Genomic DNA, 144,179 nt, shown 5'->3' with positions numbered 1-144,179 from the left:
AAAAATTTCCAAAAAAATTTTTTGGTCAAAGTTTTCCTTATTGGTCAAAAAAAGTTTTTTAGATTGTTCTGGGCAGGGGAGGTGTAAAAGAAAATATTGATATCGCAATTATTGCCAATAAATACAGTTAAATAATTTGTTTTTGAGATTCCTCAATGAATTTTATTTATTGTTGGAGACAATATCTTGCAGCAACGTATGATCGTAGATTTATACGAAAATTCTTACTTATGAGCTGACCTCGGTGATTACTATTGGATAATGAGCTGCACAACAGCAGTTCGCGAATAAAATAACATTCACATTGATCACTCGAGTTAGTAGCCTTATAGAAAATCCTTCCGATGCATTTCGAATCTTAGATGTTTTTGTTTTTCAATAAATCATATTGGGATTTAAATACAATCAATCAGATTTTGCGCAGAGAATAAAAGTTTTCTTTCAAATTTTTCACTGAGAAATAAATGCAATAATTGCAATTATTTTTTGTTAAGGATTCTTAATAAAATATATTTATTTTTGGCTAAAATATATTTAAAATATATTTTTACTCCCCTCTGGTACTGGGAGTGCTTGGAAAAAAGTCAACAACGTTTTCGAAATTTTTTTTCAAAATCCCCCCCCCCCCCTGATCCGCCCCTGAGCGAAAGAAAGCGGGAAATGAGAGATGATTCTGACCGTTGGTTCTTGCATTGTGCTGCCGCAGAGTACATCGAATTGTCCAATGGAGCAGTTGCACACCCCTATCACTGTTCCTCTGCACGATGCAGTCAGCAGAGAGAGCACTAAGCCGAACAGACACGAACAGCAGGGCACAAACATCCAATGCATCGTTGAACTGACTTTTCTGTAAGAATTTTTTTCTAAATTTTCAAACTGGAGTGAACAAAGGAATAATATGAAAAATATTTTTTCGGTTATACCAAAACCAACATGACGAGAAAAAAACGATTGTTTTTTTTCAGAAAGTTGCATTCATATGATGGATTTGGCTTTAAACATTATCTTTTATCTATTATTTCCTTTTTTTACTTTAACTTACAAAAATGTGTCAAAATAATTTAATAATTTTTAATTTTTTTAATTTTACCTTTTTGCGACATCAAATTGATGCATTCCAAGTTGATTTTGAGTTTTTTTTTTCAGTAGAATCTTTTCAATATTTCGGTAAACGACGTAGAGACAGGTCTGCTCTAGACACTGAAGTCAATAGGCAATTATGAGGCACAGTCAAACAAACAAAACCATCAAAGTGCAGGGGAGGATTTAGGGGGAGAGGACGATCTTCCCTCCCTCAGGGATTCGATCCGCTCCCCTCGAGAACATCCTAGATCCGTCCCTGCCAAAGTGCGTTCACTTTGTTTGTTTTACTCGTTAATAAGTAAGTTTAGTGTCTAGACCAGATCGGTATCTGTGTCACAATCCAATTTTGTAATAAAAATTGTTTTTTTTTTTCACATTTTTATTATTCAGATTTAGTGGAGGGAGGGTGTATAACCAAAAAGACGCAAAATTGTTTCCAACGACTCACTCCAACGAAATCAGTGAAATAAATGAAATTACTGATGGGGTATTTCTATTGATAATTAGAAGAGGCCAAAATCAACATTTTCCAAATCTAAGATTTTAAATAACTTCGTATTTAGATTCAGGTAAGTTTTCAAATCACACGCTTCCTTAGGTAAAGGTAATTTCAAAGTTGCTCTCCGGGGTTTCTAAAGAAGGGGCAATTTAAAACAGGACAATGTAACCAATTTACAATAGGGTCGGCCAGACTTCGAGCGACATTCAAGCTCGCTGTGCCAGTGAACTATACTGAAGTTTGAATTTCGAAATATTAAACGAAACAGCCCAATTTCACCTGAGCCAATAGCTGGGGATTAGGTTTCAATCTTGGCCAAATTAAAGCCCCCGATCAATAAAAGAGGGTGGTTGAATCTGGGTGGTTGAATCTGGCATTATAGCTCAAGAACAAACCAAACGCTCTAGCAATTTATTTGCAAAATAAAGCTGGAGCGAGGCACGAGATTTTGAAGCAGGCTCTAATCAATATTTATTGTTTTCGCCAAAATATTCAAGACTGGCACTTTGAAACTGGTCTTAACTTTCTCTGATTCTCGTGATCCTATTCAATAAAAATCGAAAATCAAATATAATTCTTCTATAAAACATAAGTCAAACGTAGAAGTTCAACATTAAAGTATTTAAGGGGCGGATCTTTTTTGAACTGACGGATGGTCATTTTTCTGGCAATGAAAAGACTTCATTTATTAAAAGCTGAAAAAAGATTTAAAATTTCTTAATGAAAAGGTCTTTTTAAAATCATTTTAATAATACAAAGCATACGTCACTGTCATTTTAACAGAATTAGTTAGTCACGAAAGTGCGACCGAGTTAAATTTAGAATTTGGGGAATTTGTTTGAACTTGGGTGTATATTCCATTAAAAAATCACCCCTCTAGCTAGACAAAGGACTGAAAAATAGGATAAGCGGTTATTTTAGTGAATTGGATTCTTTTTTGTCTCTGCTGCTCCGGGTCAGATGACGAGAAACTACTTTTGGGTCTATGGATCGACAGAATGATAAAGAACTGAACATTTTATCTAGATTTCAATTTTAAAAACCCTCTTACGTACTTTGGTCATTTAATTGACTGAAGGCCCTTATTTCGTACCCCTGCGTCCGCTCAAGTACGTGAACAATTTGGTATCTAATGCACCTTATTATTTTAAATGGAGGCGTCCAAAATCCCCAGTGCTCAGTACGCCTATCTAGATTTTATCAACGGGTCAATTAGGTCGAAACAAGAGACAGTTTTAATCAAGGCTGATTCTTTAGACAAAAAATAACGGAATTAGTCATTATAGTAAAAAAAATACTGACAGAACTAAAGAAAAATTTTCAAAAATGTAACGTGGATCCGAAATTTTTTTATTCAATTAAAATTAATGTGAAATATTAATTTCTATTTTCGATGACTTCAAAACTCGATTCAAACAAATCAAACCTTTTGTTATAAGACGTAAATACAAATCATATCATTCTTTGTCGGAAACAAGGATTGAAACAATAGATGGCGCTGATGATTAAGGCGCCGTCAGAGTTACAATTTGAGGCAAAAAGCGGTCGGTTTGAAGTCAAGAAATTTAGCAACATTGGCGCTCGTTTTGCAAAATTCTTGTCCAAACTTTTACTTCAAAAACGGGTAATTTCTTGCTGCATTTAGTTACTCAAAGATTATCTAAGAATAACGTGACCATTTGCTGACAAATTTATATCAGAGCCTTATTTTGTGTAGTCCATCAAAATTTAAGAAGAGAATAATATTTGGGCGAATAGCTTAGAAATTGTTTTTATTGAGAGGTACTTTATATAGTAAAAACGTCAATTATTAGAAATTTTTCACTTTTGTCTAACTTCAACCCAATTTGAAAAAAAAACGAGTTTATCCAATATTAACATTTTTCTCTACCCAGTACACCACAAGACAAAATCATTAACGTTTTTCTCTATCCAGTACACCACAAGACAAAATCAAACAAGATTTTTAAATAAGGGTGAAACGCTGAAGCTTGTGTCTGCCATGTAACGCTTAGTTCTTAGATGGTTTTGTCAAAGCATCAGTTTTCTCTTTCGCAAGAAATTTTTTAAAAAACGATTTTTTGAAATCATCCCCGACAAGCAATGCCAAAAAACAGTGATGGTGTCTGCGCCCCTCAATGCACTTATTGCTTTTTACGTTGCCTCCACTTTGTCATAGAGAGCTATTTCAATTCATATCAGTTCATCGTTTGTAAACTGACTAGATGTCAATGATGTCATTCCAACGGTGCTAATTAAAAACTGGCAGGTACTGGCCAACAACGTCGTCTGTCATCCTTGGTGTGGCCTCTATTTCGCACTCTTATGCTATAATTTGAAAGATTAAGTTGGCTCATCTATTTATCCGAAAATGGTTTTAACACGTATCGAAACGGATGTTTAAAATGGTGGAGCCAACAGGTCCAAGTGGGAGAAAAAATCTTTTTGGCAAAATCGGATTTGGCCAACAAAATGCAGCAATTCGCCTATGTTTTGGGAATTCTGGTTTAATCGCTTTCAATGGGGCGTGGTCGCCAACTACAGATTGAGCCCCAAAGACTTCTACTTCGCTGGGACGTGACTGCTAGGAGATGTGAACAGAATTATCCGAATGACGAGCGAACAGACGCTAAATTCTAATCTCTATCTGTGCCTGGGGGAGAAAAGCCAGGACGAACTTCACAAAATACGGCAGCATCTTGATCTGGGGGCAACAAGATATCTACGCTATGGAAGCGGACTTCAAGAAGGAACGGAATGAAACATATGAAATTTTTCAGCTACTGTCGAGAAAGAAACATATCGATGAGTCGCTTGAGCCATTCCATTCGGTGCTCAGCGGTCTGGCAGCAAGATGCAGTTTTGGCACATTGGATGAACGAATTTTAAAATATGTTTTCATCATCAACATGGTTAATCGCAAAGCCCAAATTGAATTAAGTCGGTCAACAAAAACCCCAGAAGAAGTGTACAGGATTGCTTTGTTTTACGAGCGGGGGGAAATGTACTTCATCGGTACCAATGGGGGTGGCCTACAAATTAGGACCGAAGCCGTCGGAATCATCCGAGGTGGTTATCGGAATAATCGCCCGCGCGGTAGAGGACAGCACCCCGCGCGCGGATTCCCCAGATGGTGAATGAATCCTATCAAAAGGAGAAGCTGTGATCAACCAGGATCCACACCGGACCATAGGAAAAGTGTCACATGCAACTACTGCCGGAAAACCAGAATTATGAACGTACGTTCAGAAGGAAACAAACTAGCAATCGGGGACGCGGAGCAGTAAACTTAATTCACGAAGAAGGAACGATCGACTATTCTGAAATACCGGAGGATCGGACGTCGCAAAACGGAAGTTCAGTTGGTTGGGTGAATAGATCGGAAGCACCGTCGCATTCTTGGGATTCGGATAGCTCAGGCAATTGTTTGGCGATGTCAGTACGGTCTAAGAGCTGCACCGAACTAAAGGTCGCGGGAGCTCAATAGCCCTTAGGAATCAACGGAAAGACTACACGCGTATGAATAGACAGTAGATCATCCATTTCAATTTTTACCTTCGGAGAGCTAAAGAATACCCTGGGCGCGCGAAATGTCAGGTTGAAGTATCTGATACCGGAAGATAACGAGTTCCGCGACTATGGAAATAACCCGCTGAAGCTGATGGAAACGATGAACGTACGCCTGAGTCAAATGGCTGGAAAACTACAAGGGTTCGAGTGATAGTGGAAGCAAATGACCATCAATCATTGGATCACACCTGATGGCCAATTTGGGATTCAAATTAGTTCAACAGAAGCCAGAGGGAGCAGTGATGTCGATAAAACAGGATGAAAACAGCGAGCAGAAGATAACACTGAGCTCGTGGCAGGAATATTTTAGTACGCAATTTTCAAACCTTTTTCGTAGGGTAGGGAAAATAGAAAATTATACATTACAGGCGGGTTTTTTTGAGAATTGAACATTTGCAAGAAAAGGTGGACACGAATGAAGCAAGGGTGCATCGAAAAATTGGAAGAGATAAACACTTTGTTTCGCATATTGTCACCACAGTTGAATGGATGGGTCGGTTAAACTAGCCGTTGAGTCAGTAGCATTGAAAAAACAAAGCATAAGAATATGTACCAGATGCCCAGATGCCGAACGTAGAAGAATTATTGGGTACCGTGGGACAAACAATCAGTGAGAAAAAACCGCAAATTTTTGTTTCGACAAGGGACTTAACGTACGCAAATGGACCGACTCTTTTAAGCGCAGGAATATGCGTTCAATGCAATTTTTCACTGACAGGAGAGAAATCGACCATTAAAATGGGACACTGACGCCCAACAACAATGCCCGCAGACATTCAAAGAACAATGGATAGCATCTTTCCGGAGTTTCCGCAGACACACCCGTTTATAGATGATATCCTAGTTGTCACGAAAAGTTCAGACATCGACCATGCTGTGAAAAAATGAGTACGTATGTACCACGGAATGATTAAAAAGTTAAAACAGCAAGTAGCCAATATAGTCGAGCTTAGGCATTTTGACGTACATAGAAACATTCGAATAGTCTGTGATGCAAATAATAACGGCCTGGGGCGGTATTGCAACAATTAGTCATCCAATCAAAATAACAAATCATCCAATCAAAATGCAGTATGCAAATTTTCGACCGTAGCGCATGCAAATTGACCAATCAGTGAAATGATATTTGCATAAGCCGACGGTCAAGTGAAACGGAAGAAAATTTAGTTGAGGCTATTATTCATTCAAATTCAAGTTGTTGAAAATCTTACAAGTCAAGTACGGGGACAATGGATAGATAGGGGACAATGGATGGAAAAAATTAGAACACTATTTAAAACGGCATCCCAGTTTACATAGTAGCGACAGCAAAATCGAAGAAACAACAACATCTGATCTGGAAGCAATTACAAAAGAATCAAGATAAAAAAAAACAATGTTTTTTCGTTACCTTCAAGAAAGTGTTCCTCCAGTTGATCCCAACAATTTAATAAAGTCCATGTTAGCACGGGGATAAAAAATTTTAGTAAACTCACTTCGCATCAAAGCTTTTCAATTTACAACTCTTAGAACTTAATTATAAATCGGACTATGAACTTACTGCCATTCGTGATATGATAAAAGAGAAAGACCCAAACATACATAGAAAACATACGCCAGGTTACTTTGCCCAATTTGAAAATGACTTATGCATCCGAGAGAACGTCGTTTGTATGGACAATAAGTTAGTGATTCCCAACAATTTAAACACTGCCATTAACAACCGCATTCATTTTTACCATCACGGAAAATTGTAGGTTTATCAAACTGCCAAGGAACATTGGTACCCTTATCATTATTGTTCAATCGAAAACATAGCAGAAAGATGCGCAGAGTGTACAGTGTCTGGTAAGAACTTAAAATCTTTAAAAAAGAAAAGTAACAAAGAAAAATTAATTAAACAAAAAAGCTAATGAGGCAGCTCAACTTTTTTTGCTGACTAATTAGTAACTTAAGCGGATCAAAACAGTATGTTTTCGTGGCGGTTGATCGCTTTTGACGTTGGCCGTCGACGATAGTGTGCGGAAATAACCGATCGAACAAAATATTAAATTTTTTAAGAACTTACATAGTAACCCATGGAGTAACCCGAAATATGTCCAATGATGTGAAGGTGTTTTGCAACAACGAAGCAGCTGAGATAATTAAACCGCCTGTCAATAACCATTGTGTAACCAGATGTGTAGAACGGACAATAGGTAGTTTGAAAAGCTCTATTATCAAGTACGCTGGAGAGAAAAATCAGCAACCAATGGAAAAAAGTTGAATGAGCTCTTGGAGCGCTCCGGTTTTCAATTAACGCTAAAATTAAACTGAAAACATTCAAAGCACACCACGGACGCGAGGCGAATAAGATCCTAAGAAATCTCTCCGAAAAATCATCAATACAACATCTAGGTTGGTCAAGAGTAATAAAAGACGAATCTGCATGTTTAGATAGCAACGATCCCACGGTGCAGGATGTGCCACACTCAGCGGATATTAATGGGGGGGGGGGTGTATGCTCAGAACTTGTGTATGACATAACAAGCCGCAATCACCAGCGGAAAATTACGGAGGGACAATAACTTAACCAACAGGACGAACCAATGGTTCGCAAGACGGACAACGTGGAACCGCAACCGGGCCCACCACGCCAGCATTACCAAGATACTGGAGACCACAGGTATAACAAACTTAATTACAAGGTGAAATCAGAAAGCGCACATACAATTACATTAGAAAATGGCGTTGATGTTACGAAGTCGGCGGTTGCAGCTTCGAAAAATGCGAGCAGCAAAAAGAGAGTATCCGCGGGATTGCCTCAGCCACCTAGGCCACGGAACCTGAAGCAACGCAAACAAACAATCAAGAAGGAACCGATGACGAAATCACTGGAAAAAACAGGCCGGAAATTCGAACCGGTGAGCGCATCGGAGAGTGAGGAGGAATGCGAGAATCTCTGTTTATCAATAACAAGAACAATTTTCATCATTGAGTATATATAACTTTGTTTCATTTTTCTCACAAGAGAGGAAGTGAGATAGAGTGCTATTTCAGTTCATATCTGTTTCATCGTTTTTAAACTATCTCATTGTCGATTATATGTCATTTGAACGGTGCTAATTAAATACAGCCAGGTACCGGCCAACTATGCCGTCTGTTACGCTTGGTGTGACCTCTATTTTTAACTCTTAGGCTATACTTTGGAAGATCAAGTTGGTTCATCAATTCATCTGAAATCTGAATTTACACATATCGAAACGAATTTTCAACAACTCAAATTAAAATGATTTCTTAAAAATTTGCATCATTTGCATCATCGTCAAACACTTTTAGACTATATAAATATTCTGTCCAAAAAATTTCAGTTAAAAATTCGAATCTTGTTTTGAGCAAAAAAAAAACAAAACCTGGAGCAAAATAATACGAATATTTTTCTCACAAGTTAGAAAATTGGTTCAAAAACTAAAAAAAAAACAGCTTTTATTACTCGTTAAGTTTGTTGTTAGTGTGTTCCAAAGTATTTCTCTAAGTAGATTCCAAAACAGAAAAGGGAAGACTTTGCTTTGGCTTCTAGAACAAAGCCTTCTCTCCCTTGGTCTGTTTTGCAACTTCAAATTAATCACTGAACGTAAGTGGGGCTGAAGGTGAGTCCGCAAATGTCTTTTACATGGAATAGACTATCATTATTTAACAGATGTGGAGCTATCTGACGAAAGCGTATACAGTTTGCTTTGGAAAACTTAAACTTCCGCGCTATGAATCCACTTGTTTTTCAAGAACTGTTAGGTTAAATAGCTTAAATGTTTGAAATTTATCCAATTTATATGTAAACAAGTTTTTTTCGAATTTCAGAGAACTCTCTAATCAGTTTTAAGTTGTGCAAAAATTGTTCACCATCAACAGAACTTTGTTTGAAAAACAACAGATAGCAATTGCGAAGTAACTGAAAAACCAAAGATTCCATTGGTTTTGAAAGAAGTCCTAGGGTTGTTCCGGCTTAGTTGTTTGAATTTTATCATATTTATTTGGTTAGATGTTTTTTTTTGAAACCTCAAAAGTTTTCTAAACATTTTAGGCCGCAAAAACATTGTCCAGCAACAACAAAATTTTGTTTCGAAAACGACAGCTAGCAAATGCGTTGATATTGAATGAGAGGTATTTATGCAAAAACTTATCAGAACTTGTAAGAAGTAAGAAAATCGATATACAATAACTTTTAAACTTTGAAATTTTTTCAGCAGTTCAACCACATTGAACAAAATTTTAGATCAGTTTCTCTGATATTGAAGTGCTACGTTCTTTTTGACTTTAAAAGTGACGGAAAAGCTTTTTAGAAATCTGTTTCGCTTTGGAAAATACAAACTTGCTGTAGAATCCGCGCTAAGATTCCAATGGGTTTGAAAACAGCGTTAGGGTTAATTTCTGGCTTAATTCTTTGAAGTTTATCACTTTGATTCTTAAAAAAAAATTTATTGGAAATCACAGAACTTTTTAAAACTGTTTTAGGCCGCGTGATATTTTTCCAGCAACAACAGACTTTCAAAGACGACAGCTATCAAATTTAAATGATATCCAAAAGGTATCAACTCAAGAACTATTCAAACCGATATTTTAAAATCAAAATCGGTAAAATGGAAAAAGCTTAGTATTCAGTTGTGTTTTTTTACGCAAAATGAGCTAGCAAAAAAAACAAAATGGGATTCAGCATTTATTACTTTTGTTGAAGAAATCAAAAAGTTTCTAGTATTAACTCAGTCTTGAAATTAAAAATATCAAACTAATCATTGAAGAAATGGCCTAATTAGTGTAATGAAGAGTAGTTTGTTAATTTGAAGCACACCTTGATGTAGCATTCTTGATTTTTTTGATAGAATATAAGAATTTCAGTATAATGGTTTTCAGGTTTCATTCAATTAAACGCTTTCTTTCGATTAAAACAAGAAGCTGAATTGGAATATTTAGTTTTTCGTTCTGACTATTGCAATTGGGGAAGAGCTTGTCTTTGGATATGTTTTAGTCACCAAAAAGAGCCGAAGAGACACGAAAAGCGGATTACACACATCCAATGCAATTTGAACTGATTTTTGTAAATTTTCAAATTGGAGTTGAAAAAGGAAATAATTTGAAAAACGTTTTTTGGGTTATACTACACCTAATTGAAGAAAACTGTTTTGATAAACGACATAGAGACGCATAGTTCTGGACACTGAAGTTGATAGGCATTTATGAGGTTCAGTCAACCAAGCAAAACCGTCAAAGTGCGTTCACTTTGATTTTTTTGCTTGTTGATAAGTTCACTGTCTAGACCAGATTGGTATCTTTGTTTGTATCCAAGTTATTAAAAAATTGATCTTTTCAGATTTTCATTATTTAAGTTTAGTGGAGGGGGGAGTATTGCTGAAAACTTCTTCCAACAGTTTACCCCAACAAAAAACTGAAATAAACGACATGGCTGATGAGGTATTTTTTGATAAATATGAGAGGACAAAATCAACATTTTAAAAAAACATTAGTACATGATTTTGGTAACTCTGTAATTGCATCCAGGCAAATGTTCAAATCGCAAGCTTCTTTTAGGCAAACTTAATTTCAATATTTCTGGCTGGAGTTTCTAAGGAAGGGGAAATTTAAAACTGAACAATGTAATTAACTTACAGTAGGGTCGATCAAACTTTGAGCAAAACTCAAGCTCGCTGTGTTAGTGAACTATATTGAAGTTCGAATTGCAAAATACTGAACGAAACAGTCTAATTTTTATTAAATCAGCCCTTTATTCTATAATTTTATGAGCTAAGCATATAAAATTAGAGAAATAATCCAAAAACTCAACAACCTTGACCATCCTTTGCAATAAAATGTCTCAAGTATACTAAAATGAAACCAGATTAAATAAATTGAGGCAAAGCCTTGATTATTACGCCCTGAAACTCTAAGTTCTCAGATATTTTTGGCAAACAAACCCAAGTGCTCTTTCACATGGAAATTTTTCAAAATCAATTTTTTCAAAATCATCACCCCACAGCAATTCCAAGAACATGGTGTCTTCGTGTATCACTGCTCTATTTGCAGTTCATTTGGAGTAAGCTCTGGGCTATTTTTTGCTACCAACTCTAATCATTGAAGGTACCATGTAAAAGTCGCACACAAAATTATCCTAATTGACCAAAATGGCTGTCTTCAAAACACCATAGCCTTACAAAATACAATAACAAGCTAGAGAGTGTTTTAATTTTAAGCCGCCTGAAAAAATCAAAAAAGCCGATAGACTGTAAAAATAGACTATCAGAAAATCAGTTCAAATTTCGAATCATGCTTTGAGCAAAAAACACAAGAACACCAGAAAAATTAATCCGTTCATTTTGTCAAAAGTTCGATGAATGGTTAGAAAAAGACATAAACAGACAGGTTTTATTGCTCGTTAAGATTTTTTTGAATGTGTCCAAAAAATTTTGCTAGTGGAATTGAAGGCTTTAGTTTGAGCTCCAGAACAGAATCTTCTCTTCATTGATTTTTTGGCAATTCAAACTAATTTTTGAACGTTGGTGGCAGTGAGGCTGAATCTGCAAGCTTCTTTTAGATGGAAGCCACAAAAGTTTTTTAACAGATGTAGAACTATCTGACGAACGCTAATGCATTTTGCATTGGAGAACACAAGCTTGCATTGGAATCCATCTTTTTGAAAAAAAATCGTAGGGTTTTGTTTTTGGCTCAATTGTTTGAAATTTATCCGGATATTCATAAGGTTTTTTGGAATTCAAAGAACTATTCTAAACATGTTTAGGCCGTGTGAAATTGCAACAACAGAACTTTATTTCATTTACGACAGCTAGCAACTGCAATGTCTTAAGACAAGTATCAATGCAAAAATTACTCAGAACAATTCAGATGTAATAAAAATTACAATGCCTTTAACTATTAAACTACTAGCGGTTTTTGTTACACAAAAAAAGAAAAACGAGTCGCATTGAATAGGCAAAAGCTCTCAATTGGTATAAATTTTTCAGCACATCAATCTCATTGGAGAAATGTTTGGATATAATTCTCTTATATTATAAGGCTACGGGCGGCTCGACTGTAAAAAAGTCGGGAGGGTTTTTAAAGTTGATTATAACATATTTTTTAGAGAAAATTTAAGATAACTTTGCATTATCAATCATATTGTTTTATTTCGGCTTCATAACAATTTTTATTTCTAAAATTTTCGAAAAAAAACTATGCTAGCTGTTTTTAAACTAACTGTTTCTTATTCCAATCGGTAAAAAAGGCGAAAAAACTAAATCTTCAGATGTTTTTTTACGCAAAACTAGGAAGCAAAAATTCAAATGAGATGGATTGATTGTGATTCAATCCTTAAAGCTTTCATAATCAAAACAAAAATTTTTCTAATTTTGTTTCTATCTGAAAAACTAATTCATCATTTACATCAAGTGCGAATGGCTTACTTAGGGTACTAAAGAAGTCATTTGTTAACTTAACCCACGTCTTGACATTATAAGACTTTCAATTTTTTGGATAAAATATTGGAATAACAGAATAATAATTTTTGGGCTTCATTCATTTAAACGTTTTCTTTTGAATGACACAAAAGGTTGAATTGAAACTTATAAATTTTTGTTCTGGCCATTGAAAGTGGGGAGGAGTTTGTCTTCGGATATGTTTTAGTCATCAGAAAGAGCACTATGAAGAACAGACACAAAAACTGTACAGACACAAAATTGAATTTTGTAAATTTTCAAACTGGAGTTAAAAAAGGGAATATGTTAAAAATCGTCTTTAGGGTTATTCTTCACCAAAATGATGAGAATTTTTTTTTTTGGTAAACGACATAGAGATGCAGGTCAAGTACAACAAATAAATATTGGAATAGACCATGTGTTATACCATGTTCAAGCACTTAAAACCTAGATTCAAGCGACAAAGGTTTCCTGATTGTGACCTCATGGTAGAAAAATCAGTTTCAAATTTGTGCTATCAATGCTAATTTTAAGCGCCGAGCACGCGAGTGAGGAGAAGAAAAAGTAAAACAATTAATCAGCTGTATATGAGTTATAGCTAAAATTAGGCTGCCTTAAGGTTTCATTCTAATACTTCCACCTACAAAAAATATTGAAAGTTTTCGAGTTTTGTGGAAATTTGTAGCTTTCACATTTGTACTTTTGAAGTTTTCTTTTCAGTAATTGTAGTTTACTGAAGCAACTATAGGTTTTCCCAAATTCAGTTTTCCCTCTCCCTCTTTTTTCCGCTGCATGAAGAAAACACTACTTTGAATGAAGACAAAAAAAACTTTCTTTGATTACGGAGGTTGAAACCTTCAGTGATACTTGCACAACAACTGGCTATCCTTGTTTCCTAATTGAGTTTTTTCCTGCCCGTAAAATTTCCCCTATGAAGTTGGTTGTGTGATTTCAAGTTGTGTTTTCTTGAGATTTGTAAAATGTGTTTATTTTAAAATCAAAAACAACAAATTAGAAAAAATATTAAGAAAAAATTACTTGATGCGTGCTGGCAAAAGCTTGTTACTTAATCTCGCATATACATACTGGATGATTAAAACCATTTTAATTCTTTTAAAGTGTTTTGAAATTGTATGAGTTTTATTTTTTGATTGAATTGTTTTGCTAGCAGTATTCATTCTTCAACAAAGAAAGTTTGAGGATCATTTGGGAATCAGCTGTTGCAGTAAAAAAAAATCAACTATCCCCTCCCCTTTTGAAAAAAGGGGTAAATTTTGTTATCGTGTACAAATTCACATATGATTAACCGTTAAATCAGTTTTTCATAAGGGATGGGGAATTTCGTTGCTATAGGTATTACAGAATGGGTGATAATTAAAAGGATTCAAAGTTTCGAGGTGTTTCTTTAAAAGTTTTCTATGACTTTTTAGGAGACGTAATCAACCTTGACAACTGTTTTTTGGGTCCCAGAACAATTAAATTATTTTTTGGCCTATAATTTGTCATTGTGGTAGCCTAGAAATTCAACAAAAACGAGATAAAAGTTTTGGGACAAAATTTTGAAGAGACTGGTAAAAATTTGAGCAATCTTGAATGGTTTTTGAAAAGGATCTCGACTAGGGGTGCTTTGACCAGCAAAAATATTTTGATTTAGTGAGATTCGAAAACGTGAACAAAAATAAAAGGTAATGTTCTTATTTTGTTGAATTTGTCCTCGGGGATCACGTTATGCACAGAGCGCACCTGGAAGAACAATTTAAAATTTAGCAAAACTTTCAATTAGAGTCAATTTCTGAAAAAAATGAAAAACGCAGAGAAAGCTCAAACAATTCGCAAGGCGGTAAAAACTGGGGTAGGAGAAAAACGTCTGGATATGAGACCGCTCAGAAAACTCGGGAAAACAAGAGTCGGGAACGAGTCGGGATATCAAAAGAATCAGAAAAAACTGAGGCGAGAGAAAAAAAGACTTGATAAATGAAGCTCAAAAGATTTCTTTGCGATTGCAAAAGTCGAGAGTATGACCCACAGTTGGAAGAGGAATTGTAATTCAATCCAGATATTTCGCATAAAAAATCAAATCAAAAGATTGTATGATCAAACGTATGCACAGCTGCAATTAACCAAAATTCAGTTTCAAGTGACCAAAAATCAGAGATGCATCTCACAGAACAGAAGCCCAGGTTTTTTTGCTTCGAATTTGCTGCTTTGCGTTTCGTTTGAAAGCCATAACCGACAAGCCGAAGAAGCGCAGGTTGTCACCAACCGTACACGCAATGTCTACTTACTCCGAAGGACGAAAACGGAGTACGAAATCTACAAAAAAATAAACCAGAAATAGCAGGATTTTCGAAAAACCCGCTAAACATCAGCCCATTCTGGGAGAAAGCTTTGACTGAACCACCTCATGAGTGGTCGATAAGGGCAGCAATATTCGAAATGGCAGTCTTTGCGAAGGACGAAAACGGAGTAAGAAATCTACAAAAAAATAAACCAGAAATAGTTGAGCCTACAGAACCCATTTATGAAATTGAAATAACGGGAGATACGGAAGCCCAAAAGAAAAACCGAGAAGTTAAAAATCAAGAAAATAGAGTCGGCTGGGAGAACCATTTGGTTAAGGCCGGAGAAAAAAGTGTTTTATACAATTCTTACCGGTGGGATGAGGCCGACGCAAAAGTACGAAGCTACATGTTTCTCTGCCTCGGCGTCGAGGGACAAAGACAAGTTCAACAGAAGCGACTAGGCCTTGATTTACATATGGTGACTACAAGAAATTTGATAACGACCTTACAAGATATTTTTGTAACAACCAGAATTCTGGCGTTTGAAAGATATAACTTCATTTGTAGAAAGCAAAAGAAAATGGAAAGTTTTGAACAATTCCACGCGGATCTAGTTGAACTGGCCTCAAGGGCCGACATTGGAGATCGCAAAGACAAATGGTTAAGAGATATATTCACAGCACATTTGCACGACAAAAAAATTGCCGAGGAATTTCTAGCCCAAACGCGAAACCCACAAGATGCCTATGAATATGCAAAATGACGGAAAAAAGTATTGAACATGGCCGCATAATGAAAATTAATCCGTTCGGAAATCAAACAACGTTAAAGAAAGGGCCAAAAAATTTTATCAACAAACTTGGACGCAGCAATTATGCGAATAATAAGGGCTCACAGAGAAGTCGGGGCTGATTTCGCGGTCGACCATATCCACGTGGACAACAAATTACAAGAGGTCAACAACAGCAACAACACAGCACAAACTTCAATACTCAGAAACAATGTTACAAATGTGGTAATCAATTCGGAGAGAACCACTTACAATCGTGCCCCGCAAAGGACAAAATTTGTTCGAAATGTGCAAAACGCGCACTTCAGGAAATGTCAATTATATGGGGGACCGCAATGATGAGGAACAACAGGAGAAATTGAGACGGAGAGTCAAGTCAAAAAACGGACAACGATCCAGTAGCATTTGCAGAATTTACATTAAAGAATGGTTGGGATGAATACCAAATTGATAAAGTTTCGGTAATGGTAGTTTTGGAAGCTTTCGAAATTAAAAAATACGGCCAATGTATCAGAAGATGATCTTAACGGACACATAGTTAAGTTCAAGACGAAAACAGAAGAATTGTTTGCTATCGCCGGTACCGGAAATCCAATGTCGTTTCTAAACGAAAAAACAGCTCGGCGACTACAGGAAAACCACAAATCAGCATTTTTCAAACGTATCCCACCGGACGACGCCGCTCGAAATTTGGTATGCTACAATGGCAATACAATCTTTCCAAAAAGATGATTGATCATAAAAATTGAATCTGGAGGCAGGAAAATACAAGTCGCCCCATTCATTATTGTCGACGACCAGAAAGCAAACATAATCGGTGAAAATATATTAACACAGATTGGAACTAAAAAAAGTGCAAGAAAAACAAAAATGAGGAAACGTGCTGAACATACACAAACCAGAGCAATCAAACCCTAATATCAAAGAATGGGTTAAAGACAATTTCCCATACTTATGTGTACGTATTCGAAAGTCAAAAAACTACGTTATGCGACTGCAATTTAGCAAAGACATTGTTCTGATCCAACAAAAGGGACGTTGTATCCCAGTGCATCTGCGAGAACGTGTCGAGAAAGAACTGAACAAGCTTATCGACCAAAAACACATAATAAAACTGGATAAATGCTCGGACCGACAATTCATTAGTCCGATCGTAATTACCGTGAAAAAGGACCAGACGATGAAATTGGCTTTAGATTCAAAAAGTTGAACAAATTTATTCACAAGAATAAATATCAAATACCTACAAGTGGTGAAATCGAACAAAAATCAACAAACTTTATTCTCAACATTTGATTTGCGTTATGCCTACTCACAAACCCAATGGATAAGTTAACTCGAGATCAATGTAGTTTCAGTTTAATTGGTGGCAATGCCACCAGTACGTATCAATTTCAAACCGGATTTTACGGCCTCACGGCTATTCCAGCTGAATTTCAGAGGGCTATTGATTTGACACTCACCAATTGCTCATACTTGGACGACATACTCATTGTAACGAAAGGATCATTCGATATACACAAACAAAAACTCGATATACACAAACAAAAACAAATGATATTGAAAAAATTAGACGCGGAAAACCTCGCAATATCACTGGACAAATATAAGTTAGCGTGTAAACAAGTTGAGTGGTTGGGGTACACAAAAAACAGCGAGGGCACCAAACCATTAATAAGAAAAACAGAAGCGGTTAAACAACTTTAAAGTTTTATGGTCTCTATACACCACCTCAACAGGTACATTCCTAATTTAGCACAGACAGCAGCCGCATTGCGGCCTTTGCTAAAAAACACAGAAAAAAAATAAACCAATTAACTGGAAAACGCAACACAATACATAATTCAAAAATATAATTAAATTTGCTTCCGAAATAACACAAAACAAACTTTTTGATCAACATTTGGAAACACGCATAATAGGCGATGCCTCTACATCAGGTTCAAGAGCGTCACTCGAGCAACATTCAAAAGAAGGCTGGGTGGCAATAGCTTACGCATCACGTTTCCTAAATTTTCTTGAGGAAAAGTATTCAGTTAATGAGTTAGAATTACTTGGGGTAGGTTGGTCCATTGAACATTTTAAAACTATCTTTATGGAAAACATTTTACCGTCATTTTTGATCATCAAGCTTTGATCAACGCTTTTAACGCAAGTGAAAGATCAAAAACCAGTCAAAGTAGGTTAACTTGGATTGGCCGACTAATTCCATTCCATTTTGATATCAAACATTTGGCGGGTAAAAAAAATGGGACTAACAGACTATATGTCAAGAAATCTAGTCGGATTGGCAATACCACAAGCAATTACGATGATGAATTTGTTGTAGCATCAATTAATGCAATCATAAACAACCTTGAAATGATTGACAACGTCATCCTTAACAATTTAGCCAATCGAAACTTAGCACCGTGTCAGCTGATCAAAAAGCGCGCGTAAAATAAACAAATAATAATTAGCACTTCAAACTCTTAAATGAAAGAAAAAAATTCCGGAAATTCCGGAATTGGTGAACCACAAACACTGACAAAAAATCAGTCCGGCTCAAATCGATCTGACTTTCAGTCAGCTCTTTCTCAGGAAAACATCTCAGCAATGACAAAATCAAAAAATCTTGTCAATAACATCAACGCAATGCAAAAAATGAACAAAAAGACAGACGTCAGCAACATTTAAAGGCGGATTCATTCCAGATGAGGTTAAGACTTTGAAACCTCGAGGCAGAAAGGACAAAAAAACATTCAACTGGCGGGGACCTTCGGATAGAGAGGAGAACTTATCGGACCTGCGGTGGCATAAACGACCACCAACCGCCAGGAAACAAAAAATAACAAACACCAGCAATTCGTCCTTAAAGGAATCCATCAAGGACGCGCCCGAATTTCTTTCATCGAAGCCGTCGTTAAAGAATTTTCCGAAAATATATATAGTGAAAACGCGATGAAAACACAAACAACAACCACACTCTACGTGAAGTCCACACAAGCCATGCAAACCGAAGACAACCAAGCAACGGCAGGCACACAAACAGATAACCCACAACCAGAAACAAACAAACACTGTGTAAGCCGAGTCAACCCCTACATTGTCAGTCAGGAGGAAAACGCACCAAACGAGGAACCCCCACAATGACCAACACGCAACTCGAGGCAAGCCACCACATGATTTTGGAAGGAATAGTGGCCACAATCAACCAGGCAACAAGGACGGAGTCAGAAGAGGACACCACTCTTCTGCCAAAAACTACAAAAGGTGCTGGGCGTAAAATTCATTGCCGCCGCTACCAAGAAAGACCGAAACTTAAGACCACTCATCAACTTTGTAAAAAAAAATAGGATTGGGAGTCGATTAAATCCTCATACGGCCAGTTTTGGTACAAGGTACGTAACCGATCACACGTCCGCGAGAAGTGCCTGCTCATTGACGAACGTATCGTCGTTCCTACACAGTTGCGTCAGACAGTACTTGAAGTCTACACTTGACACATACAGGATCGGCCGCTATGCTGAACTTATGCCAACACGTATGGTTCCCGCATATTCACCGATCGATCGTCCATATGGCGCAAAGCTGCAAACACTGTACAGAACAAGGTAAAAATCTCAAACCAATAATAGGAAAGAAGTCATCATTCCAAATGGAACCTGTCGTAGAACCTAATGAGGAAGTACACTTAGAATTTGCCGGGCAACTCCTTGATGAATTAAATAAGGATGTAAATATAAGTTGCAATAATAAAAGGTCAAAATTCCCTACAGCAAAAGTCGTCACAAATAGCAGGGCGGATGGCGCCATAAAATTTATGCAACGGTATATTTCGAATAATGGGGTACCTGGACGACTAAGATGTGACCAAGCTCAAACAAAAAAATTTCAAGTTATTTGTAATACAAACAACATGAAATTACTATTTGCTCCGGTAGATGACAATAGGGCCATAATGGTAGTAGAAAGAATGGTTCAAACTATAAAGCGTAGGCTAGTGGTAAGGAGGATAGATCAGTGTAACACACCGTACAAAAAAGCCTCGGATGTAGGCGAAGTATTAAAAAGTTTACGAATAACACCACAAGGCATAACAAAAATCTCACCATTCGAAAGACACATGAGTAGAAAAACAAAAAACGCTTTATCCAACGGGGCAAGATTTAGCTCACCGATAACCTTAATTGGGGAAATGCCAAACACGCATGTTTAGATCGAAAGAACCTCACAACGACGCCTCTACCAGCAGAAATTATGCACGACCTGCAACAATGGTCGGATGACGAGGTCTCAGTCAACCGACGCTCACAGATGACAACAAAGGCACCCGGAACGAGCAAACCAACAACACAATTAACACCAGGTGCACAATCTAAAAGAATCACAGATAAACTGAAGACTAGTCATAAAAGGATACAGCCACCTATTGACAGACACATTAAAAACAATTAGATCAAGTGGCGAGAAAAATTACTCCGAGTGGCATTTAAGGTGAAGGACCCTAAAACATTCAATCAAAGATACAAAACTATTGCCGGAAAAATTTTAACGTACAAACCACATACAGCATGGGTGCAGTAATTCGGGAAACAACATAGATTGTTAGGAAATAGTGGAGTTGGATTTGTTCCAAATCCTTTGATCTACGGACCGTGCCGACCTTCACGGTTAAGTGACTATGTTGCGTAGAAATCCGCAAGGATATCAAGACCTTGTCTACGTTTTTTAGACATCAAAGACTCAACGGCGCCCCATCACAAATTGTTCAAAGAGGATTTGGAAACAGGGCTAGCAAGGAAATTGACAAGACGGGAACAGGCAGCAGAACAAAAAAGTCCAACCAAACGACGGGCCAAACCAACTGGACGACCAGCGGGCGGGCGCGCCTGTAACAAACCTCGAGGATTGAGCCTCGACACGATGGAAAAATCCAACGCAACAAAAGGCACGGGAAAAGCTCAACCACAGGACACAACCATAGCAAGCGAAAAGGAGAGTGAAAATTCATCGACGACATCAGGAATATCCACGCCTTCGCCGAAAAGCTTAAATCAAAAGAAAACACCACCAGCAACAACATCAACTTCAGCAACTACAATACCAACAAGACGATCAGTCCGTCACCGTCAATCAACATTGGCGAAAGCTTTGGGTGATCTCATTCCATTCAACACGATCGGCGAAGCAAAAAGCGATAAACAACCAGTAAGATTCAACATCGATTCGCCACCAGACCAACTAATATCGCCGTCAAAACCAAGCCTGAAATCCTTAATTCAGGAAATGGGCTTCTCTGAAAAAACATCTGGATATCAGGCCTGCTTGAAAGTCCTTGAGGCAATTAGCTCTAAAAGTACGACCAAGGATAAGGAAGAAACTATTGACCTTACCTCACCGACCAAGAGTCTCGACAAAGACCACAAAATTTTATGTATCGAAATGAAGAAAACTGGGAAAGTAGCAGAAGCAGACGACGCAACACACGAGGAACACGAAAAACAGGACGACGACGACAACAACAACGAGGAAACAAAGGAAGAAGAGAATAGTACGGACAGCTGAAGGAAATAGAAAAATAACAGACCCCAAGGGACTATAAACTCAAAGTGACTAAACTGTTCATTTCTTTTCCCGTTGAAGGGGGAGTTTCATCCTTTGATGCATACATTTATGTTTGACATATTGTTATAAATTCATTAATGTGTTTGATCAGTTGACCTTGTACGGCTGTACGGCGAAGTGGTAATATGAGCAATAGCTCAGACGGTAATTTATGATTCTTAAGAACAGCTGTTTTATCGAACTCACATCAAAGATTCCGTTTAGCAACCCGTTCGGACTCGATATACTCACGCTCATACATTGAGGTATGACACGGCTGTAAAAAAAAAGCACTTCCAAAGTTTGGGCTCTTTTCATTTAAAGTTTCGAAAGTTTTTTCAACACTTTATAACTATAGTTTGAATCATAGTTGGACAATTTATCCGCAAGAAAAGGGCCAACATACGCGCTGTTCAGTTTTTCGTGATGAACCGCTGCTGTGCCCCTGAATAAGAACTATATGCTATTTTTTGGCTTTTTTGGGCTGGGAAATGTCACTTTAACCTCAAGCATTGAGAATAGCTCATATTTTACATTTCGATTGAGAGGCGGAGACGTAACATGTTTCTACTTCTGCCTTAATTTTGTTCTTCCGTTGATTCACTCAATCCTGCATTCGCTGAATCCACGACTGCCAATAAACAGTATCTTTTCTTGTTCCATCAACTATTTGCTCTTAACTTATCCTGCTTAACAAAGCATACGGAGCGATTTGATGAAATTGATGCATCCATTTTTGGTAATTCAGAAACAGTAGGATACAACATTTTTTACTTTTCAATTACAAACGTTTGTTGGTAAAATTTGCAAAACTTACATCAGACAAGTTTCATCAAAACTGAAAAGAAAATGGCATCCGAAAGCGTTCAATTGTTGTCCTATACATGCATGCATTTATAATGTAGTGTCGCCATACCAGGAAACGGAAAATGTTTATTTCTTGCAACGTTTAAGGAAACAGTTGGCCGTCCTTATTCTGATAAATTTTAACACTAATTTTGGCTGTGAAAAATTCTTTTGAGGGATGGGTTCTTTGAGGCCAAACTGTATGGCCCCTTCATTACAAAGGAGAGCTGAAAATGGAAACCCGATATGTTTGGACCATAAAAAACCTAGAGAACTTGTTTGTATCGACTGCGTGAACGAAAAGGATCATTATCCACGAGTTTGCGTCGACTGTATTCACGACAAACACTCGGGACATCGAATGTGCACTTGGAAGAAACTGAAAGAAAAAGAAATCGCACATCAAAAACAAGAACTGAAAATATTTCGCGAAAAAGCTGGAAAGATGGTTGAATGTGCTCAGCAATTTTCGCGCAAGAGAAATTCAAGTGACTTGAAGGCGCTGAAGAAATTTATCATCGACTGCCAAATTCCTCTGCAGTCGAACGAAGAATTACGCAAGATGAACAATAGCCTGCTAAGGCTCATAGACCGGTTTAAACAAATTCAAGAGAATATCGAAGAGAGCAAACAGATTTATGCTCACATGAATGACTACGAAGAGTCCGACAATGGAAGCACGAGCGGTTCTTTCCGTTCGTTCGATAGCTTGCCCAGCAGTCAACAGGAGGCAAGACGAAATCGAGGACTCTAGGACAGAATTGGAAAGGGATTACAAGCAATTATAATCGATTATAACGAATTTTTCTGCAAAACAAATAAGTTAGAAATTCGGACAAAAAATAATCTATTATAATCGATTACAGGGGCGGATCTAGGATTTTCTCGAGGGAGGGGGGCGGATTTTCAAAAAATTTTCGAAAATTTTGTCGACCTTTTTTTTAGGTCGACCAAAGTGATTTTTCGAGCTCTCCCAAAGCACTGCTTTGCCTCTATTTTGGCCAAATTTTCTGCGCCGCAGGCAAAATTTTGAGGAAAAAAGGGCAAAAGGGCGTTTTAAGGCACTTTTTGGAAAATGTTGACCAAAAAATCGCGTTTTTCCGGCGCGCGCTCCCCCTTTAAAACTAGTATATATTGGCGCCAAAGGCGCCTTTAGAAAGTTTTTTTAGGGTCCATGACCAAAAATGATTATCTCAAAATATTACAAAGGGGGACCCTTTAAGTCGGCAGCGGGTCGAATCCCTGAGGAATGGGCGTATGCCCCCCTCTGAATCCTCTACTAATCGATTATAAGGTATTATAATTGATTATATTTGATTTCAAAAAGAGAGATTATAATCGATTATTAATTGATTAAAATCAATTTTTTTCTCAATTTTTGTAAGACTGGTATTAAAATCATTTTATAATCGATTATTAACGCTTGAAACTGGATGCGTATGGGACGAAAATCAGTAGATCCATATCAATATTCAAATGAGGCGTGTCTCAATATAATAATTACTTTTATTCTAATATTTATCAATATTCGCCTCCAATTTCAGTAGAATTGGAGGCAAATTAATCTAGCAAAAATTATTCTAAATTGAATTGAGCCTAGGTAATTTATCCAAATATAATGTTAACAGAAGCAACATCCATCACTTTGCATGTGACTCTGAGTTCGCGATTTGTATTTTTTGAGGGGCAAAGTCATTATGGGCACAAATTCGTAATGATTTTTTTTTGGTGAAACTTGCGTTTGACTTGGGGGGATCAGGACTTACATGGGGAATGGATATTTATTTTTCACCTGTACACTTTAAGTAGCATGAAAGATTAAAACGTTGCAATCGACTTAGTAATTGCACATCAAAATCTCAGTGGGGCAAAAAACCACTCAGTTAAACCATAGGTTGGCAGCCTTTTGAGACATTATTTCGTTTTTATAGAAAACAGTCTTTTAAAAAGTTATACACTATACAACTCGACTCTTGAAGTATTCAATTATAGTCTGACCATTTTTGCTCATTTCTCATTAATAATCATTCGTTTTTCCAATTGATCGATAAAATTTTTGCAATAATGATTCTAGAATACACGTCAAGCGAACGAGGTGGGCAACAACTTTTTATGGAGGGGAAAATATCAAGATCCTCAAAGCAGTGGTATTGGCAGAAAACATTGCGGTGGGAAATACTTCGTTGAAAATCTTTGGTTAGTACTTAGGTGACGCCGGGGGCGTATCTGCGATTTTCTCGAGAAGGCCGGGCAGATTTTAAAAACAAATTCAAAAATTTTATTAGTCGTTTTTTTTGCGCCGCAAGCAATATTTGAGAAAAGCCATTTTGAGTATTTTTTTCCGCGAGTATTATTATTTTGAGAATAAATTGCGCGTTGATGAACCAAAGTTTGCCACAAAAGAGTTTTCAAACCGCCATTAAAAGACAAGACTGCTCGTATATCAGGGCAAAGCCCTGAATGTTCCGACTGCACTTAAAGCCAATTGAGAAAACATTTTCTTGGTTGAATATTTCACAACAAAATAATTGAGAAAAAAGAAAAATTCTTTTTTCATTTTTCGTCATTTTACCCCCTCCCCCAGACACACACTATGTAAAATACTAACGGTGGGTGAATTCAGCGTCTCGTTTCGTGATAAAAAGATAAATTTGCTGGCGTCAATTCATTTTGGAACGCATTAATTCGCTTGGTGCATATCCAAAACAGTCCCATACAAAACATTCCCATACAAAATAGTCCAAAAATCTTGAAATAAAGGAAAAAAACAGTTCGATGCAAAACAGTCCGGTTTAAGCTTCCCGGCTATAGCCGGCTCTTATTTTCGTGTTAAGTCCTACCCTATGTTGGCAAGCTCGCAACATGGTGTTCACTACTTTGTTCTTTATGCTTGTTGAACAAAGGACAATTGTTCAACAAGCATATGTGTGAAGCATATATGTGTCAATGAGTGAAGTTTTTCTACCGGCTTGTTAAAACAATTAATACTTGGGACTATTTTTTGGACTGTTTTGTACCGGACTGTTTTTTCGATCATTTTCAAACTTTTCCATACTGTTTTGTATTGGACTGTTTTGTATGGGACTGATTTGTACAGACACGTTTTCTCATAAGTGATTAATTCGTTTTAATGTTGTTTTTTCTAATGATTGATGAAATATGTAATTGAAATTTCTTGCTGAAAGTTTGTACAATGAGTGAAGTTTTTCGAGAAAAAACTGAAAATCGGAGAGAAAACTTCGAAAAACGTGGTGCAAGTTGGATTACCTGACAATGTAATGGTTGAATCTGGCTAGATTACTGATCTCAACACTTTTATTCAATTCAGTTTTGGATCAAATTATTAAAAATCAATTAAAAATTTTTATTGATTTTTGTTAAAATAATCGGAGTTTCATGCTAAAATTTGCCGTTTTGTTAAAAAAATAAATGAAATTTTCTTCGTCGAAACTATCAACTGAATGAGGCTGCTTGGTTTTTGCACAAATGATTTTCATCTAGAAGTTCATGAAGAAGACTTCTCATTGAGATCAAAGAAGGCGACCAAGGTTGTTTGTTCAAAAAATATCAAAAATAAACTCCAAAAATAATTATTTCTGATTTTGAAATGCAGAGAATTTCTTGACCTGTGCTTTTCACACTACTTTCGAATTTCAGATACGCGTTCCAGACTTCACTAAAAGGCTATTTCGAATTTAATTCCAAACTCGGGCATCAGTTTGGATATTTCAAGTTTTCGTCGCCTTTTTATCTGATTTTGCTTGTTAAAATCTTTGAATATATCTTCTATGTGTTATATCTAAGCGAATTGTATAATAATTTTCAAACTTTTCATTGTTTTTGGTTGCGTTGCCATATTTTTACTATGAATTTATAAAAACAGAACAACTGGAAATAAGGAAGAGTTTAATTGAAAGAACTCCTTCACTATTAATTTTTCAGGCTTCTAAAAACAGAACAACTGGAAATAAGGTAGAGTTAAATTGAAAGAACTCTTGTACTATAAAATTTTCAGGCTTCTTTTCCAGATTAATTTTCAACTCTCGAAGAAATTTGGGAAAAGATATGCATGGGTTGGTTTTTAATGCGGATCGATTTCGGCAATCAAAATAATAGTTTTTTTGAATGTTTTTTTTACCCTCAAGTGGCTTGTACTGGATTTCTCTGGATGATAAACAATGAAACTGTCATTTTAGTGTGAGCTTCTGTGAAACTCTAAAATAATCATTTATTACTAATTTAACATGATTTATAACGCTACTACTTCTGATGTAATCGTTTTTCTGCTTCTATTGCCATCTTTTTTCTTCTTTTATAGTCCAAAAAATGTTTCCAATAACCTTTATATTTCAATATCATATAATTAATGCAATGGATACCGATATCTTTTTTAAGCAAGTCTTAAGTTTCATTACATGTTTCAAAGTATTCATAACTTGAACACTAGTGCAATCGTTAGGCTGATCTTTGTTTTTGACTTGTACATGAAACCAAATGTATTAATTCAAGTGTTGGCAACCTTTAAACACCATAATTTTGCAAAAACTGTCAAAATTTTTTCTTTAAATTTGAGATCAAGACAACAATACTTTTTGAATGATAAAAAAATCCCTCAAAAATGGCTAGTTCAAAAGTCAAAATTTGCCTGGAGAAAAAACCCTAAGCAGAAATAATCTGTCACTTTCTTCAAAAATTGGAAGAATTATTATTTCATTTTGATTAAGTTTTAAACTATTATCCATTGTCGTTCCGACCATTCAAAATGGCGAGAATTTTTGTGTTAATTGAGTTTAAATTTTCTTTTTCTCTTGTTTATTTTCTACGCAAAATGGAAATGGGTCGAATGGTAAATCATTTTAAACACCTTTCAGTCGTAATTTGACATTTAAAAAATTGTGAAAAAAGGGTATCGACAACAAGAAAAACCGGTTTCAAAATTTTGAAATTCAGTGTAATTACGAGCTAGTCAAGTGTTTAAGTAAGTTTTTCATTCGAAAATTGAATAATTAGGCTGATTATTTGATTTTAACTAAAATAAAACCTAAGTTGGAAACTTCATTTAGTGCTTCTGTAGCAATAAAATTTTTCCGAATATTTTTTTAAAGAAAGTTTATTTTTTTCAATTTTTATAAGTTTTTATTGTTTGGGATTCATTGAAAAGAGGCTATTTTGTTGAAACAAAAAAGAAGAAACCTCATTTGTAATTTTTTATGTGGTCGGAATGTAGTCAGAACATTTTGTGCTACTTGCACAGTCTCTACCAAATTTATTTGGTACCATTGTGCTGGAAATGTGCTGGGCTTTCGTTTGAAATACGAGCCACCTTGTTTTCTGCAAAAAAATGTCGCGAGAATTTCGATCAGTTTCGAGTAATTATTTTTCTTTGTTTGCCACCAACGAATAGCGCAACTAAAAGCATCAGGAATATATTGTCAAACTGTCTCTAGGCTACAGAAACAGGGCATTTAAGCTCAAAGCTCAAAAAATTGACTCTTTTGTTCTGAACACCATATTTTCTAATTTGTTCATCGTGTTTTAGATTATTTTCCGATTAAAACTTGAAGAATAAGATGGTAAGATATACTGTAGATTTATATTTAGTCAATTTCAGATTTTGGCTGGATTATCAGTAAATAAAAATTCCAGGCATGGAAAACTGCTAATCATACAATTTACCTACAAACCCATAAATTCAGATAACTGAATGAACGTTCAATGATTTTTTTAAAGCAAAAACAAGTGGCAAAGACCGTGGATACTCAAAATTTTGAGTTACCGAAGTTTTCACGATCTTGCATCTAATATGCCTAAGTTTATATATAATGATTAAACACAATTTTCACCGCGTTTAAGTTTTGTTTTGCAAATTTTTTGAATTTAGGCAGAATAAAAACAATTTTTCTGTGGCCATTAGAAATTTGCTGATAATATAATTTGCATATATGGAAACTGCTTGCTTTACTTTTGTAAAACAAAATTCTTTTCCCCATTTTTCATTGATGAAACACCAATATCATGTCAATCTACAATTACAGTTGAAATTTGATAACACCAAAATTTCCAAAAATGTTTTATTTTAGTGAAACTAGATTTTTACGTGCTAGTTAATGATATGCATAATTGGCATTTTTGATATGTTTACACCAAAGAAAACGAGGCTCCAAATGACCAAGTTGACAAATTATGCAAACTTTACGAACATGTTAGTGAAAAATGCGAATCGGTTCAAAAAACTGAATTTATATTATTGTACTAATTAAATACAGAATAGTCCAGAAATAGCTATATGCGGTCTCAAATTTTTATCGAAAAAAAAGAACAATTTCAAAAACTAACAGAAGACTGCTCGTATATCAGGCATAACCCGGAATGTTGCAACTGCGCTTTAAATGGTCTCCAATAGTTTTTTTTGTCATTTCTCATTCTCGCGTTTCTTTGCCTAAATCAGTCAGCTTTAAAAAAAATCAACATTAAAATGAGCAAAAAATGAGAAACATTGGATCTTACTTTTTTTAAAACGTGGATCTTACTTTTTTTATGATGTTTTTAGACCGTTTACCCTTGTTACTAGAATGTGTGTAGTTTTTGAAAACATACTTTTGTATACTAAATACCTCTCGAAGGATTCAGGCTTCTAAAATTTATTAAATGTAACGACATTTTTTTCAATCCCCGGCTTCATTTTTATACAATTGGGTTAAAATAGAAAAAAGCAAATAAAAGTTTAAAACTAATTTTTGATATTACATCAGACTCATTTCAAATTAAGCAGTTAAGTGACAGATTAATATTTGCACAAAAAAGCGAAGTCTAACTTCATTTCAAATCTAGACCACCTCTGGTTTGTATTCACAAAGTGGTTCAGCCGATCAAATCAGTCTAAGTTGATAACTTCAATGAACACACTTTTTACTCGTTCGTGATTTTGCTTTTTCTTGCATAGTTTTTACTCATTTAAAATGGCAGCTTCAGAAGTTGTGCTGTCAAAAACTGAAATTAATTCAAGTCAAAAGTCTGAAAGCGAGACTTTTGAAAACAGTGGAGTTATGAGTCGAGAGTCTACGAACCCTGGAAAACAGTCGGAACCTATGGGGCATTCGGAACAGTCGGATAATTTGAAAGTGGGGTTTGAGCCGACGATCAAACAGACGAAAGATGGGCAGGGTGAAAAACAAAAACGGAAGAACCGAGCTCTCCGTAAGTTTGAATCGGTGGATGACTTTGAAGAAGCGGAGATGGAGGAAAAAGTGATTCCTCTTTCGTGGGAACAACTGAAGGTATGTTTATGTTGATTTAATGATTTTCAAAAGGCTGATAAATTAACAATAGCCGGATTAATTCCTAATCAGCCCGGTAATTTTCGTGATTGTCTATCGAGGGTATGATTGTCGATATTTGCTATCTTTCTAGAATTATTGCTCCGGCCATTGAAATGGGGAGGAACTTTATATAGAGGTGTGTTTTAGTTTTTTCTTTTTTTTTTCCACACAAAATCAGGTACCAGAAATAATCATCGGACTGGGTTCAATTATTAAATGTGATTCAAACGACATTAAATTATTTTCAAAAAAATTTCTGAGTCAAGAAAAAGCGGTTCAAAATTTTTGATTTTTCTTCTCTTTTCGAGCGAGTAAATCGATCGAGTAACGTTCGTTATGTATAAAAATTAACAATTTAGGCTAAAATAGAAAAAATAAGATTTGGATGCCTTATATAGCGCTTCCCTGGTAAAAAAAAATCTTTCAAAAATATTTCAAGTTTTTAGTGCTAAAAAGTGAACACAAAAATTTGATCTTTTTTGTTTATCTACTTTTTTGAAGACAATCGTAATCGTTCATGCCTATTTCACTAAATTTCACTAAACTACGCGTTTAAATAGCTCTATCATCACACGACATAGAAGCAAGTACACTAACTGGGGAAAAAGCTGAGAATGTGGTCGAAAAATTTTGTGCTACTTGCTCAGCAATCGTCTATCCTTGTTTAGAAATGCGATCTTCTGGACACGGAAGACAAGACAGAAGCTGACATGTCTGGGGTGGATCCTCCCTTCCTTCAAGTCCAACAAAAAGAGGAGGGGTTAGTGCGCGTGCATTGGGTGAACAAACCCCTAAACAATCAGAAACAGCTGATCAGTCGCAAGTTGAGCAGATTCGATGGAACTTCATCGTCTTCTGCCCAACAACATACAGCAGTGAAACCAGATGACGTCATCTTGAGGTAATGCAATCGTCTGTTCCGGTAACCTAGTATGAGCTTCGAACAAAATAAATTTCTATCCACCGCGCACTCCCCTATGGCGATCATTTCTTATAACTTTTAGTTTACTGTTCCGACCATTGAAAATTGGGACGAATTGTTCCGGGCCGAGGGTCCAACAGGGTCACGCAAAGTCGCCACATGAGTCGCGCAAAGTCGCAAAATGGGTCGCGCAAAGTCGCAAAATGGGTCGCGCAAGGTCGCAACATGGGTCGTACAAGGTCGCAACATGAGTCGTGCAAGGTCGCAACATGAGTCGTGCAAAGTCGCAACATTTTTTTTCACTCAAATCAAGTACCACAAATAATCATCGGTGTCATAGTGCTAAATCAGTTATCCAAGTCTATTTAGTTCTTGATAGTTCCTTTTGTCAATCATTTCATTCTTCTCAATGCTAGACATCTTTGGCAGGTGTTTGGCCTTCGGAGTGTTTGACACCTTCGGATATTATCTAAATCTATGCTCTAATCAAGTTGCATTTTCTGGAAGTCTTTATTCAGGTATCGAATCAGCGTTATTCACATCGGAATGATACGAGTGACATGTCATATTGACGTCGTGATTCAAATGAAATCTGAAAATTTTCAAAAAGTTGTCCCAGTATCGAAAATAATATATTTTTCCAACTTCGAGCAAATAAAGCGATCGAGCAGGCTTACAAAGGTTTAATTATGATGAACTTAAGCCGTGAAGTTTTCTTTTTATTCTAATAAAGTTAGCTTTTGGAGTTTTAGAAAGCAATTTTGGTAATCAAACACTTCAAAAATTCAACTTTTTGTGCAAAAAAGTGATTTTTTTGTCCTTCTAGTCAATTTTTTTTACTCACACTGTTGTCCAATATGCCTGTTTTACTATGAGTACCGAGTATGCTTAAGTTCAAGGCTTTCGTGAAGAACCTTTTATCTCACCACGCAGAACAAAAACGACATTAATTTGAAAAAAAAAAATCTTTCTTATGTAACATTCTGTGGTACTTGCTCAGTAATCGGCTATCCTTGTTTTTTATATGAAACTGTTTTTTTTTCGCAGCAATAATTGTGGTCAGATTTAATTGGGTTTCCAGATAAAACAGACAACTGGCTTATAGGTTGATCTCCAAAGTTGAAGGCGGGGCGGCGGATTTTCTGCCCCCCCCCCTAAATCTGCTGGTGCCATTACAATTTTAACGTTGATTCAGCTATCTTAACACATTCAATCTTGCTTTCTAGAAAAAAAAGATGAATTAAAAAGGAAAAAAGTATATATTTCAATTTTTTTTCTCTTCTTTTCAAGTTTTTTCTTTTTTGTGTTTCTTTTCTTAAGTCAGTATACATTCTTAATTATCTGCACAGAAACCGGCTGTCCTTGTTCACTTCTTCAATAATTAACTTCTTCTCTGATGATGTTTTAGGCTGACTGAGTATGAGTTGTACGTGACGGGCACTTACTTCGCACCCGACTGTGACTCGGAGAGGAGGTCAGAATACTTCTGATTCATTTTAATTACATGAACGCCTTGCTCTTAAAAAGAACTTGAAGCGAAACAACTAAAGTGGAAGATTTCCTTGTTTCACATCGGATATTCATTCTTGTTTCAAATTAATTGTTGCTTTAACTGAACATTATTTTACTTGTCCAAACTGTAACAACAAAAAATTATCTAACAAATAACGGGTGAACAATCAGCAGAAGATTTAGCCAGTGTTCTTTCAAATCACATTAGTTAACACAGTTACCCAAGAAGTTTTTTTGTAGTGCCTCGACGTTGTTTTTTTGTAGTGCCTCGACGTTTGACGACAGTGGCAAGATCCAGATCTACCAGCACCTGTGGACCTTCCCGGGAGAAGACAACACCGCGACTCTCACCTGTCTCAACTCGGGCGACAAGTACAAGTGAGTCAAGAGACATGCGAGGGTTGATTTGAGATCCAGCTTAGATTTCTGAGCTGCCGAACAGAAATATTATCCGGGATGACAAATTATGAAACAATAAAACAATAAATGTGATTCGATAAAAAGTCATGGAAAATTTCCACGTATTCTTGCAGACGAAACTAGGGAAATTGGTTTAAGTGCATGTTGAATTTTTTTAGTTATGATGCTGGTCAATCATTTTTTGAGAAAGTTTTTAGTCAAATTTTTCCTGTTTGTACATATCAAAAATTGATCAAAGTGATGAGGTTGGTCACGGTCATGGCCCTGTAAACAATAAAAAATATTATAATGTGACAAAACAGTGCTGATGATTTAAAGTAACCGGACAAAATGAACAAAATTTGAAATTTCAAATGCGTTTTTCTCCAATTGCAGGGGCGGATCTATGATTTTCTCGAGGGGGGGGGGGGGGGACTTTCAAAAAACTTCAAAAATTTTGTCGACATTTTTTTAGATCGACCAATTGATTTTCTGAACTCTCGTAAATCACTATTAAGACCCCACTTTGACCAAATTTTGACAAAATTTTGAAAAAAAACAGGGTTATGATTAGACAAAAAATGAACAAAACAAAAGTTGCTTAGAATTTCACCAGAATTAATATGCTGCAATTTTTTCTCCGAAATTCTCAACCAAAATTTTACCCCAAAATGGATAGTTTTGGCTTTTTGGATTAATCAAAAATTACGCTGAAACTACTCTGTTAATAGATGCGAAACTATGTCATAAAGAAGCCTCCTTCACATCCCAACAAAGTTCTAGAAAAGTTAAATCTCCAAAACCTGTATAAGAGAAAATAGTTTTGCTTGAAAGTCAAGAAATGTGTTTTTATTATATAAAATCCAATATTTTTGTTTGATAGTCATGAAGTGTGATTTTTGCTATAAATGAAAACAAAATTTTAGCTGAAAAACAAATTTTACACAGTTTGCGCAAATTTTTGGAGATTTAACTTTTCTAGAACTTTGTTGGGATATGTAAGAAGCTTCTTGTGATATAATTTCATCATTTACTAACGAGATTATTTCAGCGTAATCATTGGTTAATTAAAAAAGCCAAAAGGGCCCATTTTTGGGATAAACTTTTGGTTGAGAGTTTCGTAGAAAAAATTGCAGCATTTTATTTCTGGTAAAATTCTAAGTAGCTTTTGTTCTCTTCACTTTTTGTCTAATTTTAAACCCAAATTGAGAAAAACGCTTTCAAAAATTCAAGTTTTTTCGTTTTGTCCGAATATTTTAAATCAGCCTTGTTTCATGTAATTTGATCAGTTATTATCTCTGTTCTGTTTTGATAGGTTCCGCGTGGTGGCAATCTACGAGGTGTCAGCCAATGGCATGGTGTTCAACGAGAGAGTCAGGAGTGTGAACAAGTTCTTCATCACCATCGGAAGGCCCTCCAAGCCAGACATCCGAATCAGCGACCTAGATCCCCTTCAGGTCAGAAAGATCACAAAACACTGGCGCTAATTTTCTTGAAACAAAGTCCGAATTTGTTGTCTATGTGTTCGCTCATTAATTAATGAAATTTTATAGAAAGAAAGATAAGAAATTTTTCTTGGGTATCTTTAAATATCTTGAAGATTCTTTGAAAAATCTTGAAGATTCTTGAAAAAAATCTTGAATAGTTTTGAAAATCTTTTCAAAATTGCATCGAAAATCGAATTCCTCTGTTGAGCTGCCGGAGCCATCTTGCATGTTTCTCAGGTTATATTCCTGTAGTTTGGGCGGTTAGGTATCTTGGAAAAAGCCGGATGTGTTTTAAAGTTTCTTTGCTATCTTTCATAAATCTTCAACATCTAGGAAATATGACTGAAGCTGGGCAGCACAGGTTCAAGATGACTGAAACTTGGTCAACCCGGGAAGATCAGTTTTGGGCCTTAAACAAAAAATACCCCTCTTTTTTACTGGCTATATATGAAGACATTATCAGGTGATGCTCACGTGGTCCCTGATTGAGACTCACCCCAAAGTGGCCATCGGAGGGTATCTGGTGTCTCTGGACGGCGGAGTGAGAACACTGCAAGTGGGTCCAGATGTCCGCTTCCCATTCCTCGGCAACCTCACTCCCAGTAGGTTCAACGGATCTACTTAACAATCCCCTCCCCCCCTCGAGGAAAGGAGGGAGATTGTTAAGTAGATTAAGTTAGCCGATTTTTGACCAATCAAAACGCAGCAAAATTAGAATTCTCAACAGAAAGCTGTAGAGCTCCGCAGCCAAATTAAAAAAAAACAGGTAAAAAAATTGCGTTTTTCCCGCGCGCTTTTCCCATCAAAATTAGTATATTTTGGCGCCGAAATATTTCCCCATTTTAGAAAAATTAGGGTTGGTCAGCCGAAAATGGACGATGTCATAAAATAATACCAAAGGGAAAGGCTATTATTTTATGACATAAATCAACCCCTGAGTGCATACCATATGGAAGGATAGGGTAACGTATTGCCACCCCCTATAAAGAATTAAAACAACCTTAAAGCATATCTTAGTAAGGAATCTCGGATCGGATCTCTTTAACTACATCCCCTTTTGTAAAAGGGGAGATTCGTTACTAGGTACAAAAGATCAAGTTGACATCCCCCCCCCCCCCCCCCCCAGATAGACTTCAAGATAGACCACCAAGTTATGATCCTCCACCCCAGCGTTCATTTTAAATTAAATTTGCTACGACGCGCTGAATGTAAAATGCTCTATTCTGATTGGCTGCAAAATCGAACTCAGAACCAAGTTAACATCCTCTCCCCTAAACGCATTTGGATGGAGGATGTTAACTTGGACCGGTACAAATTCACAAATGCTTAACCGTTGATCTAGTTCTTAGGCTCTTTTTCAGTCCCCCCTTTGATTTTTTGGACCAGGATAAATTTACGAGCAGGGTGAGGAGAAACTAGAAAAAGCCAGTTCTTATAGTGGTGGCAGTTCGTTAATAGGGAATCTATTTAACCATCTTCTTAATAGGTACCAAAAGGGGTGTTAGTAAAAGAGATCCCGAATCTATCTCCCTCCTTTTACAAAGAGGGTATCGTGTTATAGAGCTCCGGTTCAATATAACTCGCTAAAAATCCCACAGAAACTTGTCAGACTTTTCCGAAGTTCCTCTGCGTCTGATGCGCTTGTGACCTATTGTAATTGTGAGGTATTATGGGGTTCCTTGTTGACTATTATTCCATAGCATCCTTAATGTAGTAGTGAGACCAAGTTAACATCCTTGGAGAATTTAACTATTGGGGACAAAGATTTTAGCTTGGTCTAGCTATAGAGGAGGAAGGGGGGAGGTTAACTTAAGAGGGTGGGTTAACTTGATCTTAGTGGTGTTCTGAAAACATCTGATCTCGAAATGCGACAGTTCTTGCGCTAAACGTTTTGAGCTGCGGAGTTTTTTAATTGTTTGAAATATGTCAACGTGAAATTTGACAAATAAATGCGTCAGATTATCTGTAAATTATTCAAATTGAAATATCTTTTCGTCCTATTAGAGTTTCATTGATGTTTTCTTTTAAGTATATCTTAACACCGTGATGTAAAAGAAAATTAGAAACAAAAATTATTTTTAATTTTTCAAAAGTAAAATTTGAAAAGACCAGTTGTTGTGTTTTTGTATTTTCAAAAAATATTTATTTCACATTAATGTGAATTTCTTTACAAATCACTCTAGACTCCGATCCTAATCGTGAAATTCTTTCGCCTTTTACTAAAGAATTCCGGGCTTGGGGTCAACTTGAGTTTAGACTCTTTTTCCGAACCCACTGAAAATGGTGGGTTTTCTCAATTTGAAGACTTAGTGATCAGTATTATTACACACACACAGCACATTAGTTCGTGGAAAATGTTCTGCTTGAATTGCTGTTCCCACATTGGCAAAACTAAGATTGCAATCGATTATAATTGCTTTTTGTACAGATTTTATACTAGTAAAAAAATCGATTGTATGTAAACCAATTAGGATCAAGTTAACATTTGTATATCATGTATTTGATCCTTGAACAATTTGTATATTCTTAACTGTTCGATTCTTTCTTTATATGGAAGGGGGGAGATAAATAGTTAACAAGATCCGGCACTAAAATGGATAATAAAGGGATTTTATACAGTTCGGTATACTGTTCGAAATAAAAAAATGATTGGAAGAATAGTTAACAAGATCCGGCACTAAAATGGATAATAAAGGGATTTTATACAGTTCGGTATACTGTTCGAAATAAAAAAAATGATTGGAAGAATAGTTAACAAGATCCGGCACTAAAATGGATAATAAAGGGATTTTATACAGTTCGGTATACTGTTCGAAATAAAAAAATGATTGGAAGAATAGTTAACAAGATCCGGCACTAAAATGGATAATAAAGGGATTTTATACAGTTCGGTATACTGTTCGAAATAAAAAAAATGATTGGAAGAATAGTTAACAAGATCCGGCACTAAAATGGATAATAAAGGGATTTTATACAGTTCGGTATACCGTTCGAAATAAAAAAATGATTGGAAGAATAGTTAACAAGATCCGGCACTAAAATGGATAATAAAGGGATTTTATACAATTCGGTATACCGTTCGAAATAAAAAAAATGATTGGAAGAATAGTTAACAAGATCCGGCACTAAAATGGATAATAAAGGGATTTTATACAGTTCGGTATACCGTTCGAAATAAAAAAAATGATTGGAAGAATAGTTAACAAGATCCGGCACTAAAATGGATAATAAAGGGATTTTATACAGTTCGGTATACCGTTCGAAATAAAAAAAATGATTGGAAGAATAGTTAACAAGATCCGGCACTAAAATGGATAATAAAGGGATTTTATACAGTTCGGTATACCGTTCGAAATAAAAAAAAAGATTGGAAGAATAGTTAACAAGATCCGGCACTAAAATGGATAATAAAGGGATTTTATACAGTTCGGTATACCGTTCGAAATAAAAAAAATGATTGGAAGAATAGTTAACAAGATCCGGCACTAAAATGGATAATAAAGGGATTTTATACAGTTCGGTATACCGTTCGAAATAAAAAAAATGATTGGAAGAATAGTTAACAAGATCCGGCACTAAAATGGATAATAAAGGGATTTTATACAGTTCGGTATACCGTTCGAAATAAAAAAAATGATTGGAAGAATAGTTAACAAGATCCGGCACTAAAATGGATAATAAAGGGATTTTATACAGTTCGGTATACCGTTCGAAATAAAAAAAATGATTGGAAGAATAGTTAACAAGATCCGGCACTAAAATGGATAATAAAGGGATTTTATACAGTTCGGTATACCGTTCGAAATAAAAAAAATGATTGGAAGAATAGTTAACAAGATCCGGCACTAAAATGGATAATAAAGGGATTTTATACAGTACGGTATACCGTTCGAAATAAAAAAATGATTGGAAGAATAGTTAACAAGATCCGGCACTAAAATGGATAATAAAGGGATTTTATACAGTTCGGTATACTGTTCGAAATAAAAAAAATGATTGGAAGAATAGTTAACAAGATCCGGCACTAAAATGGATAATAAAGGGATTTTATACAGTACGGTATACCGTTCGAAATAAAAAAATGATTGGAAGAATAGTTAACAAGATCCGGCACTAAAATGGATAATAAAGGGATTTTATACAGTTCGGTATACTGTTCGAAATAAAAAAAATGATTGGAAGAATAGTTAACAAGATCCGGCACTAAAATGGATAATAAAGGGATTTTATACAATTCGGTATACCGTTCGAAATAAAAAAATGATTGGAAGAATAGTTAACAAGATCCGGCACTAAAATGGATAATAAAGGGATTTTATACAGTTCGGTATACCGTTCGAAATAAAAAAAATGATTGGAAGAATAGTTAACAAGATCCGGCACTAAAATGGATAATAAAGGGATTTTATACAATTCGGTATACCGTTCGAAATAAAAAAAATGATTGGAAGAATAGTTAACAAGATCCGGCACTAAAATGGATAATAAAGGGATTTTATACAGTACGGTATACCGTTCGAAATAAAAAAATGATTGGAAGAATAGTTAACAAGATCCGGCACTAAAATGGATAATAAAGGGATTTTATACAGTTCGGTATACTGTTCGAAATAAAAAAAATGATTGGAAGAATAGTTAACAAGATCCGGCACTAAAATGGATAATAAAGGGATTTTATACAGTTCGGTATACCGTTCGAAATAAAAAAAAATGATTGGAAGAATAGTTAACAAGATCCGGCACTAAAATGGATAATAAAGGGATTTTATACAGTTCGGTATACTGTTCGAAATAAAAAAAATGATTGGAAGAATAGTTAACAAGATCCGGCACTAAAATGGATAATAAAGGGATTTTATACAGTTCGGTATACTGTTCGAAATAAAAAAAATGATTGGAAGAATAGTTAACAAGATCCGGCACTAAAATGGATAATAAAGGGATTTTATACAGTTCGGTATACTGTTCGAAATAAAAAAATGATTGGAAGAATAGTTAACAAGATCCGGCACTAAAATGGATAATAAAGGGATTTTATACAGTTCGGTATACTGTTCGAAATAAAAAAAATGATTGGAAGAATAGTTAACAAGATCCGGCACTAAAATGGATAATAAAGGGATTTTATACAGTACGGTATACCGTTCGAAATAAAAAAATGATTGGAAGAATAGTTAACAAGATCCGGCACTAAAATGGATAATAAAGGGATTTTATACAGTTCGGTATACTGTTCGAAATAAAAAAAATGATTGGAAGAATAGTTAACAAGATCCGGCACTAAAATGGATAATAAAGGGATTTTATACAATTCGGTATACCGTTCGAAATAAAAAAATGATTGGAAGAATAGTTAACAAGATCCGGCACTAAAATGGATAATAAAGGGATTTTATACAATTCGGTATACCGTTCGAAATAAAAAAAATGATTGGAAGAATAGTTAACAAGATCCGGCACTAAAATGGATAATAAAGGGATTTTATACAGTTCGGTATACCGTTCGAAATAAAAAAAATGATTGGAAGAATAGTTAACAAGATCCGGCACTAAAATGGATAATAAAGGGATTTTTTACAATTCGGTATACCGTTCGAAATAAAAAAATGATTGGAAGAATAGTTAACAAGATCCGGCACTAAAATGGATAATAAAGGGATTTTATACAATTCGGTATACCGTTCGAAATAAAAAAAATGATTGGAAGAATAGTTAACAAGATCCGGCACTAAAATGGATAATAAAGGGATTTTATACAGTACGGTATACCGTTCGAAATAAAAAAAATGATTGGAAGAATAGTTAACAAGATCCGGCACTAAAATGGATAATAAAGGGATTTTATACAATTCGGTATACCATTCGAAATAAAAAAAATGATTGGAAGAATAGTTAACAAGATCCGGCACTAAAATGGATAATAAAGGGATTTTATACAGTACGGTATACCGTTCGAAATAAAAAAAATGATTGGAAGAATAGTTAACAAGATCCGGCACTAAAATGGATAATAAAGGGATTTTATACAATTCGGTATACCGTTCGAAATAAAAAAAATGATTGGAAGAATAGTTAACAAGATCCGGCACTAAAATGGATAATAAAGGGATTTTATACAGTACGGTATACCGTTCGAAATAAAAAAAATGATTGGAAGAATAGTTAACAAGATCCGGCACTAAAATGGATAATAAAGGGATTTTATACAATTCGGTATACCGTTCGAAATAAAAAAAATGATTGGAAGAATAGTTAACAAGATCCGGCACTAAAATGGATAATAAAGGGATTTTATACATTTCGGTATACCGTTCGAAATAAAAAAAATGATTGGAAGAATAGTTAACAAGATCCGGCACTAAAATGGATAATAAAGGGATTTTATACAATTCGGTATACCGTTCGAAATAAAAAAATGATTGGAAGAATAGTTAACAAGATCCGGCACTAAAATGGATAATAAAGGGATTTTATACAATTCGGTATACCGTTCGAAATAAAAAAAATGATTGGAAGAATAGTTAACAAGATCCGGCACTAAAATGGATAATAAAGGGATTTTATACAGTACGGCATACCGTTCGAAATAAAAAAAATGATTGGAAGAATAGTTAACAAGATCCGACACTAAAATGGATAATAAAGGGATTTTATACAATTCGGTATACCGTTCGAAATAAAAAAATGATTGGAAGAATAGTTAACAAGATCCGGCACTAAAATGGATAATAAAGGGATTTTATACAATTCGGTATACCGTTCGAAATAAAAAAAATGATTGGAAGAATAGTTAACAAGATCCGGCACTAAAATGGATAATAAAGGGATTTTATACAGTTTGGTATACCGTTCGAAATAAAAAAAATGATTGGAAGAATAGTTAACAAGATCCGGCACTAAAATGGATAATAAAGGGATTTTATACAATTCGGTATACCGTTCGAAATAAAAAAAATGATTGGAAGAATAGTTAACAAGATCCGGCACTAAAATGGATAATAAAGGGATTTTATACAGTACGGTATACCGTTCGAAATAAAAAAAATGATTGGAAGAATAGTTAACAAGATCCGGCACTAAAATGGATAATAAAGGGATTTTATACAATTCGGTATACCGTTCGAAATAAAAAAAATGATTGGAAGAATAGTTAACAAGATCCGGCACTAAAATGGATAATAAAGGGATTTTATACAGTACGGTATACCGTTCGAAATAAAAAAAATGATTGGAAGAATAGTTAACAAGATCCGGCACTAAAATGGATAATAAAGGGATTTTATACAATTCGGTATACCGTTCGAAATAAAAAAAATGATTGGAAGAATAGTTAACAAGATCCGGCACTAAAATGGATAATAAAGGGATTTTATACAGTACGGTATACCGTTCGAAATAAAAAAAATGATTGGAAGAATAGTTAACAAGATCCGGCACTAAAATGGATAATAAAGGGATTTTATACAATTCGGTATACCGTTCGAAATAAAAAAAATGATTGGAAGAATAGTTAACAAGATCCGGCACTAAAATGGATAATAAAGGGATTTTATACAGTTCGGTATACCGTTCGAAATAAAAAAAATGATTGGAAGAATAGTTAACAAGATCCGGCACTAAAATGGATAATAAAGGGATTTTATACAGTTCGGTATACCGTTCGAAATAAAAAAAATGATTGGAAGAATAGTTAACAAGATCCGGCACTAAAATGGATAATAAAGGGATTTTATACAATTCGGTATACCGTTCGAAATAAAAAAAATGATTGGAAGAATAGTTAACAAGATCCGGCACTAAAATGGATAATAAAGGGATTTTATACAATTCGGTATACCGTTCGAAATAAAAAAAATGATTGGAAGAATAGTTAACAAGATCCGGCACTAAAATGGATAATAAAGGGATTTTATACAGTTCGGTATACCGTTCGAAATAAAAAAAATGATTGGAAGAATAGTTAACAAGATCCGGCACTAAAATGGATAATAAAGGGATTTTATACAGTTCGGTATACCGTTCGAAATAAAAAAAATGATTGGAAGAATAGTTAACAAGATCCGGCACTAAAATGGATAATAAAGGGATTTTATACAGTACGGTATACCGTTCGAAATAAAAAAAATGATTGGAAGAATAGTTAACAAGATCCGGCACTAAAATGGATAATAAAGGGATTTTATACAGTTCGGTATACCGTTCGAAATAAAAAAAATGATTGGAAGAATAGTTAACAAGATCCGGCACTAAAATGGATAATAAAGGGATTTTATACAATTCGGTATACCGTTCGAAATAAAAAAAATGATTGGAAGAATAGTTAACAAGATCCGGCACTAAAATGGATAATAAAGGGATTTTATACAGTTCGGTATACCGTTCGAAATAAAAAAAATGATTGGAAGAATAGTTAACAAGATCCGGCACTAAAATGGATAATAAAGGGATTTTATACAATTCGGTATACCGTTCGAAATAAAAAAAATGATTGGAAGAATAGTTAACAAGATCCGGCACTAAAATGGATAATAAAGGGATTTTATACAGTTCGGTATACCGTTCGAAATAAAAAAAATGATTGGAAGAATAGTTAACAAGATCCGGCACTAAAATGGATAATAAAGGGATTTTATACAGTACGGTATACCGTTCGAAATAAAAAAAATGATTGGAAGAATAGTTAACAAGATCCGGCACTAAAATGGATAATAAAGGGATTTTATACAGTTCGGTATACCGTTCGAAATAAAAAAAATGATTGGAAGAATAGTTAACAAGATCCGGCACTAAAATGGATAATAAAGGGATTTTATACAATTCGGTATACCGTTCGAAATAAAAAAAATGATTGGAAGAATAGTTAACAAGATCCGGCACTAAAATGGATAATAAAGGGATTTTATACAGTTCGGTATACCGTTCGAAATAAAAAAAATGATTGGAAGAATAGTTAACAAGATCCGGCACTAAAATGGATAATAAAGGGATTTTATACAGTTCGGTATACCGTTCGAAATAAAAAAAATGATTGGAAGAATAGTTAACAAGATCCGGCACTAAAATGGATAATAAAGGGATTTTATACAGTACGGTATACCGTTCGAAATAAAAAAAATGATTGGAAGAATAGTTAACAAGATCCGGCACTAAAATGGATAATAAAGGGATTTTATACAGTTCGGTATACCGTTCGAAATAAAAAAAATGATTGGAAGAATAGTTAACAAGATCCGGCACTAAAATGGATAATAAAGGGATTTTATACAATTCGGTATACCGTTCGAAATAAAAAAAATGATTGGAAGAATAGTTAACAAGATCCGGCACTAAAATGGATAATAAAGGGATTTTATACAGTTCGGTATACCGTTCGAAATAAAAAAAATGATTGGAAGAATAGTTAACAAGATCCGGCACTAAAATGGATAATAAAGGGATTTTATACAATTCGGTATACCGTTCGAAATAAAAAAAATGATTGGAAGAATAGTTAACAAGATCCGGCACTAAAATGGATAATAAAGGGATTTTATACAGTTCGGTATACCGTTCGAAATAAAAAAAATGATTGGAAGAATAGTTAACAAGATCCGGCACTAAAATGGATAATAAAGGGATTTTATACAGTACGGTATACCGTTCGAAATAAAAAAAATGATTGGAAGAATAGTTAACAAGATCCGGCACTAAAATGGATAATAAAGGGATTTTATACAGTTCGGTATACCGTTCGAAATAAAAAAAATGATTGGAAGAATAGTTAACAAGATCCGGCACTAAAATGGATAATAAAGGGATTTTATACAATTCGGTATACCGTTCGAAATAAAAAAAATGATTGGAAGAATAGTTAACAAGATCCGGCACTAAAATGGATAATAAAGGGATTTTATACAGTTCGGTATACCGTTCGAAATAAAAAAAATGATTGGAAGAATAGTTAACAAGATCCGGCACTAAAATGGATAATAAAGGGATTTTATACAGTACGGTATACCGTTCGAAATAAAAAAAATGATTGGAAGAATAGTTAACAAGATCCGGCACTAAAATGGATAATAAAGGGATTTTATACAGTACGGTATACCGTTCGAAATAAAAAAAATGATTGGAAGAATAGTTAACAAGATCCGGCACTAAAATGGATAATAAAGGGATTTTATACAGTTCGGTATACCGTTCGAAATAAAAAAAATGATTGGAAGAATAGTTAACAAGATCCGGCACTAAAATGGATAATAAAGGGATTTTATACAATTCGGTATACCGTTCGAAATAAAAAAAATGATTGGAAGAATAGTTAACAAGATCCGGCACTAAAATGGATAATAAAGGGATTTTATACAGTTCGGTATACCGTTCGAAATAAAAAAAATGATTGGAAGAATAGTTAACAAGATCCGGCACTAAAATGGATAATAAAGGGATTTTATACAGTACGGTATACCGTTCGAAATAAAAAAAATGATTGGAAGAATAGTTAACAAGATCCGGCACTAAAATGGATAATAAAGGGATTTTATACAGTTCGGTATACCGTTCGAAATAAAAAAAATGATTGGAAGAATAGTTAACAAGATCCGGCACTAAAATGGATAATAAAGGGATTTTATACAGTACGGTATACCGTTCGAAATAAAAAAAATGATTGGAAGAATAGTTAACAAGATCCGGCACTAAAATGGATAATAAAGGGATTTTATACAGTACGGTATACCGTTCGAAATAAAAAAAATGATTGGAAGAATAGTTAACAAGATCCGGCACTAAAATGGATAATAAAGGGATTTTATACAGTTCGGTATACCGTTCGAAATAAAAAAAATGATTGGAAGAATAGTTAACAAGATCCGGCACTAAAATGGATAATAAAGGGATTTTATACAGTACGGTATACCGTTCGAAATAAAAAAAATGATTGGAAGAATAGTTAACAAGATCCGGCACTAAAATGGATAATAAAGGGATTTTATACAGTACGGTATACCGTTCGAAATAAAAAAAATGATTGGAAGAATAGTTAACAAGATCCGGCACTAAAATGGATAATAAAGGGATTTTATACAGTTCGGTATACCGTTCGAAATAAAAAAAATGATTGGAAGAATAGTTAACAAGATCCGGCACTAAAATGGATAATAAAGGGATTTTATACAGTACGGTATACCGTTCGAAATAAAAAAAATGATTGGAAGAATAGTTAACAAGATCCGGCACTAAAATGGATAATAAAGGGATTTTATACAGTACGGTATACCGTTCGAAATAAAAAAAATGATTGGAAGAATAGTTAACAAGATCCGGCACTAAAATGGATAATAAAGGGATTTTATACAGTTCGGTATACCGTTCGAAATAAAAAAAATGATTGGAAGAATAGTTAACAAGATCCGGCACTAAAATGGATAATAAAGGGATTTTATACAGTACGGTATACCGTTCGAAATAAAAAAAATGATTGGAAGAATAGTTAACAAGATCCGGCACTAAAATGGATAATAAAGGGATTTTATACAGTACGGTATACCGTTCGAAATAAAAAAAATGATTGGAAGAATAGTTAACAAGATCCGGCACTAAAATGGATAATAAAGGGATTTTATACAGTTCGGTATACCGTTCGAAATAAAAAAAATGATTGGAAGAATAGTTAACAAGATCCGGCACTAAAATGGATAATAAAGGGATTTTATACAGTTCGGTATACCGTTCGAAATAAAAAAAATGATTGGAAGAATAGTTAACAAGATCCGGCACTAAAATGGATAATAAAGGGATTTTATACAGTTCGGTATACCGTTCGAAATAAAAAAAATGATTGGAAGAATAGTTAACAAGATCCGGCACTAAAATGGATAATAAAGGGATTTTATACAGTTCGGTATACCGTTCGAAATAAAAAAAAATGATTGGAAGAGGAGTCTTTTACCGTTGACTTTTTCAGACTCGCTGCATGAAGTGCGAGTAAAGGTGTTGTCAAGTCACAGCAGTGGTGACAGTGACTTCTCGGATCCGATTCTCGTCCGAGTTCCCGAGAGGCCAGAGACACCCAAATTAGAACTGATGCCTATTGAGGATGTCGGAAAAGTCCAGTGAGATATAATTCTTGAACTCGTCTATTCAAAAGTGCAATTTTCAAATCAATGAATATTTATTTTTTTGATATGGTAAGACCGAAAAATGCTACTTGACGGCTTAAAATCCTTCTGTCATCTTGGCGACATAGACAAGGAAACTATCAAGGTAGATCCGTGAAACTTTTATCTTAACAATAGTTTCAATGTTTTCTATTCAGGAACTTCAACATTTTGAGCGTTCTTTCTTTGTACTTTTTCCCGTCATTTTTCAGAATAAGATGGACGGTGGGTAGCTGTGAGCAGAAGACCGAGCGAGTCAACTGGTGCAGCATCTTCCTCGGCCTCGGCAACAACAAGGCATTCTTGTTCCACAAAGTGGCCGTCACAAACTCACAAGAAGACATGTTCTACACTTTCCAGGATCTAAATTTAGGCGAGCATTACCGTTGTTATGTACAGGTGAGATAAATTCTTATTTCCTGATTATTGTTCGTATTTCTTTAACCCCCCCCCCCCCCCCCAAGATACCTAGAAATGAATTGCCCCTCCCTATAAAAAAAACTCAATGAATCAGCCTACATTAAGTTTTACCTAGTAACAAAGCTTCCCCTTTTGCAAAAGGGGTCAATAGTTAAAAAGATCCAAATGTTCTTTCTCTTTTGTTCAAAGTTGATGGTATCACAAAAAACTGGCGTTTAAGTTTTTTGTTTAAAAACGTAAGTTGAATATTAAAAGTTCCGCTTAACAGTGCCGAAAACTCTTGAATTCAGTTTCTGAGCCTTTGCCCATTTTACCTCAATTCTTTACTGGTCGAAAGTTCGATGTGTCAACGCTTCAATGCGTCAACGAAAATATTCTGCTGCAAAGCTTGAAGAAAACTTTTTCAGCGTAGTTTTAAAATTTAAACAAGACTGCTCGTATCAGGGCGAAGCCCTGAATGTTCCGATGCCTTTTAAGATTTATGGAGCAGTAATAACATTAAAAAATTAAATGTAATAAAATTAAAAAAAAATTTTTTTTTTAATTTGAAATTTTTTATGAAAATCATCCCCCCACACGCCATTTAAAGTACAAAAAGATAGATTTAGCTCCTTGTAACCAATCAATTATGGCAAATAAGCTTCTTTTAACCAATTTGGAACGATTTTAAGACGGATTAACTCTCCGCTTACGCGTTAATAGCGCGAAATATATCGCGCGTTAATTGTCCCAAATTGGCCAAAATGGTAATCTTTAAACCCCATAACTTTACGAAAAATGATCACAGGTGAAATATCTTTTCAAATTTGAGCTCAGGACAACAATACCTTTCGAATGATATTAAAAAATTCCGTCAAAAATGGCTAGTTAAAAAGTCGAAATTTGTCTGAAGAAAAAAAAACCCCACCCCGAGCACAAATATTCCGTTACTTTCGTATTGAAACTCGGAACAATAATGGTTTGTTTTCTCTCGTTTTCATTTTCTGGGTGGCGAATTCCTTAAAATTTGACAGCTCATAAAATACGCATGAACGAAAAATCATTCATGCGCACACGTGCCGACTACAAGCAGTACGCCGTCAATCTCGGTTACATCGGTATTGCTTTGGATTCCATGGATATTCTTGCTGGATTCCATCAAATCTGCACCGATTTCCTTAGATCTTTGAAACAAGAAATTGAATCACACATGGTATATAAGTTGAAATTTGGCTAGCGATGAAAAATCTGGACTTCAAAGACATTATGGTTTCTAGAGACAACTACTTAACCATGCTTGTTTTGGATTTCACTGACAGTTGCGCTTTGTCAATCGAAGGGAAGTCGATAAAATGTCGGTAGATTCTAAAATTTTCCAGTGGATTCCGCAGTTGAGCTAGCGCAAGTTCATTCATATTCAAAAACTGATTTTTGAAGCTCCTATGACAAAATGCGGAATCTTGTGATAAACTGACAAATCCAACGACGAAATGCAGAAATAAAAGAAACATTAAAAAAACAAATAGGAGGAAAAGAATTGTAGAATCTACTGAAAATTATCAGATGACATCCAAAACAACAAAAAAGTCGGATTTTTGTGTATACAACAAGTGTCTGTGGTCTTCCGCTACAAGCGCCAACAAGACTGCTCGTATATCAGGGCAAAGCCCTTAATGTTCTGACTGTCCCTTTATTCGTATCGAAAAGTTTTTGGGAAAAGAAAATTATGAAAATCTACAAAATTTGGACAATAAATGTGAAATTTAAGAGTCGTACGAAAATGATATGACCAATCTGACTAGCTAGCCTCAATTCAATTTGGAACTATTTTGTTGTGCGGGATAACTTGCCACTCACAAATAATTCGCGTTACGCTCTCAGGAATATAAATAGTCCAGAACATGGCCAATTTGGCAATTTTCAAACCCCCCCCCCCCAAGAATTTTACAAAAAACAATTGGAGGTAAAATATCTTTTTTCATTTGAACTGCGGAAGTCGATATCTTCTATCGGCTTTTTAAAAATGTTTGTTGAAAACTTTTATTTCGATCGGCGAAATTTGACTGAATAAAAAAAAACCACACCGAGCAAAAGTATTCCGTTTTCTTCGAAAGTCGGAACAATAAAACAGAGCACTGCGGAGCCAGCACCGAGCACACATGGATCATAATCGATTATTTTGTCACAATATGCTCAGTATCTATAAAATTGCAAAATAATCGATAATAATGGATCCTAATATTTTTTCATGTCAATATAATCTATTATAATTGATTATAATCCATTAAAAATGCAATATAATCCTATCAGTTTTTATGCCAAAATAATTCACTATAATCCATCAAAATGGATTTTTTCGAGAAATTAATCATGCAATTAACAAAATTTTCAAAGTTATTTCAAAGTTTCTGTTTAGTGCAATTGCTACGTATTACGTTTCATAAAATGTTACATTTCTCTTTCAAATTTTTATTTTTTTTGTCTCGCGTTTTTCAATTCATATCAGTTTACTCCCCCCCCCCCCTAATTTTACCCTCCCTCCCGTTTACCCCCCCCCCCACCACTCTCTACTATTTTACCACAACCGCCATTCGCCCCCTTATGGTTGAACATGGGAGGATAATATATTGGTAGAATTTGGGGGAGTGTGTTAATAATTGACACCCCCTCTATTTCCCCCCCTCTCCCGAGTCGTCCCCAGTTTACCCAGAACCCCTCCTGGTTCAGTCTCTCATCCCCAAGTTTGTCCCCAAGACTTGGCATACATTTTGCAAATTTTCTGCTAAATTTGCATAAATTTCTGCAAAAATCGACATAAGTTCGTAAAATAAAGTGAATTAGAATCAATTATAATGGATTATAATGGATTTTCATTTCAAAATTAATCGATTATAATGGATTCTTTTGGCAAAAAGAATCGATTCCCTTGCCAAAAATAACGGATTATAAAAATAATTGATTATAATGGCAATATAATCGATTTCGCGGTCTGAATTTTACATCTTTAATGGATTATAATGGATTATTCCTGTCTCGGGAAACCATTTTAATCGATCAGATTCCACGGGCGCTCGGTGCGGGAGCGAATCGCAAAGCAAAGCAAGCGTCGCTGCTTGCAAGGCCGTTCTTTTTGACAATTATGCGTTTTAGTCTATCTAAATTGAACTGTAGACGACTCAAAGCATTTTCATGTGTGGATGCTTGAATATTACTGTTCAGCAGACTATCAAATTTTACTTGGTTTCGATTGAAACGAATTCAAGCATTTTCATGTGTGAGTTTTAGAATAATACTGCTCAGGCTATCAAATTTTACCTGACTTTCGATTGAAACTAATTCAACTTATAAGACGAGTTTTGTAATTCTACTTAAGTTTTTTTGACGCATTTTTACTATTGAGTCTGAAAAATATTGCCATTTTGAGGTCAAAGTTAAAAACATGCTATTCCTGCGGCAATTTTTTTTTTTTTTTTGCGGTTTGGAGAATGCCAATCGACCGAAATTTCCAATTTTCTCTATTTCCAATAGTCTGTGATGTAGGCTGCGAGTGAAGTGCAGTCTGTATTTAGACAACCGCGTATTCAGACATTTTATTAACCAATCAGAATTGAGCCAAGCAAGAAATCAATTTCATATATTCCTTGTCTCGATTCTGATTGGTTAATACAGTGTCTGAATACGCGGTTGTCTAAATACTGCTACGTAACCGCTGCCAGTGTATCCGGTTTGAAAATCATTGCATATTGAGTTGTGACAATTGATGCAATTATTGCCGTGGTAGAAGCAACACTGAGTTTTGACATTCACTGCTCTTGATTTTTTTTGAGAGAGAAGGCTTTGGCCCCTTTTACTTAAGCGGCCTAAAATATTATAAACAGCACCGCATCAATAATAAATCTCAAAAACCTAATATTATTGAACCAATTTTTTTCAATAAAGCAGCAAAGCGAGCAATTTATTTCTGCTGCTAGAATGTTTCTAGAATTATACTTTTGGGCCGCTCAAAAAAAAGACGTCCATTTTAAATTTTTTTTGGAATTTTTTAAAATGATTTTTGTAGCAAAAATTAAATCCAATATGTTAAAGAGCAATTGGACCATTCATGTCTTCCGTAGCATTTTTTTGTTTTAAATAAAAATTCATGGCTCTCTGAAGATGAAATTTTACTTTGTATTAAGTAGGCGATTTTTACTTTTTAAGTTCAGCCAATTTGAGTTAATTACGTGCTCACTTACCTGGGATGTGTAAAAATAACTTTGATCAACTTTTTTTTGGCACGATTGAACTTTTTGGCACAAGTACACAATCAAATATATACAGATTCTGCTAAAACAGAATTAATAAAAAATGATTTTGCATTTTTTTTGAGACTGCATCAGAAACTTCAATTAGATATGATTAGTTTGAGTTGTTTAAAGACTCACGTGGGCACGAATGAGGTGTCCAAAACTGGATCTTTCGGAGTGTGTGAGATCATCAGCGAGGAGAGCAATTCCGTCAAGTTTTCCCCCTGTGCTCCCCCCATCCCAGGCACCCTCACCATTAAGTGCCTCTACGAGGGGGGATTCCAGATGCAGTGGGAGGACCCCATAGAGTTCGGAGATGCGAAAGTGATGGTTTGTTAAAGAACAATTTTTTTTATTGACAGGATTTTTTTTTTTTTTTTTTTCTGTTTTTTTTTTCTCATTCTGAAAAATTAGAAAGGATTTTTATGCTTTATTTGTAAATGTTATTTTAATTCTATAAATACTATTTAAAATACAATTTCAAATGCTTTATCTGAGATTTTTATCCAGCATTTTTCAATTTCAATGAAATTTAACCATTTTTTTTGTAAATTGACCTTAAAGTGTGTATAAACCAGGACTATTCTCTGACTAAACGACCGAATGTGCAGAAATTTGAGTCTTTCCCATTATAGTCCCCCGCCTGCCTAGTAACAGCAAAATTATAGCCACCAAAAATTGAATGGGAGGGGGTCTGGAAATAGAATTGGGAAAAGCCCGAAAATTTGAAACCAATCAACTCCTTTTAAGCTGCCTAAAACTGCTTCTTTTTCCAGGGCTACCAGTTGATCAAGGACGGTGAGCCGCACGGTCCAGTGCTGTCACCCGAAAGTAGAACTGGCTGCATAGACGAAGCAGTGCCTGGCTCTTTCTACAGAGTGCAGTTGGTGGCTCTGTGTGACCACCTCATCTGTAAGAAGCCATTTGTGATCGAAGGCTACACTACTTCGCAGTACTTCATGAAGATCGCTTCTGGATCAAAACTGGAAAGTTAGCATTCATTTTTATAAGCTAGTTGCATCAAGTAAAATTGATGTTTTCAATCTAACGAACATACAAAGTTTTGTAACCATTTTGATTTTAAAATGTATTTTATTGTTTTTAGCCGCCGAGCAGCGCAAACTACAGAGCCTGTTTGCTCAGACGAAAAAAATACGCCAGAGCACTCAAGCGATCCAGGGCTATGAAGGTTGTCTGCCAGGGTACAGCATAGTGGTGCCATACAGGGGACTAGTTCATGGACCATCAAACATAGTGGTGAAGGACATACAGGGTTCAAGTGCCACAGTACAGTGGTCACTATGGTCTGTGGGTAGGGACATTAAATATTTTGCCTGTTTTTTTGAATGGATTTACATTGGAATCCATTTTTTTGAACAATTAGGTTTGATGCTGGCCTGCACCAACTATAGTCGTTGTTGCTGTTTTGTTATTTTTTTGCTTTCAGGTTAAAATTTGATTAAAAATGCTTTTTCGAACGCAGAGAATTTTTTCATTATGTGTGAATACTTCCCCCAACAAGCAATTGTAAAATAATATACAAAAAAGTTCAAACATTTTGAGCTTTTACACTCAGCTTGAGTAGAGCTTCGCATTTTTTTTGCGCTTCTCTCGTTTTACACACAAGTAGTACCAATTTTTTGAAACAATACAGGGAAAATAAATAATCTTTAAGGATAAATAATCTACAGGGAAAATAAATAATTTGAATAATCTTATTCTGTTTTCAACTAAGCAAACCAACAATTATTCTCTTATAATTTTTATTGTCTACCCTACAATTACTGCAGATGTATGAAGTAGTTTGTGAAAAGTTTGTGAAAAGTTTCTGAAAAGTTTGTGAAAAGTTTCTGAAAAGTTTTCGTCAGATGTCTTTACTTTAAGGCATTACTTTAAGACATCTGATTTTAGCTCACTGAATCTAAAATTTTTCTAAAACCGCCCTTGGCGCCAATATGTATAAATCAGTTTGGTTCATTGCTTACGCTGCGCGTAGGGGCGGATATAGTGGGGAAGGAGCGGGGAATGGGCATACCAAAAACTTTAGTCAATCGAGCAAAATTTATAGTCAAAATAGGGTGTTTATATTGCTATGGGATCACTCGAAAAATCCATTTGGTCGACCTAAAATGAAGGTCGAGAAATTTTTCGGAATGTTTTTGAAAATCAGCCTCCCCATTTTTATCGAATCTTAAATCCGCGTCTGGTATCGCGTTACAAAATTTAAGAGTTTTTTTTGAAATATCTATCACAAACAGGCCAAACTCACAATTAGCAAACCCCCATAACTGTACAAAAGAGGTTCTCAGATGATTACGTAGAATTTGTAATTTTTGAGATCTAATCATCAATATAATTCAGACTGTACAAATTTTTTGTTTTAAAAAAACATGAAATTTATGCAGGAAAGAATATCCCGGTCTCAAATATTTGTCATTTTCTTCTTTAAAAACTGCAAAACTAGGAATTTTTTTTTAATTGTAAATATTCTACAAAAAATCAATAAACTTGAAGAAACAATTTCAAGTTTTACACAGAGTTAAAGCAGAGCTTCGCATTTTCTTGTGTTCTTCTCGCTTTACCAGAAGTATTGCCAATTTTATAATACAAAACAGGGCAAAAACTAGCAATTTTTGGTGTCAACATAGCAAACCAACAAATTTTTTTTATTTGTTTTGTCTACCCTACAATAACTAAAGATTTATGAGGTAGTTAGTGAAAAGTTCTGTAGTCAATGGTAGACTTCGGGGGGGGGGGGGGGGGGGTAAACAGACGCCCTCCCCTCAGGGATTTGACCCCCTGCTGACTCAAAGTGTCCCACTTTTTGTTACTACTTCAAGATATCTGTTTTTGGTTAATCGAAATTAAAATATTTTCTAAAAGCGCCGTTAGCGCCAATACATAGTCATTTTAACGGCAGAGCGTACCCTCAGAAAAAAAAACGATTTTGACGTCAAATTTTACCAATAACTGGATAAAAACGCTTTTTGACCTGTTTTTTTTCGCTTTGTTTTGGCGCAGAACATATGGCTGAAATAAGGTCTTTCTGGTGATTTTTTAGAGCTCAGAAAATCAGTTTGCTTAACCTAAAAAATTAGGTCGACAAATAAATTTTCGAAAAGTTTTTGAAAACCCTCCCCCCCCCCCCCGAGAAAATTCTCGATCCTCCCCTGGAATCGCGTTGAGAAAATTAGAAGTTTTCTAAAATAACTATTCCAAACAGGCCAATTTAACGATTTGCAAGCACCCATATTTTTGCAAAAGCGGTTTTCGGATGATTACATAACCTTTGTAAATTTTGAGCTCTAACCATCAATATATTTGACAATGTAAAAAGTTCTTTTCGAAAATAGTTTAATGAAAACTTGAAATTTCTGCGGCAAACAACATCCCGATCACAAATAGTTTTGAAATTTGGAAAACTAGAGGTTTCTTAATTGTAAAGTAATCAAAAATAAAATTCAATAAAATTGTTCAAATAAGCTTTGCTTTTTTGCGGTACAGAACAGGCATAGCATGGCAAACTAGCCGACAGAAGATAAAACAAAACACTAGGGGGTTTTTTCAAAAAGTTCGAAACAAAACTAAATTTGCTAAAACTTTCAAATCTATTTTAAATTTTCTTGAAGAAAATGAATTTTGAGAAAAAATAAAGCAAAAAAATAACTGATTGTTAAGTTTGCATAGGAACAAAAATTTTAAGCGCTAACAAAGCAAATAAATAAATGAAAAAAAAACTGTACTTATGCCACATGCATTTTTTAAAATAGCTAAAAAGAAGGCGAGCTCAAAAAATGTCTTTGGTTGATAGAAGTGCAATCTGAAAAAATGATTTCGTGATTCTATTCAGCAAAATTTTTTACCTAGAAAAAAGCCGTAAGCGTAGAAAATTTGTTGCTTTTTTGGTGTAATATTTAACTGCAATTTTGTATTTTTCATTAACTATTTGGACAGAAATATCAAAAAAACAGAGACAGATAGTGAAATACTACTACAGTTCTGAATCATCGATGGAACAATGGTGGTCATTTGTGATATCAGAGATAGTTTACTCAACAAACTGAGCAAAACGGGCTCTTGCTTAGCTTCGAACAGCCTACCTCTGGCTTTAATCTACCATTTTTAAGTTCACATTGTAAAGTTCACTGTAGGACTTTGACAGAAATATTTTTAGAAATCTTTTTTTTTACGTTTCGGGGCTTATAAATTGCGGGAAACTAACAAACCTAGGCTGCTTCCAAGCCTAACTTTCTAACATATATCATTTATATTCGAGTTGGAAGCAGCCTTCATTTGTATTGTTGTACCCAAAGTGGAAGGACTAAAGGTCATGTGATGTATGTACTTGGTTTTTCTAGTTTGGCTCAAATCATCCCTCGTTTGGGTCAAGTTTCATCCCTCGTTCTATCAACTTATATTTCAGTGGGACTTTCCGCGGCAAATCTCAATCTCTAAATGGCTATTTAATCTGCATGTTTGCATTTTCCAAAATGTTTGAAAAGTTTACCAACTTCAAAAATTACCAACAGAGACTATTACGTAACATTTTTCCGCTTTCTTGGAAATCTCTTATCAGTTTTCATTTCCAGGGAGTTCACGTCCTAAGTGGAGTAAGTATATCACAAATAATCTACTGTTGCACTACTGTTTTGAATTTAAATGTGCGCACAAATATGTTATTTCAGCGAAAGTGAATGGTAACATCAAAGTTGAAATAGATTTTTTTTCTAAAACTGTCGAACTAAACTAACCGAAAAATGCTTATATATGTTCTTTTTACTCCAAAAGCCATTTTTTTTTCTAATTTTGAAAAAATATATATTCTTCATATTTAATATTTTTTCTCAGATTTTATTATTCTACTATATGCAATCTATATTTTTTCTCTGAATTTTTATTAGTTGATTTTTGACATTTAATGTTCCCAAAAGTATTATAAGTCAATTCCTGATTATTAATGTTGTGAGCTGAAAAAAAACGGTGTTTTAATTAGACGAATTGAATATTGAGTATTTTAATGTGTGGCTGAACAAAAAACAGTGTTTTAATTAGACGAATTGAATATCATATTTTAAATTGACTGAAATTTACAGAGCCTGACGATCCTGAACTTGAAGGTATGGTATGATTCATCATCGGTTTTATCACGAAAAAGGTCACCAATAATAAAATAACGTTGCACAGCTTGGTTTGAACTCAATTTTGTTTGCCCCGCTTCTAGGAGAACAATAATTCAACCTGATAACATCATATCATCATTCATCATCAAATAACGAGTAGAACTATGTTAGGTGTTAAGGTTTCGACCAAAAAAAAAGGAGACGAACATTGTGTTTGTGTTTTTTTCTAGCAAAATTAGGTAACACATAATATCAGATGACGTCGAATTCCGAAAGTTCCTTCTTCATACTGAGCAATTAACACTCGGGTTGATGAAAAGGTGGTAACCTTTGGATTTTTCTCATCAAAATCTTACAACTTCTCAAAGATTTAGGCTCGAAGAATGTTACAAGATAGGATTTTTTTTAAAGCGTTAAAATGTAGAAACATTTCAAACAAAAAATTTTATGTACGGAAATCGCATTAAACAGCTCGCCACATAAACTAAGCGAAGGAAGTGCATCTTGCTTTTTAGATGCAACCTGTATGCGAGTTTTCATTATTATATATCTAAACTTTTGTAAAACACGTACAAAACTATTTAAGGTGATTCAGCAAAACCTATGATTGAATGACTCCAAATTAATGTTCAAACGCTAAATATGCACCACACCATTCTAATAAATACTGCAAATCTGTAAAAGCGGTATCGAAACACATTCAAAATTATTTTTGGCTATTTTTCGAAAAAAAAATTATGTCCATTGTTTTTTTTGCGGGAAAAGTTGATATCTGAGAACTTTTCCTGCTAAAATGTTATAAAATAGTAGTTATTTTTTCAAAAACTTTAAAAGTTCCAGGTTAAGAGATTTACTGTTGGGTGGTCAACCTGGGCAGTTAAGATTGCTATCATTTCCAATGGGTTAAACAGCCAAATGTTTGTTATATTGAAGGGTATTCAAATTGAATTTTTAGTGTTTTTCAACCCCACCTGCACATAAAACTGACAAAAACAATTGTAAACCGAAAATTATTTTAAAAATCTTCTGTTTTGCAAATCTAACTGTGGTCGAAACATTGCGGCGCCAATCTCGGTTTTATAACAGAGCACAAAAGTAAGCTCGCTTGCTTTTGGTTTTATAGACACGTTTTTTGCACGCGTTAGTGGTTTTTGTGAATGGAATCCAGAGAAAGATGGCCTACACAAAATTTTGGCAAAGTAATTGTCATAGAACCCAGCGAAAAAGGCCTAAGCAATCCCGCAATGAAGTTCCCTGGATAGAAATTGACTATAAAGGATTTTCATGGTCGTCTACATAAAATTCTAAAACAATCGATTAAAATGGCCTGCAAGCGAATATATAGCAAATGAAGCAGAAATCAATTTAATCCGTTATAATGGATTATTACGGATTATAAAAGATTATAATGGATTATAATTGATTTTTAAGAGTAAGAGCTTGACTTTTCCAAAGCCTTAAAATCGAATATTCAAAACTTTGACTTTACAATTGTTAAATTGTGTTTTACATTTGGCTACAGCAAAAATATGTGAGGAGAGTGTTGGGGTAGGGGGGAGGGTTGGGGTAGGTGGAGGAAGAGGAGGTAGTTGCGGCTTAAGGGTGGGTAGTGGAGTAAGTTGGGGGGGGGGGGTTGTTAGGCTGGGAGTGTAGTTAGGGGGTAGGTGGGGTGAGGGTAGGCGGGGTGGCGTAAAGGGGTGTGGGTAGGTGCGAGGGTTTGAGGGTAGGTGCAAAAATTTGGTTTTGCATTAAATAACTAAATGTGAGTAGGTTTAGAAATCGAGTAGGCTGTGAGTAATGCAGAAAAAGTTGCAAAGTGTGCAAAAAATTTATAGAGAATATATTCTGATTGCCAGTCAATAAGCAGAATGGTCTAAGGGCAGAGAGGGTCCAAGAGCAGAAAAACTGAAAAATATCAACTTTTATAAGCTAATCGGTTACTTAATTATCAGAAATGTCAATAAAAACAATGCAACGAACATTTTATGCATAACTTGAATAATTTAATAAAGATATTTCAAAAAATTTTAATAAAAAACTTAATGAAAATATTCAATTCATGTATAATTTATTCGTTTTCTTGGTATTTTGGACCATTCTAATGATTTGCTTTATCAATTAGCCCGTATAAACCAACGTAAGTCAATTTTGCTCTGTTTTTCTGCTCTTGGACCCATTCTGCATTTGGACGATTCAGCTTATTGCTCCGCCTCCATATAATCTATCACAATCAACTATAATTCATTTAAAATCCATTAGAGTGGATGGTGATAGATTATAATCTCTTTAATTTGTTTCAAAGCTTTCTGCATACTTTGCAAATTTTTCTGCATTACTCACAGCCTACTCGATTTCTAAACCTACCCACCGCCAATAACAATGGATTATGATGATTTATAATCGATTGCTTGGTCCCAAAATGTAATTATAATTGATTATAACGCCAACATATTTGACCACAAAAATCGATTATAATCAATTATTATCCATGGAAACCAACTGCGGGATGATAAACAAATCCGTTAAGTATTTTATCATGTGTCTTTAGATTCTAATTTTACGATCGTATGAAGATTTCATTTCAAAAAAATTGGGGCGCCGTAATGAACCTTTTCTGCTACTTGCATAGCAAATATATGTTCTTGTTTAGCTGAACTCAATTATTCTATATATCATTAATGATTCATAGTTTTAGGTAAGTACAAATCATCGAGTGTTTCCGAGCTTCCATTATGAAATCCATTTAACGCATATCGGTAGTAAAATGATTTAAAAAATCAGCCATCAATATAACTCCAGTACTGAATCTTGTGATATGGCTAGAAATTTCCTTTCACTGAGAGAAACACAGGCTTAGCAATAGCAAAAAGGCCACCCAATTTTTGACTGTTTGTGATTTCGGATGTTTTGCGCATTCTCTTCAATGATTAAATTGACAATGTATCCCTATGTTTGTGCGTGTGTATGTGTGTAGCGAAGCTGCTGAAGAGTGTACACTTCAAGAAGGCGTCCCACTACAGAGTCTACTGGTGGTATGAGGGGGACGAGGAGGCATATGAAACAGACACCGAACACAACGAGGTCAGCCTCCAGTTCCTCAAACCCAATGCCAGGTCAGCTCAGCACATAACTTATTAACTTGTTAAAAACTCAATTTTGTAACCAGTTTGCAAGCATAGTGCAGAATATTTTGATCATTCTTTTCTGAACTGAACACAAAACATTGAACACAGTGGTTGATCTAGTATTTTCGAGGTAGGGGGGTGTATAATATATGAGGACGCCTTCAAAAAATTTGGGGTCGTTCGGCCGAAAATAGATGTCGTAAAATAGGACCATCGGCGAGACCAGACAAAATGGGCAATAATAAAGTCGCCTCTAACCGTTACCCATCCCGGCATTCAAAGTTTTCAAATCAAACTCGAGAAAAAATTGGTCCAAATATTTTTGCCTTTCAGAATAATTTACAGTAGTGCACTTGCAATGTGACTTCATGTTTTTTTAAGGCAATGTGGTTTTTAAACCTTCGAACTTATTTTCAACTAAACTGTTAAGGGGCATTTTTTTAAAATTTGATTAAAAACTATTAGTGAGTTCGAAGTATTTTGTGCTGCTTGCACAGCGACCGACTACTCTTTTTTCAGATTAGTGTAATGATCGAAACTCGCAAAAAAAACAAAGAAATCAAAAAGTTCAGGTAAGAGATCAATAAATGAGGCAATTAACATAGGGGAGAGGCGTTCACTTCGATATCGTCAGATCGTGTAATTGAGCCCTTGTAACCTGACGTCTAGCTGTAACCTAGAGTAGCAAAAAAAAATTTCGCTTAACAAGATAACACAGTCTGGAATGTGGGTAAATAAGAGAAACTGACAATGCTTAGACAGGCTAGATACCTTTCATAGATCCTCTGCGAATCGAAGGAAGGAACCACAACAAATGTTTAAGCTGATATGCGCCCTCTGGGCTTTAAAACTAAACTACTAATGGATGCTTTGCATTCATTATTTGAGAGTAAATAAACCAGCCGAAGTATAAACCAACCGAAAATGCGCGGAGTATATAGGCCAGCCGAAAAGTTACATCATATGAATGAATTTGCATAACTTTCGTAACTGTTACATAATTGTTATGAAACATTTACATAATTATTACATAACATCGCATTTTTATATACCACCTCATCTTTTTTCAGGTACAACTTGGCTGTGGAGGCGCGAAGAGAGGAAGAGAACGAGTTCGGCAATCTGCTGGTCAAGAGTGTTAGTGACGTCATCGCCTTCAGCACAGGAGCCCCACCCGAGAAGCCTCGTGACCCGAGAGTGGTGGGGCGCACCAGTGACAGTGTGACCATAGGCTGGACACAGCCCCTCGTAGACGGATACCAGTTGTACGGTAAGCTTTTCTAAGACTAGGAACATCTAAACACAATGAAAATCAACAGTATTCAATCAGCTAAACACAACATTGCGCGTGCCTTAGTTCATTTTTGGAGGGGAGGGGGTGATGTTATGTGAGGGGAGGGGAGGTGTCCCCTCACGAGCTTCGACCTATCACAGTTTGTAGTATCAGCATATTAGTTTCACATCACAATTTCTGGTTTTTTACAGACCGGCTTTATATTTTCTTTGAGGGTGCATTTGATTCAAGAACCAGCTTGTATATTAATTTTAAAAATTTTCAATCTTTGAATTTTTCTAAAGTTTTATAAAGATAGCGATAAAAACCACTTTCAATGCATAGCAAAACGTCATTAAAGTTATCATCAATTAATTTTGCAGTAACTCATAACAAAACAGCTCAGCTCGTATCATAGCCCAGCCTTGAATATTCCGACTGCCCTTCAAAGATAATTTATAAGGCTTAAAAAAATGAAAAAAGTTTGTTTTTGAATCTTTTCCTCTCGCGCCATTTAAAATACAGAAGGAAAAATTTTAAGAACAAACAGCCTTCCTCAACTTAATTTGTTACGAATTCTGATGCAGACAAAATCGCCGCTCGAACACAACAAGGCTGCTCGTATATCAGGGCGAAGCCCTGAATGTTCCGACTGCCCCTTAATCCATATCAAATATACTTTTGGTAAAGAAAAATATTGAAAAACAATAAATTTTGGACAATATCAAAGATCTAGTGTAAAAATTTCAGTTGTACGAAGTTAATAAGACGATTTTGTTGTGCGGGATAATTCGCCACGCGTAAATAATTAGCGTTAAGTTTTCAAGATTACTGGATAAAATTTTCTAAGTGAGCATAAATTAGTACAAAGTATGGCGAAATTGGCAATTTTTAAACTCGCAGAAATTTGCAAAAAATGACCGGAGATAGAAAATAAATTTAAATTTGATTTCAGGGAATTATAGCGTCAATGGTGCTGAAATTTTTTTTGTTAAAAACTGCTATTTCGATCTCCGAAGACTGAGTGAGTAAAAAACACACCAAGCATAAAAGTTTCGTTTTTTTTTTCGAAAGTCGGAACAATAATTGCGCTTTAATTGCTCCATATTGGCCAAAGAAGCTATTTACAAACTCTGTACTAACTATCAAGGAGAAAAACATGGAAAATCAAATCAATTGGATATACTGAACAATTGCCCTCCCTGTGGTATCTACCTAAGAATTGCCACCCCTATTAATAAAAGCAATAAATTAGCACTGAGCTTTCTATTGAGAATTATAATTTTGCTGCTTTCTGATTGGTCAAAATGCTTTATTTTAATCTACTTAACAGTTGCCCCCCCCTTTCTTAAAAGGGGGCAATTGTTAAGTAGATCCATTCAATGTTGAATTAGAAAATTTATTGCAAATTGGAAAGAATAGCAGGTTTGATTGCATCCAATAAAAATGAAGTCAAAACAATTTGTTAGGTTTTATAGATTCGAAGCAATTTCAAGACCCAAAAAATATATATGTTTCATGTTCTAGTAATTTTTGTTTTTACAATTATTCTAAGGGTCATTATGAAATTTTCAAGTGCCTCGTCACCAAATTTTGTTAGTAAAGTAGCTACAATCAAGCCAAAGGTGTTTTTCATTTTATGAATTAAGTATCCGAAATTTGTCTGGATTTCTTACAAAGCTCTTTTGTGATATTCGAAACCTTATGGAAGTAAATTGAATTATACAGAAAGTAATCATATGGAAATTATTTACTTCAAATTCCAGTTCAAAAGACTTTTAAAAGATAGTAATTAGAAAACTACTACTCTTGAAGTCAGGTCAGGTCGTCCACCACATCTTCATTCTGATCTGTATCTGTTAAATATTTTGTTTTTAAAATAATATTATTTTTTTAAATTTTAAAAGATGTGAGAATATCTGAGCTGAATAGTTAAATACAAGAATAGTACTCTCATTGTCAGAAACGAAAAATTTAACCAAAAGCAGGTGTTTTTTCCCGAAGGATAAGCAGCCGTGAAACCTTTATTTATATCTAAAAAAACTTAAGTGTACTCCAGTAAATTAGTTTCAAAGGTTGGCTTTATCTTGGTAATGAAAACTTCATAGATTGAAAAAAAATTCTCGAAAAAAACTGAAAAAAAAAGAAAAATTAAACAAGTTTTGAGTTTAATTATATATATTTTTTTGGTTTTCTATCCTTTTTTGACGCATACTACAGTCCAATTTGCCTATTTTGAATTTCTTTTCATGACACACCACACACACACAAAACGACACCAACTTGAAAAATAAAGATTTTTTTGTAGTTTTATATAAATGTGCTTGGAACGTTCTGTGCTACTTGCACAGCAACCAGTTATCCTTGTTGGAACACGCAAATGGTTATGAGCTTCCCTATTTTTTTCGCTTCACTATTTTTTTAGTGTGAAAAAGACTCATAAAAAAACTAAAATTCAATTTTATACACTGCAAAAGACACTCAAACATTTGGGCTCGAAATTTTTAATCTAAAAATTTTCATTGGCCAATGAAAATTTATAGATTAAAATTGCCAAGCAGCAAAAAAAATTAAACTACTTCCAAAAAAAATGTGAAACAAATCAGTTAATACTTTTTTTGCAATTTGTTTCTTTAAGGTTATCGAATTGAAGTGAGAGAACAGTTTTTTGAGACTGAAGCGGATCAAGATCCTCCAGATACTGAGACGAAGTGCTTCAATATTCCTCCCACCGAAACCCAATTCACAGTTCCCGATTTAGCCCATACTACCCAGTGGGATTTCACTCTAATGGTGATTTCAGACAGGTACTTTGAAGCGTGCCAGGACAAGAAAATGAAAAACTTGACCGAGATTCCTCTAGAAATGAGATTCGAAAAAATTGTCAACCACTGGCTGCCTTATGTAACCTTAAGCTCTTTGACTTTGCCCAAAGAGGATATAAGAAGTCTAGTCATTAGCAAGCTGAAGCCCAATTCAATCACGCTTAAATGGGCGACATTCACTTCGCCGAATGATGATTCGGTCGAACTGAAGTACGAGAAGCAGGTCGTGTCGTTTAACGAGTACTCGGAGAATGTCGGTGGACAATCGACGAGGTATTTTGACTGTGTTTCCGTCGACCCGGAGGCTCGGCGTTTTACCCTGTCTGATTTGGAGCCGGCAACTGTTTATCAAATCAACCTTGAAGGTATGATTTTCCATGCCAATGTCTTATTACCTTATTTCCAAATTTATTTCTACAATTTGTGGACAGTTAAAAAAATTTTGTCGTTTTTGTTTCTGTCATCTTTACTATAGTTTGACTTTTGCTAAGTGTTCCGACTACCAAGTAAAAGGGAACTTTGTAATCGGGTGTTGTAACTTTGTAAGCTTTTTCATGTAAAAATCTGGCATGAGGTAGAAATATTTTGAGGAGCGGTGGTGAAGTGGTTACGTCTCCGTCTGTATAACGAAAGGTCGGATGTTCGAGGCCCAACATGATCCGTGCTCGTTGCTAGAGGGTGAGGCAACATTACCCAGCCCAGAAAAATAACCTAAAAAATGCATGTAAATTTCAACCAGGGGCATAACAGCGGTTCTCCATGAAAAACTGAACAGCTCGTGTGTTAGCCTTTTTTCTTACGGATTAATAGTCTTATGCATACCAATGCTAAACACAGAAAATTCGTGGAAAAAGATTAGAATTTATAGTGAAAGTGTGATATAGAATTCCTAAAAATATTGATACATTTAATTGCTAAAAAAACATCTAATCGTTTTCTTAACTAGTTTTTATTCCCTCTCCAAACACACAAAAAAAACGATGAAATAATAAAAAAAGAAAGTTCAACTTGAAAAAAGAATGTGGTCCAAATAATCTGTGCTACTCGCAGCTTGAGCAGCAGCTATTTTTATTCTTGTAATTGTTTAGCCTTTGATGAGCTCTTTAAACGGTTGAGATGGTTTTAAAAAAAGTTGGACAGTTTTTAGTGCAGCGACAAAAATGTGAACTTAACAATTATTTCTTCAGCTACATCAAAGCTGCCACCCGAGAATCAGAAAGGAAAGAAATTGAGCAAAAAGTCAGCCCAAAATCCGGACCAAGAAGAAGAGTTCGACTCTGTGCACGTGTATGACCCCCTCATAATCCGGACTCCGGCGCCCATCAAGTCCAGTAATTTGGTTCTGACTGGATACACGCCTACAAGTATCCGAGTGTCATGGGCGAAACCATGCACACACAGGAATCCAGACAACGTGTTTGCGACCAAGATTATCCGGAGAGATCTCAAAGGCAAGCTATATATTTTTCTGCTGCTACCGCGCACTGATATAGATTTGAGTTTATTTTGGTCAGCCATTTTGATTTCTGTCCAATGTTTAGCAGCTAAACATTGGACAGAAATTAAAATGGCTGACTAACGAAATAAACTCAAACCTATCGGGTCTTTCTAAATATTTGCGAAAATCAATTTGGTCGACCTAAAAAAAGGTCGACAAAATTTTCGATATTTTTTGAAAATTCGCCTCTCCCCTCGAGAAGTTCCTTGATCCGCCCCTGGTGTAGCTTACCATCTTCTGGGAAGTCTTTAACCATAGGTCAGTCGTCCTTCAAAATTGGATGTACCTTCACATAAGAAGAGTTTTCGGGCTGGTCTGAAGCTCCCGAGTTGAGAGCTTACGAGTTACTGATGTTTCGAATATCTTTCTCAAAATTCTGTATGCTTCGACCGTCCCGACCAAAGTTGGATATGTTTCGACTTTCTGATTGACTTAAAGTAGTTTGCCGCGGGTATTCGGTCCCAAAACTGCTATTTCTAGACTTCGAAAGCCAAAGTATAAGTCGAGCAATCGATACTGGCTAAATTTTTTTAAAAAATCAACTCTGCTGCTTCTCATTTTTCTTTAAAAAAAATATTGAGAAAAACTAGTAATAACTAGATGTAAAAAATAAATAGAACATTCTGTATGTAAGTATCAGTATGGAAACTAAGCCATAAACCATGAATACGGGGGAAGATCGAGCGGCCAATTATGCTAATTTTAACCCTCGTAATTTTTTGATTTGTTTTTTTTTTGTGTGAAACCTGTGCGTTTAGAGTACCGAGTGGTGATCAACGGGAAAACAAACCAGCCTGTGGATGTCAACCAGCAGCTGGCCGTGTTGACCAAGTGCCAGCCAGGGAAGACATATCATCTGGTACTCGCCACCATCACATCCACGTACCATCTCTACAAGGTAACAACCAAAACCGGCTGCTGTGCAATGAGCGCAGGCTGGAGCAAATAGAAATGAGAAAACTTGAAAAAAAAACTTATGTTTCAAATGTGGGTGTAAAAACTTTAGTTTTCGTTTTTTTTCTAAATAGCGGAAGAAGAGAAGAAGATCGAACTAGGTAATAATCTGAAAGAATGAGATGATATAAAACCTTAATAACACCACTTTTTGGTTTTCATTTCGGTTTTCAGTTTTTCGAAGTTGTTTTTGTTATTGTTTCAGTTTCAAAAAATCGCGCGCTATTATCGCGATTTCACGTACAGTCAATAGCAAAAAAAATATAGAGCAAATTTTGTGGCTCCACAATTTTGATCGCGTTTTACGCTCATTGGGTATAAAAATTGCTTCTAATAAAACTCTTCAAAAAAATCACAGCGTTTTTTGCAATTGAATTTTTTCCGGTCATTGAGATTATTTGCAAATCTATGTTTTTTGTGGGCTGAATTGATTTCCAACTTATGGTATCACAAAGTACTGCAGCCTTTCAAGTTCTGCTACTAAAGAATATGTTTTTTGTGGGCTGAATTGATTTCCAACTTATGGTATCACAAAGTACTGCAGCCTTTCAAGTTCTGTTTAAAGAATATAATTGCTTGCAAGTTGACAAAAAAGTGGATTCGCATCAAAAATTCAAACTTTTTCAGATAGCAAGTCATTACAGCAAAAAACTCCTATTTTTATGCAAACGTTTTTATGCTGTCAATTTTAATCATTAAGCTTTTCTCAAATTGGATAGCACAGACTAATCGGTTCTTTTCAAAGCAACAAATTTAAAAATTGATCCAGTCATTTTTGCGTACCTTTTTTAAATGAAAACATGAAAATGCAAAAACTTGCAAAAAACTTAAGCTTCTAAACTAAATGTTTAATATGGAATGTTGCGAATTTTTTTTTAATCAAACATGTTTTGTCTCAATGCCATCCTATTTGCATAAACGACAATAAAACTTTTTGAGCTCAAATTGTGCTGTACTCATACTTTTCTAGGCCACTTTACTTCAAATTAAATTTATAAATGATTGATTCTTGTTTTAAGTTGCGCACTTTTCATTTTTTTAAACATACTTAATTATTTGATTGTTCCGACTTTCGAAAGAAAACGGAAAATTTATTCTAGATTTAGTTTTTTTATTCAGTCAATTTTCGCCGATAGAAATAATAGTTTTCAACAAAATTTTTTAAAATCTCATTGACTTCCTGAGTTCAAATTTAGAAACATATTTTACCTCCACTTATTTTTGTAAATTTCTGGGGGTTTGAAAATTGCCGAAATGTTCTGGACTAAATTATGTGCGCTTTAAAAATTTATTCATATTGCTGAGAGCGTAATGCGAATTACTTATGCGTGGCGAATTATCCCGCACAACAAAATCAATCCAAATTGAATTGAGGCTAGCTCGTCAGATCGGTCGTATTAAATGTGTACGGCTGAACACACTTTGATATTAACCAAAATTTATAAATTTTCAATATTTTATTTTTCCAAAAACTATTCGATATGAATGAAGGGACAGTCGGAACCTTCAGGGCTTTGCCCTGATCTACGAGAAGTCTTGTGCTACAGAATAGAGTTTTGCGGATAGCAAAACTAGGTTCAAAACAATTGGGACAAATAAGGTGATAATAGCTTAATGAAACCAGTTCTCTTGATTTTCATGTCAGTTTTTAATTTTTTAAAAATACAATTAGTATTTTGGTTCAATTTTAAAACGGGCGAAATTCAACTTCACGTACAGTCACGCAGTAAAAATTGTACAGCAAACTTTTAGCTTTACAACTTTGATTGCATTTCAAGGCTCATGATAAGTTTTCACTAATTTTGCTACTACTTTAGATTTTGTGGGTTGAACTAATTTTGATTTTTTTTGTACCAAAAGGAGCAAACTAAGTTCTGCTGCCAAAATTTTCAACACAATAATTGCCCGAGAATTGAAAAAATAAAACGACTTGCATCAAACAAATAGAATATTCTAAAATAGCGAGTTATTGTACGAACTCCATCTCTTACGGTGCCTAATACTTTCATTCCATCGGTTGTCAATCAATAAGCTTCTCTCAATTTGGAGAGCACAGAATAATTGGTTTTTTGATAAAATAAAACAAAAAAACGATGTTGCGTAATTGTGCGTAATTTAAGAAAATGCATACACTCCCTTGACTGATTTTGGGTCAAACATGAGCTGAGAATTCAACTTTAAAAAATCTGATGAAATTTTTTTGTATTGTTTATTCCAAAATTTTTTTGTCTCACTTCCACCAAGTTTGAATAAAAGGCAAAAAAGTGTTCGATCTTGATTTATGCTGAACGAATAGTTTGCTAACAAACTGTCCCTAATGTAAGCTCAGCACAAGTGACTGAGTGCTCTTTTAACTTTTAGCGAATGAGCTGATAATAACTGTATGAAATCATGGTTTTCCTTGTCTTCCGTTTTTCGAAAATTAATTGTTGTCTTTTTGATTTTTTAAAAGAAAATAAAAGGAACTGTAGTCGATTGAATGTATAGTCACAAAGCAAAAGCTTTCACAGTAAACTTTAAGCTCTAAAGTTTTGATTGCGTTCTATGCATAATGAGTACAAAATCTGTTTCGAAAGTTATTTCTTAGTTTTCCTTTTTGCACGAATATATTTTTAGAGAATGAGTTCTTTGCATTCAATGCAGTTTTAGATTATATTAGCTGAATCAATTTTGATTTATTTGTACAAAAGGAGCTTATTATTTCTGATGCTGAAATTAGGAAGAGTTAATTGCTTAAGAACCAACAATTGTACAGATTTGCACTGAAAACTCAAACTTTTCCCAAATTGTCAAATAAACAGGCGAAAAAAGAGTTTGATCGATGGAAGCAAATTTTTTTGTCCCCTTAATTGTCAATTGATAAACTTATCTCAATTTTAGATGCACAGTTTATTAGGCTCCTTTCGCTGCAATAAAATATCAATCAAAACCTTTAAAAGTGCATAAACGCTTAAAAATCCATTTTTCTGAAATTACAACATGAAGCCAAAAAAAAAGAAAAAAAATAGAGAGAAAGAAAATCTGGTTAATTATGGTGATTTTAAAACAAGCTATTTTCGTCTCATTTCTATCCATTTTGCGTGAAAAGCAATCGGACTTTGCTGTACGAATACTTTTGCATTTGCGATTGTAGCGAAGAAATAAAAAGAAGCACAAAAGTGGTTGAACGTGGTCACAATTTCCAGTCTTTTCAGTTACGATTAAAATTTCCAAAGTCGATTTTTTCCGAAAGTTTTTTTTTGATTAGCAAATCTAGGTTTAATTAAAACCTCAAATGATTTTTGTGGTAGCTAATTTAGCGTGAAAAGTAAAAGAAACAAGACTCTCGTATCAGTGCGAAGCCCTGAATGTTCCGACTGCCTTTTAAGGTTTATGGAGCAGCAGTAATAACATAAAAAAATGAAATGAAATAAAATAAAATGAAATTTTTTTTTTCTAAAATTTGAAATTTTTTATGAAAATCATCCCCCCACACGCCATATAAAGTACAGAAAGATAGAATTCGTTCCTTGTAACAAATCAATTATGGCAAATAAGCTTCGTTCAACCACAACCAATTTGGAACGATTTTTAAGACGAATTAAATCTCCGCTTACGCGTTAATAGCGCGAAATATATTGCGCGTTGATTGTCCCAAATTGGCCCAAATGGTAATCTTTAAACCCTTATAACTTAACAAAATATAATCACAGGTAAAATATCTTTTCCAATTTAAGCTCAAGTTATCAACATTTTTTGAATGAAACAAAAACAATTCCGTCAAAAAAAGGCTAGTTAAAAAGTCGAAATTTGTCTAAAAAAACCACACCGAGCACATATATTCCGTTACTTTCCTTACGAAAATTGGGATGATAAGGTCACAGAGTTGCAAATTAGAGTTGCAGATTATTCTTTTTTTACTGACGCTGTGAACCAGTCTCAAAAACGGAAACTTTTTGATGCGTTTTCGACAGTCAAAATGAAAAATACTTGTAAGTTTATTTAGGAAACCGAATCATCAATGAAAACAATTTTAATATGATACCAAACAAGATCGAATTCGAGTATATTTTAATTCCAAGATTTTTCGCGTCTTAGAAACCATTTCAAGTACTTGAATCTTTCTGAGGTTATCTGAAGTGCACTTAGATGAGGATTTTTAGGACCCTGAGATGCAGTCCACGTTCGGAAGGAGTAAAGACTTCGCCTACTCTCTCCCAGTGTCAATCACCCTCCCAGATGTACAGAAAGGCAAGTTAACCCGTGGGAAAAAAATGTTTTGGTATTTCAAAAAATTATGTGGCTGAAAATAAACGAAGCAACTAAATTGAATCATTCGCTCACCGACAAAAAATTTTATTGATAGGGAAAACCCTGAAAATTGGGAAAGGTGATATGCACGTTTAAGCGCATCTGGTCGACTACGTGCAAAACTTGTGAAAAATTTTGACCCAAAAATTGCGATTCACTGACTCAGACATAAAACGTTAACGTGTAAATATAGATGATAAATATTTAAGGAGTAAGTGTTTTTCAAAGTATTTCAAAATGTTACAAAAAACTTTTACAAAATGGCGTTTTCTCGAAAACTGAGCAACATAAAACGTTAACGTGTAAATATAGATGATAAATATTTAAGGAGTAAGTGTTTTTCAAAGTATTTCAAAATGTTACAAAAAACTTTTACAAAATGGCGTTTTCTCGAAAACTGAGCAACATAAAACGTTAACGTGTAAATATAGATGATAAATATTTAAGGAGTAAGTGTTTTTCAAAGTATTTCAAAATGTTACAAAAAACTTTTACAAAATGGCGTTTTCTCGAAAACTGAGCAACATAAAACGTTAACGTGTAAATATAGATGATAAATATTTAAGGAGTAAGTGTTTTTCAAAGTATTTCAAAATGTTACAAAAAATTTTTACAAAATGGCGTTTTCTCGAAAACTGAGCAACATAAAACGTTAACGTGTAAATATAGATGATAAATATTTAAGGAGTAAGTGTTTTTCAAAGTATTTCAAAATGTTACAAAAAACTTTTACAAAATGGCGTTTTCTCGAAAACTGAGCAACATAAAACGTTAACGTGTAAATATAGATGATAAATATTTAAGGAGTAAGTGTTTTTCAAAGTATTTCAAAATGTTACAAAAAACTTTTACAAAATGGCGTTTTCTCGAAAACTGAGCAACATAAAACGTTAACGTGTAAATATAGATGATAAATATTTAAGGAGTAAGTGTTTTTCAAAGTATTTCAAAATGTTACAAAAAACTTTTACAAAATGGCGTTTTCTCGAAAACTGAGCAACATAAAACGTTAACGTGTAAATATAGATGATAAATATTTAAGGAGTAAGTGTTTTTCAAAGTATTTCAAAATGTTACAAAAAACTTTTACAAAATGGCGTTTTCTCGAAAACTGAGCAACATAAAACGTTAACGTGTAAATATAGATGATAAATATTTAAGGAGTAAGTGTTTTTCAAAGTATTTCAAAATGTTACAAAAAACTTTTACAAAATGGCGTTTTCTCGAAAACTGAGCAACATAAAACGTTAACGTGTAAATATAGATGATAAATATTTAAGGAGTAAGTGTTTTTCAAAGTATTTCAAAATGTTACAAAAAACTTTTACAAAATGGCGTTTTCTCGAAAACTGAGCAACATAAAACGTTAACGTGTAAATATAGATGATAAATATTTAAGGAGTAAGTGTTTTTCAAAGTATTTCAAAATGTTACAAAAAACTTTTACAAAATGGCGTTTTCTCGAAAACTGAGCAACATAAAACGTTAACGTGTAAATATAGATGATAAATATTTAAGGAGTAAGTGTTTTTCAAAGTATTTCAAAATGTTACAAAAAACTTTTACAAAATGGCGTTTTCTCGAAAACTGAGCAACATAAAACGTTAACGTGTAAATATAGATGATAAATATTTAAGGAGTAAGTGTTTTTCAAAGTATTTCAAAATGTTACAAAAAACTTTTACAAAATGGCGTTTTCTCGAAAACTGAGCAACATAAAACGTTAACGTGTAAATATAGATGATAAATATTTAAGGAGTAAGTGTTTTTCAAAGTATTTCAAAATGTTACAAAAAAGTTTTACAAAATGGCGTTTTTTCGAAAACTGAGCAACATAAAACGTTAACGTGTAAATATAGATGATAAATATTTAAGGAGTAAGTGTTTTTCAAAGTATTTCAAAATGTTACAAAACACTTTTACAAAATGGCGTTTTCTCGAAAACTGAGCAACATAAAACGTTAACGTGTAAATATAGATGATAAATATTTAAGGAGTAAGTGTTTTTCAAAGTATTTCAAAATGTTACAAAAAACTTTTACAAAATGGCGTTTTCTCGAAAACTGAGCAACATAAAACGTTAACGTGTAAATATAGATGATAAATATTTAAGGAGTAAGTGTTTTTCAAAGTATTTCAAAATGTTACAAAAAACTTTTACAAAATGGCGTTTTCTCGAAAACTGAGCAACATAAAACGTTAACGTGTAAATATAGATGATAAATATTTAAGGAGTAAGTGTTTTTCAAAGTATTTCAAAATGTTACAAAAAACTTTTACAAAATGGCGTTTTCTCGAAAACTGAGCAACATAAAACGTTAACGTGTAAATATAGATGATAAATATTTAAGGAGTAAGTGTTTTTCAAAGTATTTCGAAATTTTATAAAAAAAATTTTACAAAATGGCGTTTTCTCGAAAACTGAGCAAAAGGATAAAGAATGAAATATAATACTAAGCAGGGGCGGATTTAGGGGAAAGGCGGAGCGGGGCGGACGCCTCCCCTCACCCTCCCCCTCCCCCTCAGGGATTTGACTCCCTGCCGACCGAAAGGAGCCCCCCTTTGTACTAATTTGTACTATTTTGTAATACTAAGGGTGACCTTTTATTTGGTCTAACTTCCTGTCTCGATCATTACAGGCAAGCAAATCATCCAGGCATTCGACTGTGAGTTTGTGAGACAGTGTGCGGAGGGCAAAAACGAGGAGGGATACATCAGAGCCAGATGGGTCATCTACAAGGGGGGACTAACTAAGGGGGGCAACAACAACCAGGCGTCGACAAAGACCAACGCCGAGATGGGCATCGACAGTTTCGAAGTGAGATTACAATACCTATTGCACTTGATTATAATTCCTAATTCATTTACCCCCAGATGAGTTAACGAGATCCCATCTTTCTCTAGATATTGCGCTAAGAAGCGAATCTTTTCTGCAGTTTAATAGGATAATAAGGGGAGGGCGGCGAAAATATCTATTCATTCGGCAGCGTAATCCGGTACTATATGTGCATATCACGAACTGACTACTTTCAGTTTGACACACTCCCCCGAGTTTGGTAATCGGCTTACCGAACACCAATTGTGGATTTTATGAATTTCAAAAACGATAACTTCGAAAGCCACAACACGGAATGGCCGAATATTTTACGCGAACATTTGGCGTCTCGGATTTGGTGTTTCGGATTTATTTTCAAGTTTCTGCGCGTCAAAAAATGAATTGCTTCAAAATGATACACGCCATTCAAGAAAATTTGCACCATATATGGTTTTAAATTATGCATTTCGGATAGCTGACTTTCCAAAAGGTTTTTGAAACAGATGGCACAAATGTTTGTGATAACTGATAAAACTTATTAGAACTCAAAAGCATTTGAACTCGAATTTCACAAGAGCAAGCAAAAAATTCCCAATTTGATGGGGATCATTTGTGAGTTACAAATAGAAGGAACGAGCTACCGCAGGGTGAGAGTACAATACGCTCTAGACTCCAATCCTGAACGTGAAATTCTTTCGCCTTTTACTAAAGAATTCCGGGCTTGGGGTCAACTTGAGTTAAGACTCTTTTTCTGAACCCACTCTAAATAGTGGGTTTTCTCAACTTGAAGACATGTTAGCAACCAAATACTCCCATAATCTGGTGTCAATGGTGCTCTCATAATAGTAGTATTGGTACGACTGGAGGATCTAGGATTTTCTCTCCAAGGTAGGGGCGGATTTTCGAAAAAAAGTTTGAAAACTTTGTTGACCTGGTTTTTAGGTCGACCAAATTGATTTTCTGAGCTCTCCTAAATCACTAGAAAGACCCTATTCCTATTTTGACTCAAAAATTTGCGCCGAAGGCAAATTTTGAAAAAAAAACAGGTCTCAAAACCGTTTTTTGGGCACTTTTTGGAAAATTTGACTAAAAAGTTGCGTTTTTTCGGCGTGCGCTCCTTTCAAATTTGATATACTATATACGCAATTTTTAGTCTTATTTTCCAAATAGTGCCCAAAAACGTCATTGAGACCTGTTTTTTTTTCAAATTTCCCTTCTTTTGGTATTCTTTTACGACTTCCATTTAGGCCGACCAACCCTAACGTTTGACTAAATTTAAGGGTTGGTCGGCCTAAAACGGAAGTCATAAAATAAAACCAAAGGGGGACCCTGGACCCTTTGGTTGGTGAGGGGGTCGAATCCCTGAGGGGTCGAATCCCCCCCCCCCCCCCCCCCCCCAGATCCGCCCCTGATTGGCACCAAAGCATGTAAGTTATATGGAAGCTGTGAACTGCTGCTGTTCGAAATCTTTCACCGTTGAAATTTTTTTAGTTTCGTTGCATGATGTGCGCGTGAAGGTGTTGTCGCAGATAATTAATATCATGATCTTCTGTACTCTGTTCGAAAGTCGGACAAATAATCTGAATTCGAAAAGCGAAACAAATTGTTTTGACTTTAGGTTGTGTGGGAGAGTGACACTGACAGTGATGAGGTCTACAGTGTAACTGTGGCATGTCACGACAGCTGGGTTCTCATTCCAGTCGATAGGGCAGGGTAAGTAGTCCAGAACTGGGGCTGGGGATTCGGTTGGGGTTGATACTAAGACCTAAAGCTATGAGATGCATCTAACGGTCACGGTCATATAAACTCCTCCTCTGTTTAGATCTGTCTACAGAATATTGCTGATTGTGTCCTTCAACGACGGACAGGAACCTCAAAGGAGTGAAATGCTCACTTATCAGGTCAGTCGGCACTGATTTCAATTACACGCCAATTACACCTCTTTTCGTTTGACGCTAAGACGAGTAGACATGCGCAAAATCGTATAGGCAATAATAAAATATTGAAAAAACAGAGCTAACTTTGTGAGATGAAATCTTTCAAATTTCAAAATTCTGGAGTACGTCAGGGGTGGATTTAGGGGGACTCAGGGATTCGATCCGCTCACCAGCCAAAGGGTCCTCATTTTGGTATTATTCTACGACATCCATTTTCGGCTGACCGACCCTAATATTTTCTAAAGACGCCGTTGGCGCCCATTCATACTAATTTTTCAGTTTTTTTGGTCAAAGCCTTTCAAAAAGTGCCCAAAAACGGCCAAAGAAAATTTAAAAGGACATCAATTATTTCGCCAATTTTTTGATAACTTGCCACCCCTCTCTGTTCGAGAAAGTCCTAGAGCCGCCTCTGCGTGACGTTACTTGTCCCTAGCAAAGTGTCATATTCTCCTTTGCTTTATGAAAAAAAAATATGTAATCGAATATTGGTATCTGCTCGTAGGTTCCGAGCCAACCTCCCAAACCACTGGTCCATATCCACCACGTGTCCAGACTCTTTTTCATCATCGAGTGGATGCATGAAGGAGCCAGTGGACCGAACCAGACCAGAGGATTCCAGACATACATAGACGGGAGGAGAGCTGGGAATATGCTGGAACCAGGGTTCTTCAAGGCCAAAATCGCCAGCAAAATTGACCAGTTAGTCAAAAACATGCTATAAATAATTGCAAAAAAGCAAAAAAAAAAACTGCTCAAAATTGGTTAGCAAAACGGGGCTTAAGAAAACCACAAAAAAAACTCAAAAATTTATCTCGTTTAAAATCTATTTCTGGAAAAGTTGACGGGGATTGTAACATTCTGTGCCTGCACAACAAATGGCTATTCTTGTTCGGAAGACTATAAAAAATTCCCGTTCCCACTAAGTTTCCCTTAAACTTTCTACATTATCGTTTTAGTGTGTTTTTTTTCTCACTTTTTAGTTGTAATACAGTTTAGTTTTTTTTTGTAACTGTTGCAGAGAGTACAACATCCAAGTACAGGCCTCCAGTTCCCACCCGGACATGCCCCACTCTGAGTTGAGTGACCCCCTCATAGTGCGCACAGACATGGCCACAATGGAACTGTACAAACAGATGTACATAGACATGCATGGCCTCGCAAATGTGGAGCTCAACTTCGGCTCATCCGACAGACTTCCTGGCACAGGTCAGGGCTAGAATTAATTCAAAAAGAATTAGCGCCGAATAGGTGACTTAAGAACTTTGAGTTTTTTTGATCTTTTTAGTACTTCCAAAAAAACCGGCTCTCCAACCCGGTAGATCTCCAACCTTGGTAGATCTCAAAATAGGTGCCATAATAAGAATGCAACTTTAAAAAACATTAAATTGAAGCTATAATTTCCCTAAATTCCTTCCCCTCCTCTCTCATGAATTTGACAGGCAACTTATTGAAAAACAGGCCAAAAAAAGCGTGTTTAGACACTTTTTGATCAAAAATTGTTGACCAAATAAATCGCTTTTTTACTCGCGCACCCTTCTCTCAAATGTAGTATAAAAATGTAGTATATAATGCGCCTTCAGGAAAATTTTAAGGTCGGTCATCCAAAAAAGTATGTTTTAAAATAGTGCCAAAGGTGGGACCCTTTGAGACGTCAGGGGATCGAATCCCGTAGGGGTGCTACTGCCTTCCTAACTTTTTTTGGAACATAGCCTACCCACCGACCCTAAAAGTTCTAACTTCCTCATTGGCGCTAATACATCAAATAAACGCGAGGGAGATCGCACGCCGAAAAAAATCATACTTTTTGGTCGAACCTTGAACCCTAGGAAGCGTCGCAGAAACTTTTCAGCTATAGAAGGTCTTTTTAGTTATACAGGTGAGCTCGTTTTCGAAAAAGTTTTGCAAACTCCCTTAACGAAAATTCTGAAAAAGATAGTATTCTAAATTGCGGCGATTCTGCATGTTTAGGAGGGGAAAGGGGAGAAGTTAAACTGGGGCTGTTGGAACTGACAGACACTGTGATGGCGTTCAGGATCATGGATCTAAACAGTGGTACGACAGAAAGTTGAGATTATTACTGAAATTAAACGTTTTTTCACTTAATCTTTCAACTCAGATGGCTTAAAACGCACTACAACTGTGGGAATCAAATAGTCATATTTCTAGAACGGTTGTATTGTAAGATGACTAAAACTTGATTCTGGAGCAGCAGTGAATGGCAGATGAGATCTTCAGCTTATGGAAATACTTTTTCAGAAAATGTGTCTAATGTGAAAGTTGAGTGGAACTCGTTCGATTCGGCCGAGACCCGACAACTGCTCCTCCCCCCTGACCAGAAGGACATTTCCCTCTCAACCTTCGGCCCAGGGATCCACCACTTCATCCGCTTCTTCGGAGTTGAGGAACATGGCTTTGTGGTCACCAAGAGCAAACAGATCACGGTGTTGTCGGCCAAGAAACTGGAACAACCTGTCCTCAGACCGAAGTTAGAGTAGCTCCTTTTCTCAAAACTATCAATTTAGTTTAAAAAAACATCAAAACTTGAACTATTTCTAACTTCTCATAGTAAAGTAGTGCAATATCTTCAGAATGAATGCTCTGCGACTAAAAAAAGTGACTAACTACCACTTTTTCGAAGAAAAGACTAGTTTGATTCTTCTTAGGGATCTTTATTTATGAAAAAAAACACTGTGCTTATGTTGCACAGAGACATCCAGACATTTGCGGTCAACAAAAGAAAACGTTTTTTTTTTCAGAAAAGTTTCGTTCGAGGAACTGGTCGTCTCGTGGTCTTCCCTGCGAGACCTGCGCGACCTCATCATAGGCTACCGAGTGATCATCAACGGAAAAGAAATCACCGAAGTCGAGAACTACGAGACCGAATATGTGTTCACGCTAGGTCAAATGTGTCGAGAGTACAAATTCGAAGTGCAGGCTTTAGCCAACCATGAGTACCTGGATAGCGAGGTGTCCAAACCTTTGGTTATTCTCTGGCCAGGGATAATCACTCCGGATATCTACGAAGTTATGACTACAACCGGAAATGCCATCAAGATAGCGTGGAGCCGCCCATTCTCCAGCAAGAATGTCAAGATTCTCGGGTACTGGGTAAGTTTTGGTACAGGTTCCTTTTCAAGAACCAATTTTAACTCTTTGAGATTGAAAAATTTCTTGCCCTGAGTTTTTTAAATACTAACCAGGCAAGAAACTGAAAATGGGGGGTCTGGAGCAAGCATCCAATATATCGGTGTCCCACTCTTTAACCCTACGATATTTAACCCCCTCTGTTTACACCCCCTATATCATAACCCCGTAACATGATAACCCCACAACAATTTAACCCCCTTTTAATGACGATAACTTGTTTCAAATTAAGTCCTTTTTATAAGTACAGGAGTAGTCCAATTAAGCTTACTAATTGAGGCCTGAAAAGCTAGTCTTAATTCACTTGATGCCTCTAGCATCTCAAAAGTAATTACATTTCGACTAGTTAGAGAAATAATCCTTTGACGAGCTTTGCCTTTATTTTGGATCTAACTACATCAAAAGTCTCGTCCCGAATCGGGAAGCCCAATTCCCCCCTTCATTATGGAATCAAAGGGATGCGGCATCATCGGGTTTGGCCAGAACAACAAATGCTGTAGAGGGCTGGCATTATGGCATACAGTCATACTTCAGTGGATCGCATCCCAGTATATGGAAAGTGATCGCAAATTTGCAAAAAGACGCTTCCGTCCAAAAACTTGATTTTTTAAAATTGAGCTACAGTCGATTTCAAACCGGCAAAATAATAAATACATACAAGGTGTTGACTTTTCTTTTCACTCCGCCCAACCCTGTAAGCTTAACCCATTTATTGTACCCTTGGTATACCCGTTATCATTTTTACCCGAAATTCAACTTTTTTGGGAAAATTGGAAAATTTTTTGTGCCGCCAGGGATTCGATCCTTTGATCTCTAGATTTTGAGACTAACGCTTTAACCACTATACCATGAGGCCTTTGGTTGTCATCCGAATAATTCTTACAAATTTGGTTCTTTGATCTTTAATTAAGCCCATGTTTGAGTTTTCAAAGCGTAGATCAATTCTGTCGGCGCCAAAAGATCAAGGTCAAGAAATTCAAATGGTTTTGGACTGTTTTGTATATGCACCAATTTGAATCATGTCGGTCGGATTCGTTTTCAAGTTCATATCAAAGTCTAGACTATCGGCAAGGTCATTTCTGTTCAAATCTAAAACGCATTTAGCAGCGTGCATGTTAACTCATTTTGGTTTGCAAAATTTTTCTCAATTAAAACTTTGATGTTTACCGACGATATGGTTCCGAATCCTTTTCAAGTAACTTTCACTTTGATTCTAACAATTGGTTTTAAAAAGGGGTTAAATTGTAGTGGGGTTATCTGATTATGGGGTTATATGAGAGGGGGTTAAGAAAAAGGGGGTTACAAAACACGGGGTGATAAGCTTGGGAACCAATATATCGAACATATGCAGGGTGAAACATCTGAATTTATATAATAATTACTTAATAATATGACGTAAGAATTTCAAAAACAATAGAGAGTCTTTTAGCCGTTGACAAAATTGCAAACAAACGAGTTCTACAATAATTACGTATTTTTTATTGAGGAATTTCTATCACTTTCCACATTGCGTCTTCAATTTTAACTATGTTGCGTTTTGATACAAAACGTCAAAAAAAAATTTTGTACTTAGGATTAAATTTTATAAGAAAACCAAAACAACTAAGCAAAGAGTTTATAATATCAATTAGAAGAATCATTTGAGTCTGGTGTTATTGACAAAAACTCATATTGGTTCAGTGTTGGGCAAGTTTGCCGTGGTTTTTAATTGAAAATCGGCCAAAACAGCATCTTTCAAGCGATCACTAGAAATCGAATGTTTGCCCTACTTTTTAAAAAATATCAGTTGTTTGTCCAGGGGCCGATCTAGGATTTTCTCGAGGGGGGGGGGGAGTTTTTTTTAAAAAAAATTGAAATTTTTGTCGACCTTTTTTTTAGGTCGACCAAATTGATTTTCTAAGCTCTGCCAAAGCACTAAAAAGACCCTGTTTTTGCCAAAATTTCTGCGCCGCAGGCAAAATTTTGAAAAAACAGGCCAAAAAGGGCGTTTTCAGGCGTTTTGGAGAATTTTGACAAAAAAATCGCGTTTTTTCGGCGCGTGCTCCCCCCTGAAAGTTAGTATATATTTGCGCCGAAGGCGCCTTTAGATAATTTATAAGGTCAGTCAGCCAAAAGTGGATATCTCAAAATAGTACAAAGAGGGAACCCTTTGGGTCGGCATGGGGTCGAATCCCTGAGGGTACCCGAAAATGGGACAAATTTTAAAAATTTGACACTCGCTTGATATTCTTTCGCAGGAAAATTGTTTGGATTTTTTGAATATTTTAGGTTTCTCAACTGAAATAACTCTCAGCCAGTATGGTTTTAAAAACTCACTGGTTTTAACACTGGCCTTGGATCAATTGAGCAATCTCTACCATTCTCGCGTGGGAGAGGGAGGAAATAGCTCAAAAGTTACTTGAGACATGTTTATAACCACTTGAAAAAAATTTGAGTAATAAGAAATCATCATGAACCAGAGTCTTCAACGAATGTGGAACGCCAAAGTTTAAAAAATCAAAGCTCAAAAACTACAATCAGCGAGTGAAAATAATCAATAAAACTGAGGCACATAAAGCGGCTTTTTTCTGTCCTAAATGACAAAAAGCGATTGCGTACAATATTAAGGTGCTGCGAGAAAAGTTTTAGGTATTTAGATACGAGACTAGAGCAACAACACGTATTAAAAACAAGTTGCAAAAAAAAATATAAATGATTTTCAATTTTTTCTTTTTCTAAATTTTTCTCGATACTCATATAAAAAGAAAAATCAATCGGTCAATTGATTGCGTGCTATCAACCCATCAACCATCTACTAGCGTTTGTTGATGGTTTGTAGCGTCTTACCGTTTTTGCTTGGGGGAAGATAGCTCGATTGGACATTACACCATTGGGCTCGATTGGCCGTATCCACCATGGTCGCGAAAGTCGCGCCGTCTCCACCTCCGTCGAGAAAGCCCTGAAAAACTTTTTTAAAGTCGCGCCATCTCCATGCTGGTCTGGAAAGTCGCGCCGTCTCCATCTAGGTCTGGAAAGTCTGGAAATGGCTAAGTTTGGTCGCGCCGGTCACGCCGTTTCCTGAGCCACACGGTCGCGCCGTATCCGCCTCGGTCGCGAAAGTCGCGCCTTAGTTTTTCGGTTGCGAAAGTCTGGAAAGGGCAACTCTTGGTCGCGAGAGTCTGGATATACCAAATATGAGTCGCGACGGATCATCATGGTCGTAAAAGTCTGGAAAAGCCAAGTTTTGGTCGCCAAAGTCTGGACATGCCTAATTTTGGTCTGGAAAGTCTGGACATGGCAAAATTTTGTCGCGAAAGTCTGGACATGAGTCTGGGACCTCGATCCGGGTACGGGGGTTGCTCAATTGATCCCTGGCTCTTCATTACTAGACATTAATGAGAGTCCATATGCCACTTATGATTTTCTGGCTCTATTCTACTCCCATTGCAGTATATTTTCCATTTTCATAAAACTTTTGCTCGCTTTTATAGATATATGCATGAATTTTTATTAAAAGGTATGAAGAGCAAATGTGTTCAAACTAGATGAAGTAGTCACTATGCAGCTTTTCAAGAAATTATATCCAAAAAACGTGAAAAAAGGTTGTGAAAATTAAGATTCAACTGTTGGGGGAATTTCACTGTTGGGGTAATTCAGCTGAGATGATTTTGATTGGCAGGTGTACTGTAAGATGAGACAGGATCAGGCGGAGGACGTGAACAAGACAGAAAAGCGGATGATAGTTGGACCCCTTGAGGCAGACACGACCTCCTACCAGCTGGAGAACCTGTCCACAGTCTGTCTCTACCAAATATACATCGAACTCAAAGTGAGAGTCAGTCTTTTGCAGATGTGCAAATGTTTTCACGAAACCACAAAGCTTAGTTATTAACATTTTTTGGATCTACTTAACAATCTCCACCCCTTTCAAGAAAAGGGGGGATTGTTAAGTAGATCAAAATGGTCGATTTTTCGACCAATCAGAATGCAGCAAAATTAGAATTCTCAATAGAAAGCCCAGTGCTAATTTACTGTATTTATTCATAGGGGTGGAGACCATAGGGGGTGGGAGATTGTTAAGTAGATCTCATTTTTTTTTCAATTTTTAGATAGCAGGCTTGGACCAATTCCTCCAGTCTAACAAACTCACTTTGAGACCAGTGCACTTCCCCCACGCACCTGTGATCAAGACGAACTTAGTCGGAGTGAACGAGCGACCTCAGTTGGAAATGGAGATGTGTCGGCTCATCAGGAGCTGGTGGTCACTTCTCGGGTTCGATGGATCTGCCTCATTCAAACAGGGTTCGGAGAGACAGCAGGCAAGAAACTATGAATAACTGAACAACCCAAGTAGATACACTTATTGCGATAGGTTGAGGGTAAAAATTAACATTTTCTGAACAAAATGTTTAAAAACTTTCAACCCTATAGAAGTTTTTGAACTATCCTTTTTGAACTCAAAAGAAATAGATTTCACGCCCATCATTAAAAAAAACAGATCGGTGTTAAAAATTGTTGTTCTATCCTACCAATTTGCAAAATAATTTATTCAATATGATAGTTTTGGCCTCGCGTTGATTGACATTATCCGCTTTTTGAAATATTTCTTCTGTCAAATATAATGTTATTTCTTGAATTTGTGACAGGAAATAAACGATCTCTACAAAAAAATGGAGCCGATGCTGGCCAAGATAGCCCAGTTCACTGGCAAGATAGAAGGGGAAATCACGTGGGAGAAGCTGGATCAAGAGACTAGGGAGCAGATTGCAGGGTTCAAGGTCATCGTCAACGGATCTCAAGTGGGGGCTATTCTACCCAGCACTCAGAACAAGTTTAACTTCAAGGTCAGTTAAGATGATTCATGCATTTTGACATGCGAAGCCTAAAATTCTCCTAGGGGCGCATCGTGCGCCAATTTGCACCAACATAACCGCGGAGAGTACTCAGAAAAATGCAACTTTTATTTTAACAATTTTTGACAGTGCACAATTTTTTACATAAGTTTTCTCATTAACTTGCCTGATGTTTACAATTTAAACGGCAGAATAGGACAATTTCATTCGTTTTATACAAGTATGCATTAATGAAAAATCCATAAAATCAAAATTGTGAATCCAAGATAGTCAATAAAATCCAACCAACTGAATTCAAAACTGCTTTTGTTGCTTAAAATGCGTTTATTAATAATCAAAATCATAATAATAATAATAATCATGATAATAAGAAAAATAATCATAATGAATTGTCCAACTTCAGCAAACTAATTTTTATGATAAATAATCTATCTCACAAAAACCAAGTCTGGAAGATGAGATGTCAATTAGACAAATTTGTTTGTTCTTAGATGTCTCCGAATTAATAACACAAAGCGAACCGGAGCTGCACACCACTTGCGATACAGCTAGTTTAAAAATGTAGCCAATAGAGAGTTGGAAAATAGTCATGAAAAGAGTCATGAAAAAACTGACTGTTATTTGAAAAAAACGTCAACTTTCGAATTTCGAAGAAAATATATATGGCCTTAAAGCTATTTGAAATTCAAAAACAATTTATGATTAAAACTAGAAAAATAAAATTTTTATTTCACAGAGAAATCTGAAAAATGTATTCCACTCTCGAAACTAGATGTAGATCACGTTTTTTGTGACCTTTACACATTAGCAGCTCGATAGCGGAGTTTGCCTTCTTTTTAACAAAAGACATGAACTGAACATAAAAAGCTACTAAAATTGAAAACGCAATTTATCTTGAAAAAAAATACCAAGATTTATGTAAGAGTATTCACAACGTTCATGAATCTCAAACATAATAATCCGAAAAAAATAAAAAGTGCTAAAAACTCTTTCGTAAGTCTCGATAGTTTTCGTATGTCTCGATTCAGTTCATTCTAGGCAAACATGTCAAGCGAGAGATTTGAATATTAAATTAGCAACGGAACAAAACCTAGAAGTGGAAACAAAAGCGATAATCTTTGTGCAGACACCAGTTGAGCCGAAAAAAAAACTGATTTGATAAAAAAAGTTTGAAAAAATTTCATGTCCCCTGAACTACAAAGAAAAAAAGTTGCAACTCAATGAAACTTTCTACTTTCTTACTGCATCAAAAAAATCTGTGCTGGGCAACTAAGCCGACAAAACTTGCGCACAGAAAAGAAAGTCTGACTATTCAATTTTACCAGGAAAAAAAACTGATTTCAAACATACTGAAAAACCCACGGTCCGGCCGGGACTTGAACACCAAAACCTTAGGGTGTAAACGCAGCCGCTTTTTTTCTGGGCCAAATTGAAAGGAACCTGGAAGTTGTTAAGTTAAAATAATAAAGCAAATTTAATTTGTAAAAAATAAGTTATTATAAGAAATTTTTCAACAGCAAAAAAAAATAAAACTAAAATTTCGCGAAAAAAATCTTGAAACTCAAATACCTCCACCAATGAAGCTTTAGAAATGGCATTGAGAAACTTAGAATAAATCTGATCATTCAAGCAGAAACCGTGACACGGAAACTATGCTGACCAAAATAAACAAACGGACAATACTCCAAAAAGCAAAAATTTCAGGTTTAAAAAATCAGTTCACGGCCGGATTCGTAAAACAGCTTGTTTGAATTAATTATGTTGAATTGATTATGATGCAAGATGAAACATCTGCAAAATCTTGTGAGCAAAGTTGTTCTCGTGAAAAAAGTCTAGTACTTGGTTGCAACACCCTTGCTTATCGCAAGGGTAAAAAACATAAGAATTTATGAACAAATTAATAATGAACATTTGAAAGCAGAGAATAAATTTGTTTCTCAGCTGTCGATGGGCAAGCCAGAGTACACAATCTGCGTGGGCAGTGTGGTTCAGGACTCCTCGTTTCCACTTCAGAAGAGCAACAAAGTCACAGTGGACTCCACACTCTTCAGACCCTTCAGTCTCTTCTGCTACTCACACGTGCACAGCAGAGTCGCCCGGTGGCCCAACAGGGGCTGCTGTGCTGTAGCCGACATGCTTGGTTAGTTTTTACACCAGGTGGATAACTTTTGTTATTACGATTGCTCTTGTAGAGTCGGAAGCAACAATGGCGTAGGGTGTTTTTTCTACCCTATTTCAGGTACCTCCAAGTAAGGGCGAATCTAGGGTTTTCTCGAGGGGGGTTCATTTTTTTATGCCGACCAAATTGATTTTCTGATCTCTCCCAAATCACTATAAAGACCCCATAAGGACCAAATTTTCTGCGCCGCAGATAGGGGCGGATCTAGGATTTTCTCGAGGGGGGGGGGGGGTGGATTTTCAAAAAAATTTTGTCGACCTTTTTTTTTTAGATCGAACGAATTGATTTTTTGAGCTCTCCCTAAGCACGTTTTAGTCCTTGTTTTGGCCAAATTTTCTGCGCCGCATGCAAAATTTTGAAAAAAAAACAGTCCAAAAATGTTGACCAAAAAATCGCGTTTTTTCGGCGCGCGCTCCCCCCTCAAAATTAGTATGTATTGGCGCCAAAGGCGCCTTTAGAAAAATTTTATGATCGGTCGGCCAAGATCGGCAGGGGGGCAGGGGGTCGAATCCCTGAAGATGGCCCCCCCCCCCTAAATCCGCCCCTGGCCGCAGACAAGTTTAAAAGAAACAAGCCAAAAAAGCTTTTTAGGCACTTTTTGGACAATTTCGGACAAAAAAATGCGTTTTTTCGGCGCGCGCTCCCCTTCAAAATAAATATCCCTGGAAGTATTGATAAGTTTGGTACTAATTCGATAGTTAATTAATGTCAACATAAATTTATAAATAGATATATATATATATATATATATATATATTTTTTTTTTTTCACGAGCTGTAGCTTTTGCATTTAAATAAAAATATATTTGCTCGTATTGTTTAATTTGATTTGTTTCATTAGAGATGTTTAATTTGAATAGAAGGGTAGACTTTTAGTGGACCAACAGGTCCCGTTGTCTATCCGTTCCTGCTTTAAATGTGGTAAATTTAATTATGCTGATATATTGTTTATAAAAGGAAAAATATATTCTTTCTTTCTTTCTTTCTTTCTTTCTAGTATATTTTGGCGCCCAAGGCCCCTTTAGAAAAGTTATAGGGTCAGCCAGCCAAAATTGGATGTCTCCTAATAGTACAAAGGGGAAACCTTTGGGTCGGCAGGGGTCGAATCCCTGAGGGGGAGGGGCGCCCCCCCCCCCAAATCCGCTGTTGTCTCCAAGACACCTCGGAGAAGGTCAAGTGTGATATCGTATTGAAACAAAGGGGCGGATTTAAGAGCATGCCCCCCACCAGACATTCGTTTACCTGACAACCTCTGCTTCGTTATTTTTATACAGAAGTGAATCAAAGCGTCGCACTACATACATCACAAACATAGCATGACAAGTTAGAAAAAAACATGAGAAGAACCCACCAAACCCAAACATTTTTTGATCAAAAATTCAAAAGGAAACAGTCTCTACCAAAAGTTTAATACGTGTTTCGAAGAAAGAGTTTCAATTTGAAGAAGACATGTATTCAAACACAAAAAGCAAGGAATTAGAATTCAGGCAAAAATTAAGTAGCGACGAGAAAGCCGACAAAAATTAGGTAGAGGCCCGTTGAGCGGAAAACAAAATTGTGGTCACAAAAAAATAAGCGAAAAAGCTTTGAAGCTCAGAGTTTTTTGTATCACCTCACCCTGAAGCACACAGGCCTTAAAATTTAATATCAACTTCCTTAAGACGCAACATGAAGCGTCTATGGCAAAAACAAATGGGCTGGAATTATTTAAAACGAATAAATTTTTAATCGAAAAAAATTGAACAAAAGTTATACAAAATTGGATCTATTTAGTTTGCTAATTACTAAACAGATACATAATCGACCGACAATTGAAGTTTTCCAAAAAAAACTTAGAAACCAAGAGAATTAATATAACATTTTAACTGCACTGTATGAGCAGTAGTCTGACAGTTCAGTGGTATCGATTGAATTTTAAAAATTTGAGCATGCTAATGGAGCATGTTAATGAGTGCACTTATTGCCCCAATGATTCAAGTGATTTTCTTAAACAAGTTGTTAACCCGAAAAAATGTCTATAATCCAAAAGAAGAACTGTAATCTTTACCAAATCTTTACGCTAACGAAACCTAATATTTAGTTACAGAAACATGTGATTGACCCGATAAATATCAATGCATCGAAAAAACATTGTCTAGACATTTTCGTTTGCAATGTTAGTGACTGGTTTTTAATTTAACTTTTCAACGAGATCATTTTCAAGAAAAATCCAAAAAATGCCGACTAGATAAGATTCTACATGCACTGAACTCTTTAGATAAATAATAATTTGCCATGTAACCGCTTATTTAATCAAAGGCAATAACAGTCTCAATGTTTTCGTTTTCGCTCCGCATATCGAGGCCGCTCCCAATCGTTTTATAGTTCGATATCCAATTTTGTTTCAGCCGAGGAGCTGCAACAGCAGAGCAACTCGAAACTTAAGAGACAACAGGCCTCCAGTCTCCCTGGTCTAATCAGGGGAGAGAGAAAGAGATGGCCTAACCCATACGTGTACGATGTGCTCAACAAATGCGAGACCTCACTGCACCTGTTGTTTGATGACCCCACCCTAGATGACTCATCTGCTGTGGGTGGGGGTGGGCCGGGGGGTGCTCGGAGGAAGAAGAGTGAGAGGTCTGGATTCACTGTTGTTCTGTTCTACACCAACTGGTGAGAAATGCTTCATCTGCCATTAAAAAATATAAACATAAACATTTTTTTTTTGGTTTTCTGATCAACGAAAACATCTGTATATGCACTGTATTATTTTTTCTATAACGACTTCTGTCAAAAGCTTTTGGAACTACTCAATTTTTTTAAAATAAACCACCAAGCAAAGCAATTAAGCTAGCTGCAGATGGTGTAACTTGCTCATTTCAGGTGTCTCTCCTCGCAGAAGACGTTCCGGCACGTGACCAGGTGGGCCTCCACCAATGACATGTCCACTAAGCTGATCACGTGCTGTGTCGGCAGCGGAGAACAGCCGGATGTGCACTATGCCAACGTGGCTAAGCTTGTCAAAGGTCAGTCCACTTTTAATCCCATTTTATATTCCTGGTTGGTCTTAATAGATAGTCCTGGTTGCATGTGTTTGATTTTTTGTTTTATTTAAAGCTAGCGCACCAGTACCGTGTTGTTATCGCTAGCTGGAACTCGTATGACAAGTCGACTCTATTCAAGACATCAATTTTGTCTTGGCGGTTAAAGATAACAGTAGTAGATGTTGAGCCTGACCAGGTTAAAGGGATCACACTGCCCCCTCCCCCTCCCCCCCCCCCCCCCCATACCCCTCTGATCAACCTCAACATCTGCAACTCAAGTCCACTCTCCGATATATAATTGGCAAATTCATCTTCATATTTTAAGTACAGTATAAAGGATTCTCAAAAAAATGCAGTCCGTTCTTAGCGAGGAGGAAGCAACAAAGATAGGGTCATTTCGATTATACCTATAAATTATGAAAAAAGAAAATAAAAGTTTTAACATCAAATTTAGATCGATATAACTGAAAAAGTCAAGATAACACAAGACTAAAAAAAGCAGTTCACTTAATTTAGCTACAAACTGGCTCGGTTCTCCATTTTTTGCCGTTTTCCCCACAAAAGTTTCATTAACTTGAGCCCAAATACGTTTTTAATTGTCGTTTTTTCTCATTTTGGATACCTTTTTATGTTAATTTAACGCTCGGGTTATCGGCCTAGCATTTATAATTAAAATCCGATCGTAATAAAAATTTTCATTTATTTTTTATCATTTGGGGGGGGGGGCATGTTCAAAAATATCCCAAAGATTTGATGAACTTGATTGGTAACTTTGTTCTGTGGATATTTTTTTACAAAACAGAATAAGTGGAATTTATTGCACTGTTAAATGGTAAATAAAAATGACTCACAAAGTTCACAGCTGTCATGTATTATGGACATTGACTTTATGTCCGCCACAAGTCGAACATTGATATGTTTGTTATATCAAAAGTCAGACAATTCAAAACCTCCACATGCACAAAGTTTTTCACTTTTTTGAACATTTTCAAAAGTTTAATAGCTTTGTCTCACATTTTTAATTGACTGACTTTCGCCTCAAATTAATATCTAGTCACTTTCATATTGTAAGCTGCGCACTTACAATGGTGCTCCCATTTAGAAGGTATTCAGTAAATTGTATTTTGCTCAAAAAGGAAGAACTATTTATTATTCAACTAATTGAAATGCATTTGAACCGATACAATTCTGTGCAAATGACACTGACTTCTTCCAATCTTGACTTTCATTAAAAAATAAATTCCACTAACATTATATTATCCCCAACTAAATTTAATCTCTGGATATTTTGAACTTTTACCGTCCAACATTTATTTTAGATTAAATTTAAAAGTTCATAACTTCAATTCAAGTTAAAAACAAACTAACTATTATCGTTTGTGAATTCAGGCCTTACGAGCGTAATAACTCAGTGCACAAAACTCTGTATCTCATAAAAATATTATAAATGAAGCTCTTAACTCGACTTTTGTACCACCAACTGCAGCTTTCGATCGAGAAAGAAAGAAAACAAGAAAAAGCAGAGCATAAACGCACAAATATGAGCGAAAAATATTCCGACGACGCCTCAGCAACAAATGCGCTCACGAACAACAGTTTCACCGGGTGGACTTCGACAGCCGACAACAACCGAAACCTGGATTCGTTCGCTGAGAACATACAAACGACATTGGCTCAAATCGAAGAACGTCTCAGTCAGCATAAACACGAAGAAGACTCGTATCTAGACCCGAACACGGAAATTTCCACGGAAAGTTTGGAAGCGATGATAAAACTTTTGAAATTGGAAAAGAAACTCGTCAAAGACTATTTGTGTCCAAAAGATCTAGAATTTATTGAAACTTTGGAAATGTTCGAAAATTTGGTCCAACACATGAGCGTCGAGAAGAAATCGAAGTTATTTTACAAGTTAAAAAAGTTTATAAATGTCATTTTACCGAGCTACAGATTTCAGGCCGAAAACTCAACGTTTAAACTCTGACTTGTATTGCAATATTACTCTTAGTTAAATCAAAATTGTTAACGCGAATAGTTGGAAAGTCTAATTGCAATAAAATTATTTAGAGCAACAGGATAAAAATTATTTATTGGACTTTAGATTTGGTTTTAATTAAAAATTAATTCATTATTTGCACTAATTTTCTATCTTTTGTCAAAGTCTAACTCAGTTTGATAGTTCTGGTTGATCTTTTTCGCAAATCGAATTTCAAATGGATGGGAACCCCCAGTGATACGTAACACTTAACATGAAAACCTTTTTCAGTCTTAATTCGAGCAGAAGATATCTGAAAAATAAATTCGAGTGCCGAGATAAGCCGGTTCTTTCTTCTCACTTTTCAATTGAAAATGGAGAGCAAATTTTACTTTTGTTCCGACTTTCGATACGAAAGTAACGGAATATTTGTGCTCGGGGTGAGTTTTTTTTTTGCAGACAACATTCGACTTTTTAACTAGCCATTTTTGACGGAATTTTTTATATCATTTAAAAGCTATTGTTGTCCTAAGCTTAAATTTGAAAAGATATTTCACCTGTGATCATTTTTCGTAAAGTTATGAGGGTTTAAAGATTGCCATTTTGACCAATTTGGGGCAATTAACGTGCGATATAATTCGCGCTATTAACGCGTAAGCGGAGATTTAATCCGTCTTATAAATCGTTCCAAATTGGTTGACCGAAGCTTATTTGCCATAATTGATTTGTTACAAGGAACGAAATCTATGTTTTTGTTCCGACTTTCGATACGAAAGTAACGGAATATTTGTGCTCGGGGTGGGTTTTTTTTTCTTCAGACAAATTTCGACTTTTTAACTAGCCATTTTCGACGGATTTTTTATATCATTCAAAAGGTATTGTTGTCCTGAGCTTAAACTTGAAAAGATATTTCACCTGTTATTATTTTTCGTAAAGTTATGAGGGTTTAAAGATTGCCATTTTGACCAATTTGGGACAATTAACGCGCGATATATAATTCACGCTATTAACGCGTAAGCGGAGATTTAATCCGTCTTATAAATCGTTCCAAATTGGTTGTGGTTGAACGAAGCTTATTTGCCATAATTGATTTGTTACAAGGAACGAATTCTATTTTTTTGTACTTTATATGGCGTGTGGGGGGATGATTTTCATAAAAAATTTCAAATTTTAGAAAAAAAAAATTTCATTTTATTTTATTTCATTTCATTTTTTCATGTTATTACTGCTGCTCCATAAACCTTAAAAGGCAGTCGGAACATTCAGGGCTTCGCACTGATACGACAGTCTTGTTTCTTTTACTTTTCACGCTAAATTAGCTACCACAAACAATCATTTGAGTTGAGTGAGTAATTATCATAAAGCCCTTTTAGTTGTGATTCAAATATTAAAAAATTTCCGAAAAAATTATAACGCGATCGAGTAACAATGTGTTTTTTAGACTTTTAGGATAAATAACTTGATATTAACAGGAAGAAAACTAGTTTTGGATGTTTTATTTAGCGCTTGTTTGACAAAGAGGGAATTTCAAAAAAAAATTATGTTTTTTTTTCGATTTTTGTTTTTATTTGCATTTTGAAGACAATTGTTGTCGATCATGCTTAATTCGCCAAATTTTTTACGCGAAAATATAGTTATCGATTGACCGCACCCAATAAAAACGTCGTTATTTGAAGAACTTAAAAAAACTTTTTATATTTTTTTATGAATATGGTGTGAACTTTGGGCTACTTGGACAGCAACCGGCTATCCTTAATTTTGTTTTCAACGCAAAATCAGGTCCCACAAACAATCATCAGAATCGGTCGATTGATAAATCATAATTTAACTCTTTCAGATTCAAATGACGTGAAAGTTTTTTAGTGGATTGTTTGTTGCGCTGCCATTAGAAGTTTAATTGAAAACAAAATTAGCCTATCACTTTGTGATTAGCAAAAAATCAGATCTGAGTGAGAAAAAACTTAGGACTTTTTCCTGGAAACAAATATCAGGACCTATTTAATTGACCATCACTTCGTTCAATTACACTCAATAATAATAAGAGTTCAACGATTGTTATATCATTATAAAACCTTTTCAGTCATGACTCGACTGAAATTTGAAAAAACTTTCAAAAAAATTTCTCAGTGTCGAGAAAAACCGGTTTACTTTTAGCCTAATTTCGAGCGAAAAACCGAGCGAGCAGTAGAAAAATATATCAAGATTTAGACATTAAATTTTTATTCAAGCACTGAAAACTTTTATTCCAGTTAAATTACTTTCCGTAATTTTTTGGCAAAAAACCTGAAAGATTAAAAAAACTAACTTTGATTTTTCTTTGTTTTTAGATCAATTTTTCAAAGCAAAATGTTGTCCAATATGCTTATTTTATTACTTCTATCGAATATTTTACTGATGAAATTAGAATTGAACTTTCGTGGTATCCAAATTAGCAGTTTTAAATCTCATAACAGCTTAAATAATTTTCGTAAACCAAAAAGTTGATTGAGAAAATTTCGTCGACTGATTTATGAGCGGATTTTTATTTTAGATTTCAGTTTCCTTAAATACAAAGTTTTCTTTTTCAGACAAAAACGAATCAGGTATAGTTTTGCACTGAGTGTTTATTGCGTTGTGTTTGTAAGAGTCACGTGTTTGTCCAATTCTACTGATGAAGTTAGAATAGAACTTCGAAACTGATAAAATTAACTTGAAACTCCTGACCGATATCATCAAAAACGGAAACACCGATTGAAAAAAATTTTGGTTGTTTTTATAAGACTATCAGAATTGACTATTTTGATTGATAATTGTCAGAATTGAGTATTCACAAATCTGAAAAAACTCGAGCATAAATTAAAACAATTTGAATCGTTAGAAACCTTTGGTGATATGGTACAATAGTTGGCAACTTTGAATATGTTGCATGTATTACATTTGAGAACTATGATAGATATTGTAGTCATTTCAAGTTGTCCACTTCTTTTGCCAAAAAAATTGGCTTTTGAAATAAATTACAAAAGCTTTTCGAAGTATAGCAAAGAGCGTTACAACATTAAAATTGAATCTACCACCTATTGTAATATATTACCAAATTTTCTTCCATTCAGACCTTCGGTCATGTGATGTTTCACAGGAACAACAAAGAACCGAATGTTGTCCTGGCTCATTTCTAACCGTCGTACAAAAAACATAGCCCACAAACATTTAAGAGTCAATGAACGCAAGGAAAAAATATACTGACTTGTTTCAAAAAACTTCGATTTTCTAATTTCAAAGAAAACAATAATTATAAGCCCTTTAAGTTCTTTGAATTTCACGAACAATTTATGAGTGGAATTTTTGATGAAATTAACCCAATCGGAGAAACTGGATCAATACGTAAGTTTATTATTCCGCTGTAAAATCTGTAAATTAAAATCATCAACCCCAAACAAAAAAATTTATCCAGACTTACTGAAGTCTTCACTACGTTCCTTGACTCTTAAAAAGAAACCTAAAATTGCATCTCACTTCAACATTAATTTGCATATCGCTGAATTCGAAAAAAAGGAGTGAATTTGTTATAGATTCGAAGAACTGGTTGGCTGACAACATCCAGCACGTCTGCGGCTGCTTCTCCCTTAGTGGTGGAGTAATTGATCTGAGCAGACCGGACACCCAAAAAAACAGCGAGAAGAAATCAGTGGCAGCAACACCTGCATCAAATGCTTCCTCAAAAAGGATCCAAGGTACTTTCCCTTATTGCACTCTTTCACCTCATTAAATTCACACTATGTTTTCAAACGCTAGAGCTTTGATCTTCGGACCACCCAAACGTCCTCCTTTGCAAGTTTTTTACAGACCAAATTAAATTTTTCTATTAGCCTTCTTTTTCCGAGGAGCGTGTAGAAGCGCCTGAAAAAATAGTCGAAACCTTCTAAAAAAGAACCTGAAAACGGCGCTGACAATTTTTTCTGAATAGGGTCGTAATAGTGTACAGGGAGAGTTTAGAAAATCAATTTGATCGACCTATTATAGCCCCCAGCCCAATTAAAAATTATCGACCTACTTAATGTAATTGTACCATTATGAGGGGAGGGAGCTATAATGAAACATAAAGAAACAAAGCCAACATACGGTTGGAAAAGAGTCAATGAATGCAAGTGAACAGAACTGACTTGTTTTTTGAAAAAATCTCAAATTTGCAGAAAAAGTGTGCCTTAAAACTCCTGGAATTTCTAGAACAACTTATAATTGACACGTTTTTGATAAAGTTCACCCAATTTGAGAAAACTTGATCAACAGATATATTTTTTATTTCGCAGGGAAATCGGATAATTCAATTCTGAAAATTCTGGGAAATCTGATAATTCAATTTGATCACATTTTTTGTGACATTTACACTTTCGTTGCCCGTAGTGGAGTTTGCCTTCTTTTAAACAAAAGAAATGATCAACTTGAATAAATCAGAAGTCAAACCGCGATAAAAGTAAACTTGAGCTTCAATAAATTTTAAGAATTTTACCAAAAAAAAAAACTAACCTAAAAATCATCGCGACCTATATACCGGAGAAAAAAGTGATACAACCAAATAACTTTCAAACTGAGAAAATTTCCCTGTGAAACTTCGAGATCAATAAATCTTTGCATTCCTTGTGTGCAAACAGCTATTAGAAACACATTTTTGACTGACTCAATTGAAACAGAAAAACTTAAAATCTGACAGACATTGAGCTCCCCACATATAAAGAACAAATTCTGCCTATTTTCATCTGGAATAAAGCAGTAAGTACTGAAAGTTTTCATTTCAATTTTTTGATAGATGCAACTTTTCAGAATTTTAAGGCAATTTTTTTCTCGAGCGGTTTAAAATTTTTTTTCAATTACAGCTTTAAGAAATAAGCTTATTTTAGTTTTAGAGTTTTAAATTTTTTAAAAACTTTGACGTTTTCTCAGAAAATAATTAGGTACATCAAATCTAGGGCCAAAAACTAACATAATAGTAATCAATTTATTGTTTCGTTTTACGGAGAAAACGGAATATTTATGCTCGGTGTGACTTTTTATTCAGTCAATTTTCACCGGTCGAAATAACAATTTTCAACAAACATTTTTAAAACCCCATTGAATATATCGACTTCCTGAGTTCAAATGTAAAAAGATATTTTGCCTACGATTGTTTTTTGTAAGGTTCTGTGGGTTTGAAAATTGCCATGTTCTGGACTAAATTATGCGCAATTTGAAGAGTTTATTCAAAATGCTGAGAGCGTAACGCGAATTATTTATGCGTGGTGAATTATCCTGCACAACAAAATCGTTCCAAATTGAATTGAGGCTAGCGAATTGGTCGTATTATTTTCGTACGACTCAAAATTTTACACTTTGATGTTGTTGAAAATGTACAGGTTTTCAATATTTTTTTTCCCCAAAAACTATTCGTTATGAACTAAGGGACCGTCGGAACATTCAGGGCTTTGCCCTGATATACGAGCAGTCTTGTTTCGACTTTAAATTTCTCACTTTGTTTTTAATTTCTCTTGTTGCCTTACTTTTTTCTCCAGTATCAGTCTCAGCTACGTTCATCGACTCTTAAAAACGTGCGCAAAGGAAAATACAAAAACACTTTGTTGAAAATATTGTTATTGATTAAATAGTTTTTTAAATTTGTAAGAAAAATTGTTTCCGGGAAAACAAAATTAATTCCCGATAACTCAGGGTTTTGGCCTACATTGATATTACAACATCTATTTCAAGGAAACCGTATCTAAATAATTGGGCAGTTTGATTCAAAGCAAATGGTCATAAAAACAATCAGCTCATTTCCGGAGTTACTGTGAAAAAAAAAACACTGAGAAAAAATTCGCCCAGTGAACTTAATTGGAAACTGTTATTGTTTTTCCAAATTTTTCTTCTACTTTTTTGTATAGCAAGAGGGATTGAAAACAAGCTCAAAACTAACTTAGATAAGAGCTTCAAAAAGGTGAAAGAGTTTTTTTAGTTCTTTCTACAATTCATTCTAAAAACGGAAATATTCAGACACTACTTAATATTTTTTCCATAATAGCATGTTTTTTTAAGTTTGTTTAGGAATTTGATCTGTAAGGCTTCAATAATTTTCCTTTAACCCTCTACAAGCGATTTTTCAGATTCCTGAAATGGCATGTAAAAACCCAAGCTAGATCACAGTTCCTGCCTTCGATAGAGAGCGCTCGGAACAATAACTTTTAGACAAACCACGCAATGTGAAGTATCTCCAACTGAAAGTAATTTGAAATATTTTGCTGTTTCTATTGATTTCATCACCGAAAGTCAGTAAAAACTATTGAGTGGCTTTCTTTTCCGCTCAATTTTAGGCACCTCAAGAAATTTCGTACAGGGCAGATGTGGTAAGCATCGTATTAAGCCCTTTGAGTCGATATTCAAGATCCCAAAAAATGTTTTAGAAATTGAGAAAAAATAGTCAGAAAATTTTCGAGTTTTAAACCATTTTATAGTGCAGATTACTGGCCTCATTGTCGAGTTCTCACTGGGTATTTAATTTTCCTGTTTTTTACACTACCGATCAGCGTAGTGTATTATTAAGAACCTTCTTGTTTTCTAACTTAACTCGCAAATAGAAATGTTCATTGAAAGTGTTCACTTAATTGGAAATTTCACTGCAGCACTGGAAATTGCATAGCATCTATTCTCTGCTTTATTTGTGGCTAGTGTTTGTTACCTATTACGCGTCCGTGGCTGAGTGTTTGGTGTGTGAGACTCATAATATCTAGGTCGCAGGTTCAAATCCGAGACGTAACCAATTTTTTTTTTAAATTCTAGGCTTATTTCTAATTTTTCTTATTGAATTTTAAAGAGCTGTTTTTGTCGTGTTCTTGCTAGTGTTTTCAAAGTGAAGCTCGCCTGTGAGTAAAAATGTTTGAAAACTTAATCCCTTTTTATTCGATTTTGAGACGTGTATTTTTTTGTCCAGAAATGTTCAACCTGATCGGAGTGCCCACTATATCCATAGTGTATGACCAATCCAGCAGCATTGTGTGGCAGGGGCGACCACTGGCATCCACCCAGGAGGAGTTCGCACAATTCTTCACTGAGGTCATTCACTCTCTACCCCGGAGTTACTAATAAATGCACTCCGTCAACAACAACAGAATCACAAAAAGACAACACAAAACTCATATCAAGTTCAATGATAGTTTCGAACTTTTTCTATGAACCGATTATAAGCTACAAAAAAGGATTTGGATTTTATAACTAAAAAAATTTCGAAGAGAGAAGGGTTCAATAATTTGCACTGAATTGAAACGATATTACAACCTGACCACAAAAATTCATCATTTTAAAGACACTGATTGTAAAAATTAAATTTTGATTATGATAAATTATCAATTTCTTCACACACAAATTTACCATTTAACAAAAGTTTACACTTCAATTCGCTCAAATCTTTCAGTTTCTGAAACCTCTCTATAATGTTTTGCTTGGTCAAAACGTTTAAGTTCATTAGATATTGGTTGTCATTTGAGTTTGTAGCCCGCTTCAGAAAACTATTCAGTAGTGTCCTTTTTGATAAAAGGAACTTTTTCAAAAATATCCTTACGAACGAGACAGAGTTTTTCGTCGTGTTGACGATCGGTAAAAGCGATAAAAGGTTGCTTGGAATCATATCTTCGAAAAGAAGTTTGACAAGCAGCTCGGCGAAAACAGACATTTCATATTTGTTTTTCATCATTTTGAGATCCTTCAACCTATCGGCAATTGCAAATTTCAATACCACTTTGTTCTGTTTTTCGTAAACTGCGAAAGACTTCAATAGATGAAAATAGAATGGATTGAACTTTTCCTCGAGCAGTAAACATTTGATGACGATATGTGGAATTTCTCGGGCATGTTTCTTTAAATTCATACGAAATAATTTATCTGCCGCCTCCATATAATCAGAGCTAGTCATAATAGCACAAAACACACTTTCGCGGAATTGTGTATTCATCCCACATTTGTGCGCTAGCTCAATAAGTTCATCGTTTTCATTAGACGAATGACCTAATTTATCATTTGAGTCGTTAATTGGGTTTAAGTTTACTTCATTGGTGCCTAAATTCCACCAGCGGCCATTCGCACCTGCCTTCGATATTTCTTCAAGTGAGACATTTACAGTTCCGCCTCCATCCGACGTGTTTCGGGAAGCAAGGTCGGAAACTAAGTCTTGAATTGCAACCAATGCGTCCAAATCTACAACTAGTTCTAACTTTCTACGATTGTTATTTTTCAGGGCTGTCACTAAGTCCAAGAAATGTTCCAACTTTGGCCTGCTGGTTTCTCTTAGAGACTTTAGATGCTCGTTTCCAGTTTTTAGAATGTTTAAAATTATATCTTTAAGATCAGACGGACAATTTTTCCGGAGATTGTAGCCAGTATTTAGAACAATAGCCAACAACGCATCTATGTTCGGCTGGCACAAATCGCCCAACAATTTCCGAATAATGTCGAAAACAAGTTTGTTAGACAATACCCCAAAATCATAGAGATAACACAAACACTTAATACAGTTTACACCTGTTTTATCTGCTACCAATTTTTCCGAATCTTCATTATTATTTGATTGCCAGAACTCAATCAGTTTCCAACAAACCGAATGCGTGAACTGCGCGGACACGTCTGTTTGCGTGTTTTTATGTACAATAGCAATCATGGCAATTTTCTCGAATATCAATCTGTCAGCAACATGAAATGGCTGACAGCATAAACTCATCACAGCCCTGCTTACTGCTACATTCGTTTCACTGGTCCCAAACTTCGTGTACAAGCCTTCCAACTGTTTACTAATGGTGTTCAAGTTGCTTTCGCTTACTCGGTTAAACAACCCCACACATTGCTTATAGATTCGCTTGAAGTCTTCACTCAGAACCATGGCGTCAAAATCTTTCACCTTTTCAGCGGTTACATCATATTGTCGTTTTTGCGGCGGAACATAAAATTTCGAAGCTCCAGCATAGGGATCAAATTTTGCTGGTTTTATTTCATCCATTATTTCGTCATTATTCAAATTGGTATGTTCAGTCGCAGATAGACCTACTTCAACAGGAACTGACACCGGTTTATCAGAACTGTCTGTAGCTTTGCTCTTTCTTTTATTAGGTTTAAGTTCATCTTGATTGATACAGGTTTCCTTTTCCGAATCGTTTGTTTTGCTCTTTTTAGTCTGGGTAACTTTTTCTCTCTCTGGATTTTTTCGCTTTAATGAAGAGCTTTTAGTCTCTTCCTCGTCGTCCGAATCTGACCCGCAAAGATCACTATCAATTTCATCAGAGCTATTATCATCTGCATCATCGGACATTTGGTCGACATTACCGAGTGAAGTTGCTTTCTGTACGTCTTTGTCGTTGAAATCAACCAGCCCCTCATTTTCAAATTTCAGTTCACATAATTCCAAAAGTGTGCCCAGATCACCATCTTCGTAGAATGACTTGGGCACTTTGCCTGGTTTTATCTTCAATTTCTTTGATAATCGTTTTACTTCTGCATCATCTATAAGCTTGCCGTCATCGAGATATTCAAGCTCTTCTGGGACTGCAGCAGCTGGTTTTGACTGCTTGGAGCTTGATTTACATTTTTTGGTCGTCCGATGCTTTGATTCCTTTTTATTGTTCTTCTCAAGGTTTTCGTGCACTTTGATGTTTCCTTGTTTTACTTCATGGAATTTTCTTCGTTTTTCTTTCAACTTCTGCCGTTTTTGTTTTCTCATAGTCTTTCTGTCTGGTTGGTATTCTTTTCTGCTGCCACCAGACTTGAGCTCCGACCCTTCCGAAGCATCAATGCCTTGATTGATTTTCAAAAACTTCGATATGTCAGTTTTCGCTTTGCTTAAGTTCCTTTCAACGTTTTTTCTCTTCTTCATATCTTAATCTGAAAAAAAAACACATAGCTTCACACACGCAAAAAATTAAAAGGTCGAACATCTTAAGAAATAGTCACAACAACTCAAAAAACAATACAACAAATTTTTAGCACAGGTGAAGAACTTGCAAAAACATAACCAACAGAGAGCCGTTTGGAAAAGTGTCAATAAACTCAAGGAGAAAAGAAAGTGAAAACTTTAAACACGATTAAAGTCCACTAACAAAACAAACGCACGCTTTTTTGCTTATCAAACGACGCAATATAAGGCCACTAAGCCGATATAACTAAAATAATACGAAAGAAAAAACTGAAATTATACGAACTCAGAGCTGGTAATATATAACTGACATTACAAAACATATTTCGAAGGACGGGTATTTAAAATCATAAAACCATTTAAGTTGTACTGATGCAGGAAAACCGCTTATCTTTCAAAGTTCCACAAATGGTATGGTTTTTAAGCAAAGCTTAAGGGTTTCTGAAACAAAAAAAGGGAAATAGCCGGTTACGAAAGGGATATTCCTTCCATCTATTTCGATAGTAAAAAGATCGAAAAGGGATTGAAAAAGATAGATAGAAAAACAATCGAATAAATATCGAAAGAGAAGGATTGAAAACAGATACAAAAGAAATAGAAAAAAAAAGAAAAAAAAGATGGAAAGATGAAAAAAAGACGGAACAAAAATGAAGCAACAAAAAAAAGAAAGATTTTGAAAAAGATAAAAAAGAAGAGTGAAAAAATATAGAAAAAAAAGATAGCAAAAGAAGAGTCGAAAACAAAGACAGAGAAGATAGAAAACTCAGATAAAAACAGATACAAAAGAAAAAGAAGAAAAAAAAGATGGAAAGATCAAAAAAAGACGGAACAAAAATGAAGCAACAATAAAAGAAAGAAAGATTTTTAAAAAGATAGAAAAGAAGAGTGAAAAAAAAAATAGAAAAAAAGATCGAAAAAGAAGAGTCGAAAACAAAGACAGAGAAGATAGAAAACTCAGATAAAAACAGAGACGAAGAAAGATTGGAGACAAACCGTTTGATACTAGTACTATTTCGAACTGAATCTACGAAACCAAATTGAAAGTTACAAAATTAGGAGACGGGTAGACAGACATTTTCATATTAATTAAAAATCAGGAATACAGACAGACAATCGTAATTTGGCCTCAAAAAAATATTACTCAAAAAGTAATGACTTTGCGGAAAACTGATCAAAAATTTTTCTTAAGCATTGAAATTCATGATATAGCTTGAACATGAAAAAATTCTTTCGTTAAAAATGCAAAGTTATCATGCTTAAACATGGGAGATAGTTGTCACTAGCATTTATATATAGCATTGATTAAAATTGAGTCAAGATTTAGAACGCCGTGATTTATAGGAAGTAGATTACAGGAATTTTTAGGCTCACCCAAAAATCGGTAAAGTAGTGTAAAGCAGTCGTTCGCTTACGTATTGTTTTAGTTTAAAAAATGGGCCCATTAACAGTTTTCCCAAGGTTCAGGGAAACTATCTTTTGTGCCTTCGTACCTCACCGAATCGTTCGAGCCCAATTCACTGTTCGCTTATGACTGTGCCAGTCGGTCATGTTCGGAAGTTTGACCTTGAGCAATACGAATCACGTAATTTTGGGAGGAAATTTGATTTTTCAAAAATTCGAATTGAGCCTGTCATGCTCAACTTTCTCGCGGAAACTAAAAATCTCAGAAACAGAAAATCAGAACATCCGGCTTACAATCGCGGAAAAGTACTTGAAAAAGCAGCGGGAAATTGCTATTCGCAATTTCCAGATACAAAACAAACGCGAGTAGAGCCGTCTTATCCTGAAAGAGGAGAAAGAGTGATCACCGAAGGAGAATACATTTATTCGAGCTGAACTAGAGTGAACCCTCAGTGGAAAAGCGGACAGCTGGGGTGTTCCAATGGTTCAGACCAAAACTCTTGAGTAAAAAAATGTTTCCCTTGTTGAAATTAATCAGTATTAAACTTCTCAAGTTATCATACTTAATTCTCGAGTTGCTCACTAATTTAGTTACCTCTAATTCTCGAGTGTGCCGACATGTGAGTTCTCAATTTTATTTTCCTGAGTGTGTTTTATGATTGTTATGTTGAGATAAGGAGAGCTTTAGGTTGATCCATCTGAAATGGATCAAAGTTCCACTGTCTAATAAAAAGTAACTGTGCGGATTGTTCCTACCCTGTTTTTAACGGCGTTCGTGTGTTTTGGGTATTTTGAGAACTAAGTATCGGGACGTTCTTATTTTCTAGAGTGGGGGTATTTTGGTAGTGGCCTTTAAGCTGTAACGGGTTTTTAGTCTCATGTCGCAAGCGAACCAAATTAGCTCCGACCGTTTTGAGGTAGAAAAACACGAGAGATAGTGTCCCTGACTCCTGAGCCAATGGTTATAGGGCCTATTCTTCTTAAGCCTCATATGTGAACGAAGTAGGCGACTGTTACATAGTGTTTTTATGGCGCTCCTGGGTGTTTTTACATGTGATCCTTTTCAGTGTTTTAGGGTGATCCAGAGTGATCCATCTGAAAGTTTTAGAGTGATCCATCTGAAAGTGTACATGTGATCTTTTTCAGATGGATCACTCTAAAACTCACCTTAGCTCAACCTTACTCAAGTAAAACGAATTCAAGTAATCACAATCTGGATTACAATTCAGGAATTAACTCCAGTCAAGAACAAGTTAATCAATTATAATTCCAGAAGAACTTCTAATCTAACACTCAACAAAATATTTAATAATCATGCTGAAACAGTTCTTGGCCGTTAGCTCACTACACTGGCAAAACCATCACATTCAAGGTGGCTCTTCCTCGATAGTCTGCACTCTCGTTTCCACACTTTCAGCTGTTTTTCTCTCTGAGGACCAAGATAACTCTACTCAAGTACAATTTTTACGAAAAAATTGCGAATAGCAACTTGATTCTGGACCGTTTTATTCCGAATTTTTTTTGGTTGTTCAGGTTTCTGACTTTCGTATTCCAGTTGTCGCGAGAAACTTAAAGAAGACAAGGCTAATTCAAAATTTGCAAAAACGTCGAGCCAAAACAAATCAAACATTTTTTCAGATGACCGACTGGCACATAATCCCGGACTTAGTGTCGATGTACTCATCGCGCATCGTCAGTGAGCCTTCTGAACATCAAGAAGTTGATCTACAGTGCCACTAGTCAATTGCAAAACTTTGCTTCTCATGAATATTTTTATCTTCATCCGAAAAAATCATAGCGTTATTAAAATGTCATGTTGAAGCAAAACGGCGATGATGATCGGCACCCACCGGCATATGGATCTGACTATCGAACTTTTAAAAGGATTTATTTCAATTAGTTCAATCATAAAATTGTCACAGCATTTTCGATAGATCAATAGAAATATTAAGATAAGTTTTTGTGATTGTCCTTGAAGTGATTTGTTTTTTGAGATTTTTTTACTTTGAAGTTTCATTGAAGTACAATACCTTTGATTCTGTCTCAAACTCAAAATTCTCTGGATGTTGTTCAGACTCGCTCAGCCAGCTTTCGTTGTTTTGAACCTGGACATCTGCTGTTCTATGATCTGCTGTGATAATTCCATCTCATACTCAGAGCTCGTCACAATCGTTTCTCCTGCGTTCTGTTGGTCATAAGCCCGCATCCACTTCCTCTGTTTCTGTTATCTCAAGGCGTGGTTCGGCAGCACCTTCAATCTCACATCCTTATTCCGACAAATAAACGTGTGTGAAAACTTATGCTCACGCATTCACCAAGTCATCACCCTATTTCGGCGTGTAAAAAGGGGTCGATTGAAAGCTACCGGACCGATTTCAACCAAAAGCAGTCCAGATTGTTCGAATGTTTACTAATGTGATTCTCAACCAGAGTGTGCAACCGGGATGTTAGCAGTGCCCCGAAACATGAGAATATTCTCATGTGACTCGATATACGTTTCAATACTGTAGGTATCGCAAATGCCGTTCGAGTAGTCTTGAATTGCTCTTGCCTCCGGCTGAAACCAATAGCGTGTATGGATTCCTTCGGGGGTGATTTCGACTCTCGATACTTCGCAAAATTCGTTTTAACCCATCGACGTGCTAGGATAGAGCTTACAGCAAATACCGTAAATTTACCATGATGATCCGACAACCCAATGGAGCTGAATTTCACGGGGTGCCAAAATGTCTGAGCCGTACAGTCACAGCTAGAATCTCCCTGTGTTAAATTGATGCTCTCGATATTCTTCTCGCCATATACATCAAGGAGTGACTTAAATTTCTTCTCTTTAGCGTGAACCCAATTCGTTTCTTTTCTTGTCCTTTCCCATTGTGCTCTGCCTCTCGAAGTGCTTGTATTTTTCTTTTTCAAACAAAAGAATTATCTTCCCCAGATTCACTCAAATGTCCCAACTTTGTACCAGGCACCGCCACGCACCTTCGTACTAGGCAACTCCGTTTCTTCAAAAGGTCGTGCGAGTGACGGAACAAAAACGTCAAACGCTCACTTTTTTGGAACTGAAAACGCTTTTTCGATCAGGATCCGCTGGCATGACACTTCAAACAGCAGCATATGCACGTAGAATTGATTTCACATAAAGTCGCTGTGAATGATCCTCTCAATGATTTTGCATTGATCGGTAGCCCGCATACTTTACTTAATGGGAACGCCATTTCTCTAGACTTATTTCCAGCCTTTGATTTGTTTTTGATACATTTTTAGCGCCCCTGGCCATATTTCAATACTCATTGCAGTATCCAATTGACACTTGGACTCTAGCAGCTCAAAAGACACCAGGTTACTAATCCTTCAAAAGAATACAAGAGAGGTTGCTAGAGCCACGATGGTGCTGGCATAGCAGCCCGCCAAGATCTGTACATCACTCCTGTCTCTCTGTGTGATTCAACCACGCAACTGGGTCTCCCTTCTGAAACGACTCGGTTTGCTTACAAAAAGTTTTGTCATATTTTTGTCCTCCTCAACTCCTCTCAAGATCCAGACAATTTCCTGGTTCCAACTTCTTTCGTTCATCTTTCAAAACCTCGGTATTGATCTTTTAGGTCGCTTGATGAGGCAACGCCAGCTTATGGAACATGTTCAGATCCTATGATCTTCATCCCTATCGGGCAACAGACTTATCTTCTCAGTTTTTCCACTACTCAGGGTTGCTTGAGTGTGTGGGCACCATGATGACCTGATTATATTCCAAACTATGTCAAGAAGCGTAACCGGATGAATTTTTCTCGCGACCAAATCTCACTTTCACCTTCTTCTCCGATCGAGGTTCAGAGATGATCTTGGATTCATTCTCAAAAAGCAACCCCAGTTTTGGCTTTCTTTTTCCACGAGGTCAATTTCTGGTATTTTTTCTGTTCAAATTTGCACCACCTGCTTCAGCATTCAAGGACGGGTTGTATGAGAAAATCAAGATAACTGACACATATTGATATCCCCCTCTCCTCGATGGCTTATTCGTCTTCAGCTCTCAAGTCTGGGCAGTGAACGTCGTGGCTGCCGTCCAATATCTTGTTGGAAAAGCTTCTTATCGCGTCAATCTTTGCATGATTCTCGAGAAATTCTCTACACTGGTCGTTCGATTCAATCCCCACACTCTAGTTTATGTCAAGTTGACGCTCAAAACTCATAACTCATTTTTCCGTGGTTTTCTCCATCATAGAGTTCTGTTGGCATACAATAATCACAGAATTAGGAATCACAGACATTATCCATCTCAAGAAGTACATCGCATCTTTCCTCACTAGACGACCTATAATCATCATGACCTATTTGCAGTTCCATTATATTGTATACTTCCAGAGCCTGAACACCCATTTTCCTTTTTACATGTGAAGTGAAGTCTTTTAGTGTCACTCCAGCCCGGCACTATGCGAACAGCAATTGTACCTTTGTTCTAAAGCAATTGTACTTTTTTCGTCATCTCATTCTCAAAGATTTCCTGCAAGAGTCTTTCCCAAGTTCTGACCAGCTGACTCCTCTGCTCCAGATTGTTTATATCAGTTTTTTGTTGCGTGCCCATTTTCTTCTTTTCTTTGCAATGCCCTTAACCAACGCTACAAACAGCTTTACAGTTTTTTCACTGTATCCAGAGCCATACATCAAGAAAGAACAGTATTTTGGTCGAACTTCACAAGTTTGTCCACTCGTAGAATCCTTCATTACCTTCACGCGCCGTGATCTGTAATCTTTCTCTGTCACTGGTTCCGAGTCTGACATGACCTCAACCTCTAGTGCTACGTCCTTGAACTTTTTGGAAGTGGAGCTGCCCCTCTAGTACGGGGCCTTTCGTCTAACCAGCACCATCGGGGTACCTCTTTTAGGTTTTTCCGGACACCGCTTCGCCAGAAGATGGGCTGTGCTTTTCTACTTCACGCTTACTCTTTCTGGATCTCGCTTCTCAGGCGAAGGTGCGGATTCAGCAACTACTGAATGCGTCTCCTTTTCCAAATTTTCTTGTACACCGCTTTCGTTTTGCTCCCACGTTCATTCCTATTTTTGTTCTAAGTATAATAGTAGTGTTTTTTGGAGATAAATTTGATCTTATTGTTACGTTTAGTTCTACTGATATCATTTTTACGCTAAGTCAGAGTAGAGCTGTCCCTACAGGATTTGGGCATCGCTTGAGGTCTTATTTTTCCAGTCTGCAACAGTAGAACTTCTTGAACAGCTTGACCCAGTCCCGATCAAGACAGGTGCCGCGTGTTTTACCACAATGTCCCATAACTCCTCTTTGGACTCCTCGACATCTACCTTCCTTTGTACCAGCTTATTGAACTCAAGTAAGAATGTGTCCCATGTTATAGATGTGCTTTCATGTGCTTTGATGTGCTTTGATGTTATAGAGCTAGGAACGCCTACTTGTTTCCTTCGGAGGTGTTACCTACCCAGGCGATATTGCTCAGAAGCTTCGTGCACAGAATCGTGGGTTGATCTTCCAACCGTAGCTCGAGGTTCTTCCGGGGTGACCTGGAATGAGGTCTGGCGAAGTTAACCCATTCTTCATCACTCAAGTGTGGTTCACTTAAAGGTGCGTCATGATGAGCTGGTGTTGACGGCTGTGACAAGCGTGCTTGTCTATCCTCAAAAGTATAATGGTTTTCTACGTATGATAAGCGAGTAGACGTTTGATACTGAATCATTTTTGTTCGTGTTTTATAGGGATTTTGGTTTGAATTTTAGGATGGATTGGTAACTGGGGAATATTTTATTGGGGTTTGATCAGCAATTTTGATATTTTGTTTCTAAAATTGTGTCAGTGAAATTGTAAAGTGAGTGTTCTCCGGAATATTCTTCAATAAAAATGTTTTTTAGTATACTTAGTGGTACGAATGCTTTTAATACTGTCTTCAGATAATTATAATTATTCAATTTGAGAGAAACTATAAAGGTTAGAAAAATGTCAAAAAGCGTCAAAAAGTCTAATTAGTCGAGATGATTGTTTATCATATGGAAGAGGAAGTTTTGAATATCGTACCTGGTTAGGTTGTAGATGGTTTTGGAAACGGAAGTGTATGTTTATGAAAAAGAAACGTAGAAAATAGAAAATTGCAATTTTTACACAAAAGTTTTAAAAAATGATTAATGTAAACTTTCAAATATCGCTGGAGAGAAAAATGCAAAACTTAAATTTTTTGGTAAGTTTTGTATGTAGTTGAAAAGAAGAGTTTTGAAAGTTTGAATGACTGATCAGGAAAAGAACGTTTAAATAGTAATTTGCATTTCTCCGAAATTAATTTCATTGTGGTCGGGTTGTCTTATGATTTGTGAAAAGTGAGTTTGGTATGGAGAAATCTTGGTGAAGGGATGTCTGGAGGTGTGGATATAATGTTGCTAATTCTTGTAATCACTTACTCGATGATCAGGGGTTTGTGTGGGGTAGATTATCTTGAGGTTAAATGATCTTATCAATTTTTAGCTTTTAGCTACATTTCTTGTTTTCTTTTGGAGATTTTTGAGGTCTGATTTCATTCAATTTCGTTGATTTTGAAGTGACTGATGCTAGAAGATTGTAATTATGTTATGATTTTTAGTTGAGTTGTCAAATATAAATTTTTTGCTTATTTTCGACCTGAGGGTGAGGTGACCAGGGGGGGGGGGGGGGCTGGGTGGAGACCCCCATGTATTAAGATAGGGAATAGAATATCCGGTCTCCGAGCGATGTATTAAGATAGGGAATAGATTTCCTATGTATTAAGATAGGGAATAGGTTTCCTATGTATTAAGATGGTAAGGTTTCAGATGGTAAGTTTCAGAAAAATTTTTGGCGCCCGAACTTTTTGAGCTCAATTTTGCCAATACTTGCGTTTCTTAGTCAACTTCTACGGTTTAGATGTTTTGATTATTGTTTTATAGGTTTGATTCAACGAGTAAACTATCTAAAGCTATACTGAAACCTAACGAAACTTCGAGAAAAAAATCATGTTTTTTGAAGAAAAAAAATTATATTCAAAAGATGAAGTATATAAATCACTGCTTCGTATAATCATTTAACCACAAGTTTACAGGTACTTGATCAATACTGAATTGAATGCTATTACACCATCAGTTATTTACAAGTTCAAAGGTTTTGTGTGTATTCCGTCGTCCTGAACTTGTCTTTTAAGGTAAAAGTAGCTCAATCCCTTCTTTGTTTGCTCGTATGTAGCAACCATATGATTAATGGTTCTAAATCCTCTGTTTGTTGGAGTCAAGTTGCTTGCTTCGTCGAGTACTTTCCTGTATTTTTCCATAGGTCCATCACCGGATTCCTCTAGAATTCTTTTATTCAATCCTTTGCTGCTAAACTTCATTTTGTCTGATTTGTTGTCAATAAGTCTTGCTGCATAAACATAGCATCTCCGTACACCTAAATTCTTCTTTGAACAGACCGGGCTCTCGTTTTTCGTGCTTCTTGTGAACGCTACAATATGTTCGTGGAAAAAAGTTTGTTTTTGAATCTGCTCTGAATGAAACTCTGCAATCTTTTTCTCTCAATTTTCCCAGTCACCTTTTTTCTCCAGACGAATACAATCAATCAAATTTTCCTCAGCAAGAGCTAAATACAGCGAGTCCGTGTCCATTTCTAATTCCTCGAACTTATTTACATCACAAAATTTGTCAAAAAAATTGTAGTCAAGCTCAAGCATTCTCAGCTTTGCATACTGCAGAATGAAAAATCCGACTATTATGGGTTCTTTCGGCTCAATTGTTGACTTTAGTAACTCAATCTCGTACAAGTCTTTCTGAACAGTGTTCAATCGTTTGCAGAGAAGTTCATTAATTTCTTTGTGTGTTTTCTCATCATTCAAATACTTTGTGATCGTATGTCTCGATCTGTCCATTATCTGGTAACCGTAGGATGAATTACCTAAAAGCTTCATAGTCTCTGCAACAACACCGGATAAAGGGTTCTCATCTCCTTCACTTCTAGCATCAACAACCGACTGAACAAACTTGTTGAAGCATTTTCGAGGGAGATTCTGTACAAAGCGGTAAACTTTTGTATACTGTAAGCCAAGTTCCATGTAGAAATTGAAAAGATGAGTAATGATTGAACCATTTTCTAGTTTGAAACTAAATATTAGCATACGCTGGGGATGCTTCAGAAGATCATTTTCAATGGCATAATTTTGCATATATTCCCCAATGTCATTTCTTCCAACTTCAGTGTTTTTAAAAATTGGAGGAAAATTAGGAAATGTTGCTTTCAGTTCGTCTGGAACAACTAAATCGCACTGAATATAGCCATAAAGAGATCCATCTCTTATTTTTTCCAATAAAAAATCAGTAGAGAGAGTTCTTTTGTAGGAAAAGTTGGATCGGATATGATTCTTTGTTTTTTCGTTCGTTTTGAAGTTTTGCCACCACTCACATTCCCACATCTCTTCAATTTTGTATCCTTTTACGCGAATATACTCACGTCTCAAGTCATCCATCTCTCTCCTTTTGCTTCCTCTCTCGATATCTTCATCGCTAAGTGAGGGACGAGTCTCCTGGCAAGGACAAAAATGGTAATAGCATCCCATTGCTTCAAACACTGTTTTGCAGTGATTGCAATATCCATCAACATTGAAACAGTCAATTTTCTTTTGATTTCCAGATGTGTGGAAGCTCTCAATTTTGCATTCTGGTCTGGTTTCTTGGTAGTAAGACATGACCATGTTCTCAAAATTGCGAGATCGGTTATGTCTAGCTTCGAATTTTTGCATATCGGAATCAAACTCCCATCTTGTGTACAATCCTGTTGGCATGTCTTGACACATTGAATAGGGATAGAGCTGGCTCGCATCAATTCCAACAATTGATTTGCAGACATTTGATGAATCCCGGATAAAGGTTTCATCCACAACAGCTTTTCGAGTAAACACAATTGATGGTCCACCCGTCATATCCTCTCTACTTTTCTCGCATAAATCTCTATCACTTTCGCAAAAAGGGTAGATTTTTTCATTGGTTGATTTTTGAAGAAAAATATTTGCCAGATTTGGAAGAGTACATCCAAGTTTTAACATATCAATTTCTTTCTGATGATAAAACTGAACCATTTTTTGCATTGCTTCAAGGGTTGGAACAACATCTTTGTTGTTGTACCACTGCAAAAAATCTTTAAAAGTAGTCATTCCATGTTTCTGCCAAATCTCCTGTAAATATTTGTAATTATCGCATCCAGATGCAGGTACTGACTTGATTCGAAGTTTCTTTAGTGCTTGCTGCTCATCAAATCCACTTGACTTCAGGTTCTGGTAATCCTTAAAGTCTTTATCAAGAGGGTTGTTGTTTCTCAGTTTACTGAAAAAGGCTTCGTATGGAGGTAATTCTTCACTCTCGAGCTTGTCTGGACTGTCAAACCACTCATAAGGGAAAAACCCTTTTGTCTCGCTGGCTTTTTAAGCTTTAAGAAAGGAGTCTAGAGATGTTGCTCCACCCAAAAATTTCATGATACCGAGAAACTGTATTTCTCCAAACTTGAAGGATATGAAATCGTTAGCCTTTTTGATAACCATAGGTTCAGCTTCTTTATCATTGATTAAGTAGGGAATCAGATAGCTCTTGATCAAGTTCAGATCATATCTTCCACTGTTAAACCCAAATACAGGTAACGTGTTAACATACCTCTCCAGATTTTGTTTCAAACCAATCAGCTGATTTTTCTGCATTCTCAAAAACTGAGTTGACAAATCAGTTTCCTCTGTATCTTCTATACATTCATCTTCGTATTCAAAGTTTTCAGTTGGAAGATTTCGACATCTTTCATTCAACTCTTGGAAAATTTTCGACATCCGCTCATTCACTGCTCTGTCAACATCTTGAAATTTAATTCTCCTTTAGAGCTTACTTTTCTCAGCCAAAAGTTCGAGTTTGATTACTAAATTGATAATAAGCTTTTGCAGATCCTTGTTATAAAGAAAAATTGGTTCATCTATCAGGTTCGAGGATATTGATACAGAAATTGGAACGTGTTTTCCAATCCAAGTTGTTGTTTGGGTAGCTTTCAGTTCATCTGATGGAACACATATCGACTCAAAATCGAAAATGCCTAGATTGTTGAATAGTGTGTTATCTTTCGAAACTGGGATATTGAAATCTTCCAACTTTTCAAATAGCGTTTCTCGAAGTGTATATACATTTTTTGGATAAATGTGTCGCACTCTATCTTTACAAATTAGAAGATGTCGGTTGAAATTGTCTGATCTGTTGACGAAACAGTCACAGCTAGGACATCGAAAACACTTGAATGATATGATTGTTGAATCTTAGCAATTTCACAATTTTTTCAAATTTTCCAATACTTCGCCTCGCTTTAATTTCCAACATATTCTCCTTCTTGAATGTAAAAATCATAAATGAATATGTTTCGTTCAACTATTTCCTCTACAAGAGGTAAATCATCAATGGCAACTCCGAGAAAGTTTTTCGGATCGTATCCAGATTTTGATATAAACTCTGTAAATAGTTGAGATGTATGAGCATCGAGGTTACAATGACCAAGCAAATACATTGTTAACGCACGGAAAAGACAAAGATGATCTTTGTATGGTTGTTTATCTTTATCCGATAAAAGACAGTTTACTGAATGATTTTTCAGTAAAGGTTCAGGCAACACAGAGTCTGGACATCCCATTGGGATGTTTTTCAGTAGTGCAGCAAAAATAGTGACATTTGTGATCAACTTGAACCTCCACTTTGTGTTCTGACGTTCTTGGGTGCATTGCTCAACGATATCAAACTTTTCAACTTTTCCCTGAATTGAAATCAAATCGGCTTTCGTACACAGTAAATGCGATTTTTCGAACAAAGTTTTGTTCTTGAGTGCATAGTAATACCGATATTCTCCCGTTTCGTCATTACGGAGAACAAATCCAAGAGCAATATTGATTTTTGCAGCGGAATCTAGCTTGTTGAAGACTTCTTCAAGCTTCTCGTTGATAATCTTGGTATCTAACTTTGACATTTGAAAGTTGAATACCTTATGCCTCCCATTCTCCATCTCAGTATCCACCAAGAAATGCTGACAAGCACTCAACTCCTCTTTGAGTTTCTCTCCATCTTCCCCTTCCTCCTCCACAATCTTGTTCAAGTCTGCCACCGTATCACTTGGTTTCCGTTGTTTCGCCCTTTTCTGCGATGTTGTTGGAGAGAGTAGTAACTCGGAAACTCCTGCTCACAACATGGAGCATGCTGGAAGTTGATGGAGCATGCTTTTTGGCCACGTGATAATTCATTTCCTATTGATTGTAAGTGAAATACCTACAATCAGAACAAGAAATAATCCCTGCTTGACAGCTTTTGCGGTGTCGAGCCGCATGTTGACGAACATACATGTTTCCACAATCCCCACACTGCACTTTCTCGTTTCTATTCAGCGACGGCATCTAAAATTGGGAGAATTATTAAGTATTAATGTAAAGCTGTTAGTACTTGGTACATATCAAATTGGGAGATTTAAAATGTTCCAAAAATTTAATAAAAATAATTTTTACTTACTTTGAATTGTTAAAAATATTTGAAATTTATTTCAAGTAGTTATACAAAGTATAGAGCAGTTGCTTTCAACGTAAAAGAAAATCAGAATGAAATAAGTTTTTTTGCTTTTATTAGAGAAAATCAACCAATCAGAATTGAGTATTCCTCTAGTAACACTGTTTGTTGGAAATCAACCAATCAGAATTCAGCATTTTCTAAAAGTGAATTGTTTATTATTTTTAAAAAACCTTAATCATTATTTGAAAAATTTCTATCAAAAAATATTTGAGCTTCCTCGAGTTACTTTATAAGAAAAAAGAAAAAATTCCAATTGATTTTCTTATTGATGAAATAGATGTTGACTCTTACTTTTTTCATAATTTTTTGGACGTTTTCATTGTACAAAATAGAGTTATCCGACTAAGTAAAGGTCTCTTCAGAGAAACTTACTCAATCAAAGAGTTTACTTTTGATTCACATATTGGCTATCAAAGATTTAAACTTGCGGCTGAATTACACCTCACAAGGAAAGAAATTTTGTTTATTCTCGGGAATTTGAAATTGATCAAAGCGTCATACGATAATATATCAAAAACTCTTTTTATCCTCTATTCAAAACCCAAATTTGTAAAAACGCCTCAGCAAAGTTCTTTATTCCTTCATTTCTTTAAGGATTTTCAAAGTTCAAAATCCTGCTTGATTCGGTTTGGAACAGATTTCCAGAAGTTTGCTTTGAAAAAATCATCAACTTTGAGTTATCCTCCCAAATTTAGATCAAAATCAGAGAACTTGACTATCTACTCAAAAAACAGCAATTTCTCATTGATTACATACAAAAAATTCAAATAACTTGATGAAAAAAATTGCAGAGATGTTACTTTTATTAATTTTCTTTCTTTTGTTATTTATATCAGCAGTATTTCTTTTTTTCCCGCCTACAACTTTTGGTCTTTTATTTTTACAATTGCTTTTGTGTATCTTATTACTTATTTGGAAGATTTAAGTCCATAAACATTTCTCTGATTGAATACGACAACTAGTACAAAAATAATCATTTTTGTGATTGAAATCGACAATATCCAAAATGGAGCTTTGTTTCCGATTGGACACGACTTTCATCCAAGAATCCCATAAAAGGAAGCTGAAATCTGATTAGACACGACTACAATCCAAATAAGGAAAATCAATTGTGATTGATTAAAACCACACAGTCGAGTTGAAGGTACCCCTAACTCCTAACTAAAAATCATTTTATTTTCAACTTAACTACCGTTAACCACCTCCTCTCTCAGCTCTAAATACCTTAATTTCAATTTATCTTCCGTCAGTTACCTCCTCTCTCAACTCTTTCTTGTTTTTACTCTTTAACTCAGTTTATAATTAAAATGATCTTCTCAGTGCAAAACAGCCATCTCAAGTACTCTGTAGAATTTTCGCCTGATCTAGTACAAATTCAAGTGCGAGAAACAGTCTCTGGAGTTTTTCTGGCACGAATGGACATCACAATCCAAGTCTGGCACTTGGTGGAATTGATGTGAAGAGATTTCAACGAACATCATATGATGCAAGTTCCCATCACAGAGAACCAACTTGCGAAATGCAAATGATGGGGGAAGTTTCTGATCATATGGGAATGAACTATCCCGAGATTCCGGACTCAAAATTTGTGGCTCAACCAGTCGACGACTTCCTCTTTCCTTGGGAGGAGGAAGGATCAGTCGATAACCCCATCACAATAGATGAAGATGAGGGTTTCTCAGAAACAATGACGCCTCAAAACACTCCTCCACAACAACCACCAGCAATGGAGCCTCGTCCAGCTCTGCGGTCTATAGAGAACCTCCAGAACTATTCTGCTGCTCGACAGCTCTTTGATTAAATGTTTTTGTAAATAAAGGTTGTTTGGTAGTGACTTCGTTTTCTGTAACTAATTATTTTCTTCAATTTCATTTTAATTATGAAAATAGAGGAGAGGTTCAAGGTAAACCATTGAAAAACAATTAGAACTTAGTTAAGTGCTCCGAACTCGCACACATGTTAAAAAATTTGATTAATTTTTGCACAAAAATTCGGAAAAACACTAGAAAAACTGTACACAAGTAAAAAGTTACCTAATCGATATTGCATCTTGTACACACTTTAAGCCTTTTGTAGAAAAATTGAAACACTTTTCGCATTTTGTCGAAAAAAAGTAAAACACTTTTCGCAGTTTGTCGAAAAAAGTAAAACACCTTTTGCATTTTGTCGAAAAAATTGAAACACTTTTCGCATTTTATCGAAAAAAGTTAACCACTTTTCGCATTTTGTCGAAAAAATTGAAACACTTTTTGCATTTTATTGAAAAAAGTAAAACACCTTTTGCATTTTGTCGAAAAAATTGAAACACTTTTCGCATTTTATCGAAAAAAGTAAAACACTTTTAGCTTTTTGTAGAAAAAATTGAAACATTTTTCGCATTTGTAGTGAAAAAGTGAAACAATTTTTGCATCTTGTTAAGAAAAGTGAAACACTTTTCGAATCTTCTCAAAAAAGTTGAAACACTTTTTGCATTATGTCAAAAAAAAATGAAACACTTTTTACAAGTTGTTAAAAAAATTGAAATGTTTTTTGCAACTTTTTGAAAATCAAAAAAATTATTACATCTTTCTTACATGTTTGAAAATTGTTTTGCAAATGTTTTTGACAACGGTGATTTTTTTTGGTAATTGATGTAAATAACTTTGTAAACATATGAGTGAAAATAGATGGAATATCCGAAATTTTTTATTGAAAAACTGACATGATCACTTTTTACAAATCCATAACCATCAATAAAACAGTCAATTATTTTTAACAAATCATGTTCATATTTTGAGTTTTGTGCTTTACGAACTCTTTCTCTAAAAGTTGAACCAATAGTTTGTGTGGAAGCTAGTTTCTGGTTAGAACATAAATAGTGACGTTTGAATTTTTTGCGTAACAGTCTTTTCTTTGCAACACTTGGCATTTTTTCTGCTCCTTTCCATTTCAAATTGTGATGACCAGCGCGGTCAAGTTGATTGAAAACTTCGCCAGTTGATGAAATAACATTCGAATAAAATCTGTATTTGTACAGAGTGTAAAGACAATCAATAATTTGGTATGTGAAATGAAAATTACCCAATCGCTGTAAAATTTGATCGAAAGATGAACCAATCAGAAGTATGAGGAACTTACAATTTTCCAAAGAACAGTAAGAATTGTGGGTAGAGACACAAAAATTATTGGTTACTATATATTTTTCGTAAAAATCCCTGGAAACGGAAATAAATAGCGATTTTTGACAATACTCTGAATAAAAGCTGGGAAGAGCTGGACACATAGCTGCAGCCATCTGAAACAATGATTTTTGCTCAGAATTGTGGACTTAAATAGGAACACTAACACCTACACAATTCCATATTTGTAAAATTCCCTCAAAATTTCCAATTATAGTTCTATTTCCTTTTATGGTTCAGTGAATGACTCATATTGTTTACTTCCAATTTCATTTAATCTCATAATCATTTCTCTCATTTCTCTTCATCTGATCAGTCTGTTCTTCAAAAATGTACTCAAGAAAAGACACAAGTCCGAATTACATTGAATTCTCAAAAAATCAAACAAGAATTGGGAGATTTGCTTGGTCCTAAAAATTCTACAAAGGGAAAATTTATTTTGAACCCTGCTTTCAACTATTCAAGAAAAATGAGTTGGGACAACTCGAAAAAAGACAGCAAGTCTATCTTGGTGAAAAAGAAGGAGAAGCAATCTCAGCAATTAGAAATACTGTTATTCACGATCCTGAAAACCTTGGACTCGTTCCTATATTGGAACTCACTTCTGACAAAGAGTCAACTATGGATCAGGAGCTTGCCAACTGTAACAAAGTGTATTACATAGCAACATACAATAGAAGACAAGTTTGTGTCACGATCAAGAGGTACAATATTAACAAACCTCCCTACATTCAGATTCGACTGTTCACCGCAAAAGAGAATGAAGCAATGAAACAAGTTGCCTATGTCAACTATACTTTGAACAAATTCAAAGAACTGTCCCAAATTTTGGGAGACTTTATGTTTGTTGAGAACTGAAGTGTACAATAAGTTGTGTTATTTATGTTTTTGTCTTGTAATTTAACTATTTATCCTCAAAATCATTTTTCATTTAGTATTGGTGTTGAACAGTATGAGTTGGAATATTCGTTTTTCAAGAAATTTACTTTTAAAACTTCACAATAAATTGGGACTTTTTCATATTGTTCTAGAAGAAAAGTCCCAAAAAATTTCACTAACAATTATAAAATCTCAAAATTTACCAAACTTGCAGAATTTAGACGTAGACTCACAAATATCTCACTTTTAGTGGACTCTGCATAATGGTAGAAGAAAAATTCACATAGGATACCGATCTGATACCAAAAAAATAGATCTTGTAGAATATCGTAGAAATAGAAATCAATGGAAAAATAATCAATCTTTACAACTACAAAGAGAAGAATATGATAAATTACTTGATATGCTTCCTTCATTACTAGGTTATGTAGAGACCTTCAAAAAATCTTGTATCATTATTGACGAATGCACTGTAGAAAATGAACGTACAGAAATTGAATGAAATTCTAAGAGTTTTTGAGATTATTAGGCAAGATTTCTCATCAAATACAAAAAGGAAAAATTTATTTCTTTGTACCTGAATTGTTTTGGACCCGGACATAAATTTAAAAGAAATTGACCAAAAGTTGCCTTTTGGAGGACTAATTGGTTACGGAAATTCCTGTATGGATTGTTTTTTGGCAAACTCCAAAATTTTTAGACTACATGCAATTCTACATGACTCTGCTGGATCTGTGAAATCTACTACAAAAAAAAGATTCTGGGTATTGTTATGTTGCCCCTAGTCTCCCCAGTTCATGCTTTCTTGTCACGTGACTGGATTCTTTTTCTGTTTATATGTTAACATATTTGCTTCATCAGTATATGCATTGTTTGATTGTTAATCATTTTAAACAAAAAACTCCAGAGAAATCAGTTAACAGAATGTGTCTAGTTGTTTTGGATATTGAATGTATCGAAAGCAATATAGTGAAAGAATTAGGAGTTTAAAAGGATGGACAAACAGAAGGATATTCCTTTCTTCCTCCCAAAAAATTCAAACCAACATCCCAATCTTTTTGGTGTCCACAGCATCTTCATGAAATCAATTGGAGCAGTGGTTACGAAAAATATACTGAACTTGCAAAAATATTGAAAAATCTAGAAGCCACAGACACGGAACTTTTTGCAAAAGGTTATGAAAACTGTAAGATTCTATCAGAATTTTTGGAAACAAAGATTATTAATTTGGATAACTACGCCCTAAAGTTCAGTTTTTGATATTCAAAGATGAAGAATATGATTGGAGGTGTAGCAACTACCCATTTCGTCATGCAAAAACTCTTCACTGTGCAGAAAGAAAAGCATTTGCATACGGAACATGGACTCGATGTTTTTTTAACAAATTGTAAATTATATTATTCTTAATGTACTACCATTTTCAAACTTTAATCAAATTTCATTGTCAACTTTTTCTTTTTAGAGTTAAGATGGTCGATCAATGTGACAAGCCCGTAAAATTAGGAAATTTGGTTTTTGATGAAGAAAATCATGAACAAAAATCATGGAAATTGTTTGGACGTACATATAATAGATCTCTTTTAGTTTTTTTGGTGCCAATTTTTTGTTATAGTTTTGATGCTAGTATGTGCAATCGTTCGAATTATGTTATCCACAACATGTGAAGAAACAACAGTTTGGGCAGCTATTTTATCAAGTACAGTCGGTTATATTCCACGTTTTCCAAAGCTATGAATAAAATAATATCTACCAAAGAACGAATTTTTATTTCCCTAGTTGGACCAAGTGGATCTGAAAATTGCATCTTATTTTTGATTGGTTGAAAATTGGTACTTTTCAACCAACATTAGACAAATTTTTTTATTTTTATCAACATTATCAATCTCTTTATAGTCAAATGCAAAGAAAAAACCTTAAATTTATCCAAGGAGTAGAATTTGACTTGATTGAAAATCTCCCCAATAATGGAACTAAGTATTTGCTTATATTTGATGATTCTTTTGAAGAAACTTCAAACTCCAAACAATTTGTGAAAATTGCTACTGCGGGCAGACACAGGGGTCTGAATACAATATACATCAAACACAATTTATTTCATCAAAGCAAATTAGGACGAGATGTAGAGTTACAAAATACACACATAGTCTTGTTCAAGTCGCCGAGGGATGTTTTACAAATAAATCAATACATTAAGTCAACAACTAGGTCTAGGATCTCAATTGAAAGAGTGGTATCAAGATGCAACATCCGTTTCTTATGGTCATTTACTTATTGATTTAACCCCAAAAACAGTTGATTCACTTAGGTATTGCACTAATAGTGGCTCAGTTCCAACAAAATTTTTTTACCAGCTGGAATAGAGACAAAGTTTTTGGACGATGAGTACACAATACGTCTCTATTCTCCCAATATTTCAAAAATTTTCCCTAAGGCTTCGAAAACAATTCATTCTCAATTGCCCAAAAGATTTCATTCAGTTTCTGAGCGAGTGTTTAGTAAACCTATTAAGATGAGAGCTTCCAGATCTTCGGAAAGAAGACGTAGTAAAATATCGAAAAGAAATTTCAGAACTAACACAAAAAAGAACTCCTCTACACAAAAGAAGAATTATTCTAAGTTCAACTAAAAGGTTACAATTGATATCTATCATCACCTCTTTTGTCATTAAACGATTGACATAGTATGGAGCAGTTTGTTTTAGTTCCGTACTCACTTTATCAATCACAAAATACACTTCCAAGAAAACAAAAATTGGAACAAAAGCAAGAAAAAGAGGAGATTGTACCAAAAATTTTTGATTTTTTTTTTGATTCTGTTTACAGTGCTGTAAATGCGAGGTTGAAAACGAGCAACAATAAGCATATTATCGATTTAATTTTGAATTCTCCTAGAATTAAACTCAGCCAGTCAGACAATATTATATTAGATAATCGAGATACAAAAGAATCTATTGTAGACTTTGTGTGTACACTAAAGCGAAAAAATACCGATTTTCCAGATAATTACTTTACTATTTTAGAAACAACTCAACTTCCTCCTAAACTTGTTATTAACAAGAATGCCAAAGCAAAAGATAGAGGAACTTGGATCCCTTTCACAATCTGAAAAGGTAAGACTAAACAGATTGTATTCTAGGGGCAGAGCTGCGTACGGTTCTATTCAAAACTTACGGAGTAAAGCGAGTGGTTTATCAAAAAAGAAAGTAGAAAAGTTTTTACAAACCAAGACATCGTATACAAAATTTGGTCCACCAATCAGGTCTTTCCGAAGACTTCAAGCGTTTTCTAAATATATCATTGAAATCTGGTGTATGGACTTGGCTTTTGTAGACAAGTTAGCTAGTCAAAACAATGGAGTCAAGTAATTATTAGTTGCTGTAGATATTTTTTCGAGATTTGTCAGAGTTCAAACAATGAAAACAAAGTATGCCAAGACACTTTACAAGCTTTTAGAAAAATGATTTCTCGAAAAAACACTCCTGAAAAACTTTGGGTTGATAAAGGAACAGAATATGGGGGAACTTTTAAAAAGTTTTGCAAGGAGAAAGACATTGAAGTTTACTCAACAATGAGTGAAACAAAAGCTGCATTTGCAGAGAGAGCAATTCAATCTTTAAAACATATAATATATCGTTACATTGAAGATCATGGTGAAAAATGTGTCCCCAAATTGCAGCAATTTGTTTCTACATTGAACTGCCGCAAAAATCTATCAATCGGAAAATCTCCCAGAGATGTGAAAAACAGTAATTTTTTATCAATATTGTATAACAAATCATTCAAGAAATATACTAAACCAAAAGTCAAAATTGGTGATAGAGTTAGAATTTCGAAAAATGATATCCGTTCCGAAAAGAATACAAGCCACAGTTTACAGATGAATTTTTGAAATTTCGGCAATATCTACAAAAAAACCTCCAACATACATCATCAAAGATCTCGAAAAAGAAGAAATTCTGGGAAAATTTTATGAAAAAGAGCTGAGAAAATGTTCAGATTAGTGGTAAGTCATTTTTTAAATTGAGTTTTTATCGATCAGTTGTCATGGATTCTTTTACTATTGAGCTAGTTTCTAATGCTTCTTTTAATTGTTATCCGAATAACAGTCTTAGTTCCTTTACAAATTTTCTACCGGAACAAATACATCTAAAAGGAGAATGGGAGGTTGCTATTTCAGAAATATCGTACCCTTCTTTGTACCAAAACGTTACAGAGGGAAAGTTTACTTTTGTAGATGGACGAGAAAGTCCTGAGGAAAAAAGAAAGATTCAACCAATGCATGTTGAACCTGGCTTGTATCCAAGTATTGTTGATATAGTTGTAGCCATGAATGACAAAGTTCGAAAACGTAAAGGCGCACAAAAATATGAATATAACGAATTTTATGTATCAGTAGATAAGATTACACAAAAAGTTGCCATTCATTTACCTGAGGATCAATCAGTGTTTATAATTCAAAGTGCTGATTTGAGTCACATTTTTGGTTGTGATTTAGAACCAAATCAGACAGGTGTTATAACGAAAGGAAAAGGACCACATTATCCTGAGTATTCTAACGACATTATAAGAATACATTCCTTAATGATTTATAGTGATATTATAGAATATAATATAGTAGGCGATACAAAAACTCCATTACTGCGCTGTATTCCTTTCATTTCCAAAGTAAAAGTGGAGACATAATATCTACAGGACAGTACATGGACTATCAATCCTTCACAAATCTACAATTTAAAAAATTATTAAAATCTCTTTCCACAGCATAAAAATAGATCTAAGGGATACTACAGGTGAAAAAATTCCTTTTATGTCCGTAGGAATTACACGAGTTGTCCTCTCGTTTCGCAAGATTTCGGATAATCATTTTTGATTTATACTTGATACGAAATGGTTGCTCAAAGTTCAGCTTATTTTCCTGTTTTTCGTGGACATGCAAGGCAGGGTGGAAGAGGTTTTGGTATTCTTGCACAAACTCTTGGGAGACCTGCAATTCCCTTCATTAAAAAACATATAGTCCCAGCTGCAAAAAGAATCGGAGCAGTATTATTTGAAATTGCCGCTCCAGAGATTGGAGAAGTTGTCAGTGGACGAAAAAAACTCAAAAAATTTGCAAAAGATGTTGGAACAAAAACAGTTCGAAAACAGCTGGGAGGTGGAAAAAAGAAATCCAAGCGTAGAACAAGAAGAACCATTTCTCGAAAGAGTAGTTCAAAAATCAGTCGCTCTCGCAAAGACGTTTTTGACAAGATAAAATGAGTGTAAATCAAAGTAGTCATTTTTGGTACGGAGCGTTTACAAATTCTTCTTTGAAGATTTTTGATAAAGTCCCAGTTTTGGAAACAATTATGTCATCTTACACACAAGAAGTTTTCCCCAGTACTTCTCTGGCTGAAAGCAGTATTGAGTTTGAATTTGAAACGGATCGTAATCTCTACTTGGATATGCGTGATACCCATCTTAGCTTAAAGCTTCAACTATTCAAAGGAAGTATGTTTGATGCTTTCAAAAAAGAAAAAGCAGAACATAAAGCAAAATCGGAGGAAGATTCAGATGAGGAACCACAAACTTACTTAACTTATGTAAACAATCTACTTCATTCTCTATTCTCCAACTGTGAAGTTTATTTTAACAATACAGTGGTTTACAACGCCAATGGGTTATATCCTCATAAGGCACAGATATCGAACGAATTCAACTCGTCAGCAGTGAGTAATAAAGGAATTCTTGCTTGTCATGGAAACAGTTTTGAAAAAAATCCTGATGCATTTGATAAGTATCCATTCACTGATAGAGCAAATTCCTTGGGAACACGGATAACTTTTTCACTCTATGGGAGTCTCGCCATTGATTTGTTTACTTGCGAAAAACTGTTGCTACCAAATACCAAAGTTCGAATTAAACTTATTCGAGCTAGACCTAATTTTTACATGTTATCTGATAATCCAAATGTCAGTCTGAAAATAGTTGATTGTTCACTGTTTACAAGAATAAAATGTTGGAAGCTGAACTCAATCATCAATATTTGCAATGGAATCTGGAAAGGGAACCTGCTCATTACAATTACATGGAAACTGTAGCAAGAACCTTTATCATTCCATCTCGTCAAAACCAGTTTATTCAGGAAAATGTTTTCAATAATGCCCCAATCAGAAGGATAGCTATTGCAATGAATACAAATTTGGCTGTTGCGGGATCTTTTCATGAAAATCCTTTCAATTATCAACAATTTCATTTGAGAGAGCTTAGAATTATTCGGGGTGGAAGAGCAATTATTTCATTAGATACAACTTCTCCTTGTCGACCCTATGTTACAACAATGAAAGCAATGCAGTTTAACAAAGATTTTCCAGCTCTTCCTATGGAAGATTTTCAAAATCACTATATTCTAGTTTTCGACTTGACTTCACTACAGGATGCCGCTGAATACTTGCATTATCCAGAATTTAGTGGAGAAAGCTTGAGATTAGAAATGTTTTTCCAATTTGCATTGGAGCAAGTAACGGAAGTGATAGTCGTGGGAGAAAGACTAACAAATATTCATATTGACAAATTCGGAACAGTCGCTAAAAATTTTTAATTTTTTTGAGTTTTCAGGTTCCTATAAAAATATTGTAACTTTTTTGGGACTTTTCTTTGTTTTTATCTCTGTAATATCTATATTGTTTTTCTTCAGACCTAAAGCTCCAGAAAAAATAGAAAAAGAATGCTGTTTAGTTGAAAACCCGAGACACTGCTTCAACCTAGACTGTAAAACAGTATTCAATAAACTTAGCCCACTATATAAGGCTTGTGTATGGGACTTTGTTGATTCAATTCCTAAATGAGTGTAAGTCATTATTCTTTCTTTTTTTTAAACCTAAAGTACACTATCAAACTATCAATTTCATTTTAGCTGTAAATCAGCCTACAATTGCAAAGATGGATAACTTTTCACTTTTGCAAATTATTGAAAGAATTCCAGAGCTCAGGTTCAAGTACATGGGGTCATACCCTTCTGATACAGTACCTCAACTAACAAAATACTCTTTTGCAATCATTAACTCAGCCCCAAGCAATGATAGAGGAGAACACTGGATTATGGTTGCTCGACTGGATACAAGCTACTTCTTTGCAGATTCTTTGGGAAGAAAGAGATCAACTTACCCCTTTTTGACGAAAAAGTTTCGACGAATGGTTCCTCGAAAGCTACAAAAGGCTGATATTTTGTGTGGTTTTTACGCAATTTATTCAGCTTTTTTCCTTTTTAAATTCATCCAAAAGAACTTGAATAATGTTCATGATGTGTATGTTTTGAATTTTATCAGTAATTTTATGTAAAAATGCATTTTTTTTGTAAGTGTAAATTTTTGCAGTAATTTTACTATACGATGTAGTGAATTGTTTGATTATTTATGTAATTTAACTTTTTAAATTCCTTAAATTTTTTACGAAAAGCATCTTAGCAACTAACTTTTTGATGAAATACGGAGAATGATGATAGAATATGGATGTTGTAGTCCCCCAATTGAAAAAATTAACGATAAAGTAGATAAATTTACGAAAATTGTAACCAACTTCTAGTAAATTGTATAATTTTCTTAAAAGTTTACTCTGAGAAAGATGGAAAAATTATTACACAAAAATATCACAACCAAAAAAAAATATGATATTTAATTTTTCTCAGTGTAAATTTTTACCGTGATAGAGCAATTGATAAATTTGGATGATAATTTTTTGGAAAATTTAGAAATTTCAAAGAATTTTTTAAAGATTAAAGACAAAGTGATGAAAGAGAACTAAAATGAATCGTAGCTAGATATATGACAGAAAAAATAAACCAGTTGAGGCAAAAATAAGTGAGATAATTATGTGAAAAAAGATAAAATAAGTCATAAAATTAATAAGTGTAATGAACCTGTCATCCGTTCTCCAGATAACCTGGGGGAAAAAGATTAAGTGGGATATAAAATTAATCAACCGTGAGGAGCTGTCAAGATTACCCTGATATCCCGTGGAGCGGATTAACTAACCTGTCAAAGATAATCCCCTCTTGACAATTTTCCCCAGATAACCTGAGGGAAAAAAAATAACATGAAATGAGAATTAAAAAGATTCTTTCGAGAAAAAAAATATTCTGTGATATATTAGTTTATGATCCCATACTATAAATCGAAACTTAAGTTTTGTCGAAACTTACCATAAAAGACTTACCATCTAAGTCTTTTTTCGATTTTTTAATATAAAATGTTTTTTCAAGATAAAAATGTATTTGCAAGTAAAACTTAAAAATTTTTCAAAAAATTTTCTGAAACTTACCTTCTGAAATTTACCATACCGAATTTTCGTAAGACAAGATTGTCCTTACATATCACTAATCATAGAAGTCGGCTAAGAAACGTAAGTATCGACAAAATCGAACTCGAAAAATTTGGGCGCCGAAAATTTTTCTGAAACTTACCATCTGAAACCTTACCATCTTAATACATAGGAAACCTATTCCCTATCTTAATACATAGGAAATCTATTCCCTATGTTAATACATAGCTCGGAGACCGGATATTCTATTCCCTATCTTAATACATGGGAGTCTCCACCCTTTCCATTCAAAATTATTTTGTTGCCGTAGAAAGTTTTAAATGGTCTGAAATATAATTGCCTTTTATATACATTTTTGCAGAAAAAAAATTGCATTGCAAGAAACTAATGTAATTTATTTCCATTAGATGGTGATTGTAGTTTTAGAATTGGTTCTTTTTGTGATTTTAGAGATGTAGTTGCTCGTCTTTCAAGGATATGTCCTAAAATTTAAAGCGAGTCAGGAAACAATGTGATTTGTCTGGGGCTGCTTTCATATTCTTTAGTATAAAACTTGAATGTATTTTTCCAAAGTTTCAAAGTTTTTTGTTATATCTGATTGAGTTCAGACATCGTCTTGTATATGATTAGTTGTTTGCTTAATATTATACGCTAGTTTGTGTTTTTGTGGTCTAATAAGGAAGTCGTATCTAGAACTCTTAAGTAAACAATTATAGGGAATTATTATATGTTCAATTTCCCATTACAGTCATGTTCTAAGTGTAGTGATTAATGCGAAATCCAAGTTTCATTTTTTATTTACTAAACTGTTACTTCTTACGCTTTTTGTGAGGTTATCTTAATCAGCGCGGTATAATGTCGTGGCAAGACGGGTTGGGGGAGAATAAATCAATCCAATAGAATGGTCTTTTTTATTGCACTCAAGTGAATATGACCTTCTTTACAGTACCTTAAAGTGACCTTAATTTAATTTAATTTTATCTAAATGGGGTTGATATGAGATCGAGGGTTGGAGAAAATTTTATCAATTCATATGGTTCACATATAATTAGAACACAAGTAGGTTGTTAGAGACTATTTCAGTTTTAATTTGTTCCAAGATTTGTTCAAGGCCTGTGTCATTTAAGAGGTAGGGTGCAAGTGATGGATGAGTAACCGAAGTTCTTCACTGTTTAGTCTAGTCTGAACGGTTAGTTTGTTGTAAAAAATTCAGTTAATCCTTGGTCGTATAAGAAGGTTGAAGATTGAATCAACGCTTGAGTTCGTTCGACACTAATTCGGGAGGTGGGAGTTAATATATGACGTGATCCATGAAAATAGTTGAAGTGAAGGAAGCCTTGATGATCTGAATATAAAATTAAAATAAAATACAAGTTCAGAAAAAAATTAGGATTTGTATTGGAGGTTAAATTTTAGAAGTTCAAAGATAGTGTTGATGATCTGGTTTTAAATGAATACAATAAAATTTAATTCAAGCAAGAAGAAGTCTTGATAAAAAGTAATTAAGACCTAAATGATTCAAAAATGGTTAAAGTTCCAAGAGAGGTCTTGATGATCTTGAGTTGGAATTAAATTCGTTGATTTTCAAATTTTAATTTTTATGTTAGCTGAAAAAGAAAAATAACAGCAAAATTTTTCGAGAAGCAAGTAAATTTTTGTTTTTATAGAAGTTGATGATTAAATGCTTTCAACTAACTAATTTTTACTTGAAATTTTTCATAGAATTACTGCAGATTTTACAATTTTTAGATTTTGAGGTATATTTAAGTTTTTTTGTCGTCTAGGTGTTTATGTACATCACTAATTCTGCGTAGTTTTAGAAATAAACGGCTTGTAAATCAAGTTTATGGCTCTATTTTTTGCAGTTCATTTAGTAAAGAATAGAAATTCACTGCATGATTTCTTTTGTTGATGAATAATCGTTGTAGTCTGCTTTTTCACTGTGCGATGCAGAGATTTGGATTTTCGTCCTGGTTGTGACCTGGTTTCAGCTTTATTATCAACAAGATTTGCATTGACATATTCAGACGTAAAATCACGCTATTTTTTTTCAATTTGTTTATCATTTTGTTAATTTTTTCTTATCAAATTTGTCTAATCATTGTTTGGTTTTTCTAAATCTAAAAAAGTGTAGGTCTGCTCGTTTCCGGTTGGTCGCTTCAGATGAGTTTGAGTCCGGGGTGATTTTCTCATAGGGTAATTTCGAATAAAATACACCGTCTGTTTGTCACCCTACCGTATTTTTGGCCGGATAGATTTGTGCAACTTCTTAGTCAAATACCGATCAAGATCATACTCTAATAATTCCTAGTCTCAACAGATCTAGCATATACTTGTTTTCTTGCGAGGTTAGAGGAGAGGAAGAGCATCTGCTTCCTAAATTAAATTTTTTCTTCTCCGGCTGAAACTATAAAAAGTTTTAGCCTTACAAATTATTGTAAGTTATCGCCATGGATCAAGATTACTTAGTAAAAAATATTTTACAGTGATAGTTATCAAGAATATAATTGGATAAAATAAATGTTGTTTTAAAAGGGTTCCATTAAATTTTAACATCTTGAAATTCAAATTATTACCATGCTTACAAATTATAAAGTTGGCAAAATTAGTATAACCTTGAGGAACCTAAAATTTTATTACCTTTTTGTTGGAAATTCTGATTAGAAGTTCGACCACAGTCAACCATGGTTCATAGTTTTTTTACTTGAAATTTTTCAATGAATTACTGCAGATTTTAGAATTTTGAGATTTTGAGGTATATTTAAGTTTTTTTGTCGACTAGGTGTTTATGTACATCACTAACTCTGCGTAGTTTTAGAAGTATACGGCTTGGAAATCAAGTTTATGGCTCTATTTTTTGCAGTTAATTTAGTAAAGAATAGAAATTCACTGCATGAATTCTTTTGTAGATGAATAATCGCTGTAGTCTGCTTTTTTGCTTTGAGATGCAGAGATTTGGATTTTCGTCCTGGTTGTGACCTGGTTTCAGGTTTTTTGTCAACAAGATTTGGATAGACATATTCAGACGTGCAATAACGATATTTTTTTTCAGTTTGTGCATCATTTTGTTAATTTTTTCTTATCTAATTTGTCTAATCTATGTTTGGTTTTTCTAAATCTAAAAAAGTATAGGTCTGCTCGTTTCCGGTTGGTCGCATCAGATGAGTTTAAGTCCCGGGTGATTTTCTCATAGGGTAACTTCGAATAAAATACACCGTCTGTTCGTCACCCTACCGTATTTTTGGCCGGATAGATTTCTGCAACTTCTTAGTCAAATACCGATCAAGATCATACTCTAATAATTCCTAGTCGCAATAGATCTAGCATATACTTGTTTTCTTGCGAGGTTAGAGGAGAGGAAGAGCATCTGCTTCCTAAATTAAATTTTTTCTTCTCCGGCTGAAACTATAAAAAGTTTTAGCCTTACAAATTATTGTAAGTTATCGCCATGGATCAAGATTAGTTAGTTTAAATTATTTTACAGTGATAGTTATCAAGAAGATAATTGGATAAAATAAATGTTGTTTTAAACTGGTTCCAATAAATTTTAACATCCCGAAATTCAAATTAGTACCGTGCTTACAAATTATAAAGTGGGCAAAGTTAGTATAACCTTGAAGAACCTAAAATTTTATTACCTTTTTGTTGGAAATTCTGATTAGAAGTTCGACCACAGTCAACCATGGTTCATAGTTTTTAACAAATGTAGTAGTCTCAATTATGTATAACAAAATTTGAGCATATTTTACCAGGAAGGTGACTAAAGTTTGTCAGAATTGACAGCAGAAATTCTTCGACTAGTTTGTTCCTCAAAATTGAGAGAGAGAGAGGGAGAGAGAGAGAGAGTAGTGTTGGACCCATACATTGATACATTGTCCGACCAGCTCTACCTGCGTCTTCGGTCGAACTCGTTCAAAAAATTTTTGTTCTCTATGGAACATAGTTGATTATCTATCTGTTCTTAAATACTCTTAGGTCAAGCTCGGTCGAATTTTTTTTTTTTATGGTAGTCGATCACCTTCAAAATATTGTTCCTCGGTCAAACATAGTCGAATCTTAAATGACTTAGGCGAGAAGATCGAAAAATACAAATTTTGTTCAAGTCTGTCAAAGCAGGAATCACAAACCTCGGCCTTGGTAGCCCCCACACGCACGCTTTCAGTCCCATGGAACGGATCAAATACAGGAACTGGGGGCCTCAAACTTGAAAGTCAAGTGCTATGATTTTAGTGGTTCTCAACAGTTTTGTACTTGACAGCAAAACAACTACATATACTTACCATTTATTGTACATCCTTCAAATGGCGACTTTGTTTAAAAGCCGAAAGTCTAGCTGACCAAATTTAGGTCAAAAGAATTTTGGCTCGGCATTGTCTTCTATTTCCCACGTGAATGTTGTTTTGAATGGTGCAAGTTTTTGTGAAAAGCAAACAGTTATCGAACAAATAAAACACAAGTTGTCGCTTGTAATTTTTGCGGCAAATTTTGTATTGAACTGTCTGCAACTGTCGCTTGTGTCTGTCGACATCCATTTTCTGATTAAGTTTCATAATTGAATTTTTCTAAAACAGTCAACATCAACACTCTTTTATCATCGTTAAATTTTGTTTACCTTGGTTCACATGATGATGAGGGAAGCTAGCAATAATGACTTTGACTCAAATTTGGAAAAAGCGGGCAACTTTGGAAGGGCTCAGCTCACAATTTTTCTACTGTCAACGAAAATCTCTGCGTATTCTGGATGGCAGGCTTACGTTCCAGTTTTTGTCGGTCAAAAAGTGGACTTTTACTGTCAGATGAATGTATCGGGAGAGGTTCTAAATTCCGATTTTGCAGAACCGAGCTTTGAGCCAGGGACTTCAATTTTCATCCGGAATTTAGGGGTCCACTTTGTGTTTTTGTTTATTTTTCGCTTCAATTATACCGATCCATAATTGATTTTTTTTAAAAATAACTAGAAAGTTGAGGTGAAATTTTTTTTTGCTTTTAGCTTAAAGCATTTTATAGTCAGCAATGCCAAAACAAGAAAAGTTAAAATTAATTACTTGAGAAGAAAACTCCGTTTGAACTGACTGTTAGAAGACGGCAATAAATCTGTAAAAAACAAAGGTGATGTATTTTTTCTAGGTTTTTCTACACCCCATAAAATAATGATAGCTAAAAACCTTATTCGTTATTTTAGGTATACTCCGGCTAAATAGTGAGAAAATTGAAGTTTTTCTGTCTTAAAAGCAGAAACAAGCTATTCTGACAGGCATGATGACACTTTATTTGACAATGTTTGCGTTGAAAACTGTCCTAAATACGAATATAAAAACAAAGAAAGTTCAATATTCAGTAACTTTGACTTAGCTTGTGGCGGTCGGAAAAGTTTGAACTCACTGTCAAATTCAATTTATTGGGTCGGATACTTTATTTCTTGCTTCGTGACTGGGACTTTGAGCGACCGGTTTGGGCGAAAGTGGGTTTCATTCGGGCTTTTGATAGGGCTAACTGCTAGCACAACGTTAAACGCTTTTGCCTCCAGCATCTACTTGTATATAACTTGCAGATTTATAGTCCGTTTTTGCGTTCTGATTTTCGCTCTTGATTTTTTGATTTTGAGCGAAAGTGTCGAGAAATCTCGATTTGCACTTGTTGCAATTACATCTAGTTTTTTTATTATCGCCGGAGAGTTTTCATGTATAACTGTCGGATATATATATTTTTAAATTCATGGAAATTACAGCTTATTGTGATGGCTGTACCTGCAATTCTACACTTTCCGCTCCATTTTTCCTAATGCCCAAAAGTCGGCGATGGCTTCATTCTGTTCTATGAGAGTACTCTGACAGCACCCACCTACAGGGTTGGGAACTTTAAGTTTTGCTAAATATGTTGTGATTTAGATTTTTTGAAAACATTTGAAAAAAAAATCGTCGTATCTTGTACACAAAAAAGATTCAAAATTTTTTAATTGGACGCCAAATTCGCAACCACTTTGTGAACCTGTGAACCCTCACAGCACCCTGTTATTGGGTTGATCATAAAAATGGGTGGAATAACCACTGAATTCAATCAGGGAAATCGAAAAAAAAAATCTTAACCATTGCAATATAGAGAAAAGATAGAAAAAAGATGAAAAAAAAATCTAGAAAGGATTGAAAATGAATGATAGAGAAAAAGATCGAAAAAAAGATCAAAAGAAGGATCGAAAAAACAAATAGACTAAAAAAGAGAAAAAACATAGAAAAAAAATAGAAAGATCGAAAAAATTTGATAAGAAAAGTAATACAAAAAGACGGTTTAGCAATGGGCGCCTCCCTTGCAGTAATATTGACCAATTTATGGCTCAAAGAATACGAGCTTGCATTAAAGAAAAAAGTACCAAAATTGACTGTGCAAAGTGAGAGTAACAAGGAAGTGTGCCCTAGATGTCAGAAAAAGGTGACATATCGGACAAAAGCGGTAGAATGCGAAGCTTGTTTGAATTGGTACCACTTAGGTTGTGGTAACATATCGGAACCCGAATACGCAGACATCGCTAAAACAGTATAGTATTGCATGACTTGCAAAAAACAACAGGAAGCAGATCGGACTGTGAATGGTGTTAAAGTTTTTCTAAGATATGTAGACGACATAGTTAGAACGGTCAAGGGCGATCCTGGGGTAGTTCTCGAGGCTGCCAATAAGTTGCATCCGAACTTGCAGTTCACCATAGAAGAACTTGATAGTAACAGAAATTTGGCCTTTTGTGGAGTGAAATGTCAATGTGGATTCAGCAAAAAGGTCACATGTGATTGGTACCAGAAACCCACTGATACCGGCATCATTCTAAATTTCACAGGCTGCGCACCTTTGCAGTACAAAAGAAACGTTATTGAAGGGACGGTTCATAGGGTTTTCAGAAGTACCCCAACATGGGAATATTTTGACCAGGCCTTGAAAAAAAATTGGAAGCAATGGATTGAAAATCAATATCCAAAAAATTGGTCTGACAGGGTAGTGTTTGAAACTCTTAACAAGATCATTGAGGGAAAGACAAATTTAGAGGTGAAGGCATCAGAACCGAGAAATGATAAATGGTTGAAAGACTCACCACCGCTTTTTACAATGCAATATCGAGGCGATCCATCTCAACTGTTAGCTGCAAAGGTTCGGCTAATATCCGGGGCTCAAATAATTTTTACAACAAGAAAATTGAAAACAAGCTTGCCATCCCTCAAAACTTCCTTTGCTCGTGAACTGAGATCCAAAGTGGTGTACAAGCTTAAATGTAGTGGATGTAACTCCACCTATGTCGGCCAGACAGTCCGAAATTTAGCCACGAGGGTCAATGAACACCGCAAAGGGGACTCCCCAGTAGGACAACAATTGTTAGAATGTAATAAGGAGGTAGGCGGTACTGCTGAGCTGAAGTCAGATATTATAGACCAAACAGCCAACGCTCATAAGCTATTGACACTAGAGGCTTTGCATATTTGGAGGGAGAGGCCGAAGATCAACACACGCGATGAATTCAGGAGCCGGGAATTAACACTAAATTGTGTCTATGTATAACATGGCTAAAAGTTAAAAAACTGACATGTCAGAATCAAAAATATTCCCAAATCGAAATTTTATAATCATGAAAGAACAAAAAACTAAAAAATCTCAGGAATTTACAGAAAAATGTTATTCATGATTACGTAATTATATAATGTAGTTACAATTGTTTAAATTTGCTTGGTTAAAAAGTTTTAGAGCCTTTTTAGACATGTTTCTCATTTTTCAGATCTGTGATCGTTTTGTAAATATTGTAAAAAATTTTAATGCTGATGATGTAAAAAATGTGCAAAACGTTTGAATTAACGTTTTAAATTTCTTATAAAAGTGATATCGAAAAGTGATATCGAAAAATGATTTAAAAAGAAGGATCGAAAAAACAAATAGACAAAAAAAAGAGAAAAAAATATAGAAAAAAAGATAGAAAAATTGAAAAAAAGTGATAAGAAAAGTAATACAAAAAAAGTGATATCGAAAAGTTGATATAAAAAGTGATACAAAAAATGATAAGAAAGTGATATAAAAAAGTCATATTGAATTAGAGATAAAAAAAAGATAGAATAAAAGAGAGAGAGAAAGAAAAGACAGTGAAAAGATCGAAAAAGGATTGAAAAAGAGAGATAGAAAAACAATCGAATAAATATCGAAAGAGAAGGATCGAAAACAGATACAAAAGAAAGAAAAAAATAAAGAAAAAAAGACGGAAAGATCAAAAAAGACGGATCAAAAATGAAGCAACAAAAAACGAAAGAAAGAAAATGAAAGATAGAAAAAAATTTAAAAAAGATAGAAAAGAAGAGTGAAAAAATATAGAAAAAAAAGATCGAAAAAGAAAAGTCGAGAACAAAGACAGAAAAGATAGAAAATTCAGATAAAAACAGATACAAAAGAAATAGAAAAAAAAGAAAAAAAAAAGATTGAAAGATCAAAAAAGACGGATCAAAAATGAAGCAACAAAAAACGAAAGAAAGAAAATGAAAGATAGAAAAAAATTTAAAAAAGATAGAAAAGAAGAGTGAAAAAATATAGAAAAAAAAGATCGAAAAAAAGTCGAAAACAAAGACAGAGAAGATAGAAAATTCAGATAAAAACAGAGACGAAGAAAGATTGGAGACAAACCGTTTGACACTAGTACTATTTGGAACTGAATCGTCGAAACCAATATGAAAGTTACAAAATTAGGACACGGGTAGACAGGCATAATCATATTAAATAAAAATCATGTATACAGACAGACAGACAGACAGACAGACAGACAGACAGACAATCGTAATTTGGCCTCGAAAAAATATTACTCAAAAATTAATGACTTTGCGGAAAACTGATTGAAAAATTTTCTTAAGCATTGCAATATATGATATAGCTTGAACATGAAAAAACTCTTTTGTTAAAAATGCAAATTTATCATGCTTAAACAAGGGAGATAGCTGTCACTAGCATTTAAATATAGTATAGATTAATGTTGAGTCAAAATTTTGAAGGCTGTGATTTATAGGAAGTAGATTACAGGAATTTCTAGGCTCACCCGAAAATCGGTAAAGTAGTGTAAAGCAGTCGTTCGCTTACGTATTGTTTTAGTTTAAAAAATGGGCCCATTAACAATTTGCCCAAGGTTCAAGGAAACTATCTTTTGTGCCTTCGTACCTCACTGAATCGGTCGAGCCCAATTCACTGTTCGCTTATGACATTCAACTTAAGGATCATTATAGCCTAAAAGCAAGTACCAAAAAACGCCGCAAACCCTCCCCCTGCCACCTTCTAATCTAGATAGTAAAAATTACGCCTCCACGGCTAGGTATTCAAATACCTAAAACACCTGAACGCCATTAAAAACAAGGCTGGGAACTCAAGTATTCAATTGTTTTTTTTTTCGGAAAGTGTACATGTGATCCTTTTCAGATGGATCACTCTAAAACTCACCTTAGCTCAACCTTACTCAAGTAAAAAGAATTCAAGTAATCACAATCTAGATTACAATTCAGGAATTAACTCCAGTCAAGAACAAGTTAGTCAATTATAATTCCAGAAGAACTTCTAAAATAACACTCATCAAAAAATTTAATAATTATGCTGAAGTAGTTCTTGGCCGTTAGCTCACTACACTGGGAAACCATCACATTCATGGTGGCTCTTTCTCGATATTCTGCACTCTCGTTTCCACACTTTCAGCTGTTTTTCTCTCTGAGGACCAAGATAACTCTACTCAAGTACAATTTTTACAAAAAAATTGCGAATAGCAACTTGATTCTGGACCGTTTTATTCCGAAATTGTTTTTGGTTGTTCAGGTTTCTGACTTTCGTATTCCAGTTGTCGCGAGAAACTTAAAGAAGAGAAGGCTAATTCAAAATTTGGAAAACTCACTTCAAGCTAAAACAAATCATACTTTTTTCAGATGACCGACTGGCTCATAATCTCGGACATAGTGTCGATGTACTCATCGCGCATCGTCAGTGAGCCTTCCGAACATCAACACATTGATCTACAGTGCCACTAGTCAATTTCAAAACTTTGCTTCTCATGAAAATTTTTATCTTCATCCCAAAAAATCATAACGTTATTAAACTGTCAAGTTGGAGCAAAACAGCGATGATGATCGGCATCCACCGGCTTATGGATTTGACTTTCGAACTCTTAAAAAGATTTGTTTCAATTAGTTCAATCAGAAAATTGTCACAGCATTTTTGATAGATCAATAGAATTTTTTTTTAATTGACCTTAAAGTGAATTGTTTTTTGAGATTTTTTACTTTGAAGATTCATTGAAGTACAATACCTTTGATTCTGTCTCAAACTCAAAAATTCTCTGGATGTTGTTCAGACTCGCTCAGCCAGCTTTCGTTGTTGTGGACCAGGACATCTGCTGTTCTGTGATCTGCTGTGATAATTCCATCTCATACTCAGAGCTCGTCACAATCGTTTCTCCTGCGTTCTGTTGGTTATAATCCCGCATCCACTTTTTCTGTTTCTGTTATCTCAAGGCATGGTTCGGCAGCATCTTCAATCTCACTTTCTTATTCCGACAAATTAACGTGTGTGAGAACTCATGCTCACGCATTCACCAAGTCATCACCCTATTTCGGCGTGTAAATAGGGGTCGATTGAAAGCTACCGGACCGATTTCAACCAAAAGCAGTCCAGATTGTTCGAATGTTTACTAATGTGATTCTTAACCAGAGTGTACAACCAGGATGTTAGCAGTGCCCTGAAACACGAGAATATTCTCATGTGACTCCATATACGTTTCAATAATGTAGGTATCGCAAATGCCGTTCGAGTAGTCTCGATAGCTCTTGCCTCCTGCTGTAACCAATAGCGTGTATGGATTCCTTCGGAGGTAATTTCGACTCTCGATACTTCGCAAAATTCTCTTTAACCCATCGTCGTGCTAGTTACAGCTTACAGCAAATACCGTAAAATTAACATGATGATCCGACAACCCAATAGATCTGAATTTCACGGGGTGCCAAAATGTCTGAGCCGTACAGTCACAGGTATAATCTCCATGGGTTTAATTGATGCTCTCGATGTTTTTCTCGCCATATACATCAAGTAGTGACTTAAATTTCATCTCTTTAATGTGAACCCAATGTTTCGTTTCGTGTCTTTTCCCATTGTGCTGTGCCTCTCGAAGTGCTTGTATTTTTCTTTTTCAAACAAAAGAATTATCTTCCCCAGATTCACTCAAATGTCCCAACTTTGTACCAGGCACCGCCACGCACCTTCGTACTAGGCAACTTCGTTTCTTCAAAAGGTCGTGCGAGTGACGGAACAAAACGTCAAACGCTCACTTTTTTGGAACTGAAAACGCTTTTTCGATCAGGATCCGCTGGCATGACACTTCAAACAGCAGCATATGCACGAGAGAATTGATTTCACATAAAGTCGCTGTGACTGATTCTCCCAGTGATTTTGCATTGGTCGGTAGCCCGCATACTTCACTTAGTGGGAACGCCATTTCTCTAAACCTAGTTTCCAGCCCTTGATTTGTTTTTTATTCATTTTTAGCGCCCCTGGCCATATTTCAAGACTCATTGCAGTATCCAATTGACACTTAGACTCTAGCAGCTCAAAAGACCCCAGGTTACTAATCCTTCATAAGAACACAAGAGAGGTTTGCTAGAGCTACGATGGTGCTGGCCTAGCAGCCCGCCAAGTTCTGTACATCACTCCTGTCTCTCTGTGTGATTCAACCACGCAACTAGGTCTCCCTTCTGAAACGACTCGGTTTGCTTACAAACATTTTTGTCACAGTTGTGTCCTCCTCGACTCGTCTCAAGATCCAGACAATTTCCTGGTTCCAACTTCTTTCGTTCATCTTTCAAAATCTCGGCATTGATCTTTTAGGTCGCTTGATGAGGCAACGCCAGCTTGTGGAACATGTTCAGATCCTATGACCTTCATCCTTATCGGGCAACAGACTTTTCTGCTCGATTTTTCCACTACTCAGAGTTGCTTGAGTGTGTGGGCACCATAATGACTTGATTATTTTCCAAACTATGTCAAGATGCGTAGCCGGAAGAATTTTTCTTGCCACCAAATCTCACTTCCACCTTCTTCTCGGATCGAGGTTCAGAGATGATCTTGGATTCATTCTCTAGAAGCCACTCCACTTTTGGCTTTCTTTTTCTAGGAGGTCAATTTCTGGTGTTTTTTCCGTTCAAATATGCACCACCTGCTTCAGCATTCAAGGACGGGATGTATGAGAAAATCAAGATAACTGACACATATTGATATCCCCCTCTCCTCGATGGCTTATTCGTCTTCAGCTCCCAAGTCTGGGCAGTGAACGTCGGTTAAATGATATTATCAATTTTTAGCTTTTAGCTACATTACTTGTTTTCTTTCGGAGATTTCTGAGGTATGATTTCATTCAATTTTGTTGATTTTTGAAGTGACTGATAGTAGGGGATTGTAACTATGTTATGATGTTTAGTTAAGTTGTCAAATATAAGATTTTTGCTTATTTTTGACCTGAAGGTCTCGATGTGGGAATTGTGGTTTTAATTCAAGATGGAGTTATGTCGACTAACAATGTCAGTGGTGTCGAATAAAATGTGCGAAAAATTGGAGTGATTTGATAAGTTGTATTTTGGATGAATCATTCTGAGAAATCGAATTAACAACTGTTGTTTATAGATAGATGAAAATGGTTAACCTTTAAGTAAGTCAGAAATGTTGATTTCTTAGATTTGTTGAAAAACATGAAAATTAATTTGCTGGTTGTTGAAAATGTACCTTTTTTAAGCAATTTTCATCGAGGAATAAAAATTTAATAACCTTTCCTTGGTTGATTTTGGAGTCGAGATGGTTGACATTGGTGGGGTTTTTATTTCGTTTTGGGAATTTAAAGTTTGTCCTGTAATTTTTGTTTTGTTCTTTTTGTAGTCATGGTACCTTTAGAATTTTTTCCTGCGATATTTTTTATTGTTTTATTTGATGATTGTAGTAGAATTTTGAGAAATTCAGGTATTTGAGGATCATTGTTTTCTTGAGATGTTTCAACAAATGGAGTCCAGTAAATGAGTATAACAAATTTAGCTCGAGAAGAGCGCTTTCTTTTGGACAACACGGTAGGAATATATTTCTGTGTAGCGCGAATTCTTTTTCGTTTTGATCACTTAGTTTATATGTTACATCTGTAGATTTGTGATTAATTTGATATGATCGTATGCTGATGGGTTGTAATTTTTAGAAAATTTTTTCGAATTGTTTAGCTTGAAATTAATACAAATGTTCCGTTTTTTAAATCTGAAGCTGGTGTAAAACGTGAATAAAATTGAGATTGATTGTTTTGTCTTTGCAAAAGTTTTTTTGCAGTTTTTTGTTAAATTTCTTTGAGTTTTTTTTTCTGTGATTGAAATCCATTCCGTGTGAGTACCAGAGGCTAATGTTAAATTTTATGAATGATGAAATTGACCTTCATCGTGAGTACGAACTGGTAAATTATAACAGACGCGGTCTGTTTTTCGTTGGCATTGTCCTGGTGTACTTTTAAGGCGTTTGCGGTGAACATAATTGTTGTACGTGGTTTTTGATTAAAAACTTTCCCATAAGACTATAATCCAAATGTTATTGTGATTTGAGAGCTCTATGCAATTGGGAAAAACTTTACATTGCTGACGATTCAGTGTATTTTCATTGTCTCCGTTAATTATACATCGTAGGTTTTCTTGTAGCGAACGATTCATGCATTCAGCTAGTCCATTAGTCCATGCAGCCTGGGAAGGTTCGAGGTTTGTGATCAATATTATATAAATGACAAAATGTAATTATTTTATTTTTGTTAAATTATGTAATCGCTGTCTGTATCAAGGAATTTGGTTATTCCGAGTTTTGCTATCCATAGTCTATAAAGTGTTGTGTATGCATTGTAAGCATGACAATGTGGAACAGGATTATTTAATATAGTGTGTAATTACATCTAAATTTACCATATTGTATGAATTCTTTTCAGAAGCTCGTGATAAAGGGATTTTTGCATCAAATGAGAGAGTATGATTGAAATATAAACTTTGTCCTTTAATGTCTTGTTTATCTGCGGTTCGTCTCTGAAGTGGAACTGGTTTATTTAGCTGGCAGGTGAGACAATCATTGCAAAGTACCTCTATCCATATTGGTGCATTTGGGAATTAAACAATTTGGGTTTAAGAAATAAACAATGAAATGGTTCGTCCGATCCAAAAAGTCTTTTTGTGCTCGAAGAGTATGATTTAGAGAATGCTACTAATTTTCAACTTAGTGGTAGACAAGGTACGTTAACATCTGTGTAAAGACAATCTTATATATCTGTGTTTTCATTTCTTGAGGTGTTTTAATATTTCGAAGTATTCAAGTAATGTTTTGTTTCCTAAGATGGTGATATCAGCTTTTCCGGATTTACTTTTGTATTTATGTCAAGGTATCATTTGGTGAATAGCAGGGTCGATATTTTTATATTTCTTGAGTAGGTCGGTTGTTATTTTTTTGTGCATGGCAAGAAAATGTTTTGTTTTTCTTGACATGATAATGGTATGTTATCAACTGGATCTTGTAAACAATCACTTTATTTGTTGAATACTTCGTGTCAGTGTCTGATGGTTCTGCTAAGTAAACTGTGCCTACTAATCTTCTTTTTCCATTATTTGAAATTATTCACTCTGTTATGAAATCTGTTTTTGTGGTTTCAATTGTGTATTGTTTTTGGTCCATGAAAAAAATCGTAAGGGTTTATATGTGTTTTTTTTCTTCTGTTAAATCGACTTCAGAATGGTTGTTTTGACATTCCAAATAAAAAGGAAAATGCTCTGTTTGATCAATTTTTTTGTTATCGGAGTTAATTTTTAATGCTTATCTGCATTCTAATTGTGGTGAGGTTTCATCTTTAGCGAGAAACAATTTTAAGTTTTGTGGTATTATAACTGTGGTTTTTCTTATAATTAGTTCCTGTGGAATGTTTCTAGTCATCGTATCTGGTAAGGCAATTTCTTACCTGCCGTCCAGAGTAATTGGTAGTTGCAAAATTTTATAAAATTTAAATATATGTACTCTATGATTGGGATTAGAATTCTGTGTAAAGAGAAATATGATAGGTTTGTGATGTTTTGATCCAAGGAGTAAAAATTCGTATCCTGTTAGTTTATTAAATATTGCTGTACTGTACACTCTCTCATATTGTAGAGAGTCGTAACTCAGCTTGATTCGTAGTTCTGTTAGTCTTGAATTTGCAGATATTAAATTCATTTTGTTTAATTTTTTGATGAAATTGTAGAATTGCTGTGCTAATTCCATAGTTAGATGCGTCGCACATTGCATAAAACAGTTGATTTGGGTCTGTGGTAGTATTTGAATCTTTTTTGCTAATGCGTTTTTCAATTTCATCGAAAAGTTTGTGATGTTTGAATGTCCATTCAAAATCCTTTTGTTGCCGTAGGAAGTTTTAAATGGTCTAAAATATACTTGCCTTTTATATAATTTTTTGCTGAGAAAAACTTGCACTACAAGAAACTAATGTATTTTCTTTCCATTACATGGTGATTGTAGTTTTAGAATTGAGTCTTTTTGTGATTTCAGAGATGTAATTGTTCGTCTGTCAAGGATATGTCCTAAATTTAATGCGACTCAGGAAACAATGTGATTTGTCTGGGGCTGCTTTCATATTCTTTAGTATAAAACTTGAATGTGTTTTTCCAAAGTTTGAACATTTTTTGTTATATCTGATTGTATTAAGACATCGTCTTGTATATGATTAATTTTTTGCTAAATAATATACACTACGTTGTGTTTTTGTGATGTAATAAGGAGGTCGTATCTAAAACTTTTAATTAAACAGTTGTGGGGAATTATCGTTGTTCAGTTTCCCATTGGAGTCATGTTATAAATGTTAGAATGATTAATGCAAAATCCAGGTGTCATTTTTTATGTCCCAATTTGTTACTTCCTACGCTGTTTGTGAGGTTACCAAAATCAGCGCGGTATTTTGTCGTGGCAAGACGCGTTGGGGGAGAATTTATCAATTCAATAGTATGATTTTTTTATTGCATTCAAGCGAATATGACCTTCCTTACAGTACCTTAAAACGACCTCAAGTAAATTTAATCATTTCTAAATGGGGATTGATATGAGATCGAGGGTTGGAGAAAATTTTATCAATTGATATGGTTCACATATAATTAGAACACAAGTAGGTTGTTAGAGACTATTTTAGTTTTAATTTGTTCCAAGATGTGTTCTAGGCCTGGGTCATTTAAGAGGTAGGGTGCAAGTGATGGATGAGTAACCGAAGTTCTTCACTGTTTAGCCTAGTCTGAACGGTTAGTTTGTTGGAAAAAATTCAGTTAATCCTGGGTCTTAATTTTTCGAAAGTCTCTGAGTAATGTTTTGTTTCCTAAGATGGTGCTATCAGCTTTTCCGGATTTTTTTTTGTATTCATATCAAGGGTTCATTTGGCGAATAACAGGGTCGAGATTTTTATTTTTCTTGAATAGGCTTGTTGTTGTTTTATTGTGCATGGCAAGGAAAAATTTAGTTTTTTTTGACATGATAATGGTATGTTATCAAGTGGATCTTGTAAACAAACACTTTATTTGTTGAATATTTATTGTCATTGTTTGATGGTTCTGCTAAGTAAACTGTGCCTACTAAATCTTCTTTTTCTATTATTGGAAATGATTCATTTTGTTGTGGAATCTGTTTTTGCGGTTTCAATTGTGTATTGTTTTTTGTCCATAAAAAACTGTATGGGTGTAAATGTGTTTTTTTTTTCTGTTAAAACGACTTCATAATGGTTGTTTTGACATTCCAAGTTAAAAGAAAAATGCTTTTTTTTATTAATTTGCTTTTTATTGGAGTTAAATTCAAATGCATATCTGCATTCTAATTGGGATGATGTTTCATCTTTAGCAAGGAACAATTTTATGTTTTGCTGTATTATAACTATTGTTTTTCGTGTAATTAGTTCCTGTGGGATGTTTCTAGTAATCGTATCTCGTAAGGCAATTTTTTTACCTGCCGTCGAGAGTAAATGCAAGTTGCAATATTTCAAAAATTTACATATATGTACTCTATGGTTGGGATACGAATTCTGTGTAAAGAGAATATGATAGATTTGTGACCGGTAAATAAAATTGTTGGATGTTTTGACCCAAGGACTCAAAATTCGTATACTGTTAGTGTATATATTATTGCTGTACACTCTCTCATAATGTAGAGAGTCGTAGTTCGGCTTGAGTCGTAGTTCTGCTTGTCTTGAATTTGCAGATATTGAATTCATTTTTTTTTGTTGAAGTTGTAGAATTGCTGCACTAATTCGATAGTTGGATGCGTCGCACATTGCATAAAAAAGTTGATTTGGGTCTGTGGTAGTATTTGAATCTTTTTCGCTAAAGCACTTTTCAATTTCATCGAAACGTTTTTGATGTTTGACTGTCCATTCAAAATCATTTTGTTGCCGTAGGATGTTTTGAATGGTCTAAAATATACTTGCCTTTTATATAAATTTTAGCTGAGAAAAAATTGCATTACAAGAAACTAATGTATTTTTTTTCCATTAAGTGGTGATTGTAGCTTTCGAACTGAGTCTTTTTTTGATTTTAGAGATGTATTTGTTCGTCTTTCAATGATGTGTCCTAAAATCTAATGCGAGTGAGGAAATAATGTAATTTGTCTGGGGCTGCTTTCTTGTTTTTTAGTATAAAACTTGAAGATTTTTTTCCTAAAGTTTGAACACTTTTTTGTTGTATCTGATTGTATTAAGGCATCGTCTATGTATGTGGTTAGTTTTTTGCTTAGTAATATACACTATTTGGTGTCTTTGTGATGTAATAAGGGGCCCGTATGTAGAAATCTTAAATAAACAATTATTAGAACAACAGTAGGTTATTAGAGACTTATTGTGACAACTCAAGAGGTGGCCTCAGTAGACAGCAACAACTGTCCAAAAATGGCTGCAATACAACGTCTTATCAACTCAAGAGGTGGACTCAGTAGACAGCAACATCTGTCCGAAAATGGCTGCAATACAACGTCTTATCAACTCAAGAGGTGGACTCAGTAGACAGCAACAACTGTCCAAAAATGGCTGCAATACAACGTCTTATCAACTCAAGAGGTGGACTCAGTAGACAGCAACAACTCTCCAAAAAAGACTGCAACACAACGTCTTATCAACTCAAGAGGTGGGCTCAGTAGACAGCAACAACTGTCCGAAAATGGCTGCAATACAACGTCTTATCAACTCAAGAGGTGGACTCAGTAGACAGCAACAACTCTCCGAAAATGACTGCAATACAACGTCTTATCAACTCAAGAGGTGGACTCAGTAGACAGCAACAACTGTCCAAAAATGGCTGCAATACAACGTCTTATCAGCTCAAGAGGTGGACTCAGTAGACAGCAACAACTCTCCGAAAATGACTGCAATACAACGTCTTATCAACTCAAGAGGTGGGCTCAGTAGACAGCAACAACTGTCCGAAAATGGCTGCAATACAACGTCTTATCAACTCAAGAGGTGGACTCAGTAGACAGCAACAACTCTCCGAAAATGACTGCAATACAACGTCTTATCAATTCAAGAGGTGGGCTCAGTAGACAGCAACAACTGTCCGAAAATGGCTGCAATACAAAGTCTTATCAACTCAAGAGGTGGACTCAGTAGACAGCAACAACTGTCCAAAAATGGCTGCAATACAACGTCTTTTTCCAAATCACCAGCAGTTAGGCTGTAACCCCTTCCAGTTTTCCTCAAGGGTTCCACAGCTGCAAAAATCACCTACAACAAAGTCCTTTCGGTCACTTTGTGATGGCGTCAAAACTATACGGAAGTCGTTTCATTGAAATATTTTAAAACAGGCAATCAGTTGAAAACAGTCAATGAACACAACGAAACAGAAAAAAAATAAGTTTCAAATTTCGAAGTTTTCAAAAACTTAACTTTTGAATTTCAAAGTAGAAAATGTGCCGAAAAAGTCAAGAATATGAAAAGTGAAGTTCAACTATAAAACCTAATTTTTGATCTAACCTTGCGTTGAATCGCCATAAACGTGTTGAGTTTACTATTTATAGTAGGTTAAAGTATTCGAATTGGTACCTTAGCTCTGAGGAAAAAATTGATAAACGGTTTTTCTTCTAAGATCTGATAAGTGTAATCTGATCAATTTGGTTCACTTGTGCAAACAAGATGGATGGTGACTAGGAATTTTTCATGATAAAAACGGTCACTGCCAATCAAAGCGGCCGCCAACATACTTCAACTAAATATTCGAATAACTGTTTTGTGACAATTGAAAAGAAAAATGATTAATTTCCTCTAACTGGTTGTATTTTTTGTAAGTTTGGTTTGACTGGGAAATCAGTGTTAAGTATTGAGTATTTGGGAAATGTTTAGTCCTAGCTGCAATCAATAAATTGGTGGTTTTGGGATTTTACTTACGTTTCTGGTGACGTTGGCG

The 144,179-nt window shown here is 35.1% G+C and overlaps 3 protein-coding genes and 2 non-coding genes across 13 annotated transcripts in view; 3 read left to right on the top strand and 2 right to left on the bottom strand.

Annotated features, from left to right (window-relative positions):
* Positions 1-2,563, bottom strand: part of LOC134854472 (leucine-rich repeat-containing G-protein coupled receptor 4-like) — an 11,476-nt gene extending 8,913 nt beyond the window's left edge. Inside the window, exons 1-2 of one of the 6 annotated variants that reach the window (XM_063870750.1) lie at positions 1,532-2,563; positions 679-876 (exon numbers count right to left, since the gene is read on the bottom strand). In XM_063870750.1, coding sequence (XP_063726820.1) covers positions 679-831 — 153 coding nt within the window. In that variant the 5' untranslated portion in view covers positions 832-876; positions 1,532-2,563. Of the gene's footprint in view, positions 1-678; positions 877-1,090; positions 1,413-1,531 lie in introns of those variants that run through there. The other 5 variants (XM_063870742.1, XM_063870759.1, XM_063870767.1 and 2 more) reach the window with 5 other exon arrangements.
* A 26,385-nt stretch (positions 2,564-28,948) lies between these two features.
* Positions 28,949-96,615, top strand: LOC134857250 (uncharacterized). 4 transcript variants are annotated; one of them, XM_063873629.1, is made up of 36 exons: positions 28,949-29,351; positions 30,062-30,294; positions 31,724-31,789; positions 32,092-32,205; positions 33,542-33,683; positions 34,177-34,315; positions 45,658-45,805; positions 46,063-46,249; positions 50,668-50,865; positions 51,312-51,525; positions 51,641-51,847; positions 55,125-55,145; positions 55,629-55,652; positions 58,630-58,768; positions 59,851-60,050; positions 62,692-63,243; positions 64,066-64,329; positions 65,135-65,274; positions 69,473-69,560; positions 72,260-72,438; positions 74,054-74,148; positions 74,258-74,336; positions 74,875-75,071; positions 75,391-75,578; positions 76,341-76,424; positions 76,629-76,857; positions 77,129-77,480; positions 81,175-81,324; positions 81,605-81,814; positions 82,142-82,339; positions 84,290-84,488; positions 86,914-87,178; positions 87,389-87,531; positions 92,089-92,103; positions 93,070-93,231; positions 96,453-96,615. In XM_063873629.1, the coding sequence occupies exons 1-36, from the start codon at positions 29,034-29,036 to the stop codon at positions 96,602-96,604; spliced, it is 6,291 nt and encodes a 2,096-aa protein (XP_063729699.1). In that variant the 5' UTR covers positions 28,949-29,033; the 3' UTR covers positions 96,605-96,615. The 4 variants fall into 4 exon arrangements, with proteins under 4 accessions (XP_063729699.1, XP_063729701.1, XP_063729700.1 ...); XM_063873631.1 differs by lacking the exon at positions 55,629-55,652; XM_063873630.1 differs by lacking the exon at positions 92,089-92,103.
* On the top strand, positions 35,888-36,002 carry LOC134857345 (U5 spliceosomal RNA). Its single transcript, XR_010164903.1, has one exon. It is a non-coding gene; the product is annotated as a U5 spliceosomal RNA (small nuclear RNA).
* On the top strand, positions 73,096-73,210 carry LOC134857343 (U5 spliceosomal RNA). The gene has a single exon (XR_010164901.1). It is a non-coding gene; the product is annotated as a U5 spliceosomal RNA (small nuclear RNA).
* A 204-nt stretch (positions 96,616-96,819) lies between the features above and the next one.
* Positions 96,820-99,393, bottom strand: LOC134857251 (nucleolar MIF4G domain-containing protein 1-like). Its single transcript, XM_063873634.1, has one exon. It carries the CDS (start codon positions 99,375-99,377, stop codon positions 96,852-96,854), a length of 2,526 nt encoding a protein of 841 aa, XP_063729704.1. The 5' UTR covers positions 99,378-99,393; the 3' UTR covers positions 96,820-96,851.
* Between the last annotated feature and the right edge of the window lie 44,786 nt (positions 99,394-144,179).

The sequence above is a fragment of the Symsagittifera roscoffensis genome, chromosome 1 (assembly GCF_963678635.1).
Source record: "Symsagittifera roscoffensis chromosome 1, txSymRosc1.1, whole genome shotgun sequence".
NCBI lineage: Eukaryota > Metazoa > Xenacoelomorpha > Acoela > Convolutidae > Symsagittifera > Symsagittifera roscoffensis.
This window is presented reverse-complemented; position numbering and strand designations above follow the sequence as displayed.

What these genes read in the sequence shown, in the direction of transcription:
- LOC134857250 (XM_063873629.1), top strand. Translation starts at nt 29,034, where the DNA reads ATGGCAGCTTCAGAAGTTGTGCTGTCAAAAACTGAAATTAATTCAAGT. An exon ending in TGGGCATCGACAGTTTCGAA is followed by an intron (nt 72,439 to 74,053) that starts GTGAGATTACAA and finishes TTTTGACTTTAG; the next exon opens with GTTGTGTGGGAGAGTGACAC. An exon ending in AGGGTTCGGAGAGACAGCAG is followed by an intron (nt 81,815 to 82,141) that starts GCAAGAAACTAT and finishes AATTTGTGACAG; the next exon opens with GAAATAAACGATCTCTACAA.
- LOC134857251 (XM_063873634.1), bottom strand. Translation starts at nt 99,377, where the DNA reads ATGAAGAAGAGAAAAAACGTTGAAAGGAACTTAAGCAAAGCGAAAACT.